Source organism: Ricinus communis, chromosome 8 (assembly GCF_019578655.1).
Source record: "Ricinus communis isolate WT05 ecotype wild-type chromosome 8, ASM1957865v1, whole genome shotgun sequence".
Lineage (NCBI taxonomy): Eukaryota > Viridiplantae > Streptophyta > Magnoliopsida > Malpighiales > Euphorbiaceae > Ricinus > Ricinus communis.
This window is the reverse complement of record NC_063263.1, coordinates 10,017,576-10,137,514: the sequence shown is the minus strand read 5'-3', so window position 1 is coordinate 10,137,514 and position 119,939 is coordinate 10,017,576. Positions and strand designations below refer to the sequence as shown.

Below are 119,939 nucleotides of genomic sequence, written 5' to 3'. Positions count from 1 at the left end.
CTTGTTCATGCAGCGAGGAGGAACAGGAACCCTTCCATTCATACTCCGATACCCAATTCTTGTAAACTTCAAAGCATCTGTTGACATATAAACCCCCATAAAAAGAAAAGAAATAATAACAAAAGGGTAAGTTTATCATTCAACAAATAATATGTCTAATCTAAGTTTCATTCATTTACCAGCTGGTTTAAAAGATTTTAGTAGTAACAGGCACAGTATTATTAGGATCACAACAACCTTTCCCATTGTTGAAGCCATTGTCAGATACTGATGTTATTCTAATAATAATAAGAAGAAGAAGATGATGACTAAAGAATGCTTGTTTTCTTTTTTATTTACTTTCTGCATTCTCTCTATATTTAACTGTTTAGACATTTAGAACTAACTATAAAAAAAAAAATAAAAAAAAAAGGAAAATTCATCATAAATTGCACTTAATCTATTTTGGAAATTTATAAAGTCTATTTAAGAAATATTTAGAGAATTAATTTGCTTCCTATTGCTTAGAGTTCTCCTATTTATTTTTCTTAGCTTAATAGTGGGATATCATTTAATTTTACTTGTGTTAGAGATTGTATTAAGTTGTAAAATACATAGATTTTCTTCAATTCACTAAATTAGGTTGGTGAATCTTATGGTTAATTGAGGCTATTATAAAAAGTCCTACTTAAATTATTGGTATTTTCCATTTTACAAAACCATAAGGAGATTATTTTTACTGGTTTTGGTTAAACATTTGTTTTTTTTTTTTATCATTTTTGAGATTAAAGCACTAATGAAAATCATAAAATAGTTTATAATAATAATTACACAACCAAGAACAATTATAATAAATACAACATAAACTATAATATTAAATATAATAATCTATAATAATTTAATAAACATATTTTTGTATAAATTATTTTGACAGATTAATTAAAAAAATCAATTCTCTAAAATTAAAACTAAAACTATATCTGCAAATTAAACCTAAGAATAATAACTAAAACCTAATGAATATTAAATGTCAGACCGTTTCTTGATTCGAATCTAACTGATTTTAGTTATCTTCGGTTTAATTAATTTTTTTTTCTCAACCTAGTAAATTAATCCAACAAATCAATATTATTCTATCTCTTTACCTTGATTGTTTGCTGGTTTACTTTGGATGAATATCTTATTTGCATTTAGTTCCGTATAATTATTAATTTTTAATTTGTTTCATTTTAACTATTCAATTTTAATTCTGATAAGATCTAATATTACCGTCAAAGAGAAATTGACAAATTATAAAAATAATCAATAATTCTTTTTTAAACAATAATAAAAAAAGTGGTTAAGAGAGAATATGACATATTAATCATTTGATGATGGAAGCGATTAAACTACAATCAAAATTGAGATTGAATAATTAAAGAGAATAAATTGAAATTTAGTGACTAGTTTAAGCTAAATGCAAATTTTGATGATTGTTGATATAATTATCCGTCAGTCGGTAATATGGGTTGGATAGAAAAACAAAAATGATTGATTACGTGTACACGACCATATGCCTTTAGTAGACTTTGACCACGCATAGTAAACTCAAACTCGGAGAATTAGTGCAATGCCAAGCAATTACTTGGTTTAAATGTCTTCCCCAGAGAAAAAATTTGGACAAAGTCTCAGTTTTTTTCTTAAAAAAATGGCATGTGCAATGATGAAGAATGCTAGATTTTTGCAGCAAAATCCAACAAAAGTTCTGTTATTGGATTACTTTCACCGAGCAATGTCAAAACTTCAAAACTTCAAAACTTATCAATGGCTAGTATCAACCCTGTGTACAGATTACCACTAAACTGCAAAGATAAATTAGATTATCTACTGAAGCTTCTTTATCCCAGGAAATGATGGGAGAATTGCAATGAGAGCATCACCATATCCGACAGGTTCTGTCAAGTTAAACAGACATGAAAAACATAAGTAGAAAAGTTCTGAGATCATTAAACTTGGAAGATATCCACAAGTTGAAAAGGCGGAAAGAAGTTTACAGTTACCTCCATCCTCCCGTAGTATTTTGATTACTTCACCGGATACATCAGACTGCAAAAGATGAAAATGAAGATAAGGACTTTCCTTGCTAATATCAATCAACATTTTCCTTGCTAATATCCAATAGTTTGTTGGTGCATTCAAAAAACTAAAATATACTGATATTGACAGTCGCTATATAAATTACAAGGTAATACGAAGAAGAGCAGACCCAGTTGGACTGCATAGTTGGCCAGTTTTGGCATGAAGTGACAATGGGGCCAAACACAGCAACACAAAATAATAAGAAAATCATGGCCCAAACCTCAATTGGGAGTTCGCCACCCAGCTGTTCAATGTAGCACAGTACTTGACCCTCTTTCACTATTTGCTTCTGTTGATCAAAATGAAAGTTATCAGCATTGGTTGATAGAATCATCATAGATAAAATTGCTATAGCGAAAAATCAACATGTGGCCTACAATTAATTAATAATCAAGTACCAAGAATCCGATCCAGCATAGACAAGACAAGACATTGTAACCCAATGATTCCTAAAAAGAATCTCCCAACCATGAAATGCCCCACTATTATATTTTTGTGCCTTTCTTTTCTATTTTTACACAAACAGCTGTTGCAGGTATATACTATCATGCTTGAACATTTAGGTTGCAACAAGAGAAATTTGATTATCCAGGAAGGAAAAAAAAAAAAAGAAATACTGGAAGACATAGATAACATCTTGGCAATTAAAAGTTTGCTGCAGAAAAACCTACTACTTGAGCTGAGTTTTTGTTCTAAGAACTGACAAAGCAGACAAAGACCAAAAATAGAAATCAACATTTTGGTTAATATATAAATTGATGTTGGAAAAATATAAAGTTCGAATGTAGCTGTCTTCTCTTAAATCTTCCATGAAATGGTGACTGACTACAAGGTAACATAGTAATCCCATTCCGTTCACAGAAAGGATTTATTAACAAGAACTTACTAAAATTAAATGGAACATAATAAGCAAATCATCTAAACCCTAACAAAATGAGAATTATTCTTTAGCTTTTCTGCGACGATTCTATTTCATTTTTCTGGTTCCAACAGAACAGTGTGCATAGTGTGTAAATGCAGTCAGTCATTGCGCGGTTGATTCCTATACAGTTGAGTGTTTTCAACAAAGCCTCATTAATTAGTACCTCTTTACATGATGGGGGAGCACGCTTTCCCTTTATAGTTCGAGATCTTCGAAAAAAGCCCACCTGTGCATTTAAGATTTCAGTGCCTTGAGTTTAAATAAATAAAAGAATTAATACTTAGGAATCTCACCCTTGGAGACTGCAGTATCATTAAGCCTTCATCTGCAGCCCTATCAAGAATTGACTGGACCCCCCCTGAAAAGGATCCTGATTTGGATATTGCTCGGGATGTAGAAGAAACTGACCCATTTAGATCAGGCGCTGCGGTAGTTGCATCCGTACTGACTGAAGCAAGAGCAGCAGCAGGGGCAGGGGGAGGAGAAAGAGCAGGGGCTGAAGCAGAAGCAGAGAGCGGTTGAAGTTTACTTTTCTCAGTTAAGTCCCTTGTCACATATAGCCGAAATCCATCAAGCTAACAACAGGCAGTAGAGAGTGAAGAAGAGAAAGAGGAAAGCAGAAAAATCAGAAAAATTGAAATAAGACATTCAGCTCATACTTGAGCTATAAAAAACAGCATAAAGCAGTTTATGATTGCTTACTTTCAATTCAAACTCTGCAATAGAAGTTGAATTGCATATTTCTGTGATCAGAGATTCAACCTGCAGACAAATTTACGCAATACATATGTTTCAGGACAAAAGAAAACTCCTAGACCTTATACATTATACACCACACAGACATCTAAATGTAGAAGTTAAGTGGGTGGGTGTAACATAATATAGAAGCCAATAAAGAAAGTAAGTTTGGGTAAAACAGTATTTTCATTTCATTGAAGGATAGAGAGAACGTTTTGGGAATTGTTGAGGGCTAAAGCACTCTACAGGATCTACGTAGTCTGTCGGTGCCAAAGAAGAATGAAAAGAAGCCCAAAAAAAAGCAAAGAGGAACATAACCTCCGATACGATGAACAGAATAAAACATAATCTCATGAAGAAGTTAAAAAATTGCATTTGATATCCACTTCTCACAGCTTTAATATGTGCACCCATGTGAATTATGTAAGTGAGAAGTTCTTGTGTATCTGCTAAGGAGCTTGAAGAGGTGCTCGTACAGAAAGACTTTCTCAGAACTCAGAATAAGGAAAAGAAACACAAGATGGCTTTTGCTGAGTCAAATATGCATACTTCTTTTCACAAACAACTCAACAAAGATGAGGCAGAAAATAAGCTAAAACAAGGGCGGTGCCATGCTGTTAAAAATCAGCACGGCCAAAAATTGGTCATCATCCTGAGAATCAGACTATTTGGAAACATATCTTGAAGATTGGATAGAAGTTTCCAAATAACTTGCTAGCTGCCTCATTTGAAGTTTCAACAACAATCTCATGAGAAAAACCATAAGCTGTAGTTGGTATATATGCTCATTAAAATTGAAAAGCAGCAGAAAAGCGATGCCAATAGTATCACATATAGCAAATTAATTCGAATAAAATGAAAACAATGAAGCCTGATTAACCAAATTTATCATATAGACAACAAACTTAAGAGCTCTACAGGTAGCACAATGTATAACAGTGAAAATAGGAAACTAAAGGCAGTCAGGACTTAATGCTCAGACAACTAACAGTGAGGTCCTTACCTCAGCTGAATTTGGAAGAAGTTGGCTTGTCAGGCCTGATGATTTAGTCTCTTTTTCATCCATGCTATTCGTAGCAGCTATAAATAATATATAATATAAGCAACACAAGTGCATAAAATTCTCAATTATCAATTCTTTTGAAGAGATTCTTCAAATATTTTCAAATATTATATTCATGCATATTTTGAAAACGAGTAATATTATAAATTCAAACAAAAAAAAAAAATCTCTGTATTGTATAAAAGCTAGAGATTCAAAAGGATGTTCCAGCAGTTTCCTGAACTGTTTCGTTTAGGAAGTAGGGATCTTAGTTCATTTTGGGTCTAAGATCCTAAATGAAAACAAAATTAGATGAGGCTCACATTAGCCAGATCTAAGCTATACATGAAGGATATAAGACCCAATCTCAATTGGGAGCACTAATGGAAACAAAGCAATATAAGAGCTGGCCAGATTGTTATAACTAAATAAACTGACATTTTATTTTTTCTGGGAAAAAGAATAGTAATTTTAAGTATCAATTACCCACCAAAACTTGGGAACAGCATCACCCTCAGCAAGGGTGTATAGTTACAAAATTCTTCAAGGAAAAGCACTTACATTCTGTTTCGACTGTTTGACCACAACATATGCTGAATGCTTTCTTTGGTTCATATGATGCAGCAACCCCTGCACAATGTGGTGATCTCCTGCCAAACCACGCTTTTATGCTATTAGGACGCCCATTACATTGCTGCAGATTACCAACTCTTGCTATGCTGAAATCCACCTTCGAAATTCTAATATTTGAAGCACCTAAGCCACCTGTATGAACCAAATGACAGAAAGATAATAGCATGTAAAAATCTTTTTTAATATCTGTAAGATTATAAGAATCATTGCAATTTCTTTTGGATGGGAAATAGAATTGCATTAATAACAAGAAGATAACCATACATCTTGTTAATAAAAATTCTATTCTATGATTGAATTCATTTAATTTGTCATACTCCTCCAATAATTCTGCAAAAATCAACTTAACAATTGTTCTCCATAGTCACTCATCAAAATCCATATGAAAGGATATACTAAAGAATCCACCACACTACAGCTCCCATCAGGAAAGACAAATGCAAGTACCTTCTGTAAGTAAACCCAAAAACAGTTGAAGAAGATGATAGAATGGTTCGATAGATTGGTCTGCTATCCAGAAAGTTAAACAGCTATGCAAAGAATTGAATATCAAAACGAGATATTTTGAAAGAGGAGGAAGCTGAAGTTAATGACTGAACCACAAAAAATATTTGTTTCACACTATATTGCATCATCAATTCAAGTTGGGAATCCATGATAATACAATTTGGCAATTTCTCTTGGGCGATTACTTTCTGCAATGCATTAACAAGATTTTTATAAGCTAGAAGTTTGTCATAAACATATCTTTGGTGACCAACTAACAATCAAAACCTAGAGTACTTTATTGCCAATTAATCATAATTCAAGTGCTAAATTTTCTGAACTCCATATCAAAATTCACATAAAAAGGTGCACCCTTTCAAGAAAACCGGGAAGACCATATCTAATCCACTTGATTGTATCAAGCATGTATCTTTGAAGCTGATATCTTACACAGTAACCAATTCACACAAAATTCTTCAACTTTTTATCAAATGAGGATCCCTTACGCTTGTTTGCAAAATTCAAACTTCATAACCAATCCCAACTTAATATACATGAACAATCAAACTCAGAACAAAAAGCTTAAAAATTTCTGGGGCCAATATCCATACTGTAGTAAAAAGTAAGAAGGACAAAGTCACTCTCCAATATATTAACATGCACAATGACATTAGAAAGAAAAAAAAACTAATCACAATCAGATGCCAATATAAAATTCCATCATCCAGTATAATTTAATGATGAGAAAAGAAAAGATAACTCACAAGAAGCCATTGTTGGCACCTCTAAAGAGAATTAAGAAAAGTAATGGAGTGAAGAATAAGGAATACCCAGTTAGAATCCAATCTTAAAACATATCCAAAAGGGCACAAGGTTTGAGTATAAGGGTGTGTAAGTTAGTATGTGGTGAGCATTCGGAAACAGCTAAAGGTTGTGGCTTTTTAAGCAAATACATACGGGGAACATAGAGAGAGAGAGAGAGAGACAGCCAACAGCAGCCAAATTCTCAAACACTGCCAACCTGAGTTATTGAATTAATTTGGCCGACCTTTAATTTTCACCGTCTCTTTTTCTTTTTTTTCAATAATTCGGCTTATGCTTTAATGCTTTATAATTTGGTAATATTTAACACAATTTTAATCATTAAAGATAAATTTTATTATTAAAATTTTATAATTTAAGAAAAATTATCCGTTATATAAAATTGAAATTTTATTCTTTTTATAAAATTACAATAAAAAATAAAAAATATAATTTAGCAATTTACAACATGTGTGCATTAGTTTTAGCTCAACTACAAGTAGAGGAAATACAATTTTAGTTCAACTAAAGTGGAGAAGTGGAAGTAAAAAGAAAGTATTAATGCAATTAAAAGGCAATTGGGTGACCACACATGATTGAATTTTCTTTTAGAAATGGAAATTATCAAACATTCTTGACAATGACTAGCCATCAAATCAAATAGTTTGGGTGACAGAAAACATGATTATTCTACACAGATTTTGCATGTCATAATTATAAAGTTTTTGCACATTCATTCTTCAAATGGCACCAATCTTCAATTGCTAAACTCCTGAAAAACATGGTTATGCATTCTAATAACATTTTTGGTGTGTCCTCAAAATAAAATCAATGAATGATGACAATAATTATTAATTTATAGAAAAGCATATATTAAATTACTTCTCTAGCAACATTTTTGTTTATATGGGTTTGAGCTACCTTATTTGAAACACAGACAAGATAAAATCAAGAATGGCATGCGTTTGAGTTTGGAATGGATTTTGCAAAACTCAGACTCTACTGTTATTACAGAAGAGAAAGTTTAAAAAAAAATTATAATATTATCGATTTTTAAGAAATAAAGAAAAATTAAAACTGTATTTTTGAAAGAAAAATTGAAAATATACTATATTTTCAATATAATCATATACAGTAAAAATAAAAAAGATTTAACACTGTAAATTTGATAAAAAAAAAAAAAAAAAACTTGATGTTGTTGTTATTTTCTAAAATTGAAGTGCTAAAAAAATGTCCAAATGACAGAGTGTTTTGTTGATTGGTCCAACAGTTTGGGCCAATAGAATGCTTCAGAAAAGGAATTTGGGCCATGGTTTGATTTAACCCCACGATGCAGGCTAACCCTAAATAAATTAGGTGTATTTTCATAAATGCCAACAAAATAAAACATATTCACAAAAATACTCGGAAAAAGCTATTGACACCGTAAATATCCAAAACAAGATTTTATTAAAAAAAAAATACTCAAAATTTTTTCTTCTAAGGAAACCAAACCAAAAACTAAAATATGAAAAAAAAAACAAACAAAATCAAGCATAAAGTGTCAGACTCCCAAATTAAATTGACATAACCAATTAATAAAATTGATTTTCGAAGCAATTCTAATATCAAAAATATCATTAATAGAAAAAAAAAAGATAAAAAGATAAAAGGTAAAGTTTGAATATCCAAAAAAGATTTAGATTCAACAATGCAAATTTAATTTATGTGAAATACAATTACCTTTTAAATTTTTAAATTTTTAAACAAAAATTTAAAAATTATTTTACAAATCTTAAGATTGAGAGACATGTTTTAATATCATATCTGAAAAAAAATATGATAAGATAAAAAAGTATATATTAAAAAAAAATTGTATAATTTTGGTATTTTTTTGATAGAAACTAAATTTAAAATACATTAATTTTTATGAAATATTGTTGTATTTTGGTTGATTTTATGATATCAATATAAATGAATAAATAAGAAAAACTAAAAATTATTTTACAGATTTAAAGATTTGAGGATGTGTTGAGAATATTAAATTTAAAAAAATTGCAACAAAATAAAAAATACATATATTGAATATATATTGAAGGAAAAAATATTTGAAAAAAATATATGGTATATTGTCGACAGAAATTGAATCTAAAGCACATTTATAGAATATGCAATTACTCTTTTCAAAAGTATTTTAAAAAGCTAAAAAATATGTGAACAAAAGTATTTGTAATATAGGAAAAAAAAAAAGCAAAAGGTATATGTTTAAAAAAAAAATATATATATATATTAAATATATGTTAAGTGTGTAACACCCGGAATTTTTATATATTTAATAATGAGTTTTTATTTAAGTTAATTTTAGCTTCATTATTATTGGGTTTAATTTGAAATGATTTAATGAAAAATTTAATATTAATCAAATAAATGAGTTATTTTCTATACCCAATTAGTTTGAAATTTTAAGAAATTATTCAAGTAAATTATTTGAGAAATGATTATATTTTGGCTATTCAAATTTTTCCAAATGCATATTTATATAAGTAAAATTATATATTGGAAAATTTTGGAAGAAATTATAAAGGATGTTTTTATAAAAGAATTTTGGGAAAATTGGTATTATAATTGATTAGTAGTATTAAATTTTAAGTTGGAAATTGATTATTTAATTTAATTGTGTATAGGATTTAATTGGAGGATTATTTTGGAATAAGGATTAAAAGTATAATTTTATTTTTATGGGGTTTTAATGAAAATTTGTGAGTTTGGTATTTTCGTAAATAAATATGTCGGTCAGGGGTATTTTTGTAATTGTGTATTTTCAATAATTCGGATTTGGCCCAAATTAAATAGTTAAGGGCTTAATTGAAAGGCTAAAAAGAAGTTTGGGGGTTAAATTGGAATTCTGCAGGATGAAATTGTAAGTAATTAAGAAAGTTGAGGGACCAAATTGCAATAAGGAAAAGTTTGGGGGCCTAATGTCGATATTGAAAGGAAAGAAATCGGGGAAGAAGAAAGGAGGAGAGAGAGAGAGTGCGGCGCCGGGAAGAGAGAGAAGGGGACGCTGCAGGCGTCGGTGGCAACCGTCGGGGGCGTGGAGCGCTGGCCGACGGAGCGGCGTGCGCTGGCGAGTGCAGCGGCGGCGGCAGCAGCAGCTCCAGCGGCGGCGGAAGAGCGCGAAGGCAGCGGCTTCCAGGCGTGTTTCCGGCCGTTTCCGACGTTGTTGGCGGCCGAGTTGGGTGGCTCTCTTCTGGCAGCAGTGGCGACGCCTGTGGTGGCCGGAGACGGAAGATCCGGTGGAGAGAGAAAATGGTGGCAGCCGGCATTTTTGGATTTTTCCGGCGAGATCCGGCGGAGGATGGACGATCGGAGGACGTATCCCGACTCTCCTCAGCTCAAGCTTCGCGATGGCACCGGTTTTGTGGCGATCGGGCTCCATTTGCAAATCGACGGTCGAGATCGTCCGCAAATCTCTCCGGATGATCGGGTGTCAGATCGAAAAATCGAAAGCGGGGATCGTCATCAGCGCGTCGTTGTGAGTCCGATGGTGTGTTCGGATCGTCGATCGGACTCCGGCGGCCAGAGGCGAGTCGACCGAGCGACCGAGCGTCTCGGTAATTTTCTTTGGCCCGTTAATTTTAGAAATTCTTGGTTTAATTGTGTCTATTGGGTTATATTGAGTATTTGATGTTATTTGTGAGTCAAAAATAATTGTCTGTCAGTTTGCCTGCCTCGTATTTTGTGCTGTGTGGCGGAGTCGGGAAATAGTGAAGTTTGGGGACCCGACTCCTATTGTTTGAATCGTTAAGTATTTGAAGTGTTCTTCTGGCAGGTCCTGGACCCGTTTTTACGGGGGGTAATGTTCGTGTTGTAGGGGAGGTTCTGCCGGATTTTCTGTAGAATTTTCTCGAGTCGAGATTTTTAGACAGTCAGTCCTAGGAGTCTAGACCTAGGATTAATGATCGATTGTTTCAGCGTTTTGATAAATTGTTTTCCGTGACTAGATGATCTGTCTGTTCGACTCGCTCCAACCGAGGCACTGGAGCAGAGCTAGGAGGTCGCCCAATTCTGTGAGTTAAAGTCATTTAATCTTTGCGCTATTGCTAGTCTGATTTTAATATGCTATTTAGAATTTGTGCTTAATATGATTATTAGTATCGCAAAATAAATTATTTCACTTAATTATTAATATTTGAAATAATATAAATATTATTATTAGTATGTTATAATAAGATAAACGTTATTATTTTTCCCCTCACAAATTGCACGTTGTTTTACCTTAAATCTTTAATCTTCATTTCGATATGTGTTGGTTGAGTTCATCAGATAATGATATTTATTATATGTGATGATTGCGAATTGGGAAATGTGGCTTGTAGAACATGCCACTCGGGTAATGATTATGGACATAAGGTTATTATGGATTTGTTTGCCCTGATTGAGCATTGCTCTGGTACGAGTTCGATTGATTAGGAGTTAAGGTCCCTGATCGAGCGATGCTCTCTGGGCGCCGGCTTATTTGGAATTCAAGTGTTCAGGCTGGAGGTAAGGACCCTGATCGAGCTTGCTCTCTGGGCGCCAGTCTTATTGGATTAAGAGAGCCAAAATGGCTGTTAGATTTTGGGGTTTAGGGTTCTACCGAGCCACTCGTCCCGTAAAAGTAAAAATATATTTTTATTATTCATTTATTTATTTATTTATTATGGTATGATTATAATATGGATTGTATTTACGTGCATGGTTGATATTTTGATTTGAATAATCTATGTTTTCTGAGAAGAAGCAATAGTCACTAGATTATTTGATTTTAACTCACTCTCGAGACTGACAGTCTCATTTTTACTGTTTTTCAGATTCGTGACTGTTAGTTCTCCTGCGACTCTTATTCAGTAACCCAACTCCTTCATCATCGGGTGATGTATTTGATTTGGTATGTAAATTGGTAAATCTTAGATTCTCCGCAGTAGTAATTAGTAGATGTATCAGTTGTAAATTTTCTGAGCTTCGGGTCTCGCCTAGTTTTTCTGGTAGACCGAAGTAATTTTGTAAAGTGTAACTATTAAGATAATTTGTGGCTTTAATAATATTAATTTGAGATGAGATTTGTTTAAATCAGTGAGTGTCAGGCTTACTACGGGTTTCGGTGGCCTTAAGCCTACCTACGGAGTGGGGTCGTGACAAAGTGTCTCAAAAATTTTAAATGAAACATAATGCAAATCTAATAAAAAAGTTCAACGGCAAAAAACATACGTATGCTAAATAATAATATGTTTTAGATATATAATAATATTAATTTTTTTTTAAATGAAAGAGAATACAAATCGGTAAATATTCAACACTAAAAAATTTGAGATATATGTACTAAAACATGGTATATGTTAGATACTTGTTAAGTATTTGAAACTAAATAAATAAATGTAGAATAAAAAGAAAAAGCACGATTGAGTATTTATAAAAAAACACCGGATAAACTTGAAAAAAAGATTAAGAATACATATAATTATATAATTATTTTTAAAAATTATATAACTTGTAGAATTTTCTCAATACAATTCGTACAATGATTTAACATGATGGAGCTCATTTAAGTAGATTTAGTCTACTTTATTATCCGTTAACAAAATCAATTGCATGTTGATATATAATATTATTTATTAGGTTTAATTTTTATATTAGCTGGATCATTTATTACCATTAAATACTCATGAATAGAAATCAACAAAATACAAATTGTAATACTCGAAATATATTTTTTAATAAAGATAATATTAATAATAATTAATAAATGAGTTTTATTTAAATTAATTTAATTATATTTTTATTCAGTTTAATTATAATGATTTAAATGCAATTTTGAAATTTAATATTAGACAAATAAAGGAGTTATTTCTATACCCAATTAGTTTGATTTTTAAAGAATTAATTAAATAAATTATTTGAGAAATAAATTATATTTTTGGTCATTCCAAATTTTCCTCAAATATATATATATATATATATATATATATATATATATATATATATATATATATATATATATATATATATATATATTGGAAGAATTTGTAAATGATGTTTTTATAAAAGAATTTTTGAGGAAATTGGTATTTTAATTAGCTAGTGGTATTAAATTTTAAGTTGGAAAATAGTTAGCAAAATGACTAATTAAATTAATTGTTTGTTAGGACTAAATTAGAAATTTATTTTGGGATGAGGATTAAAAGAATAATTTTATTATTATATTTAATAAAAATTTGTATGTTTGGTATTTTTATAAATAAATGTGTCGGTAAGGGTATATATGTAATTGTGTATTTTCAATAATTCTAATTTAGCCCAAATTAAATAGTTAGGGGCTTAATTGAAAGGCTAAAAAGAAGTTTGGAGGTTAATTGAAATTTTTGCAGGACGAAATTGTTAGTAATTTAAAAAGTTGAGGGAACAAAAGGTAAGAAAAAAAAGTTCATGGACCAAAAGTTGATATGGAGAAGAAAGAAAAAGAAAAGAGATTAGGGAGAGAGAAGGCGCGGGGGAGAAGAGGAAAGGAGGGTTGGGCGGAGGTCGATCACGGGAGCATTGGCCCGGCCCGGCAGCAGAGGAGGTAGCGGTGGAAGAGCACATAGAAGCAGCGGCTTCCGGACGTCATTCTGGCCGTTTTCAGCGGCCTTGTCGGCTGATCTCAGTGGCGATTGGCTCCCCTCGGAGAGAGCTTCCTTTTGGTGGCGGCGACGTCGATTTTGGTGGCCGGAGAAGGGAGTTCTGGCGAGCTCCTGCGAGCTTTGGGCGATCGAAGGGCGTATCCCGACTCTCCTTAGCTCAAGCTTCGCAATGGCACCGGTTTCGTGGCAATCGGACTCCGTTTGCAAATCGACGGTCGAGATCGTCTGTAAATCTCTCCGGATAATCAGGGGTTGAATTGAAAAATCGGAAGCGGCAATCATCATCAGTGCGTTGTTTCGAGTTCGATGGTGTGTTAGGATCGTCGATACTTCAGCGGCTGGAGGCGAGTCGACCAAGCGATCAAGCGTTTCGATAATCTATCTGTTCGGCTCACTCCAACCGAGGCACTGGAGCAGAGCTAGGAGGTCGCCAAAGCTAGCTGTGACCGTTATTCTTCTCGTGACTCTTATCTAGTAACCCGACTCCTTAATCATCGGGTGGTATATTTTATTTGGTATGTTAATTTGTAAAATCTTAGATTCTCCGCAGTAGAAATAGTAGGTATTTCAGTTGTAATTTTCTGTAGTTTTGGGTCTCGCCTAATTTTTCTGGCTGACTGAATTAATTATGTAAAACTTAACGGTTAAGTTAAATTGTGGCATCAGTAAAATGAGATGAGGCTTAATTGAGTTAGTGAGTATCAGTCTTACTATGGGTTTCGGTGGCCTTACGCCTACCCATTTTCTAGTGCCGGTCACGGGCCCACAGATGGGGTCGTGACGCAAATGCTACTTAATAGAAGATGTTATATGTCAACATACAATTAATTTGTCTATAAATAATATGGTAAACTAAATCTACCTAAAAATCTTTCATTTTAATTAATAGAAAAAAGTATAATTACATCATTAAAAATATTAAGGGATAAATATAAACAAATACTCTCTAGTTTTGCTGTTTTATGACTTAGAATATGTAGTTTCTTGAAACAAGAAAATGTATGTGGTTATAAATCGTAATAAAAAAAATATATCGCCATTAAAAAATCTCGATTTGTAAAGATTTAGCCATATTCACTCAAATCAGCCATTATTATCAATTTTTTTTTATAATTAATAATATAAATTTGGAGCTTAACAATTTTAAATTTTATTATTTGACTGTTAAATTACGGTTTAATAAATTATTGATTCGATAAGGTCGATTTATCAGTTAAACAATAATGTTTTGAGTTATTAAATTTTAAATTTATATTATCAAACACGAGAAATATGATAATTACAATTATTGAAATGAAAATATGACTAAATCATTGTCAATCAATGATATTTTAATAATAAAATATTTTCTTATTATAATTTTTTACCATATTTTAAGTTTTCACACGAGGAAAGCACGAGATATTAGTATCAAATATTAATTCCACCTTTTAACTCTTGCTTTCTTTATTAATATTTTTTTTTTCCTCTAATTACTAATTGTAGCTTCACCTTTATCATCTTAAGGACTATAGCTTTTAGCATCTTATCAACGGCTACAAAAATTATGCGAAGCCAAAATTACCCGAAGGGCTAAAGTTTATTAAAATGTCCTTTAAATAGAAAGATTACCTTTCTTTACAACACATAGACACTTCTTAATCAGAATTAAAGTAATGAAATTTATAATGGTACATCCTTTTCTTTTCATAGGATAATATATTTTAAAAAGGAGCAATGAGACCTCAAAATGCATGCTAATGGGTGAGCACACATGGGCCCTAACTCAAATGTCATATATGCAAAGGTCTAAATATTTATATGCTTGACTAACACCAAAGCTAGCTTAAAAGGAAGACAAGAATCTATTGCTTAAAGCCTAAAGACACACCTTATTGCTTAACGGAGACATCCATAATTAACCTAGTTGCTTTTTGAAGATACACAATAGGTCAATGAAGAGAATCCAATGTTGTTCATGTTTTAAATACTATAGCTTTTCTGCCCTAAACACCCAATTTAGCTAAACCCAAAACCCTTTGCTCTTCGTCTAGTTACAACTTTAGACTATTTCCCGTGATTTTTATTTATTTATTTTAAAAGAGTACAATTTTTATAATAAAAAATATTTTAAGAAATATTTAATTATAAAGAATAAAATATTTTATTTAAATCTAATGCACTCTGTATATTTTATTTTTATGCTGCTTTTATTTGCATAATGATTTTTTTTTTTAATTTTTACTAATAAAGATAAAAATAATAAATATTAATTAATTAATACATAAAAAATTATATTGTATTTATTAAATATAAAATAGAGAGTGAAGTTTGACTTTTCATATATAGATAGTCAAATCAACTCTCTATTTTATATTTGAAAAATAAAGAGTGCATAAAGTGTTATTTTATTATATGACTTCTTAAATTAAAAAATCTTAACATATACATCCCTGGTTCTTTAAAAATTGTGGAAGACATGCAAGTAATTATTTGTAAAAAAGTTCCTCATAGCAGAAGGAATCATACACTGAATCTAAATGGTGCAACTCATAATCTTGATGGCTAGATATATATGTTGAAGTGTCATATGCTTCTTTTAATTTGTGTTACAAATGAATTTATAAACTAATAATTGCATGTTTTACAAATGATATTGGTCCATCAAATACTAGAATCCATTGTATTCTTAGACTACCTTCTCCACAAGATTTTAGCTTAATTCTATACTGATACTGTGATGATTAGGTTATAATTTATGTACACCTAGCAATCACTACCCAATTAATTATTCACAATATTTAGTATCTCTTATACACCATTTAATACACAATAAAGTGATAAGATTTTCTTTACTTAATCCATTACTCTCTCCATCCAATTTTAATATGTCATTTTTTTCTTTTTAATCCCTACAAAAAAGTATAGACCACTTTCTCTTTTTAGTTGCTATTTTAAGATTAAATATCTAAAATACCCTTCATCATAATGTAAATATCAATATTTACTTAAACACAATTTGTAGTTCTAATACAAAAATATTTTTATTTAATTTTAAAATTTATAAGTAGGTTGGCAAGTCTATCAATATTTAGATTACCGTGCATTGCATTGAAAAATTTATTAAAAATATTCTGATAAGAAAGTGGTTAAAAATAGTGGTATTAATTAAAAAACACTTAATTTTTAATTTTTGTATAAATTAAAAATAGCATATCAAATTGGACGGAGTGTCTAATCTCTGTTTGGACCAAAATACTATAATCATAAAATCCTTTCCATAAAAATGAATATAAGAATTTCCACTTGTAATTTTTGTTAAGAAAATATATTAAAATCTAATCAGTGTATCACTAGACCAGCACCCATTAGATTTTTTACCTGACTTATTATTAATGAGTTTTAATATATGATGAAAGCACTTTAATCATAAAATCCTTCTCATAAATACGAATCTAAAAATTCAAATTTGTAACTTCTGTTCAAAAAATAACTTGAGATCTAATCAGTGTGTCACTAGACTAGCACCGTATTAGTTCTTAAGATGACTTATTATTAATGAATTTTGATATATAAGGTAACAATAAGTAAATATTTTCTGCGGCTGTAACTAGTAAATACAATCCAAAGCACTCATGAAGTTTATAATGCATTAGAAGAACATGGCATGTCTAAAAATATAATATGCATGGCAAATTCTTGTCTCCGATTGATGATGATCTGAGAATCTTCAAGTACTCATACAATTATCCCTTCATGGGAAGAACCTAAAGTTATCTAATTTGTGGGCCCTTTTTTGCAAGCTTTGAAATGCTTTCTTGTTGTGTCTTACTTTGATTTCTGTTTCGAGATTTCCCCAAACCACCTTCTTCTTCTTATTTATTTATTTGTTTCTAAATTAAGAAAGGAGCAACCTTCAATTATAGATGCTAGAGTAGATGCAATGGACATATATATATATATATATATATATAATAGAGAGAGAGATCTTTATGAAGTTTATAACAATCATTTCAAACAATGAAAAGAAGAGAAGAATCATCTTCTTTTAAGAAAACCATGATGCACCATACAATAAATAAAGAGGAAATGGGTAGTAGATCTTTTTTTTTTTTTGCCCACTTTGGCTACAAAAGGAGATAGTACATCAAAATTAAGCACCACAGTAGCACAATGATATACTTCTTAATTATATAGGGTAAGCCTCAACAAAATGCCAAAGAGGGTTCCATATAAGCTTAAATTGAACATGGATTTTATACCATGTTTTTACACCTCAAGAAACCCTAACACCCAAAAGAAATAATAAAAGGAAAAGGGATAAAGAAAAAAGAAGAAGTAGTAATATATTAATATTTGATATTGTCTCTCTTGGTTGCTGCAATACCTGAAAGCATAAAAAAAGAATAACAAATTGTGATTAGCAAGTTAAGTGATTATTAAGACCTAATGAAACTAATTGAAGAATTAAATCTATATATATGATTCATACCCAGAAATGGAGAAAGGCACTGTCTAGTATGTAGTTCTGTTGCTAAGCTCTCTAGGGGCATTGCATTTGAAACACTCCATTCTGCTAGCAAAATTATGTTCGTTGCATCCCCACCTGTCCATATAATTCTCAATTAAATTAAATTTATCCACATACTTCACAAAAAGATACTAGTTGGTGAGCAAGAGAAAAGATTCTTCACATGCAAAATTAAAACAGTCAAAAATAGAGTTCAATTCTTAGCATATAATACGTACCATCCATTATAAATGTAAAGTAGTTATTATAATTAATGCTACCAGTGTGCCCAAATGAAGCCTCTCTCATTATGTTTCTAAAGGAAAGTGAGAATGCAACCAAAAGCAGAGAAAGAATTCAAGTGACATTATATGGTACTACCTAAAGCAACCATATAAAAAGAAGAAACAGAGATGCACACTTAAATAAAAAGCATACGAATACATATATACGTGTTTCTGTCTTACTGTTGCATTATTATTGTATTAGAAGATAGACCTACCTGGTGCAAATCCAGTCACCGGATTTCCATCCAGAACGATTGCTGCCGCCCCCAAAACCTCTAGAGCGAGGAATGTCAGAGTCGAAGCCAGTGGCAGCAGCAGAATCATCCTTGTACACACCACATTTGAAGCAACTAGAGCGGCTAGCAAAGTTGTGGGCCCCACAGTTTCCAGCGGTGCAGTACCAGTCACCGGGGCGAACGTCCGACCCGGTACTGAACCCGAACGATGACCCAACTGATCTCCCACCGAACCCTCCAAAGTCACCACCTCCTGATCTCGAGTCCCCGCAGCGTTGGCATGAGTCACGTCTTTGGAAGTTCAAGTGTTGGCATGACCTGCAGTTCCAGTCTCCTGGCCTACTCATCTTTCTCTGCATACATTTTTTTATTGAAAGATTTCTGTCAGAATATATAAGATGTTGCATTATAATTAATTAAGACTTGCATTCAGAAACCCTTTTGGTTGCTTTAGATAATCAATTGCCCAATTACACTATGGATGCATAGTCTAATATCTAGTTTAAACTCCTATATTACTATTTACACTCAGGTGAAAGAAAAAATAGAAATTCTAGTGCACGAGACTTCTTACTTTATGAGAATATAAAAAGACTAGTAGACAATATCATATATGTATGAATATCATACAATGACTAGAAAAAGGTTGATACAAATTTTAGCATCAAGAAAAACAGAAGCTATAGCATTTATTAAAGAAAGAAAAATCTAGGAAGTGGAGGATTTGCACACCTTTGAAGTATAAAAACTGAAACAATTGTAGAGAAAGGGTTTGAAGGTGATGAAGCCTAGAAGAAGAAGAAGAATAACAAGGAAATGGTGATGAGTGAATGTGTTTGATATGGTTAGGGTTCTTATATACATGGTTAGATCAAAGAGAAAAAGGGAATAAAATGGAGGGCCAAGTCATGCACATAGCTTTTTCGTTTGCTTCACCTTGCAAAAACACCTTGATAAATGGGAATCAATCAAACAAAATCTAAAGTAGGAAAAAGAGATAAAGGAAAGAAATTCCAGCTACGATTCCAAAGACTGGGATTTCTTTTCTTTCTTTTCTTTCCCGAAATTTTGAACAGTTACTTTGGCCATATTGATTCTTTTAGGGTTTCCTTGACGTGAAAATTGAGAAATCTATGTACACCATTACTCATATGCACACTTATCAGTTTGTTTTCACCTTTTAAAAGTTTGTGAAATTATCTCTTCACATCTCTAAATCAATTTCCTGTTGTTTTATTTTTCTGAACTTTTTGCTATGGTAATTAGAACACAGTGGAAAAATGGAATGTCATTTTTACTGGAATCTTAAATGAAATTGAGGTTTTTCAAATTTTTTTATAAACAAAACAGGTAAAATACTATTATAGTTTCCCAATTGAGTAATATGCTAAGTGACTCAGCTTTATTTTATTATTTGATGTGTTTTTCCAAACTTATTTATTTAAAGGTTAGATGATACTCTTACTATAAGCTTCGAATTTCACTCAATTAAATCACAATTTGAGTAAATTATGATATCCACTTCAACAATAAGTTTATATATATATATATATATATATATATAAAGTTGATTTTATTAATTTTTATTATAAATATAATTTTAATATATAGACATAATTTTAAGATATAAGTATAATGATGTTATTTAAATTTTTATGTTTATTGCATTTTTTATACTAATTTACTATAAATATAATTAATATATTAATTAATTAATAATATTTTAATTAAATAATAATTCTAGTTTTAAAATAACATATTAATTATATTTTAATATATTAACTAGTAATATTTTCATTAAAAAGGACAGAATCATAAAGTATTAGCTTCTTTATTAGGAAAGAATCCAAAAGAATGCATGGATTTGTTCCTGATATTATTAATATGCTACTTATTAAATCTTATTATATAAATTTTATTTTATCATTATTAATATATAAATAAAGTTTTAAAATAATTTAAATTAAAAAAGGTTTACCAACAAAATAATAGCAACAACTTGCATAATGCAGGGATAGACAATTGGTCAATTCAATAATTCTTGAAAACTATTAATTATGAGAACCGAATACGAAAATTAAATTAGATTAGAGGAGCAAATCCAACCATCCTAAGGAAAAATCTTATCAACCATATGCAGAGTAGGGTAGAACAGCAGAATAGTGGGCTGTTTAAAAGATGCTGCATTCTCAAAATTTGAAGGGAAGAAAAAAAAGAAAACCCGCATGGCATATTTGCTTTGGAGAATCATCATTATGTTATTCCAAATACGAAAACTAAAAAGAGAGAAAAAAGAAAATGCATGCATGCATGCTTACTTAGAAATTATATGGAAAAGAAATTTGTCAAATCATGAAATTCCATGCACATGCAGTTCCCAGTCAAAACTGAAGTTATAATAAGATTGGAATTTGGAACCAAAGTTAAGCTTTAGGTGGTCGCATTCATTCAGTCCAAAAACAAACTTCAGGATCCCACATATAAATTTGAAAAAAAAAAAAAAGAAAAAAGAAAAAAGCAAATAGAAGATTTTGTCAGCCTATCACCACAACAATAATCCAAAAATAAAAATCTAATGCTCAGTCACCAGCCCTACAAAAGGTCCTTTGACCATAAGTATTTTGGGACCCTCAGATCCACTAGCTACTACTGCTACTGCTACTGCTACTGGGAGTGATATGGATGAAATATATATCGCAAATGTAATAAATATTTCAAAATAAAAGATTCATCGAGTAGCAGCATATCTTAAGGTACTCAACAACTTAAGCAAGGCTCACAGTTCGTAGCTCAATTATTTCAATGGAGGAATTCTATACTTTGAGAATCAGCTGCAAAGTAAAAGCAGAGTATGCATGGGTAAAATTGTTGCTGCTTTACAAAAATTTGAATATTCCCTTTTTCAACATTTTGGTTTCCCTTTGAATAACACACCAATGCATGTACATACAGTTTTGCTTCCTCTTAATCTCTTATATCAAAGGAGGCCAAGTGTTTGATGGTATATTTTGTGCATGCTTAATTTTCTTTTTCTTCACTTAATTTCTTTTTCATGGGTGAAAATGAAAGCCATAAACAATTAATTGATGGAGGAATCTTAAATGGAAAAACATAATTTAAGATTAGCATCCTTTTTTTCATTTGGGTTATAATTAAGCTGAGTTAATTTAGCAGAGATATTTGCTTAGGCATAGAGAATTATATCAAAGGAAGAACAAGAACAAGAAAAAGAAAAAGAGAAAGGCAAAATGGAGAGTTTCAATAAAGATAGATAGTTGAAGCTGGAAATGATGGAATAAGCAAGTCTTCGAGGTTTTCATTTTGACCACCTTTTCTTTTTCTTTTCTTTAATTTTTCCTTTTCTGCGGCTGCTTACATCTCTCTCTCTCTCTCTCTCTTGCTTTCTTTCTCTATCACAAACAACATATATAAACATGAACATTTACATATAAATATGAATAATTTTTTCTTAAAAAAAAAAACAAAATAAAGGAAAATCTGGCCTCCATTCTCTTGGAGAAGGGTAAAGGAAAGAAGAGGCAAACTGTAAAGAAGAGGAAAGACAAGTAAGTGGTGGTGCTGATTCGATTCTCTTATTGGGAATCACAACCATGCATATGACCACGACCAACTTATATGTGTCTTCTGCTGCTTTTCTTTTGCCTCTCACCACACCTCTCTTCTTTCTTTCTTTCTTTTGTTATTGTGTGCGCGCTTGTTTTTGCTGAGTAAAGGTTAATTTTAAAAAACAATTACACTACTTTCACTTTATTAGTATTTCTTTTCTTTGCTCCCCTCAATTAGCAAATGTGATTATGATCGGTGTTTTTAATAATCTTTTCTGCAAGTTAGAATAAGGTTTTAAGGTATTTATGGGTATTATCTGCATGTCTTCCCTTCTCTTTTTTTCTTAATCTCCACAATTGTTAGCTAGGCTGCGTTTTTAGAATTGTGTTTCCCAAATCAGTTTTTTAAACCTCGAAAACTACTCAACTAGTGCTTTTTCAAAAGCAATTTATAAAGAGAAAACGACCAATTAAATATTAAAAAGAAAGAAAGAAAGAAAAAAAAGAATTCTACTTTTAACACTCAATAATGGTCTCATACATGAGGCCACAGTTGTTGAAGTTTTAGCACTTGAGCTTGATCACTAAGAATGCGCATCAGAAGAGTGTAGAATAAACTATAAGGACCAGCAAGCAATTATACAAAATTTTCTTATCTGCTAAATCCTATGTGCTGAAATATTACTAGTTTAATTTTATAAGAAAACTAACATGAAAATAGACATCTAGTGTAAGGCGCTCGAATTGCTTGTGTGCAAGAAAAAATAACCAAATTTCAGCATTTTAAGGAATGGCTTTAAAATTTTCAAGGAAAAGGGGAAAAAAAAGAAGAAGAAGAAAAGAATGGCTTGAAATGAAACACTGAAAACTCATATATAGTGCCAATGAATAACTTCTATAAATAATGCACAGCATTTGATTAAAATACAAGGTACGCTACAAGCAAGGGAGGGAGCATAGACTACAACCAGGGAGATGCTCCCTATGGAAAACATTATGAATCAACCAAAGGAAACAGTCTATTACACAATCCCATGCTCTATAAAAAAGGCCACAAAAGAATGGCAAGTACCATTGGAGAACAGGATTATATGAAGCCGAGAGGGAGATATATACACATCCTACATACTTGAGCCCATTGCAAATCTCTGCCTGTCCCCAAGAATTGTCCTCAGATGAGGGCATAAAGGCAAACAAGAGACTCATCTGGTGCTGCATCTGGAACTCTGCCCATCTGGGGTACTAAGAACCAAACAAGTTGCAATGGCTTCTATGGCAGACTCTTGAGACAATTATACCTAGAGAAGGCCCATGCAAAGAGAGCAAGCATCGATGATCTTAAGTTTATCAAAAAGCACGATGTAATAGTTCATGAAATTTGGTGTGATCTTGAACCAATATCAATATACAAGTAGATCATACGTAAATAAGAAGGAAGCACTTACAAAAAGGAAAAATAGCTTTGCTTGGAGTTTATCAAGATCCTGATCTGGTTCGGCTACCAGGACTAGCAACAGCCCTCACACTAAGAGATTCAGATGAGTTATGCATGTCTCTGGCACCAGATGATGCACTTCCTCGAAGACCATGAGATGAAACAAGGTGGGGAGATCTAGAAGCTGATTCACTCCCTCTAAAAGTTTCACTCTCCAACACCTTGGCTTCATCAGTCAACATTGCTAACTGTTTCATCAAGAGAAGCTGTCAGAAGATCAAATACGCGACAAATAACAGAATCCCATTTTACTTTAGTTATTAGGATGCTGCATGGAGTTAAAGTAAATAAACTTTGCAAAAGGCAATTGCAGTATGAAATCTTAAATTTCCTAAGATATAACAGTTTCAAATCCAGTATGACTGGGTCTAAAACAGACTATGATATCTATCCAAATCCTAAAGGAATGAAAAGTTCAGTCGATGCGCGTTTCTAATACCAAAGTTGAATCCTGAAATGAGAACTCCAAAGAGAATACAATTGTGCAGTTTTACATGAGAATGCACTAAGGCCTCAAACATGTGACCTCTTGGTTGCATGACAAAGAGGCACCAGAGTCTGCCCTTTGAAAGAGAGAAAGAATGGCTATATACTAATCATAAGCCTTTCCCAAACAATCTATAAAATTCCCATTTAGTTTCATTACATACCCGTATCTCATTCTCTCTCAAGCGATCTTGGAGTGTATTTATGGCAGGACTTAAACTGCAGATATTTCAAAAGACAAAATAAACTGATAGGAAAAGAGGTTAAAAGGAAAAAGAATTTAAGCAAATATGATTCGTTGTTTCTAACCAATATTCAATCAATTTGCACATGGAAGCTTGATATGTCGATGTGTGATGTATGAAGGTAAGAGGATGTATTTTTCCATCCCTATGAAAGATTAGAGTAATTAGAAGATTGTAAGCATCAGAAAACAATTACTCAGAAATGGAAATTAGGTAAATAATAACATCAGGATCACCTCATATTTTGCAACATAGCTTGGATATATGCCCCCCGCTCCTCTTCATATAATACACGTTGCAAATCCGTAAATGATGTTAAAGGTGAATCAAGCTTAAGCAGAGCCCAGGTTGGCAAAACATGAAGAGGAATTTCTTTTCTGATGTATTCTGCACCACTATTGGCAAACAAAAGCAGTTTGAGAATTAAAAGTTCAGAACTTTCTTTTGCTAGCATCTTAAAGTATACGATATTATAACTGGTTAACATAAAAGAAAATTACATTCAGTATATATTTATATGTTCATAGTAACAACCGTTAACAAAATTTTAAAAGATTTACAAGAACAAGTACTTCCTCAAATCACACGCCATAACATGCTATAGTAACAGACTGCATGCTCTACTCAGACGAAAAAACACTAGGGAACCAAGTGACCAATAACATACTCGAGTATTATACCTCATGTCCAAATTTGAGCGGTGCATAGCTTCTTGCATACTCTCTGACATATCCATGGGGTCTATATCGAAAAATGCACCATCTGAATTGCCAGTTTTATAGTTTCCTCCAATTCTCTCTCTCCCAACATAGTTGGCATCAGCATTTGCAAAGAAATCCCCCAAATCTGAAGATCTACCCCCACCCTGTTAACCATATTTGAAACTCTTAAAGAATATACCAACAAAGTGGAAAGAGTCGTCATCCTAAGATCTCAAGCACTCACATTAATGGAACCCATTGTATGGAATGCCATTACCCTAGCAAAACGTAGCAGAATTGATCCTAGGAATATGCCACAGAATAACATATGTATTGTACAAACATGCATCAGTTACCAAATTCCATGCATGCCATAACAGTATAAGAGACAGCTATGAATCACCATTTTGGCTCTTTTATTAAACATTTGCTTATATTCTTGGGTAGGAGGGAGGTAATTTTAATCTAAGACATAAATTGATAAATGATAAAATGTGATGATATGCTACACACAGTAAGAAACCTATCATTGAAATGCAGCCACTGTTACTGCCTATTATGTCAAGCATAAGTGTTTTATCCCTTTAAAACTATAAATACCAAAGGCAGCTTATCTGTCATTTCATGGACTGCGCATTAGTTTACTGCCACCAAAACACTCATCTTACAAAATGAAGTTATGATAGAAAGCATAGGATCGCTAGAACCACAACTATGTGCGTCTGGCAAGTGATAACTGTTCTTGGTCATTGTATAAAATCAGCAACAAAGAACTCGTAAAAAAAAAAGCAGGAAATCACAACCAAAATGAAGATACTCAGGTCAGCCGGTCTCTTTTATTCAAAATCCATTCCTATTATTCATACCAAGTGATCTAATAAATCTTAACTTTGAGGATCAATTAGTACCTTACTTGATCCTGCAGCAGTTCTTGAATCACCAGTGTCTAGTTCAGCACTCTCAATCCTTCCAGAACCAGATTTCACTGATGTATATTCTGAAGAACTTAAAGATGATTCAACATCTATGTAACCTCTATTTACAGGTGATACAGAAATAGGCCTTATTGTGTTATTCTGCTTCCCATCTGAGGACTGGAAAGCAATGACTTGGATACGCCCAACCTAAAAATAACCAGAAACAGTTACATTTTTGGCCAAGATGAAACAATTTTTAGATACAACTCATTGTAATGATACAAATAACACAGACCTTATTTACATCTTCACTAAAACAGGAAAAAATTAGCCCAATAAACCCAGGATCTAGAAGTTGATACATTGCCTGAGTCCGCACATCTGCAGAAGTCAAGAGACAGGAGTCATTTCAAATTTCTTGAAACAAATTATAGATAGTGCAACATAAACAAAATACAATAACACTAGTCAATAAGTGCAACATAAACAAAATACAGTAACACTAGTCAATAAGCATCGCCACAGAAACGATTTTAATACATGCAACTTTAATCTACCTTTATAACAAGCAGGCAGGAAGCATAAAGAAAACGAAAGCATAAATCTGGAGAACATTACTAAAGTGTTCTTCAAATTTTCAGCCAACTTAATGAACTTCAAAAACTTACCCACGTGAGAAGGAAAAACTGTAATATGAGGATGCGAGTGGTACCACCCAATCACCCTTGTTGTTCGTCCTGTTGATGCTGTCATTCTGTGTTATATAATTAAGCATTGAACATAAACAACAATCTTTCAACACGTCCATTGACATTGCATCATGCAACTGAAAACCACTATTGAAACTACTATAGCGGCACAACAAAAGGCTACCAAAATGTGGAAGTTAACGGTAGCCCTAGTGATCAATCTTGGCCAAGAACCAAGTTGGACTATGCCATAGGCCTCAAGAAAGATGAAAAATCACATGGAATTTAAGAAGTCTACAGTCATGTGAAGAATTTACATTCACAACTTTAACGGTCTGCAATAAGAATGGAGACAGATCCTCAAATGGTGAAGATTGAATTTCATTATGTGATTTATCAAGCTAACTTTTTCATCTACTTTTCCTTCCTTTTATTTACATGTAGAGACATATAAAAAGATTACATAATGAAGAATTAAGGATATCTCCGCTTGGGCTGATGCAGCAGCCAACTGTTCTGGATTTGTCTCTACGCGGTCCTTTCGCCTATCAGATCTTGACTGAGGTGATGCTCCCCAGATTAGTGCAGTAACACTCCCATTTTTCGAGTACTGAAATCTCCAACATCAGACACGAAACATCATGACATGAACGTACATTTTGCCCCCAATTGTGCAAGAAAAGAAAATACAAGGAGCAAAAACAATCCCGCAGGAAATGCAATCTCTCAAAATTTTCAGGCAAGTGTATAAAGGTAAATGATTAAAGTGATTTACTAGCTCCAGAATGTCACAATCACATTGCCATATAATATATTCACAAAGTCTCATGCAAAATTTTACAAAGGCGAAATAATAACATAGAGATTAATCTATATATTTGCCTGTTTTATCTGAAACAGACAAATTTTAGACTTTTTCAACTCCATTGTGACAGAAAATATCCTACTACCTATGTCAAAATCAGAACTGAACAACTTGAGAAATTCATTAAGAAACAAAACCAAATTCATAAAAGCTGAAACTTTCAACTGTATTACATCAAAGTTTTCAAAATATAAGCCAAATTAAGAAATAAGATTGCTGACCCACATGTACTCAAACAGAACTTCAATAACAAGGCATGGACTCCACTCTCTATCTACCAAACGAGCATTTGAGCAAGCAAGCGAAGGCTTCACTTTTTAGAGGCATCCCCCATTTTCAAAGATCAATAAGAAAAATCTTAATGTTAGGCAGAAACCTTTTCCACCAGGGCAAATCCAATAAAAATCCAGATAAAACAGAACAGAGCTACAATTTAAGTGAACCCAGATAACAAGTAAACACTTATCAATCAATTGCAACAACACCCAATAATTCTATTCAATAAAAATTCTACAATGAAATCAGAAAATAAATATGTAAACACAAAATAAAGATAAAGTTGCATAATCAATTTCAATAAGAATCATGTGCTCATTAATATTCAGGATTCCAACGGGCAATTTCAGTCAACATGCCAAAGACAAAAGAATACAATACTGCCACAACTAAACAAAAACATTAAAAATAAAAAAAAAATAAAAAATGAAAAGCTTCAAAATTTGAAAAGATGTAATCAAGATAAGACAAACCCAAAATCAATTAAATAAAAAAAGCTTAGAAAAAAAAAAAAACCAAAAGAAACCTCAATATCACCGAGAAGAAGGCCCATGATCTCTTCAGTTTCAGTAGACAATGCATGGGCAAGACATGTCAACCAAACATCTTCAGACATTTTTACACTTGTTAAAGACATTTTGAATCTCTCTTCGATTAAAATTCGATGAGTTTAAGATTATTATTGTTATTGTCTGGATTTATTTTTCAAGAGATGTTTTGTCCGTCTGGGTTTTGGAGAGACAATGTTATTTGATGTTAAGCGATGACGGATCTCCAAAGGCAAAAGGGTCATTGCACTGTTTTCTATACGGTGAGGTAGGTAGTAGTTTAATTTTGTTATACCGTATTTAGTAATAGAATCTTGTCCTTTAGATTTTGATTGAATTCTGTGGTCAACTTAATTTACAGTGAATTTTAATATTTTTATATATTATTCAAAAAATTATAAATTTTAGATCAAATTTATAGAAAATATATTAACAATGAAATTTTTATGTAAAATCATATATTAAAATATTTCTATGTAAATTTTTTAAAATAATTTTTATAAATTAATTAATTTTATAATTTTTTTTATTAATAAATACATAAAAATATTAAAAGTCGTTATAAGTGTAAAAATCATCTATAAATATATTAATTCTTGAGATCTAAATCTTTTATGATATGTGTGTTTAATATTTAACGCATAGAACTTTTATTTTGATATGTATATTTATTTCTAGCACATAAATTCAAGTTTATGTGTAATTTTATAGTTTATCTATCAATTTCTTGATTAATCAATTACATTTCTAATTAAATACTCACTCTAATTTTAAAAAAAAAATATTAACTATATTTTAATATTGTATTGACTAATAAATAATTTTTTAATAAAAAAATAATATTAATTCTATTTTAAAAAATAATATATTAATTATATTTTAATATTATATTAACTAAAAAATTAGTTTTCTAATTAAATAACACTTTTAATTCTAGAAAATAAAATTTTAACTTATATTTTTAATATTATATTTAATCATAAATTAATTTTTTAATTATATAATAAATTTTTACTTTTAGAAAATAGTAATATTAATTATTTAGATAGTATTAATTTATATAATATTAAAATTAATTAATAAGTATTTTTAGAATAATTTTTATATTATATAAATTCATTCTAAAAATTCATTTGATATTGACCAACTTTTTTGGAGATGGCTGCCAACCAATGAGTGACATGTCATTGATGTAAATTGATGATAGTCCGTGTTATTTCTCAATGTGAATTACTATTTTTTTCTTAAGTTTTAAAACTCTTTATAGAAAAGACAATTGATTTATATTATATTTTGGCAACAAATTAAATAAATTGTTGGATTTTCGATCAATATATAATTAAATATTATATTTCAAAATATTTTTATTATATTTATATAGTTTAAAAAATAAAAATAATTACATCCTAAAAATTAATTTTTTTAATCTTATTGCATAGTGATATGAGTCTAATTAATTTTAAGCGTTAAAATAAATTATTTTAATTTCTTGCAACTTTGCATTTGAGTAACTATTAACTCTATTTCTTAATTGATAAAAATTATAAAATAAAATTGCTCATCAATATTATAATCATTAATTAAAATAAATTAATTTCAATTATATAATTATTTTATTTTAAAATTTTAGAATTATAATTCAACTACTTTAAAAGAGTTTTAATATATTTTAGTTAAAAAATCAGAAATTTATACGTACCATTTTGCCTTATATTTCCTTCCTTCTATTTAAAAAACAAAATGATATTAATTTTTACCCAACATTCAAGCAAATAATGTTTGAAGGATGTTGAACTAAATCCAAGCTCAAGTTAGCCAAAATTCTTCTTAAATTCGTTTAAATATTATTTAGTTGAAATCTACAAAATTTATTTATGAATCTAAAATTTATATATTTTAAATTGAGTAAAAGTTTATTTAATATTTTATATAATCAAATTTGTGTGGAATTGGTTATAGTTAAACTAAATTCTAAGAAAATAGATACAATTTTCAAATGAATTTTACATTTATAAGTTAATACATTTTATAACACCAAAATATCTCTTTCAACTTTATCATTTTTATTTTATTTTCTCTCTCATTTTTTTTATTAAATGAAATAAATTTTTTATAGATTTATACCAAATATAAACATTAATTATAAATCAAATTTGTATTATCATATGAGCTCCTAATACATGATATTTTTTATTTTGGATAATTAGCTACTAATACAGGATACATATATAATTTTAATATTTAATACATTGTTACCAGATTTAGTGAACGATGGCAGAGTTAAAAACTTAATTAGTTGAAGAGGATTAAAGCAAACTTTCACAAAAAGTGATAAGAAAAATGAACCATGCATGTTACACAATAAATGGAAATTGTTTTGGTACACTGGAAAAGATATTGAGAAGTTGAGTTTTCTTTTTTCTTCTTTTAATTTAGAAAGAAAGACAATGTCCTGATTTTTGTTTTATTGAAAGACAATGTCCTGATTTTTGTTTTATTTTTTTTCTTCAGGATGGCCTATACAATATATACACACTCTGGAAGGTGATGATGGAGGCATTTGAAGACAGAGACATGATTGGATATCATCATCTCTCTCAGCTTTAAAAGGTTTCTCCTTTCATTAGGTATAAGAATTTAACACAAGACCTTATTGAATGCTATAGATGCCTGTCATGCTTTGCAGTTATTTCCCTTTCATATTAATTCATTGCTTGTACGATTGCACACAAACAAAGACTCGGAATCCAAATATCCAACTATAACAAAAAAACAACAAGAAAACCCATCAAAAGTAACTCAAGAAAAAGACAATTTCCATCAAATAAAAAACTCTTGACAACAAAATAAGGCATTATTTTATTCACCTCAATTTTCTAATTTCCTTCCAACAAAAAAAAAAAAAAAAACAATAAAACGAAGAGACTCTTTGTAGGTCTCATAGATTTTAACTAATAACAAAAAGAATCGCCTCCACTCCACAAGAGGGATATGGCAAAATGCCCCATGTCATTACAACTTATGAAGAATATGAAAGATCAAATAAAATTAATAATTGTAGGCACAAATAATGACCCGTCCTCATGATCATCGTGCATATATAGTGACATCAAAGAGACCGTCTTCAAATCCTATGAGATGCATTACCGCCTGGATTGGTGGTTGGCTGGTGGATGGAGTGGCTAAGGTCGCTAGGGTTGTTGCCTGGATTGGTAGCCGGCTGATTGATGGAGTGGCTAGGGTTGCTAGGGTTGTTGCTTGGATTGTTGCTCGGATGGCTCGTGTTGCTTGGGTTCGGGCTGCTTTCTGCAGTCATTCCCAGTGTGTTCTTAACAGCCTCAGCAGCTCCTTGAGCCATGCTCTTCACTTGCTCCCCAGTCTGCCATCCAACATAATTAGAACTGGCATTAGGGTTATAACTTAAAGAGAAAAAAATGATTCAGTGCGCTTTTGTGATCACCCTCTACTAAAACAACAATGTATTTTTAGATAAAAACAATGTTAGTAATCTAATAAAGAATTGAAAACCAGCAGAAAAGAATTAGAAAGAAGAAAGCAATGGTAGTGCCTGTTGAAGAAAGTTGGTGGCCTGAGTAGTGTAAGATTGATCCTGGCCAGATTGGTCATGAGGACCCCTTGATTGGTGGGATGGATGATTGGCATGCTCATCCCTCTTCAACTGTACGTACATACAACATTGGATCAAGAGATCATGAACATTAAATATTAAATAATAACTGCAAAAAAATTAATCGAAAGGTTACTTGGGGTTGACCACCGGAGCTGAAGTCTTGACCTCGGCTTGCCATTTTCTTAATTTGATTGGTATACTGTTTTTTAAAGCTTGATTGAATGAATGAATGAATTTGATAGTAAGTGAAGAATGAAGAGGTTATGTAGTGCAATTTATAGGTAGCAAAATAGGCTAAATTTGTTACATTGGAGTCCCGAAATTCCATGCATGCATCTAACACATGGCAATGAAAATGATTGAGAGTATTATTTGGTTTCTTCTGGGTAGGAATGATTCCAAATACATGCTTAATTAGTCAAGAGAAGCCTTTGGCTTAGGGTGCGGAAATATTATAAGAGGATACAAATCTTCATATTTACTTATAATTCCTTGGATAGGAATTATAAGAAGAAGAAGGAAGAAAAACAGTATGATAGGAATAAGAAGAAGGATAGAAGTTAATATACATATCAATATAAATCTTTAGAGAAAGAAAAAAAGGAAAACAACTGCAAAAAAATTAATAATTCTTGCATAAATTTAATATATATATCCATTTATATAACAAATCATTTAAATATATAATTAATAATCTTAAACAATAAAATATATACCAATCATTTAATATAATATTTATATATATATATATATATATATATCTACTTTTATACATTAGTGATATAATAGTCTAAGTTAAATCTTTTATACAACTCCTAACACATTACTGATATAATCCTTTAGCAATGAACGAGCTGCTGTAAATTTTCGACAGAGTATATAATCGGTGGCCAATTAACTAACAATAAAGTTCCCGACTGTTGTTATGATCGGGAAAATTTGTTTACTGGATCGAATTTTGCAGCAGTAAACTATATATATATATTATGAATTAACTAAAGTTTTGTTTGAGGAAATGAATTAACTAAGATTATACAAGCAAATCACACTGGGGCAACTATCAGATCAATACACGCCCTCAAAACAATTCCAATCTAATTCTTTTATATATATATGTCAATTACGGGCACACTAGATAAAGAAGTATCTATTGTGGTACTTTGAAGCAGGTGGACCACTTCTGCACAAGCAGACATGATTTGACAATTTGAAAGACTAAGAAACTGTTCCAGCCGAACGCCTTCTGCCATATTTCCACCGACTCTATATCTCTAAGAACTGGAACAGCTTTTGCACCAATTTACTAACCAAATTCATTCAGGAAAATGCAACCCCTCCAAATAGTCACCTTTTGCCAGAGTTTGGGACAAAAGAAAGCATCTACAAATACTTTGCAAGTCTCAGGAAGCATAGATGGATGAGTTTGTAGAACACCAAGGCCAACAAGCAAAAACGAGAACCGTTTACAGAATGCTAGCATGTGTTTGTCCCCTTTTCTTTCCCCTTAATTGTGAAATATCTAGTTCCACATTTCATGAGGGAGGATAACACAGAGTTGCGGATTCCAAATTTTTCTTTGGTTTCCAATTCAATAGTGGTAAATGAGAAACTCCCTTTCCTCGGCACGCGTCAGCAGGTTACCAAGATCGTTACGTGGCAGGTTCGTAGAGGCTGTGTCATCAATGCAATTTCTTAAAGAAACAACGAGCCGACACAGTTTTGGAGAAGGTTCACAAATGGAAGGCACGTGCTATACAGGTGTCAAAACGACAGGACAAGTGTGTATCACAGGACAACCTTCATATGCTATATAAATATCATGCAAGCAGGGGGTTCTTTTTTCCACCCAAGTTTAAAAAAGAAACTTCATTCAAATATATCAGTCACTTGCAAAAATGGCATCTCATGATCAGAGCTTCAGAGCTGGTGAGGCCACAGGCCGAGCTGAGGTATATATACACGTGACATATGTGCCATACTTTGTTTATTAATTTATTAGATCTTCCTCATTCAATGTTCGCTGAATTCTTACCAAGTTCGTACATACATATATAACAATTGATACATACATAACAATTGGCTACTCATTACCAAATTAGTTGCTCCTTTTCATTTCTTTCCAATATTAGTTTCCTTTTAGATTTATAACGAATCTTCAATGCAGGAGAAGGGTAACAGAGCTACTGATACGGTGAAGGAGAGGGCAAGAGAAGCCAGGGACAAGACCTATGAAACAGGCCAACACGCAAAAGAGAACACAGCAGAGAAGGCTCATGAGACAAGAGAGAAAGCGTCAGAAACAGCAGAAGCAGCTAAGGACAAAACCTATGAAGGGAAAGAGAAGACAAAGGGAGTGGTCCAGCAAACTGGGGACAAAGTGAAAAACATGGCTCAAAAAACTGCTGATACAGTGAAGAGTGCTTTTGGTATGGCTCATAACGGTGAAGATAAGGACAAGGCTGGTCATGAGCAGACTACTACATATAGGGAAACCAAGTATTAGCTTAGCTTAATTAGCTAGCATCATAGATGTTAGTTTGATAGGTATCCCCTTTATTATCTTCTTGTTGTGTCTTCTCTTAATTTGGTCGTTACTTAGTTTTTTCGAGTCCTGTGGTGCTTGTCGCCGGCTTTCTGAGGTGTTGACATTGACAGGTTATGGTTAGCATCTTGTTAAAGAAGGCCCAAAAATAAATAGGTCTCTAGTGTCTCGGGCAGTTTGTTATAAATTGCTGCCGTTGTTATTCTACGTTATTTTAATATTTGCCAAAAAGAAGACTATTCCATGAAATGTAATAATGTTTTCTTTAGCTTGATATATACACGCTTATACATGGGTTTGGTAAAATGAGTATTCTGTCAACAGGTTTTGGCAAGCTTTCCTTGTTTATAGATAATATCCAATCTTTCATCCTATCGGCGTCAAACGTTCGGTAGTGGGCCTTGGCTTTCTCGAGAGCAGAAATGGTGCATATGGAAACTGGCAATGTCTGCCATATACAACCTTTAAAAGGGATTTTTGTTTTAAAGATAATATCCAATCTTTCATCCTATCGGCGTCAAACGTTCGGTAGTGAGCCTTGGCTTTCTCGAGAGCAGAAATGGTGCATATGGCAACTGGCAATGTCTGCCATATACAACCTTTAAAAGGGATTTTTGAGTAATTTACTTCTAAAGCAGGTAGGCATCATAGATTTCAATTGTTGTGAAGAGCAACTTAATTTGAAATGAGAGCAATTCTTAGGTTTATGATTATAGCCATCACCCTTTCAATTTTACCCTTTTATCGTCTCTGATATCCATGAAAACCGTGTTCTTTGATGAAATAAAAAGGATCAAGCACAAGCGTTATACTGGAAAGTGAACACTCATATTATCATTTTAAAGAGAAGCAGACATTTCGCATATCAAATCACTTAAAATTTTGTACATGGACCAAATAAATGGGAGTAGAAATCTATAACAGTTCATTTAGTGCGTTCGAAAAGTTGTACTGGTCTAAATCCAAGAGTTTAAGTGATTTACTGGAGGGAGGTCAAAACTGGCTGATAAATGAAGCTTCAGCCCGCTAGTTCCGTTTTGTACAGATTAGCAATTGTCTGCACTCTTCTGGCTCGTTCCAAAATGTTAACTTACGCTCCAGGAAAATAATTCTGCAACAGTTCAACTACGACTCCGCAAGCGACTCTAATCCTTTGCATTGGCCAGAATGAATGTTGATAATTAGGGCCGCTAATTCCAGGACATTAAAACGTTGCAAGTGTGTTTTGCCCATTGTTCCCAGCAGCATAGTCGCAGAAGGTCGTAGATAATAATCACTCACTCATGTCATCACCTCCTTCGAGGTCACTCAGTCCACCAAATGCTTCTTCTTCATCTTCACTCTCTTGATCAGTTTCCATGGCCTCTTCAGATTCTTGCCCATCAATGTCATCTTCGTCACTTTCATCCTTATCCTCGTAAATTACTGGAATAATTGTTTCAGTTTCTTCTGATATATCATCAACAACCTGTTTATGAAAGATCCCCAACCCAAGCAAAACACAAGAAAAGCATGTTTTTAGTAACTGTAATATTACAAAGCTTCATCACTCACGTAATATGAAGCGAAAAATATACCTCTGCATAGAGGAAGTCCAAGTAACTTGATAGTTGCAGAGCTGACGGGAAAGTTGAGACTCTGGACTCGATAATCTGTGGTAAAATGACAGATCTTATGTTATAACAAGATTATTGCATAGAACTGTTAATAGAATAAGTATCACTGCATCGAACATAATATTGCAGTAATCCCCATAATATTGAAGGCTTAGTCATAATCTTATGAATGGTGTTGCAATCAAGACATTACATAAAATACCATGATGAATTCTTTCTAGGTGAAGTCATCAACTCTCACCTGATATAAAGAGTTCAAGGCAACTAAAGAAGAGTCCTGGGACATTATTCCACTTGCATGTTGAAGAAGTAAGACTTTTAGCCACGGAAGTGCACATGCCAAGATTGCTCCCCTGCAATAAGCAGACGATATGTAAGACCTCTAATATTCTCGGCTGTCAAATTCAATCTGGTCCGTTTGCTCTATGAATTCTCAACTGTCTAATGAAATTGAATGTCTAGTTTAACCGAAATGCACCAAAAGGATGTATGAAGAGAGGAAACAGGATCGCATTTAGCATTTGGAAATTGTAACGCAGTCGAGTCTTTACCTCGAATCAATTATGGTTAGAAGAGAATTTAAAAGCCTGTGGACATCAGATGGATTAAGCTGCGAGATTGAATTCGCAATTACCTGTAAAACATAAATTTTCATATTAATTAACATAAAAATCAACTCCTCATACAGAAACATGGAAATACTGGTGCTGCAACCAAGTTTAGTTATATAGAGATTAGTTAATGCTGCTACAAGAACCTTTAACAAAAAAGAGCAACCACCTTCTCATTCTGGGTATACAAGCAATCTAGTAAAAGAGCCCGATCTTCAGCATGCAATGCTTGCTTAAGAAGAATGTTAACCGAGTCTGCACTTGGTGGCTTTGCATGAGGAGGTGATTCTGGTTTCTCTTGGTCTTTGGTTTTATCATTATCTTGTAAATTTAAACTTGCAAGTTTCTCACCCATGGTTGGCTCATTCACATCATCCTCAACAAGTACTCCATTCATAGCTTCACCATTTTCTGCAGAGACATCATCAGTGAAAATGCACAACAGGTTCAAGCATTCAATCTAACAAAAAAGCAGCAAAAATGAAACGGCCATCATATTGGGTGGACTTGGCATATTAATAATTCAGATATGAGCAGATAAGAAACATGAAGCATGCTTTTATTAAATTTATTAATTAATATGCAAATACGAAATAGGATATATTTATGAGCTAGCTGCTATGACGGATGCTGTTCATCTTACATAAATCTAGCTAACTAATTAGTAATTTATGACTTAAATCTAATTAACTGTATAACAACTCTTACCAGTATCAACATCTCCTGGTGCTGAAGGATCCATTTCAGATGCAGCCCGTTTCTTCTTTGTTTTTTTCTTCAGCGTTGAGGCTATCGTCGCTTCTGATTCCAGATAATTGGAATCTGCAAAAATTAAAATGCTTCCATTATAGTGCAGAACAAAGAATCAATATTTGGCTTTAATCATTAATTGAACAGAAAAGCGATACTGTTATCTTACATGCTAATGACAAATTTTGAATTTTGCAAAATGTCAGATATTTAAAGTTTCTGATAAGAGTTTTAACCTAGGTTGAAGATACTTTGCATGATAGTTTGAATTTTGTAAGATATCCAATCATAGTGTTTCCTTAATGACTTAGTCAGAGAAAATAAAATTATGTATTCACCCAAAAATGAAGTTCTCAATATTTATAAACCTTCAGCTCATTAGAGTTTCAACAGCAAACCACACAACGAACTGTAACTTATTTCCATTTACTTCTCAGTCTTTCAACACAGACATATTCCAAACTATAATGTTGTGGAATCTTGAAGGATCAGAAGTACCACAGGACCTCGTGTGTATCATACAACAAACAACAGCATTGAGTTTGTGATGACAAATCATATTCCCCATCTGATTGGGAATTGGGATGTAGTAAAAGTAAGACATTTTGAAGACTATATTCTGTCAATCACGTCATGGAAGTAACTTCTATCAAGAACAAAAACATTAGTTTCAGTGATAAAAGAAGGGAGCATTAAGAGGAACAAACATTGGTAACAGGAGAACAGAGAGAAGAAGAGAAAACAAAAGGAAGACAAGATTTAAAATAAAAAACTAAAATGTATTTATCAGAAACTAGAAAACACATGCAACACAATTACAATTATTCACCTATTAGCAAGCAGTGCTACTAGGGAATAACCCGAGGGCAGAGGATAAAGTTTGTTATACCTTTTGAAATCCCATTTTCTCTAACAGTTTCAGTCACATCAGTATCATTCACAAGAATATTCTCCCCAGAGTTAGTGACATTCACTGTTCTGAACTTTGGATAATCTATTGGACCATAAGCAATAACCACCGTGAACTGTTTATCATCCTTGATGTCATGTAGCTGAGCGGCCAAAATTGAGGGGCGATGCTTCTTTGAATAGTCACCATTATGCTGGTTTGTTTCAGATTTGCTACCTTTCACAGTGATTTTTGTTGGATTAACCTCATCTTGTGAGGAAGTCTTCAAATTCCAAACATATACGACACCTGATTCTGATACTGATAAGACAATTAAACCATCTTCTTCTTTTTCGTCACCAGTACTCTTGCATTCAATTACCAATGGAGGATGCCGCATAGAAAGAACAGGACCAGCACTCAGACTTTTGGAACTCAAATTGCACCTCCACAAATGAAGAATTTTCTCTCCGAAACCTGTTGTGACAATGTTCTTTGCGCTTTTAGATATAGAAATATGCTGAACAGTACCCTGAAAAGGAACCAGCCTATCAACACTTTGAAGAATATATGGGAAATCATCCAAACAATGCAGAAAATTTCCACTAACCAGGTCATCAGGGAACTTGAAAAGCTCTTTTCCATTCACCAGACTCAGTAAGCGAGCCCTACTGCTGACTGCAGCTAACACTTCCTCATCTGGAACATAAAAACAAACAGTAATATGAGAGAGAGAGAGAGAGGTTAAGTATCAAAAGGAAATAACTGTTGTAGCATGCAAATGACTTGCAGAATTAAAGGAATATCCTTACCACTAGAAAACGCTAAAGAAGAAATGGGCCTTTTAGATGCTTTAAATTCCACAGTCAGTTCTCCAGATTTTGAGTTCATCTCAGATGCTTTCCCATTAGTTCCAACACTACGCAAACTACGGCCTTTATTTGCAAAAGCAAGACCAATAACCCCACTGCATAAAGTGCATAGGCATTTAACTTATCAATAACTCTATATTGAAGACATTGGAAAAGGACGTCGCAGCTGATGCTTGGTGATACTTCACAATAGTATATAATCGATTAGCTAATAGTGTGAGGTAATACAAGCGCTCAGAAAGTTCTTCCAGAGATAATATGACCCAAAGAACAGAAAATGCAAATCCATACTAACTTAAAAATAGTACCCTGGATGGTGTCCGCTAGATTTCCACTTCATATCACCGGTGAAAGCATCAGTTGCCAAGATGTCTCCACCATGTGTGCCAAGAGCTAATAAGAAAGTACTGTGCTCTTGTTTACGCTTGAAAAAGTACAAAAAGTTGAAAAGAAAATCATATGCCAATTACTAAAAACATAAGATAAAGAGTATTTTCAACAACCAAGAAGACTTCTATAAAGATTTTGTACCTTTTTCCCAACAAAACTGCATGCCATACATGAATAACTAACAGAGTCGTCATCAGACTGCTTCCACTCAGCCAATAAACTTCCATTTCCAGTACTCCAAATCTGCAGAAAGTATAAAAATATCCAATTCATGAATGCTTGAACTTGTAATAAATGATAACGGGTAACACAGGATGCATAAAACATCAATTTTTAGCAACCCCTTTCCAAAACAATAAACAATAATAAACCACTGCTTCTAAAACATATCATAATAAGAGCTATGAATTGTCAGCATCAACAATTTTCAACTAAGTTAAAATCTAGTCCTTAGCTTATCCTCGCAAATACATTTTGTTGCTTCACCAAGCAGAATTCAAGGCCACAATTCCTTTCAAAAACCCATACAGGTACTTCCAAAATGTTAATCAATCCAAGCCTATAAAACCCATAACTAATGACTCTTCATTTAAGGATAACCACACAAAAAGGGGAAAAATATAATCTTGATCAACCCAAAAATCCTATGCTTCCCTATTATACGTCTATATAAGGATTATTTGCAAATAAAAAAAGAAAGTAAGTTTTTTTTTTAAAGAAAATATACACTTTCTAGTAATTTATATAATGGAACAGCTTATAATTGTAAACCAAAAACACCAAATTTTTATGTGTATGAAGAGAAAGAAACAAGCTTACTTTGATGGATCCAGTTGGGTATAAAATGGCGAGAAAGTCACCATCAGAAGTGAAAGCTGTAATTAGAGACTTCAATTTCTCTTTCGCCATTGAAGATAGAGAGAGGGGGATAAGTGCGTGCTTTTGAGAGAGAAGAAGAGTGTTCTTAGGGTTTTGGGTTTAATACGCGCAAATAGCAAAATTTCATAAAAGCACCTCCTGGGAGAAATTGCTGCTTCCTTAAACCCTCTTGTTCAATTTCATAAAATATAATTCCACGTTTTTTAAATTAAAAATATATTTTTATTAAATAAAGTAATAAAGTGTGAAAAAGTTTTCCGATCATAAAGTTATCATAAATTAGTTCCATTCAAACTCTAATTTTTATCAAAAATATTTATAAAGATTAATTTGAGATATTAGATATTATTAGTAAGAAGTTGAATTTAAAAAAATTATAATTATTTTATTTTTAAATAATTTTAAAATAATAATTATTTATTATAAATTATAAGAAATTAATTAAAAGTAATTTTATTTAAATAAGAAACAAATAGTGATGAAATCAGTCACTGCTGATTTTTTAAATTTTTTAAATTTTTTAAATATAATTACTGCTAGCAATTATATAATAATTCTAAATTAAACACCTTCAAACTTGATATGTAATTTTTATATTTCATATCAAATATTTTTAAACTTAATCAATTATCAAGAATGTTAAGCCTAATAAACTATATTTATTTGATATGTGAATGGTAGTTAACATTTAAAATGATATTTTGTCTAGAACATTTCTACTTAAACTCATTGTAAATATTTACATTCCAGCTCTTTTATAATCAATACATTTAATAGGTTAAAAATAATGTATTAAAAAACAAGTTCAAATCCAAATTGGACTAGAAAACGAAAACAAGCTCCTACAAATAAATGACTCTTCTCTCTCACTTCTCACACTCGTGATTTTAGGCTTTTTTTGTTTTGTCTTTTTTCGACTCCTCTCCACACATCTCCATAACATGAATGTCCAGCAATGGAAGGAAGCAACTAAGGATATCAAACAATGGGAGAAACTCAGGTGCCCAATCTGCATAGAACACCCTCACAATGCTGTTCTTTTAAATTGCTCTTCTTTCGACAGTGGTTGTCGTCCGTATATGTGCAACACAGACGACCGCCACTCCAATTGTCTCGACCAGTTCTGCAAGTCGTCAGGATCATGTCCATCAGCATCAACGTCAAGTAACGAGAGTGGGTCTAATCAACGTAAGCTTGCTTGCCCTCTGTGTCGCGGAGAAATACATGGGTGGTTTATGATATTAGATCCTGCTCGAGAGTTATTGAATTCCAAACCGAGAAGCTGTTCTTATGAATCCTGTGATTTTGTTGGAGATTATTCAGAGCTCAGTAAGCATGTCTTATCCGACCACCCTGCAATTCAGCCATTAGAGGATGACCTTAGACAACTTACTTTCCAAGTTAATAAGTTCTTTTAGCTGTTAGGATTTTATTTTTTTATTTTTTTTTTTAAAAAAAGTTGAAAACAAGCTCCTATAAATAATGAATATATATGGGCTGGCTCTCTTTTCCAACGTCTCTACACTCAATATCACTATATTGACTCTGTCTTCAATTTCTTTCCACACTTACGTCTCCACTGTCCTTGGGTTAGTTCCTTTAGTACCCTGTTGCAATTTTATCACAATCCTCCATCTCCAATGCTTAATTCAATCTGCTTTTATATCTTTGATTTTGTGTTCTTTCTTATGACATATAGAGGTTGTTCTGTTTGCAATTTGTCATATAATCTTCTATCTCGAATGCTTGATGCAATCTGCTTTTTTATCTTTGATTTGAGACATCCAGAGGCTGTTTAGTTGGGAAAACAAGACATATTTTCCAGAAAATTACTCCAAGAAAACTAGAAAACAGATTGATTTTTATGTATACTTGTAATATAATCCAATTTAGAAAATCGTTAACATGCTTTGAGACTTTTCCAAATTATATCTATTATTTGAAAACACCAAAGATGTGTGTGTGTGTGTGTGTGTTTTAAATTTCTTTACTGAAAGCACTATTGCAATCGTGCATGTACAGAGTTTCTTTTTGGCTATTATCCATGGCTTGCTTTACGGTATTGTTTTATCAATAAGTGGCTACTTATATACTCTTTATGGTGATATCAGTTTGCTTTTTTCAGCGTTGTCTTTTTCTTTTTTTGTTTGCTTTATATAACAAGATTGAGAAATATTAACTGTAATTATAACACACATATACTTACTTACCTATCTTCAGATTCGTGAAGTTTTTCCAATTTCCTCGTAAGTTGATTTAAAGCTATACCATAGTTGTTTTATTCATGCCCAGTTTTAGATAATGTTACTGCTACATGATTTTTCGTGTAGAGTTCTCATATATATTCAAAGGTGAAGTGTACAAACTGAGAAGTGAGAATTATGAGTTCGGAGTCTGAAAATACGAAAAAAATGCAAAACAAATCCGAAAGCGGATCAAAATCGGCTAAGGATGCCATTGTCAAGCAATGGGAGAAAGCTCTGTGTCCAATCTGCATAGGGCACCCTCATAATACTGTTCTTTTACATTGTTCATCATCCAGCAAAGGTTTATGTGCTAAACAGACAACCGCCAGTCGAATTGCCTTGAGCAGTTTTTCAAGTCGTCAAAGTCATCTCCATCACAAAGAACTGTTGTTTGGGTGTCCTGCTCGAAAATCAATGAATTCCAAACTCTTATGAAAGTTGTGACATTTCTGGAAATTATGCAGAGCTTTGTAAGCATGTCAAGTTTGACCACCCAGCAAGTTCAGTTAAGAAGGCTAGAACGCGGTGAAAGGAGCTTATTAGACTTGCTTCGCATCGTTAGACTATTAGAGGTGAATCTGGAACGTGAAAGACAGCATGAGAAATAGAAGGCTAGAACGTGAAAGCCAGCATGAACCCAGAAGGCTAGTACGTGAAAGTGGCTTAATAAGAGAAAGTGAAGAAGACAGAGATGAAGGCTAGTACGTGAAAGTGGCTCAATTGAGTTTTAGTTCGAATTTCCTTCTCTAAATTAAATAAATTTTAATTTTTATAGCCCACGTAAGAAATGACTAGATATATTGTCAATTTTATTAAATAAAATAAAATAAAAGAAATAACATGAGTTGCAGTAATTTTTTTATTTTAAATAACAAATTGTGTACATTTATATTAAACATTATTAAATGTTAATATCATCGCACAAACTCATTTAATATCGTCCTAAAATTCTTATCTTAAAGCAGTTCAAAAATTAAAAAAATAAAAATTGTATTAAAGTTCTACTATAAATCATGTTATTAAATGTTTTTCTCTGAACTTGCCGTTTCTCTATATCTCGCCACTGGTATGAACCCAAGGCCCGAAGCTCTTTCTCTCTCTTAGGGTTTCACTCGCTTCTCCATCTCTCTCTGTTTTACCTTTTCTATTTTTTGTGCTGATGATAAAAGAGAGACATACAGATGGTGTCTTTTTTGTTTTCCTAATTCTTAAGCCAACAAATTTAAGTTAATTATTAAGGCATATGGAAAATTTTGCAGACAGATAAAAACATGGCAAAGACACTGTCAAATATAGTGTTGAAGAGCATAGCAGGTCTTTCTGCAGCGCGGTCCAGTCGACTTGTAAGATCCACTTTCTCTTTTCTTCAATTTCTCTAAAATTACTAGCATCTTCATGTTAAAATTATTGACTTGATATTCAAGCATTGAGTTATTTTTTCTTCTTTAGTGGTTCTTGTGGATTATAGCAACAATACCTTTCGATTGCTTTGGATTATTTGTAGGTGTCTGGATCCTACTGCCACAATGGAATGAGATACTCAACTACTGTGCCTAAAGATCCCGACACACATGAAGATTTTCAACCAAATAATAAGCTTGAGAATTCCGGATTGTCTTTAAAGGATGTTGTTGAGCAGGTGAACATGCTCAGAGCATGTGCTGACCTTGTTGTCCTTAGCCAATGATGAGAATTCTTAGTTCTCTAACCTCTTGTCTTATATTATTACTTTCTGGTGTAGGATGTCAAGGATAACCCGGTAATGATTTATATGAAAGGGGTGCCTGATCTTCCTCAATGTGGATTCAGTGCTCTAGCAGTAAGAGTACTTAAACAATATAGTACGTGTTCGTTGTTTTTGTTATGTAAATAAATTGGTTCCTGCTAGTTCATATAGTGGTGAAGTTAACATTTATAAACATATAAATTTACTAATAATCTAGGCCTGAATCCTTCTCATATGTGGTAACCCAATAGTGTCTTGGCAAATAAAACAGATTGTAGAGGGTGAATAGGGGGACAGAACTAGGATGGAGAAACTATTTTTCTTGCAATTAAGATGGATGGTTTCACTTCTATTAATGTGTTCTAGCCTTCTAGGTTGAGTTTACTGTGGCCAACAAGAATGATTCATTTCTTAGAGCTTGAACGTGGTTAAAGAAAATGTTAGAGCCTGAATAACAACATGATTTTTTTTCAAAAAGATTTTCTTATGGTCTCTTCGACTTCTTGTAGTCTTATTGAACTATAAAAGAATATTGAATAGCGTGATGTTTTCTTACAATCATCATAAGAATAAGATGAAAGTATTAAAAGCCTGAAAGAAAGAACTGGTAAAATGATTTTTAAGTTCATGGTTAATTGCTGAATAGATTCATTCAAGCAAAACTTAAAAGATAAATGAATAGAATGATACCACAAAAGAGAGTCAGAGAGGATAAGGACATAAATGTACTTCCCTTGCTGAGATTTGGAGACAGAACTGCATGACATAGAAAGCAAATACTGAATTAGTAGAATACAAGCTGCTGATTCCAGATTTATAGATAAAAGAGCCTATATTTTGCTGTTCCTTTTTTAATAATCATCAAATTCTTTCTTTGATATGTATTATCCCATATTGCATCTAGGTTTCTTATACACGTAAGTGTGTATTGATTGCTTTATTATATAAGTGCACTAGGGTTTGGAAGTAACGGCTTAATGTACGGTTCAATCCCTTTAATATACACTTATTAGAAAGCATTAAACATATCTGAAGCATCCTTGATTACTTTAAACTTGAGTATTTGTGTTCTACATAAGAACTAAGATGAAAAAAAACTAGAAAATTGTGCTAATTTATTAATCAGTTTGTTAACTGTTCTTAGTCATCCTTTTTAGATGCATTATCCAAATAATTTGGTACGACTCACATATTCAGAAACTTCTGATATTTTTCCCAAAAGTCTTGTAAGATTTGGGTTATCTTTTCATTTTCAGAAACTCCAATTGTTTTTTTTACCAGAAGTTATATAAGATATTAGGTTAATATTTTCGAATGCCAATTTGGATGCCTATGTTAGTTTTTTTTTTTTCTTGCTGGTTTATTTTTTTTTTTCGGATTATCTTTTCTTGCTAGTCAATTGCTGGTTTATTTTTTTTCTTGATCTTCTTTTTATTATTATTATTATTATTTTTTTAATTTGCATAACAAATGTATGTAATGACTATGATATTCACAAAATCATGTGGCCTGTGTAGATACACCCTTGAGTGCAAGAAATATTTTGGAGAATCCTGAGCTGAAAAGTGCTGTAAAATCCTTCAGGTAAGTTACATCAGCAGTTTTTCCTCTCTAGTTTGTCAAGACTTGATACAAGGCCTTCTGCAATCTTCTTGTTTGAAGTTCTTTGATGCTCGTCTCAGTTTGTCATTTCGATGTTTGGACAAACTGCAGTGACTAATGGCATCATTCATTCACTTTTTTGGACATTTATTATGAAAATGGGGCGTATCTTTTTGGAGACCAGTATTCTTGGTTTAGTATGGGACCATCGATCCCCTCTAATTAATATAAAATCTCAATATGTTCATATTTTTTACAGTAGTTTTCTGCATGTGGCAATTGTTTCTAGTGTGCTAGTTGTCTATGATCCTGAATGTTCTTAAGATCTCCAAATGTTTAGAGGATGAAAGTTGTGATAATGCTTCAACAATGAATTTGCCTTTGTGAAATTTTGATGACTGGCTTAAAAGAAATTGACGTGCATGTAATCTATTTTCTCAAATCCCACATTTTTGTGCAGCAATTGGCCCACATTTCCGCAGATTTTCATTAAGGGAGAGTTCATTGGTGGTTCAGATATAATTATGGATTTGCACCAGGTTAGTTAGCATACTCAACTTTTTTTTTTTTTTCCTTTCCTACGCAGAATGTCCCTGATTTTATCTCTGGCCTTTCGCAGAGCGGCGAACTTAAACAAAAGCTGCAAGATATTGCTACCAATGAGAAGTCTAATTAGTTAATCCCTTTTATTGGAGAGACCATGTGCTTTTCTAGTCTGGTTCTTTTTACACAAAGCTGTTTTTTATTTGTTTTCAGAAGGATAAGATGGAACACCCTGTTTACGTTTCTCTTCTATGTGCTGCATTTCAGAATGGTGGAAAAATTTTTGTTATGGAGATTTCAATTAGCATCACATCAATTTGTTATCATGCAGCGGTCTCTATTCTCTGTACTCAGTAAAGGCATTTTGCAAGGGGCATTTCCTATTCGAGAAATAAAAGCCCAAGTACTGATTATAGGATATATAATTGTTTCTCCGGGAATATGAGGCCATTGAATTAATGAAATGAATGTTATGAACCCTAGCCTCTGAACGTGAGGATTAACTTGTATGCTTGTTATATCTACCTCCAAACATGAAAATCTTAACCCTAGCCTCTGCAATACTTTCAGCTAAAAAATGAAGGATTCTTCTATTCATAGAAATAAGCACAAGGACAAGAAGAAAAGAAAACCAAGATTTCCACCAACTTGTGTGTTATACAGCAATGCTTATCCATCAGCCTGACAGTAACGTTCCCAGTAACAAAATTGCTTTTAATTGCATATTACGGATCCATCAGGATCAGCATGTTACAAGATCAATGCTGCATTTGCTTCCTATGACCAGAATTACTTGATCCAAGGGCAATAATATACTACTGCATTGGAGCATCTCAGAACAGTGCAAGCAAGTGCCTTCCACTTCTCATACAATGGTGAAATACGTGCCATTCACTTGCCAATGCTCGGCTAAGCTGGATGTGAAAATTACTCTTAATTTAATTATGTAGTGTCCATCATTTGTTGCTGCTGGCTGTGCATAAATATCGTAGCATATATTCATTCGAAGAACATGTATCTGCCAAATCCTGATGTATTCTAGTAATTGCCTTCTGCAAAGATTTTAAAGAAGGAAGAAGATTTCTGGAATTCTGCTGAATAGAGTTGCCATGAGCTTTGCACAGCTCCTGTTACAAAACCAATCAACCCATGAATCAGATTCTGAAACTAGTAATAGCGCTGAGGTCAAAATATCAGAAAATAAAGAGAATTACCTGACACCATCGGAGTATAAACTCCAAGTGTGGACAGCTTTCCAATAGATCAGCAAGTGCCTCTATTAACCGCTGAAGATATCTATAAGGGATCAAGGAGGCAATAGCAGATATTTCTAATGGATTGACTGAAAAAATACACTTTTTGATTAGAGAATCCTCATTCAGGCGAAGGCTGAGAATCAAAGCTCTATACGATTGATCCTCATTTAGTGCTTCATCAACTGCCTGTGCAACAATATGATCATTCAAACAATGGAAGATCAGCACGCCTTAAACATCCATAAGCAAGGGGCTTGAGAAAAAAAGAAAAAGTGAACCAATTCACATTTTCTCTAACTTGTGCTTGCATATGGAATCGTTAAAGATTTGTACTTGTAAGGGAGGACAATAACACTCTTCAATTAAATATTAAAATTTCAAAAAGAAATGAGAAAGCCGGATGATAAAAACCACATCTTTAATTGTTTCTAAACTAAAATCATAGAATACTACCCTATTTCAAGTCCTACCTATTGATATGGAATGTATTGATTCTTTATGAGACGCTTTAGCAAAGTATGAGAGTATCATAGAATTAATAAGAAAATGAAATACCTCTGGTGTAACATCAATGTCAAGATCAGTGGGATCAAAGATTAAGGATTCGTCAACTGAATAAACTAGGACCCCTTCTGTTGTTGCGGCAGCAAAGCTTCGCCCAGTGGGTGCAATTCTCAAGCATTTTGTTCGAATGATAGGCCTTCCACGATTAGGCATAGACCCTGGTAAATCATAACCCAATTTTGCACGCACTTGTTTATCAATTCCTTCTTCTGTATCAGAGTCATCATCATCAATTAAATCAAGTGGACCAGCATCTGTCATTTTCTTTGAGTTCAAAAAGTCAAGCACTCCATCCAAAGAGAGATTTTGTGTTATTTGAAAACGGCGCAGAAGAACCTGTGGACAATGCACAAATAGATATTCACTGCTTCTAACTAAACAAGACATGCATTGAAGATGCATGAAACCTCATGCAAACAGACTACATGGAAGAACTGATGAGGCCAGTAACAAGTAACGAGGGTTGTGAGAATTTCTTTTTTTTGCCCCTTTTAAAAGGACAGGGAAACCAAGAAACAAACATTCTACAAAACTTTCATTACTTCCAGCACATGAAATAATTAAAGCTATCAATGGGTATGTTTGCCATATGAACATAGAGTGAAATACTGTGATACAAATATATACTTTAGCTTCCATGGGCAAAAGAATGAGCACGAGTTTCACAATAGCAGACAAACAAACCTGATCAGCAACGTCATACATACAGATGTATTTGCTGCTCCCACCAGCCAATATGCAACTCCCATCAGCAGAATAACACAAGGTTGTGAAGTACTTCCCCGTAGTTGAGTTAGCTGCTGATCTACGATCAGTCATGAGACGGCCACCAGCAATATCTCTACGGCCCTCAATGGTGTACATTAACAACCCATCTACGGGGTCCCAGAAATGAATCTGCCCATCTAATGTGCTGCAAGCCAATTGCTTTCCATCTGGGCGATAAACCACAGTAAGAACATCATGAGTGTGGATAAAAGGCTCAACCGCACCTTTTCCTTCAAAAACATCCCATAAACGAACTGTTTTGTCCCATGATGATGAAGCTAATAGTGCCTATAAGTGAGATAGGGCAATTCATTAGTTCCTCATGAATTAATGAATAACAGTAACCTTAACTACGAAACCTAAAAACTAGCCATTTGCTTGAAGATATTTAAGTACATTAAAGTCTGTGATAAGCATCATAATAAGGTAAAAATATAAAAGGAAATGCATTGAGCTAAATAATCAAATTCATACAGAAAAATTACTTCAGTAGAGTATAATGAAATAGAATAACTCACATTTGTAGGAGAAAAAGTCAATCCATGCACAGGACCTTCATGACCACTTAGGACATCCAACAAACGGCCCGTCTTCATTGACCAAACAAATATCTATTGCATGTGAATATTAAATAGACTGTCAGGATAAGTAACTGATAAGAGCATGTCAGCATCCAAATCCATTACAAATGCACAAATATACCTCAAAAGAATCTAAAGTTCCTGCACAAATCACTTCACCACTTTGGTCTGCCGCCAAAGAAACAAACTGCCTTGAAGAAGGGGTAGTAAAAGTCCTAAAATTCCGATATCGGAATAGATCCCATGCACGAACTGTGCCATCCAAAGAAGCACTTAACAGAGAATGGTTATTAGCTATAAAATGGAGAGCAGTAACTGCATTAGTGTGCTCTGAGAAAGTTAGAAAGCAAAAGCCAGATGAAGCAGTCCAAACCTGCAACAGGCAACCACTAGTACATTTAGATGATACTCAAGTGAAGATCAGAATGAGGACTGTCAACCAAAGGATAACCATGCAGCATATATCAAACATACACTAATCACAGGCAAGTTACCTTCACTTTGTTATCATCTGCCCCAGTAGCCAATAATTGTGAATCTGGTGAATAAGCTAAGCAATTCACATCAAAATAATGCCCTTGCTGCTTCAATATATAACTCTCTGATCGCCATTCCCACACAAGAAGTTGCCCTAACTTTGCACAACCAAAGGTTAACCAATTTCCAGTCTCATTAAAAACTGCAGTAGTAATCTTTTCCCTCGAAATCGACAACAAATGAATGCAAACAAAATCTGGCATTTGATATAACCCAAAAACACCATTAGAAAACCCTACAACCACCATATCAAGCAACCTATGGTAATCACAAGCAGTTACTTTTGCGGGTGATTGCATAAACCCATCTTTCCTTACCAGTCCCCATTTCCCTTTATGCAAAAAACCCTCTCCCTCTTGTTCACCGTCATTCCCATCAAAACCCTTCCTTTTCTTCACATTTCTCTCACTTCCACCATCCACATTCCCTTCCCCATCCTTCTCCTGTGTCCCCGGCGACAAGGGCTCCAAATCTTCCCCATCATCTTCCTTATCAAATTTACCATTATTATCCTTATAACTCCAACTAAAAACATACCCATCACGAGCAATTGTATAAGCCCTGATAATTTTATCACTAATTTTCTTATCATAACCGAAGAAACAACCAACAACAGCATCTCTATGTCCTAAGAACAAAAAAGGCTTATTCAAAAGCCCGTTATTCAATCTCTCAACACAAAAATGTCTAGCAGTCAAATCTTTAGAGCCAACAAGCAAATACTTACTATCTAAGCTCCAATCGATAGCCGTTACAGTATCTTCACAATCCGCAAGAGTCCTAACCAACTCAAAGGCAAAAAACTCCTTCTTGAAACCAGGTGATCGCCAAATTTGCACTAATTTACCGGTGGCAACTGCAATCAACTTGCCATTAGGGCTAAACCTGACAGAACTTACAGGTTTTTTAAAACTTATACGGTGAAGAACCACACGGCGAGGAATATTGATGAATTGACAGCGGTTGTTCTCATCAATTGTAATGAGAAAAGTGCCGTCAGGAGAGGCAGCAATTCGGCGAATATTAGAGGAGGATTGGAGAGGTAGGGTTATGGTTTGGGATTTAATTAGGTCAGTGATTGAAACACGGTTACCTACTGGTGAGATGAGTTGGGTGTTTTGTGTTATAACAGCATTGCCTCCTCTGTACGGAGCTCCAAGCAAATTCTGGAATCTATAATTCATTGTTGAAATCCGTTTAGACGCCGAGAAAGCGAAGGAAATTGTTATAAAGCTCTAAGCTTTATGCAGGAAAATAAAGAAAGAGAAGAGCTTTATTAGGGTTTATTACCTTTTCTTAACTGAACTAGGGTTTATTAGTTATTAGAAGAAGAAGAAGAATGTAATGTAAATGGGTTTCATTTGAGCCCAGTGGGCATAAGAAGCCCAAATTAGGAAAGAAAAAAAGAAAAAAGAAAAAAAGAAAAATAGAAGGGGAAGTTTCCCGCTCGGTACGAGGTTTCAAAAAAGAAAAAGAAAAAGAAACGAAACAGAACAGAGATAATATAATAGATAGTTTGAACGGCCCACAAATCGGTCACCAGAGATCCTGTTAAAGAAACGTCTTCTCTCTATATACTAAATAATACGATGTTGTTTCTGTTTTTGTTTTTGGGAGAAGAATTAAACCCTAGCGTTACCAGTGTCTTTCGTTTTCTTAATAGTAGTCATGGATTCTCCTGAACCTAATATAAATCCTTCAATCTCTGCCATTTCTTCTTCTTCATCATCATCATCATCATCATCATCCTTTTCTCCTACTGTCCAAGTGAGTGTCCATTTTTTAACAACCTCGTACTCCAGTCGTTTGATTCGAACATAATAAAGTACTGTTATGTTCTGTTGGGTTTGTGTTTGCTTGTTTGATTGTTTTTAGAAACAGGGAAGATGTTCTCTCCTTTTCTCTTTAATGGTCATAAAATCAAATAATTTTTTTCTTACTGAGTTTTAAGTAGAAATGGGAAAGTTTGTCGAAGCCAATTGCATTGGTTTGATGCTGTTTTTCTTTTCATGTTTGAAGTGATCACGTTCTGAATTGAATTCTGCAGTTCTTTTTTATGTTTTCCTCTTTTGATTGTAATGTAGGAATCACCCTTCTCTATTTATCTGCGAAATCTCTCTCCAATTAAGTCTGTCAAAGCATCAAAATACGCACAAAGGTTTTCACAAACAAACTACCATGTTCCACCGCCGCCTGTGTTCACATCACCCCGTATGGATATGCAGCGAGAACCCACTTTCATTAAAAGGTTTGATTATGTTTGAGTGAATCGTATTGTACTATTGGGAATTGTATTTTTGTATTGTTAACCCAAGAGTTTGATATTTGACAGAGAGGAAACAGATGCAGCAGGTTCAGATGGTTATAGACAAGGTGATGTCCATTTGAATCATGAGTTCATCTATTGCTTTCGAAAGGAAGATCAATCGGACAGTCCTGCAGGCTGCATTGATGACTATTTAACTGATCCTGTTGATACGGAAGCAACTACAAACGGATCTCGTCTGCCACACAATAATAAGCCCTTACACGAATATACCATCAAAAAAGCTGATGATCATCCCAACTCTAATCTGTTCCTACACCCCTTTTCTGGAGCCCAGCAACTTGTACCTCAGGTGAGTTATTAATTGTAATTTCATTTCATTATCATATGTTCGTGTGCATTAATCATTTGGTGTATTACTTTCATGAGTTTCGCATAATACTGAGTTACAGGCTGCAGATCGTGAAGATAATAAAGTGGGCGATAGTTATCGGTCATCTCCTCAACCCTTGCAGATTGTTGCGGCATATAAAGATTCTCCCCAGAACTCGAGATCCGTTCAGAAAGGATTTGTTAAGGTAATAGGAAGTCATTGTTCATTTGTGATGCATCATTGTTATCGTATTTACTTATTTATAATGTCTGCCAAAATTTAGACCACTTTAACAGTGAAAGGTACCTTTAACTTCGTTCCACTGGCTTCATTTTGCATAGTCAGTGTCTTCATGTGATACTGAATCTCGGTTTCAATTTATATGCATTTCATAATGGTTAGGTGTTTTGTCCTATGCAGTCGCTTATTAAGTTTAGCTAGTCTCATGCGATGGCTTGTGGAATGTAATGGTCTGCAGTGCTTGTTCTTAGTTCTGTTTATTCATTACTAATTGATTTAGTACATACCTGATCGAGATTAAGTATTTATAAGGATGTTTTCTAACTTTTATACAGGAGCGTTAAACTCAAGTTGAATTACACTGTATTGAACTAATCTCAAACCACCATGGAGTTGGATAAATGATTTCACCTGTTTTATTTACAATTTTTTCTAAAGATTGTAATACGCTCTTTCTTTTATTAATTATTCTTGGGATCATTCTTGGCAACCAATGAATTTGGGGAGATTTTCTTATTATTTACTTTAAGAAGCATTTTGTGATGGTGCTTTTGTACCATGTAAGACTAGCAACAGAATAATGGTTTATGTTGAAATGTAAAGGAGGCTGATCAGCCACAACGCGGGATACGCAGACATCTTCAATTTGGCGTCACAACGGGATGCAAGGATACAGGTAATGAGACTAATAATGCTGCCAATACAAGCTTACCTGATTGCCTCGCAAGCATTGAGAGTCTGGTTCCACATCATGCTGAACCAAATGGGATATCAAGCCCTTGGCAGGCAGGCAATCATCCCCAGACTGTAACTTCTCTTTCTTCCTTCTGCCCTTCTCAATCTGTTAGATTAGCCCGAGAATATGGGCATGATATACCATCTTGCATTCCATCTCGTTTAGCTTTTCCTTTAAGTGGAACCACCAGATCTATGCCCATGGCCGATTTGACTGCAAGCAAGAAGTTGGCAGGTAATTTGCACGAACAAGAGGAGAAGCAAGTATCTGACAGAAACCATGGTTCAGCACAGGACTTGTTGGATATTATCCCGATGACATCCGTTGCTGGAGAAATTTATGCTCATGTGGATGATAATCAGCAAGAGATTGAAGCTGTTGGAACAGTAGGTTCTGCCACTTATCTTATTCTTACTATGCAATCTCCATGTGATTTTCTTTGTGTGACCCCATATGACCAGCAGGTAGTTCCATATGAAGGGAGGACACTCACTTCATCAAACACTAACATGGTTGGAGAGTTAAACCAAGTGAGCTCCAAGCAAAACAGGCACGTGAAATTTTAGTTGCTTCTTTTTTCGTTATTATTAATCAATTCTACCTTTTCCATTTTGGCCGTAATGGTTTATTATGTATTCAGGAAAAGAGCAAAACCCATTAATGACAGTGAGGGCTGCAAACGTTGCAACTGTAAGAGGTCAAAATGCTTGAAACTGTAAGTGAAAATTGCTTTAATGATTCATTTCAATTAGCACTTTCTTTAAGCACTTTGAAAAGCTACTTGAGCAACTCACTTCGACCTTTCTAATAGAAAAGGAAAAGAAGCATTCTGTGGGAGCTTATTAGTTTCTGGAGATTACTCAACAGTGACTTGAGGAAATAGCAAGCCAAATCTACCTGTTATCTGTAGCATGTATCAACTGTGATTTTAATCATTATGCAGTTACTGCGAGTGCTTTGCTGCTGGAGTTTATTGTCTGGATAGTTGTGCATGCGAAGACTGCTTTAACAGACCTGAATATGAGGACACAGTTCTTGATACACGACAACAAATTGAAGCCCGTAATCCACTTGCTTTTGCTCCGAAGGTTGTTAAACAAGCTACAAACTCTCCAGCAAACGTGGTGGTAATCTCCCTTTCTTAACTTTCTCATCTTGATCTTTATTAGCTTTGACAATTAGACGTTGTATTAAGATCATAACCATTTTCAGGAAGAAGGAAACTGGACAACACCTTCATCGGCCAGACACAAAAGAGGATGCAATTGCAAGAAATCCAAGTGTCTTAAAAAATATTGTGAATGTTATCAGGTTTGTAAAAGTGTTTCTGGCAGTACCGCCGCAAAAGTTACTGTGTTGGATTTTTTTTTTTTTTCTTTGTTCTTTTTTCCTTTTGAAGTGCAGCGGCAAAGATTTCTAATTGATACAACATGGCATTTGATTAACATTATTGTTATGACTATTTTTCACTTCATCTAGCTAAAATGGAAGAGCAATGAGCCTTTTCACTTCGGCTGTTAGGTAAAGATAGGAAGGTAGACATCGTATATTGTCCTTTGATATATTCTGACTCTATAAACACTCTGCTCTTTTTTAAGGCTGGAGTTGGATGCTCTAGTGGATGCCGATGTGAAGGGTGTAAGAATTCTTATGGCAAAAAGGCAGGTGAGCATCTTTCTATTTGTGCTACCATCCCGAGACTAGTTTTTATTTTAATTGCTGATACAGATTAATATTTAAAATTCGTTGTTTGCCTATTAGCAATATCTATTAGTAAAAACAGTATAAACAGTAGGATTATTACGGGATCAAGAATCATTAAAGATGTATACTTGAAAAAACTCATAATTTATGATCAAACGGGAGGCTATTGAAGTTGGCCAACTATATTTGTCTTTACTTCTTTTGTAAATTAACAGCGAACTGACTGTTTCATAACAATGGCATTGCAGTGTCAGTATACAGAAGAGCTGAAAAATCAGAGAAGTCATCTCACGAGATGCTGGATGCTTCAGAGGCTCAAGATGAATTCATCAGAACTGGGAGAGCTCATCAGTTCACTTCTGTATGGGACGAATTTGCTGATATCACTCCAGTGTCGCGTCGTCACTCGGGATTAATTGCTACGTCAGGTTCACTTAACATAGGGAACAGCTCAAAAGCTTCACAAGCTCAAGCGCATCAAAGAAGCAGCATGCTGTCATCAGATGGTTATCTTCATTCTCACCACTCACCCACCAGTCTTGCACCGAAATTATTATATGGCAGTGAGGCCATGCCTGAGCTTAGTCCAGATAGCCTTCTATACAACATGTTGAAAGAGGATGATACACCTGAGATGCCCATCAAAACTTGTACCCCAACAAAGATGGTGAAAGCTGGTTCACCGAATCAGAAACGAGTGTCCCCTCCACAAATTCGATCACAAGACTTGAGATCAAGCAGTTCCAAGGGGTTGAGAAGTGGGCGTAAATTCAATTTGCCTGACATGCCATCTTTCCCTCCTCTAACTCCATACAGCAAGTCGAAAGATGGAGTCCAACAAATTGATGGTGATTGAACAGAGTGCTAGCGGCACATACCTAAAGTAGTGGTAATTTGATATTTCATTATTTGACTATCATTTTTTTTTTCATAATATGCGAGACATGCACGTTCACAGAACTAAGTCGCATGCTATTCTTCCCAGGACATTTCAAGAACTTGGTGGCTAGCTCAGCCATCATACCCCAAGAAAACTAGGAAGCATCATTTCAGCAATGGTGATAAATTTTGGCTTTTTTTTTTTTCCATGTGAATTTTTTGGCAGTTTAGTGGGAGGGCACATGTAATTATGAGTTTATAGTTTACATTCGTCGTGGCCACTCTGGAATTTTTTTTTTTTTTTTTTTGTTATTATTCTCCTTCAGTGGCTCTAGGGTGGTTCATAAATAATAATTCTCGCGTGTATTTGTGTATAAACGTATTCAGAGTTGGCCGTTATGGTTGGATGCAGTACATTGGTGCTCTGTCGCCCTTTTTCTTAGACCTCCTGGCGTCGCAGGTGCTATCAGATAATGTTGTGCTATGACAATCATCCATGAATATGTTGAGCTGTAAAACTTTATTCTGGCATGTAAGAACTCCGAAGCACCGAAACGAGCATCCACGAGGAGAGAAAAAGAAGAAAATTATGAGCCAAACTAGTAGATTGAAACATTATATCAAGCTAATACAAAATGCTCGATGAGCAAAACTTGCTACTTATATTACTGCTAAATTCTACAAGCAAAGTAAAAAAAATAAAAGACATCCCAAGCTTTATTCTTCAGGAGAGGAAAGGAGACAAAAAGGGAATTAGGAGGGTTATCTATACCATATACCCATTCTATTTACTACCTACTTATACAAATCCGTTTCTTTCCCTTCTCACATTATTGATCCCTATTTTCATCCTCTTTAGCTCCAACTACAAGTCCATTATGTGCTTGTTCTATGCGCGTGATCCCTCAAGGTTCAGTTTTGCTGACAGCCAATTACGAACCTCATCCATTTCTTTAGGAACTGTGTAATGCCCAAGCCTGCAAATTCAAGTTAATACCTGAAGAATTACTAACAGACCAATTCACATTTATCAGTTTTAATGCTGCTTAAAGAAGAAGAACATTTACCCTTCGTATGGTTTGAATGTGAGATGTCGAAAGCCTGCAGTATTTAAGGAGTGAGCAGATTTCTCTCCATAATTATAGGAGACCACATCATCACCTGCAAAAGGGTAATGAGGTCATATCACATAAAAATGATAGTGGTATATCCTACAGATTATCATGCAACCAGCTTGTAGGTGATTCCATGAATTATCTTCAACAAAATTAATGGAACTAATTGGTTTCCAAAAGTGATAGCATATTTCAGTTTCTAGGCGTTTCCATGATATGCTGAAGGTATAAGCACATCAGACATCAGGGTTGAATCTCAATAGTTTTAAGTAAAGATCTGATCCTTAACAAGTAGGGTTGTGAAAATGTGATGAACTATATTGTAATACTGTTTCGACTCATAAGGTTGTAGAACAGACCAAATCAGCTAGAAGACCGAATAGTATTGGGACAATATGAGAAGTCAACTAATACTCAAGCTTCTAATCAAGACATGTCAGTTGGGGCAACAATGTTATACATGAGGTACATGGCATAAACCTTGCAAATTGTTGTCCAGAGATTTTCCAATTTCTTTACATCTGTATCTTTTTCACACTTCCATATAGAAGCTGAACATATTAAACTGACATAGGAGAGAGAGATGCATACTTGTTCCATGACACAGCAAAATCGGCAAGGATGCAGCACGCCTCACAGCTTCATTCAGCCCTTCTATTTTGCTCCTTAAGCTCCTGCACCGTAACAAACTTGGCTTTATGGATGTTCTTTGTATAACATGTGGATGAACTAGTCCATCATGTGTCATGCATGCGTACCACTGCTTTGATGTCTTAATTTTGGCAATTATTATCATTGAGGTGTATTTAACTGAAGCATAATGCAAAAATTACTGGTGAAAACCATCAAGAGGTAATTTTTGGTCATCAAGCCAGTGAGATTTCTTAAACTGACATGTCTTTAAACAAAGGTTTAGAACTTTTGAGAACAACGCAATATATGCAAATATAAAAGGCACAGGGATTAAGATTTTATTGAGAATGAAAACCCAAAATGAGCATACCTTGAACCAGGAAGCCAGCCACTTAGACCAACAACTGCCCTGAGGTTAATAGGGTACAGGTTGCCATTACCATATCGTCCCAGGGCAGCACAAGTTGCAGAGTAAAGTGCTATTGCAGCACCCATACTGAAGCCTCCGATGCCGACTTTAACTGTTGCAAAAATTGTAAGGTATATGAGGTTTCCACTGATGAGTTGGATGGAGATTTCTTTATCACATAAAAATTTTAGGTTTAAGAGCAGAACAAGGTTTAGAAATACAACTTCAAAGCTGAAATAGGCAAAATGTGCATAGCCGATAGTTTAAACAAAAGGCCCTCAACTTCGCTTGATTTCGAACCAAAGATTAAATCTTAGTTAATAATTGCAAACTGGAGAAGACTACAAAAAATAATTTCAAATACAATAGAATTTAACTCCTTCTTTCAGGTGAATTTAGTTGTCAGAATAAATAAATCTATAGAAGCTTACAACAGGAAATATTACTGTAAAGCAGATTTGATAAACGTCAAGCCTTAGTTATTACCATCAGTTGGCTCTGTTGACAGTAAATTTGCAATATGTGCTGCTGACGCATCTAAACCTTCCCAATCATCTGGACTATTTTCTGATATCTCTCCCACATCAAACCCTGCATGAATTATATAAGCACTTTAGATGATATCATCTCAAGATGAGGGCAACAAATTAGAAATTATCAATGAAAATTTAGTATATGCAATATCATTTTATTAGTCAAAGGTAATGGAACCAGTCTTACATGCAGTGCAAGGAAATCCACCCAGAAGTGCCACCGGACGTGTTGGAGCAGTTGGACAAATCCATTTAATCTGCACCATAAATTTCAACAGGAATATGAGATAATTGTGTAAAAAAAATATAACTATTTCAACAGTAGGGAATAAGTAGTAGATGCATGAGAGACAACAAAGCGGCGAGCAATTGAAGATTAAATGTGCATGCTTACATTTGGAAGAGGAAGGCTTTCCAGGAGCTGGGACCAGCTGCAGCCAACCAGAAGATAGAATAAGAAACATGTCTGGCTATTACTTACATTTATCATATTATTGAACAGTACCATAAACTGATATTTTAATTTGACAAACATGAATAATGTTGATACAGATGAGAGCTCCTGTTTCTCATTTATAAGTTAACAACCAATATATTTATCCACATTACTGAAAACACAGTATTTGAGGGTGTAATGTCAATTTAATTATCTGCAAAGTGCTCAACAATGAAAATACAGCCAATTTAATTGGCCGACGGTTAATATTCACAGTTAATATTCAGCATTCTAAATAAAATTTATTTGTTCCATACATCATAAGGGTTTTTCATTGAACTCCTGAGGTAGTAAGTGGTCCTTAAGAATATGGCATATACTATTTTTCCCATTTAAGCTACCCACATGAAACTTGGAATCCAATGAGACAATAACAGGAAAAGTCTATATTATTTCACGGCGCCACTGCTCTCCCTATCAAATTTATTCGGATGAGAATCTCAATGCAAAGGAGCTCAAGATCAAATAAAAAAAATAAAAAGAGAAATAAAGAAAAGAAAAGACATCAGATGGACCCCTCCAATAAAGAACATCCTGATATGTTGACATTGCTAAGTCCTTTTTACATTTTTCTTGTCCTTGGAGCCAAAAGTCCACCATTCCAACATAGGAGCTTGTACTTAAATACAAAAGAGAATAAAATTGTTAACTAAGTGAAGAAATAGCATATGCTGTCATTAATCATTTAGTTCCCACTAGCCTAATTACACTGTTCATCGGATGAAGTTGACAGAATCAATGATCATCGCTTGGTTATAACACAGACATGTAAAGGCCAAATACTCCATTATATGGACTTCACTTTTAACAACAGATCATATGCAACTCAAAATGAACCTAAATACATAAAACTTCCCTTTGCTTCTGTACAGAAAAACATTTTGGAATCTAAAAACTGCATTCTAGTGAACAATGAACCTTGAAATAAAGAAAAATATGTATAAAACAGCAGCTGCAATACCTTGAGCCATTATCACCAAGACCGTGCAACCAGACAATAGTGGCTTGATGTTTCCCTTTAGGCCTCACCACATAAGTCCTCCCAAACTCAAAAGTTCTTCTGGCAGTTCTACTACCTGAAGTGCAAAGAACAGAAACATAAAGAGGACTTAAATATGTATATCAACCAAGAAAAAGCAACATTCAATTGGAAAAAGACGAGATAGAGAGAGAGAGAGACAAAGACCCAATATAAGAAGTTTAGTAGTTCAATTGAAACAACTCCTAGAGACCAATTAACAGAACTCCTACAATAATACCAATGAACGCTATATGCAAGCTGAACTGAAGAAAAACTATAAAAAGGACGAAAAGAAACAAACCAGAACCCACAGAAGGATGTTGTTGATAGCTCATTTTGGTGATGCAACTAAACAGCCAGCCAACCTATTAGCAATGAATAACAACTGAAGAGGAGGTGCTGCTGCAATGAAGAACATCCAGCAAAATAATACCTATTTATAGAGTGGAAAAAGGAATAAAACAGGTGAATATGCAAATCTATCACTACTACTAATTAATATGTAGTGTGTACACCAGCAATATATTGGTGTCTAAAACCAAATAGAAACTCAAAAAAGAGGAAGGCATCCATTAAAAGGAGAGGGTAAAAAGGACAAGAAGAAAAAAAGCAGAAAATCTTTTCAAGAACAGACACAATCCAAGCAGAGAAGAGCACAATCATCCATTCCTGAGCCAACCAGCTAGGAAAGAGGTGAAGCTCTGAGATTTGCAACATAGAGAGAATCTATGCTTGTGGGCACTGGCTTTAAAAATAAAGTTTTTTTTTTTTTTTAAAGGAAAAAAATACTAAACTATCAACAACAAAAACAACAATCAACAACAGCTCTCAAGAATATTACTGAAAACTAGAAAGAATAATCCAGGTTTGTAAAATAGAAAATATCTTTTCTTCAATCATTTGTTTATGAATTTCTCATGATTGATAGATACCCATTAACCACAAAGGCCAAAGCTACAATAAGCTTCAAAGCTTTCAATTTTTTTCATTGACAAACAAACAAAAAAAAACCTGATGTTATAGGTGCAGTCATTAACATTAGGAAATTAAAGAACTCAACTAGGGCGTACTATAGTAAATGTGGGGTTTTCAGTTTTCACCCTAAGAATTTCTTTTTAAAATTTTTACTTCTTTATTTAATGGAGCCAAATGGTTGAGCATCATTACTTTTGGCCCTTTAGCATCTCTCACTGGAAAAACTGATAATTTAAATGATCTTAGTTGAAAGAAAAGTCAAAACTCTAAATCTTTCGGCCAAAATAAATTCTATAATTAATACTAATTATAAGGAAAACTTGAAGAACTAATCCTTTTGATTGATTAAAAAAAATTGAAAGTGAAGTTTTTAAATTCGACACATACATATAGGTTCATTTTCTGGATTAAAAAATAAAAAAAAAAAAAGAAAAGGAAAAGAAGAAGAAGAAGAAAAGGGGAGAGAATGATAGTGGAAAAAGGATGTGAACTTTTTCCCTCTCCTTCCATTTTTTTCTTTTTGGGGCTGCTTTGATGCTTGCCATTATATCTGTTTGGTTGCTAGTTGCTGCTAGGCTCAAAGTCCCCACCAGTAAAAGTTTTGTTTCTTTATACTCATGAGATTGAGGACACCATAAACACATAATAATCCAAAACCAGGCCTCCTCTGAAATGATTTCTATGTCACCACCATATCATCCTATATTCTTTTTCCAATCATCTTGTCATTGAATGTTTTCACATCTGATTTAGTTGAGTATTTATCTTAATAAAGATTTCTAAACCTCTATTTTATATTTCATTCAAAATTTAGTAGTCCCATAAAAATAGTCATTCTGTAACATTCATCTTAAAAATAATGAATTTTTTCAACAATATTAATGGAAAACAGACGAATCAAATTTTTATTTTACTTTTTAAATTGTTTCATAACTTTAAAAACTAAAATAAAATTTGGCAAATGATTCTGCAGAAAAGTTACAAAGAAACATTTTGTAAATTTAATTGTCCACTCCAAGTGCTTTAATTTCCAATTTTCTGACAGAGGGTGCTGCTTTTTCAAGAAACTTCCTAATATTGCAGAATTTTTGTTATTATTATTATTATTATTATTAATATGAATTAATAAATAAGTGTCCAATATCACTCTTACTTTTGCAAAATAAGTATTTCATATTTTAATTTAATGTTCTTCAAATTGTTAGAACCTCCGTCTTATTCCAATTCTATATTATTATTTTGATAAAAATGCTGGAGGAATCTCTTTAAATTTATGGGTGTCATTTCAATCAATATCACTTAATATACAAAGAGTTTTAGAACTCTTAAATAATTAAAACAAATAGAATTCTCTTTGTACCTACCACAATTTACAATTCAAATTTAATTCAGCATCAAATTTACATCAACAATAGTGAAAATTGGAATATGATTTGCTCTCTATGACTGAGAGCAAAATTTTGAAATCCAAGGCTACTTGCACAATATATCCTATCTTAAGCAAGATAAGTTGTAATATATTTATATATTTATGGATCCCACCATCAAGTGTTTTTCCATGGAGTACAGAATGAATATCAATAATTCTATCCCATCATCATCATATATCACTATGTAGGTCATCTATAAGATGCAGCAGGAATTAGTGGAAGAAAAATATCATCTTCATTTAAAGTAAACAATTTAATTATGAACAACCCCCCAAAACAATAAACTATTCAATGATGAAAGAAAGTAAATTTTGAAATTAACTTGATCACTTTTAGATAAACCAATAAAAAGAACTTTATTTGGGAGTTTGTTGTTGTTATTGTTATTATTATTACCAAAGAAGATAACAGAAAGTTTATTCTATTCTAAACCCTTTAAGCAAAATCAAAAGTGGGCTCTAATGTAAAATCATTTATTGTCCTTTTCCTATCATTCTAGTTTAAAGGAAGAGCAAGAACTTTAGCATTAGACATGAACATACTAAGTTTATAGGTTTTGGCAATAGGGTTTAAATACTCATATACATTTCAAGTCCTATAAGCATAACAAATGCAGAACTCCAATCCAATATTTAACTGGTTGACTTAACACTTGGAATAAATACATCTGACATGGCTAATCACTATTGGTTACCACAGTAAATGGTGGTATCATCTTTCTAGGTCAATCAAATTATAGATTAGAGAAGAATTTTCCCTCATTTGTGGGGAAAAGTTTTGAACTTTTTAGCCAACTTTTATGTTTGTCAACCCCTTCTTTGCCCCACACTCAATGTGGGGAATTATACTTAACTTGTGGGTTTATTTAACAGTAGACAATTATAGATGCCCTTGGCACATTGAACATTAAACTAATTACAATGTGGGTTCATTAATGGATATAAATTACTAAAGTTGGCAAATTTTCTAAAAGAGAAGAAAATAAAACATTAATTGATGAAATAAAGTTCAAACCTTTCAATACCTTAATTGAAAAAACAAAAGAAGAAGAAGAAGAAGAAGTAGGAATATTTGCAGTATTTAAAACCCTATATGTTATTTATTGATTTATATTGTTATAGCTGGCTTCCAAATGCAATTAATTAAGCTAAATCTATATAGCAGACATGGAGGTTCTAATTTCAACATGGTGAATAAAGTGCAAGGCATATAAATTTATCAAGGTAAGAAGCTGGCCTTCACTTACTCACTGACTAGACATTTGTGAACCATACCAAAATAGCTTAGGTTTCCCCCTATATCCTAAGTTTTGAAAGTCTAAACACTGAAAATAAACTAATTAGTGAATGTGGATTAAAGGAAGTGATTAATGTGGAGATTAAGCTAATGTTGAAGGCTTGTCGGTTAGGTTAAAGAGAACATAGTTGCCTTGATAATTATTTTTACAGGTTGGAAAGGATTCTTGAAAGAGCCACACAGAAGAAAATTACAAAAAGGAAAATCTTAAAGCATAATCAGTGGGATTTTGTGAGCAGGAATAGGGACATGTAGGCTTTGTTCTGCTTGCCAAATTGTCTCAAATCTCTTGTTCCTATATTATAAAGTGAGTGGATTTTTCTTTCTTTTTTTTTTTAGAAGAAAAGGTGTAGCTACATATTATGTTCCAGCAAAAGCTTTTCTCCTATTGATAAAGATAGGAAGAAAGAAGGGAGATTGACAAAAGGAAAAAAAAGAAAGAATGTTCACACCAAACTATGCCTTGATGTTGAAGGAATTCTTCTGAAGAAAAATCAGTTTCATGAAGATAGCTCAGGACCACATTTTTCTTTAAGCCTGCTATTACCACAGCCACTTAATAATAAACACCGAAAAAGAAAGATAGGAATATAGGCTTAAACAATAAAGAAACATTAAGCTTTGAGAACTATATATGCAAACATTGTTTTTAAGGTGTAAATTGCCTCTAGCATAGCTTGTTGTAGGATTGTAAAGGCATTATATTACATGCATGCATGTTCAGGATACAACCAAAGCAAGAAGCCTGTAGGTAGCTATGTTTTTGCTACCCTATAGTAATAACTATTACAATAGATTAAAACCCAAAAAGTAAAGAAAGATTTCTTTTCATCTAAATCTACCATAAATATATATTGAAACTATCCTTGATACATAATTTAATAATTTTAAACTTTGATGCTTTCATAAGGTATTAGAAGACTTGAACTTCTAAATTAAGGGTATGTCCTAAATATGGTGAATTTGTGGGTTTTCCTACAATAAAAATATATTTTATAGGAAAAGGTATAAAAACATGTTCTTTTTGTTTTTTGTTAGAAATAAAAGTACTTCTTTAAAACACAGATATAAAGAGTTAAAATCTATTAGAATTTCAGTTAAAATTTTGAAAGCAGTGAATAAGAAAGAATATAAAGTAGGTAATTAAACTGAAAAACGTCATCCCTATATATACAATATGTGATTTTTGTGGGTGAGGGAGAGTTGGTTAAGCAAACCAAAAGAAATGAATGGGAATGTTATGGATTTGATGGATTGGACAAGTCATGATAGGGAAAAGGATACTTAATTCATCTACCAAGCCAAACAAAAACAGTATATAAATATATATAAAGTGGCGCCTAAAGAAAAATGAAAAAAATCTGTCTCCATGCATTTATCTCTCCCAATTATTTTAAAGGGAATAGAGAAAGTGCTTTATATCATCAACGCTAGAGAATTTTGAATCAATTCTATTTTGATTCCCAGTCACATTCTTCAACAAGTTACTAATTTTGAACGGTTGCTTTAGTTACAATTTGCTATTTCAATAAAAACAAAAAAGACTTTGGAATGCAATTTCGTTAAGAATATGTCACCCTTCTTTATATTGAATTCAGTATAGCTTTTTTCTTTTCTTATCCTTCTTATTTCCTGTTTGCTGTGCGATACTTTGCTCACAATAGAAGACTCGTTCGACTCGGACCCAAGAATTTGTAAAGTTACTGCAAGATGCTGAACAAAAGAACAATCCCTCAATACTTAAGAGAAATAGAATGATACAAGTTTAATTCTTGCAGATAAAACTATGCCTACTGTTAAAACGAGAAAATAAAAAGAAAAATAACAGAACTGCGACTGGCTTGTGAATGTTCTTCTTCAATGTGTACAAGATAACGAGCCTGGTAATCTTTGCGCATTTAGCACTATTGGGTAGGAGGATAATGTAGCAAAGCAACAACAAACACGTGGTGGAAATCCAATCCAAAAAGTTGCAAATAGACAAAGGTAACATATGGCAAATCCCAGGCAAAAAGTTCTATGATTCCCTTGGACACACTAACAACAAGAAGTTTCATGAAAGAATAGAAGTGTAGCCATCAATTATTTGGCAATTGCATCAAAGACAACTCAATAAGATCCATGGTTCCATCTGATGACCAGTATGTGTCTACATACCACCAAAAGAAATAACAAAAAGAAGAGAAAAGATACCATCATCCTGTTTGTTGCTAAAGCAACGGCCACAAAGACAAGGGACCAATCAAAAATAAACAAGACATTTAAGCTTTCGCACTTCGACACTGCTTTTCTATACTGTCTCATCATCTTCCCAAAGTTTATTCCCAAAGGAAAACTGAAATAGCTGCAACTAGTGATGATCTTCTTCATCATCACCATGTCCATCTGGAGGTCCACCAGGGCCCACTACTTCCAGCTGTTAATCATCAATAAAATAATCAGGGAAGGTTGAGAATTCTGATAGCAACCTACACATTTCTGTCCAAAAGTGCAGCATAGACAACTTCAAAGATAACAGCCATTTGGCCTACTCACCTAATTGCAAGTGTCTTTAAATATAAGATGCTGAAGTTAAAATGATTTTAGCTACAACCCTAACAATACCGAATTAAATATTCGATGTACCGTCTACATAGGCTATCAAAAACAAATTTTGCCTTGCACCAATAAGTGATTAATTCAAGGTTCTCACAGTATCTGACTGCGCGTCGCTCTCAATTTGATCATATCTAGCATTATATATTAAGATAACCAAGGGATCAACCATACTTACTACAAGCCTAATGGTCCGTCAAAGAACATCATATCTCTCTGAAGTCTGAACTCAGATATACAGTGCAGGTCCTGGTGCCCTTAATAATTAAATAACCTGAGGGAATGCGTATGTGCAAGCATGTGCGCATATGCATAAGCACAAGATTCAAATTTAGGCATAGATCTGAATATCTAAATTCAGATCTAGCTCAATCCAAAGTACACAAATACACACAAAAAAAACTATACAAACTTCTAGTGATTTCAGCTCCGTGCTTCTACTTACCACAAAGTACTGCGTGCACACTGGACATTCATGTGGCTTGCCTTTCTTCAGCCAAAACCAAATGACATCATGCTCATCCTCTGTAATACAGAAACATGCAAAACAAATTGGTTTAATGCAACACATAACTTTTTAAATGAAATGACACATATACAGACAGAAAAAAACAAGAGAGTATTTAGAAAGAAAAAGAAAAAAGCGAAAGGATTACAAAGAAACCTACCTCCTTCACCTCCAGGGCAACCAACAAGTCTCTTGTCATAGTAGGACTTCACAACAGCTGGTGCTTCCTAAAATAGAGCAAATAAGTACAGGTAAGATTTATTTACCAAACAACATTATACGCGACATAGCAACAATGGTTTGTTTAGGTTTAGCAGACAACCGAAAGCGGCCTTTATGGATAAAAATCACAAGCATAAAATCCTGGCAGAACTTTGTTGATTATGCAATAACAATAGCAATTTTAGATGAAAAATCGCATGCACAAAATCCTGGAAGCAAGTGCTTCCATGATATTAGAAGGGAGGTAAAAGAGATGCTTCCCTCTTCTAACTTGGGAAGACTCATCATGTCAAGACAATATTAAAGATAAATTAACTGACAAGTAACCATACGCCTGAATGAAGAATGCCTGCTCATTCACCATCAGATTTGAAAATGTAAGATGCCATAGCTCTAAGAGAGATTACCAAGCAAGCTCTGGTCCCGAATCCAAGTTCATAGGGTAACCATAAATAAAGTATAAATCTTAAAGCCAAATATTTGCAACTCCCAAATCTTTTTTCCCCCTAATTTGAAGAATAATATGTGCAAGAAATGAGCATTTGAATGCAAAAACTCCAAATTAAAATAATATGTCATCTTTCCTTTTTAGAAGGCTTTTTTTTTCTTTACCCTCTTATCTTTCTTTGCATTGTTAGGCGTCTTTTTTTTTTTTTTCCATGTTAAATATGAAAAAGAAAAGCAATCATTTAACTAAATAAGCAGATCAATTTTAGAGTGATTTTATAGAAGACATGTAATTGGATGCTAAGAAAGGCACTGGTGACCCACAAAGTGGTAACATATAAAAGCACTTAGTAGAGGCCAATTTTAGATATTAAAATGCACCGCAAAATAAATTGCATCTGTACTGTTGAAATTGCGTGCCACTAACCTTTGTGCCAAAGGGACCAACTGGATGGTTAATTTCAAGAATATCTCTTCCCTATTCAAACAAACCAATAATATCTCAATTAACATCAGCATTTACTGATTTAAATTAAAAACAAAAATAAGAAAATACACAAGAAAAGAATAAACCAAAACTTAAAATTATGTGTTGATAAAAAACTTTATTCCATTGCCCATAATTAAACCAAAAAAAAAAAAAAAACAAAATACCTGAAGCTCAGCTTCAAGCTCCTCCCTCTCATGCCCGGTAGCAATAGGCATCGCATCCTCAACCCTCCTTTTCACAGCGCCATCCGCTACAAAACCAAAAAAAGTTCCACTTCATTCATTAATCTTAATCATACAATGATACACAAAACAGTGGTACATGCACACAGGCAGACAATAACACAAACCCACATACTTGGACACCAATGGACATTTGGTACATTTTCAAGTTGAGAATAGAATAAATTTCTTGGAATTGAATTCCATTTTTTTTGGTAGACAAAGAATTCAAACTTTCAATGAATCAATTATATTTGACATACTCAAATTTATATTTCTAACTCTTAGGACTATCACTAAATCTCATTTCAGAATTAAAATAATAAACTCGGAATATGATTCTTGCAATTTAACAAATTAATTTGCATTCCCATTCTAATTCCAATTCAACGACTAGCCAAAAATGCATTGGTCGGAATGAATCTATACCAACTCAATTCACTCACATTAAAAAAAAAAAAAAAAAAAAAAAGGTTAAATGTCTCATTTATGAGCATTGTATTAAAAACTTTATTCGTGTAGGCTTATAACTAATCATTTTCTTGTATTTAGAGTTTTATCGCAGCATTAACGAATATGAAATTACTACAAAACCACAAACATAAATAAATACATACGTGTCATAATCACAAAGGGCATAAATGTTTATCATCAAGAATAGAAATACGAAAACCAAATAAATCCAACAATCAATAGAAAAGTAAAGATCTGAGAAATTACCTGCTTCGGCAGTGAAATAGCGTTGAAAGATAGAAGCGGAAGGCGAGGGTGAAAGGAAAGATCGATGCTTAGGGGAAGCGAACCGCGAAGCGGCGGCGGAAGTAGTTCGGGAAGAGGAGGAGGCGGCTAGGGTTTTAAGGTGTGAGGAGAGGGATCTTCTCCACATCGTCGCCGTTTTGGTTTGAGAGGTTGTGTTCTCTTTGTGATCAAAGGTCACGCCCTGTATACGTAAATTTTGATTGCGATCTTGTTTTCAGGAAATTACGAGAGAAAGCCACAAAATGGAACGGAGCCGAAGGGGGGGGTTAGTGTTGAGGTGTGCGTATTGACCTGGCACGTGTGTGCGTGCGAATTTAAGGGTTTTCCAATTTTACTTTTGAAATCCCAAATGTTGGATTTTGTTTCTACTTTATATCATTTTCTCGGATAGAAAGGATGGATTTTTGTTTCCGAAACTATAAAAATATGTAGTTAATTCTTTCTTCTTCTTCTTTTTCTTTTTCTTTTTTAATATTAATTGCATTCTCCATCTCCCAACTAAACAAACTATGTTATAATTGCAATTATAAATTTAATTATTTATTTATTCATGATATTACTAAAATTCAAAAGAATTGAAAAGAATAACAAAAAGATTCTCATTTCTTTCAAAAAAAAAAAAAAAACATCACATATTTACATAAAAAGATAAAATAAAATAAAATAAAAAAATTGAAAAAGGTTGTTAATCATAAAATGATGATATTGAAATATAATTGATTAATTTAAATAGACGTAATTACTAACTAGATTTTAAATTTTATATTGTTTAATAATTTCATTTAATTAAAATTTTAAAATAAATATTTTTTAATTTATTTTTAAAAATATTTTTAATAATAATTTTTAAGATTTTATAATAAAAAAATAATATTATAAGTGAATTTAACTTAGAGATATTAGAGTTAGTAAATCGATAGAAAATTTATTATATTTAAATATAAAATATATAAAAAATTAAACGTATATGAGATTTTTAATAATTTAAATTATTAAAATTATAATAAACTATTTATTCATACTTATTATTATTTTTAGTAAGTATAATTAGTGATGCAACTCATAAAAGAAATTTTCCCATAAAAACTCATAAAAGGAAATAACATAAATATTATGGCATATACAATTTCAACTTCAACGTATCTGTCACATCATCCAGTGAAAGCACACATGCCAAGCGAAATACCAGGCAGTTACAGCCCCACAAAGTCAAGATAAATGGTTAGCATAATCAAATTGATAATTAACAATATTAGAAGTGGCAGCAATCGCCCAAAATTCCTATTAATTCAAATTATTATTACTGGACTCTCTACTCTGCTCAATTCTTTGATCACGACTTCCAAATTTTAAAATTGCCTTTTGTTTTATGAGTAAAGATGGTTTCAGCCATTCAAGATCTTTTTATTTTCCCCAAGAAAGAGAGCTTTGCAAGCTGAAATATCAATATTTGTTGGATGGGTGATCAATATTTCAATCTCTGCCTTTTACCTTTGTGCTCTTGATCTTGATCTTGCTCCAGTTTTCTCCTTAGATTCCTCAAATCTTCCTCGCCCAGCTTTCCATTCAATTTTTGGTTCAATGCATAAGATTCTGCCAACTTTTTCTTGCACTCCTTGCTTGCAGAATCATGAGCAACCACTGAAACAAAACATACAAGCCGTTCACTCCTAACTATTAGCAAAAGTCACCCGGAATCAACTAGAAAACAGGTTACCCAAATATGCAAGTAAGAGGCAGTCTTAGAATGGTGTGTTCCTACTCGGGGTATTTTAGTAGCAGGTGATGGCAGTGTGATTACGTGGTTCTCAGGCAGCTATTTATTGCAAACTAGGACAAATAACTTACCTGGTTTTGGGTAATCTCTTCCAATTATGCACTTTGCCTTGGTTTGGACACTTAATGGAGCTGTCCATGGCTCATAGATATACTCCTTCGGCATGTCTGATAGTTAGCATTCTGGTTATATATAGAATACAACAAAATATAGAGAGTCCAAATATAAGATGACACGAGAAAACCTCCAGATTACCTTTCAGTACAGGGAGAAAATGCTTTATGTAATTACCATTCGGATCATACTTCTTCCCGAATGATATCGGCGAGTAGATGCGATTATACTTGTCAGCACAAACAGCATTCAAATTTAGAAAAGTCTATATTTCAGCCAAAGTCTTATAATTGCAACATAGAGAAGTAAAATATGAAAGCAATAAAAGAAGAGAAACATGAATCTGGCTAGCAGCATTAGAACAAAAGCTTCTACTACTCTCTTACATAAGTGTACCACCAACAAATTGGGCAACAAATATTGTGAAATTATGAGCATCAAAATACTTCAGACCTGATAAAAGAATGATGAACATGACAACCAGAGCCAGTTTCCATTATTAATTGCCCAATCTGAATCAATCAAAAGTCTCTCAAAAACATTGCGCCCTTTCTCCCAGTGCACAAACTATCAGCACAGATTATTCATGTCAAAATGTGGAGGAAATTAATGAAAAAAGAGGGGACGATATGCAGGTGATATACCAGATCTCCACGAGTTAGAAAACATGCAACACAATGTCGTGCTAGATGGTGCATCCAACCCCACTTGCGAAGCTGCAAGATCAAATACATCTAAATTTTAAATAAGCTACCTCTTTAAATTTGTGGAGCAACACAAAAATGATTTACTAGTTCAGCCACAGCCCTAACCTGGACCATGATAGCATCAATCCAGGGATATCCTGTTCTCGCCTCTCTCCATGCTGATAGTAATTCATCATCTTCATTCCAAGGAATCTAGTTTTACATTTAAGCTTATTTCACCAAAGCTTCATAATAGAATAAGGAACCCATGCAAGAATCTTAACAAGTGGAAATGCAGAAAAAGCAAGCAACAACTGATTAAACATGCACAAGAATAAATGGAAAAAGACTAAGAAGTAGCCCCTCATATTCCTACTCAATAAAACCAGCTGTTTGTTTCTAGTTCACTTAGCTCCAGGTATTATATTTTCTTCTTGAATAGCTTGGGAATATCTCTTTACATTAAAAATGAAAATTTCAAACTAGATCGTTTTATATTGATACTGTCCAGTTGAAGGTGGAGAAAATCCAATGTTAGTAATGAAATGGCTGAAACACATTGAGAGGAACATACTTCCAAAAGAAGATAAAATTCACGGCCAACATAATTGGCCCTTTGCGATAAAATCACAACTGCAGGCTAATTTATTATTCACTTTCTTCTTTCATCCTAATTAGTTGCAAGCATAATTTTTATTGAATGCAGTTTCTTTGATATGAAAATAAATTTTTACCAAAGTCTACAAAAGAAAAAGAGGGCAATGGAAGAAACTTATGCAGATTGGCTAGAAAATTGTACAAGTGATTATTGTATTTACCTGCTTGCATATTCTATTTTCTTTCATCTGATCAAAGTTAGGAGTGCCAAAAGCCACAGTATAGAAGAAATCTCGCCAGAGCAACTGCCAAGGTTTGAAGTTAGACTTTAGTTTAGTGGTATCTGCAACTCAGCTTCATAAATGATACTGAAGATAAAACTGACCTGGCCAAGAAGAGAAACTGGTGGTGATGTGTGCTTCCCTACATTTTTATAAACATCTTGAAGACATTGATAGAAGTACCTGGAAGAGAGACAGCCAAACTGCCAAACAGATTAGGGAAAAAAGAAAAATAAAAAGAATCGACAGTACCCTGCTAATGAGTTTCTGTTAGAGTCTTCAATTATGCTGGTTATAGTCCTTGCATCATCTTAATATGATGCTAATAAACAATTAAGGGAAGATTGTGCTTGGGACTCACTTTCAAGTATGGTGATAACACTGTGGTTGCTGGTTTCATAAATGCTGATGGGTCACCCTTAGGCTTCTCAAAATTTGCCACCCACTCCTGCAACATGAAGAAAATTTAAGCTGCAAGTGGCCACGGTGACATCCTATGTAGTGGAAGCTGAGAACTTGAGTTAAGACTCGGGGAAAATTGTAATTGAGATGAGTAGGAATTTCAACTAAACTAGATCAACTTTCATAACTTGCCCTTTTTTTCTAAGACTCTATAGTGCAAGTTCACACATCAAAAACTAGTCATCAATCATTTGCACAAGACAGGGAGACCGTTTGATAACCTCTTAAACCAACTCACCCTCCTTATAAGCCCAGTCAATATGAAGTTGAACAAGAGTTTGTGGTACCAATTATAAAAACGATGCCAAGTAGAACTAGAAATACGAGAATTAGCTTAAATATACAGGTCAAATATCATATCTTTACCAAAAGCTAATGCCTATGTTTTCTGAGGTATCGCTACAGATTTTACGCATATAAATGCAGAAAAAACACAGGATTAATATAGTTCAAAACTAATAACTGTACTATAATAAAAACATTAAACATTTTTTTTTTTTCATAATCATCAAAATTTCTCTGCACAATAACAAAAATGTACCTTATTAGTGATTTTTTCTCTTAACCTCTTCAACGCTTCTGATTCACCACCTCTAAAAGGAGCCCATTCATCCTGGAAGAAATTCTCATATTAGCAGCAGTGCCAAAAGAATAATAATAACAATATGGAAAAATCTTAGCACATTGGTAATTTCATACTTGTTCAACATCTCCATAGCCAAGTTCTTCTAGTGTTGGGACTTCTGAAATCTCACAACTTCCAACGTCTCCAACAGGAGGAAGTGAGGAAATCGTGGTTGGAAGTGGGGATGATGCCCATGAGGGTTGTCCAGCAACCTTCAGAAATGATTGGTAACTCAACGGCGGCTTACCTCCATTCTTTTTTGACATTATTAAATAATGGCAATAGAACACACTATCTAAGGTTAGCATAGTAAGAACTAGAGACTCAATGATATTCAACTTCGTAGAATTATTATACAAATAAGAAAACAAAAATTGGAACTTTCAAAAACATCAACTATATTTAAAAATGCCATTTCTCCATTACCTTTTGTATGATATCCGCAGGATTGAAAAGGGTATGGCTGACTGGAGAGAAAACTTCAATTCTAGCTGAAGAGGCATATTCCTGCCAAAACAAAATTACCTTCCTTACAGACAATAACTACCTTGTTTAGAACGTCCACAGATGCAAGACTTCAATTCAACTGAGTTTTATTTAGTTAATTCTTATGTTCAGTTAGTTGCTAGAATTCAATTCTTTCAATTTAAGAAAACATTTTAAAGAAATGAAATCATGCAAAAAAACAAACAATGTCAACATGATCGTGTGTAAATACTGACAGAGGCAAAAAATTAACTAAAGTGTCAAATTGGAGGTTACCTTTACTTTAGCATCCAAAGCTTGATAATATGAATCTGTATCATACTCAAAGCAAAGCTTTTCCACATCCCACTACAATAACAACAGCAAGAAGAGCAATAAACAACCAAATGATAAATCAATGGAACAAGATTTAAACTTAAGAGAAGAAAGAAATAGCTCTTACAATCTTCAAGCACCGAATCAAGACCTGACTAGGCTCTCCTCTCAAGACCAACAATTTGGAGCCAAGCTTCTTGAGGCTCAAATCAAGATCAACAAGACTCTCTAACAAGAACCTGATACGATTGATGCCTGCACGGGATGACCCCGGAGAAAATGCATTTGGATCGGGCTCCATGTAATGTGGATCAATTACAAAAACTGGATAAACAAATTTAGACCCTTTGGAAGCATAATCTAAAGCTGGGTTGTCGTGGACTCTGAGGCCCTTTCGAAACCACATGAGAGAAGAGGAACCGGAGGGCGCCATGGTTGGTGGGTTCGGGAACTGAGGTGTTGAGAGAGGAAAGCAGCCGCGCATATGTCTAAGTTAGGAAGAGGTTCAGCGTTGGCAATTGGCACTAGTTGAGAGGAGTTGGGAGGGAAAGTTAAGGTAGCGGTTAATATGGCGCCACGTTGTGAGTTTAAAAATGCGAAACGTTTGATGTAAATTCGTGGGTAGTTGGATGACTCGAAGTGGTTTATTTTGCTTCACGGACATCATTATGGCCCGGGTAAGACCTGACCATATTGTTCTTCCGAATTTAGTTAAGTAAATCTCAATTAACTTAAGATGAGACCAAAATGTAAAATATATTAGATTCAAACTTGTATTAATGACAAATTTGTTATACGACTAATTTGCAAGCAATTGGAGAGTGACAATGAGCTATTTTGGAGTTGTCATGATGGGTGATATTGTAGTGATTAGAGATGTGGATTGTGATGGGCTAAAAAGTGAAGAAAAATAGAGTGCTAATTTTATCAGCACTAGTGGCAATTATAACACATAAATTTCATGTATGCTTTGTGCGGCGTAATGGCAGAAATTGTATTAATAATTATAAATCCATGATCATCAAAATAAAACAGACTCTTCATCCGCTAAATGTTTTGAAGTTTAATTATGATTTTTCTTTTTGCTATAGGTTTTAAATAACCTGTGTAATGTAAGAGTGACAGTAAAGAAATTAAAGGCAAACTTATAAATGAAGTGGGTAGCAAAAGAATAATGTACTCTTCTTTCGCCAATGAAGCTACGGTTCTAAATGACGCAGTTGCTTTGTAGCAATGGGGAGTGATCCAGTAAACATAGGACATTGAAGCCACATTCTACTCAGAAGGGCAGTCGTCAATAAAGGAGTCCTATCTCCTAACGAAGCAACCATTTCTTATACTATAAAATCTAGTGTAGTTTGACATCATTAAAAAGTGAAAGAAGGACATCTTCGTAATACTACATTGAACAACATGTGTAATATAATAGTGTTTAGTCACTGTTATATTGGACGAGTTCGAAATAGATATGTTCATGGGTCGGGCCTTACTGAATCTGACTTTTTTAAACAAGTCCGAGTCCGCTCAAGCCTAAAAATTTTTTAATATTTCTCTACTCAAGTCTAAGCTCTAAATTTTTTAAAAAGTCCGGCCCGAGCCCGCTAAGTGGTATAAGACACTTAATTATAAGAAGAAGGTCATAGTTCGAGTGCTACAAGTACTACATATATATTTTAAAGCTATTTTTTAGTAACTATACTAGACATCGGGCCGGATCGGGTTTAAATTTTTATATAAAATTTCAAGCCCACCCATAACAATTCGAACTTCTCATCTAGTTTAGGCCCGGCCGAGTTTGTACTAAAAATAATTTATCCAAGCCCGGCCAAAAGAGAACGGGTATGAGAGGGCCGGGCGAGTACCCAGGCCCTGAACAGGTATAGTTCCAAGGTAGGATTGCCTAAACCCGTTTCCATCTAGTCACCGGTAGCAGGACCAGTATTTATCGACTGTTGAGGTCGAGTTACAAATATGCCAACGACCACGGAGCAAATTCACCATCTCTATTTGTAACCTTTTATTACTTTACTGTTTTATATTTTAAGAGGGACTCTGACGTGGAGAAACTTGATTAGTGCAACGTAGAAACCGCCTCTCTTTCTTAACATCCACGAGATAACACAATATAACCGTCCGATTATCAATAAACCCTTGCATAAATACCGTTCATAAAGTTATTATAATTCACTCAAAATCAATTGCTCAGGGTCTGGAGAAACCTAAATTCCATTGGCAAGAAATTGGGGGAAAAAAGAAACCTAGACAAGGTCAGTTTTTGATTCAATTTTTATGCTTTTTATTATATTCTTTTTGTTTAATTTTCAAAAAACCGAGGTATTTGGTACTGAATCTGCTGATGCACCTTATGTTTAATTCAATGATTTTTCTTTTTCTGCTTTATCTTAATTCTCTAATAATAAAGGTATCGCGGTGTATATTTAAATTCTTTACGAACGAATATTCTTGCTTTTAATTTTAGGGTTTATAGTTGATGATTTTTGTTTTTGGTGTTTGATGCTGTATGTTCTGGTTCTTTCTAGTTTCTAGGGTTTAAATTGAATTGTTTTCAAGTATTTTGCTTCTTCTTTTTTTTTTTCGTTATTTAATCTATTTATAGGTTTAGACTGAATTATTTTTCGTGTTTTATTCTTTATTCTTCCATATATAATTTATATTTGTTTGTTCTTTTTTTTTTTTTCTTTCTTTTTTACTATCTTGATCGTGATCATTATACTTTAATATATGATATAATTTCTCCAGATTTCTTTGATTATATTTTTATTCCTATGATGTTAGATTTCTGTTATTGTTTATCCTTTTTTCTAAAATTTTTTTTTTGTTGTGGCAGATTTCTGATTTCTGTTCGTTATTAAAATCCATCATGAGGTTCATAAAAGGTAGTAAAGTTGAGATACTTAGCAAAAAAGAAGTTCCAACAGGCGCTTGGCTTTGTGCTCAAATAATCCGTGGAAATGGCCACACATATAGTGTGAAGTACGGCTACACTCCAATTTCGGAGGAAGAAGTAGTGGAGAGAGTACCTAGAAAGTCAATTAGGCCCTGCCCGCCTCCTGTGCCAGGGTCAGATGATTGGGTTCTTGGTGATCTTGTTGAGGTGTTTGATAATCACTCTTGGAAAGCAGCAATAGTAGTGAAAGTTATTGGCGGTCATAACTTTTTGGTCAGGATACTTGGATTGTCTAAGCGTTTGTTGGTCCATAAATCTTATCTGAGGGTTCGACAGTGCTGGCAAGATGGTAAATGGTTTGTGATTGGAAAGGTAATCTGTCAATTCTTTACTTCTTGCACATGCCAATCCAGCAATTACTATTTTGACACTTCTGTTTTATTTACATTGCCTAATTATCACTTCTCTCCTTTGAATGAACAGTGTATGGAGACATGTATCACAAGACAGCCGAATTTAAAGGTAAACCAACATCTTGGAGATCGTTACTTTCACGGAGAGTATTATATTCAAATTCAAAAGCCTTGTGTTGTTGCAACGAGAAAATTGAAGAGAAAATCATTCTTTGACTTGTATGATCCTGAAGCACCACAGTTAGCTGCTCAAAGGAGGAGACTGATAAAAAATACTAGTAGTCATCCACGAGTTTGTTCGGTGTATCCATCTCCAATTTCTGAAAAGGTAGATTCAATTGTTTATCCAAATATAAATTTGGGTGAAAATAGTGCGTACTCTTCTTTTAATGTTGCAACAGCTGAGTTTTCTAGGATGGATGCAGGTTGTGGAACTGATAGTTTTCATGTAGACTCCACAATTTCTGTGCATAGTGATGGTTGTAAATCCTCTGTTGGCAGTTGTAGTACTGTAGGATATGATGCTCATGACTTGCCCTTCAGGTTTTCTCCACAACATAGTGACAATATAGGGGATTACTGTAGTGATGCTGAATCATCTTCTGGAGTGGAATATGAGAAAGGAGGACGTTCACTTTCTTCACATGACCAATTGGGTGTAGAATTTCATAGGTCAGAGTTACAAATGTACTATTCTACTGTTGAGGATTTATATGCTTCAGGGCCTTTGAGTTGGGAAGACGAAGCAAAATTGACAAATCTACGAGATATGCTTCATATCTCAGATGATGAACATTTAAAGGTGCTAAGAATTTTGATATCTGCAAATAGTATGCATATTGTCAGCTGACTTGGGGCTTTCTCTTTTTTCTCTTTCTTCTATCATTCAGCATTTTATTTTTTCTCATTGGTTTCAAGATGTTGTAAAGGAACAAATGGCAGGAAAGAAATGTATAATTTAGATTTTATTTGTTTAGCTGTTGATTTAACAAGCTACCGCATCTTTTTCCTTTTTTTTATTTTTTACTTGCTCTTTCTTTTAATTTCTTATTTTAGTAGGGCAAATATGGTTTTGAAGTTTTAGTTTCATGAACCATAACAGTTTATTGAAATTGACATTCCTAATGGTATTCTCACTTGTTCAGATCATTGAGTTTGTTTTCTGAGAAGCATTTGCTTAACTAGTTATGGATTAGAGGTCATGTAAACAACAGGTTTCCGTCTCCAGACTGTTTAATTTTAGAAACCTCAACTGCTCCTGAGGATATTATTGTTAATTGTACTTAACATCAAAGTCTTATTCCTTGTGAAGTTCTCCTATATTGCCTCATGAGGTGAGCATTTGCTAGTTTTATTGCATGGGTACTTTTGATATGCAGTAGGTGGCATTGACTGGATTCTGCTAGTTATTTGCTTTTTGCTTTTGACATGATATTCTATGGGGTTTTCCATTGAACCTTCCATGATATATGATGTGTAGCAGCACTGGGAGTTTAGGGTGATGGGTTTGCTGATGCTTCAACAGCTCATATAATGGCTCATATTGGAGGCTTGCGTACCTTGTCTGTAAGGCCTCAAGCTGATGATTCATTGGCTCGCAAACTGGGTGTAACTATGGGGCAACATCCACACTTGATTTCCATCAGAAACATGTGTCTGGCTGCCGTGGCTATTGGTATGATCTTTTTCATTATTTATAATTAAACCGAGCCATTTTGCAAGTTCTGCTCTGTTAACACGACATTAATGATGTGTGGGTTAAAGCAAATTGAAATCATGAATCTCAGAAGCAAGCTTTTACATTTCTTGCTCTAAGGGATGAGAAACGTTGATGTTCTTGTGGTTTGCTATTTGCACTCCCTATTGCTCAGGGAACATTTTAGTTCTGATGTGAAGCTAGTTTCTTTTGATACGATGAACATTTCATGGCCACATTATCAGCTTCTTAATAGATGTTCTGATAGACCACCTAGACATTCCTTGGCCGATGTCCATGGCTTGTCCACGTTCCCACACTGTAATTTGCAGACCATAGAGGAACATATGTACAGAACTTCTTTCAGTAATTTGGGAAGCTACTAGTGACTATAATTAGTAACTGAATATTCCAATGAATCTAAAAAATAAAAAAGAAAATTACTCCACTAGTGGCTGGGCTTGATCATAGAAACTACTGCCGTGTGGTCTATTCTGAGATCTTATCGCTCAGTTGTGTAAAGCAGCCTCGGTTATTTTGATTCTGTTGTTAAGATGACACTAGTCATTTTTCAAGTTTGGTTTTGTTGACAAGAGATTTGTAAATTTCATTCCAGAAATCTTTGATCAAATAGGAAATTTGAACTTTATATATAATGGGGTTGCAAATAATGTCCTGATGCATGCTGTTTCATGTTACGTTGGCATTGATGACTAGATGTTCCTGTGCAGTCTGCCAGTGTGGCTCTCGTTGATTGTTATTATAACCACATTTTCGTCTTGCTACGGTGATTGGTCTATTCTGCTTTATTTTGTCATCTGACCATCTCAATGAAATTGTTCAATTTATGGTTGATTAAGTTGACTTTGCTTTTTATACTGCCAAGTCTCAGATGGTCAGGGGACAAAACCAATTGAAAAAGTGTTTCCTGATAGAAGGGACTGATGAAACCACTGAAATAATGACTTTTATCAGGCACGCCTGACATAGATTCTCATGTTTGTGATGTCCGACTCTGTCTGAGTCTGTGAAAGTATGGGTCGTGGGTTGGATAGGACATCAATGAATATCATTTTTTAATTTCTAACGGAATGTTGAGGCAGGAAAACACAATTTATACTGTAGGTTGAGATGTTTATCAATTACTTGAGGAAGCTAAAAAATGCCGACACTGCTACTAAAAAGTGCCTTCTGGTGTCGGTATCCATCTGATTACTTGTGCATATTGATTGTGTTTTATTTGCAACTAGTGGCTCTAGTGCTTGTGATCTCGTCTGCTGCACTGCACCTATGCTTCAGTGTTAGGCTGAACAGTGATTCAACGAGGAGAAAAGAAGCACAGTGCCTGTGCCTGTCCACCCTTTCCTCAAATGGGCAGCTGAGTATAAACTGGTCCCAAGAAATTGGCATTTGAACTGGTAGAAGTAAAGCTGAAGTTATGATGACATTGCATGTCTGGCACCTGAGTAATATATCACCTAAAAGAGAGTATTGAAGCTTCTCCTATTATTAGCATGTCTCTGCACCTTTCTACTTATTTCCTGTTAGATTCTTTTATTGGCAGGTATACTGTGCATTTTGTTATATATGTAATGTAATTGTTGGAAACTTGAGATTTGCAATTTACGCACTGCTTATTTGCATCTTGTATTCAGCGGCGGGACTGGCGCTCAATAAAACCAGGTTGATGCAATGTTCATGTTACGTAGCTGTGCCAAATAGAATTCTGCACCGCCCATAAATTACACCATTATTTATATTTTGACAACTGTTAATGGTCATTTGGTTGCTCTATATCTTTTGATGTAATCTCATATATTTCAATTTGTTTTATAATATTAAAATATTTTTTAATACATGATTTCATTTGACGCTTCTGCCTACCTTCGTTATACCATATATAAGTGATAAGTGTTTATTAAATTAAAAATTAAAATATTAAAGTGACATGCATTTTGCTTTTAGAATTTATTTATTATGATATTGTTTTTAAAATCATTTTCATTTTTCTCATCATAATACGTGGGTTGTTATTTAACTTGTCCATCCTCTTTCTCTGATATGAAGGAGAGAGAGAGACAACTAGAATCCAAGCAGCTGCGTCATTGTTGAGCAATGCTAAAATTGATAGTTCTTCATAGGGAGTATCCTATACATGGTCTAGTTGTCCATTCAGTGACTAGTCGGATGGCTGACCAGCTTCGTAAATGATCCTTCACCATGACTTCGTAAATACCACAATCATTAATATTTATTAATATTAAAATATTACTATTCATGCAATTAAGTAGTTATCATTAATAAAATTAATTCTAAGCATTATGACTAATAAGATATTGACCTAGAGTAGAGTTTATATTCAAAGAAAGAGCAGAGTAAGTAGAGAAAGGGAAGAAAAGTAATAATCCCAAGAACTTACGCCTTCCGACACCAGTTGCCATGTATTCCAGTCGAGAGACATATGAGTTGTTAAACAAATAGAAGAAATAAGAGTGTTTTGGGATAAGAAACTGAGAGAAAGAGGAGGAAAGTAAGGAAAAGAGAAAGACATAAGAAGAAAGAGGAGGAAAATAAGGGAAGAAAGAAAGGATAAAAAGATTATAACGAGAGAATTGAAATTATATTTATTATATTTCTATAAATCTGACTGTAAAAAGAAGGAGCAAAGATCTCTTCTATTTACTGTTTGCTACATCTTTCATCTGGATCACAATTATTGGATTAAATATATTAAACTAGTTCCTTTAAATGTTTAGTTTAATTTTTTTAATTATGTATGAACTTTGTTATATATATATATATATTATCTTTATATCTTTATCTGTGTCAGTTATTATTGTTATTTGATTATTACATTAAATTAATGATATAATTATCTTATTATAAAAATATTTAATTTAAATATATTAGAAATATCAAAATCAACAACATGTTCCTTAATACACCTAATGATTTGATGTTGTGGTCTGGGTTGTGGTATCAAAAGATACGAGGCTTGAGAAGGTTCGAGGAGATATTGGGAAAAGAATTGGATTTTTTATGAAAAATGGGGGAGGAAACACTTTGATAAGAAGGCCAAGGACATCTCAGACATATTAAGGAGGAAGAAGTTTGTGTTGTTATTGGATGATATATGGAAACGAGTTGACCTTACAAAAGTTGGGGTTCCTCCTAATGGAAATGAAAACAGGTCCAAGGTAGTATTCACAACACGTTCCGAGTTGGTATGCAGTCAGATGGATGCTCAAGAGACATTTAAAATGATGTCTTTGGAATGGCAAGAAGCTTGAGAATTGTTCCAGAAGAAGGTTGGAGAAGACACCTTTAAGAACGATCCAGATATTCTTCCCCTAGCTCAAGATGTTGCCAGAGAGTGTAGTGGTTTGCCGATAGCACTAACATTGGCGGTGCTATGGCTTGTAAAAATACACCCCAGGAGTGGGAGCATGCTCTTGAGATCTTAAGGAACACCTCAAATTTTCTGAATAGGGAACATGAGGCATATCAAGATATGGAGGCTGAGATATTTCCACTTTTGAAATTCAGTTATGATAGTTTGCCCAGTGATAGAGTTAAATCTTGTTTCTTGTATTGTTCTTTGTTTCCGGAGGACTGTAAAATTCCAAAGGACGAGTTGATACATTGTTGGATATGTATCTTTCTAGATTTAGTTTGGTGTTTCTGCTTGTGGCTTCAATTTGTTTTCTTGAGTTTCTGGCATCTGCACATTAACACTCAACTCACTATGTGGAAACGTAATAGATTTTAAAGAAAAAAAAAATGGGATTGAATTCCCACATTTGTTCCTTGAGCTTGCTTGTTGTAATCCCAGAAATGTTACGAAGGAAAGTTCATCCTTTGCTGTTTATGAATTTATAAACAGTTATTTAGCTTGCATAATTGCTCTTCCACCAAATTAGTACCAACTTCAATGTAATCAAGCTTTGAATTGTAGATGGATTGGACATTGGAGTTCCAGTAAAGCAGTTAGCTCAGGTGCTTGAATCAAATTGTTGAAGTAATAAGATTAAAAATGTTAACAAATTAATTCCAGTGAGCTATCTGAAATCAAATATTGCCTCTCAACCATCATACCCCTAATTACACAACAGGTGTATGGTCCATTTGAAATTCAATAGTGGGAAGGGGTCTATTAGTCTTGTCACTGTTGACAGGCTATTAATTATTCGGCCATTAGCTCAATGAAATCGTTAATTGAATAATAATTAGGAGTTGTTAGATATTGTTTTTTTAATTTTTTAATTTTTTAATTTTGATAATGTTACGCTAACAGAAAGCTTTCAGCTACCTGCATCGTAATGTATAATATCTAGTATAAATTAAAGCTGAGGCTGACTTTGAACATTCAATCATGACTCTGACAGAATAATTTTAATTACAAATATTAGGAAGGAAAGTTCAATGATAATGTGAGGAAATACCTAATATCTCTATTATATGAAGGGAAAATTTAATGGTAACATGAGGAACTACTTCCTAATGTCTCTGTCATATGAAGTTGCAGAGAAGGATGCAGAAGCCTGTGCTAAGAAGTGAAATGGTTTTCTGAACATCCCATCCTTCTTCTGCTAATCATTCTTCCGCTCACCTTTCTTAGCCTTTTCGTACGCCATCTTGTTTTAGTGAATCTTTTAATTTCTAAAGCACAAATGGGTAGTGTACTCTCCATCTCAATATCAATCTCGCCAATAGACCTTGTTGGCTGGTGGAAATTGCTTACTGGGCGAGCTAACAGGGTTGAGGGAAGACCAAGTGAACCAACTGTAGGTTTGGATACTATGTTACATAAGGTTTGGAACTGCCTCATGAAAGAAGATGTGGGAATTGTTGGCTTATACGGGATGGGAGGCATCGGTAAAACAACTGTCTTGACCCAAATCAACAACAAGTTCCTGAATAGGTCCCATGGTTTTGATGTTGTTATTTGGATTACAGTGTCAAAAGATTTAAGACTTGAGAAGATTCAAGAAGAGATTGGGGAAAAGTTAGGCTTTTCGGATGATCAGAAATGGAAAAAAAGAATACTTGATGAGAAAGCTATAGACATCTATAATGTGTTACGGAAGAAGAAGTTTTTATTGCTGTTAGATGATATATGGGAGCGAGTTAACCTGATAAGATTAGGGATCCCTCGGCCGGATGGGAAAAACAGGTCCAAGGTAGTATTCACAACTCGTTCTGAGATGGTATGCAGCCAAATGGATGCTCACAAGAAGATTAAAGTGGAGACTTTGGCCTGGACCGAAGCTTGGAAACTGTTTCAGGATAAGGTTGGGGAAGACAACCTTAACATACATCCTGATATTCCTCACCTAGCTCAAGCTGTTGCTAGAGAGTGCGATGGTTTGCCAATAGCACTCATTACCATTGCTCGTGCTATGGCCTGCAAGAAGACACCTCAGGAATGGAATCATGCCCTTGAGGTCTTGAGAAAATCTGCCTCAGAACTACAAGGTATGAGTGAAGAGGTCTTTGCACTTTTGAAGTTCAGTTATGATAGTTTGCCAAATAAGAGACTTCAATCTTGTTTCTTATATTGTGCCTTGTTTCCTGAAGATTTTAAAATTGATAAGGATGACCTGATAGATTACTGGAATTGTGACGTAATCTGGAACCATCATGATGGCGGTAGTACTCCAAGTAGTGAGGGATCCAATAGCAGGAGCACCCTTTTGCTTGCACACTTATTGAAAGATGAAACTTATTGTGCACGTAACGAAGGGTATGAAATAATTGGTACTCTTGTTCGTGCATGCTTACTGGAAGAAGAAGGCAAATACGTGAAAGTTCATGATGTGATTCGCGACATGGCTCTGTGGATTGCCTCCAACTGTGCAGAGGAAAAAGAACAATTTCTGGTGCAAGCAGGCGTTCAATTAAGTAAAGCACCAAAAATTGAAAAATGGGAAGGGGTGAACAGGGTGTCACTGATGGCAAACTCCTTTTATGATCTTCCGGAAAAGCCTGTGTGTGCAAATCTGTTGACTTTATTTCTCTGTCACAATCCGGATTTGCGCATGATCACCAGTGAGTTCTTCCAGTTCATGGATGCACTAACAGTTCTAGACTTATCAAAGACTGGAATAATGGAATTACCTCTTGGAATTTCGAAATTGGTTTCGTTGCAATATCTCAATCTTTCAGATACATCGTTGACACAATTGTCTGTTGAATTAAGCAGGCTGAAGAAACTGAAGTATTTGAACTTGGAGCGGAACGGACGCCTAAAAATGATTCCAGGGCAAGTACTATCTAATCTTTCTGCATTGCAAGTTCTGAGAATGCTTAGATGCGGTAGTCATTTGTATGAAAAGGCAAAAGATAATCTACTGGCTGATGGTAAATTGCAAATAGAGGAGCTACAGAGTTTGGAGAATCTGAATGAGTTGAGCATCACAATCAATTTTTCCTCTATTCTACAGAGCTTCTTCAACATGGACAGATTTCTGAACTGTACTCGAGCTTTACTCCTAATGTGCTTTGATGCTCCAAGGTCCGTAGATATTTCATTCTTAGCAAATATGAAGAATCTAGGCATCCTGGAAATCCTAGCTAATTCTTCCCTCGAAGTGCTAGATGTTGGTATTTTGACGCAAGGAACATCACAAGTGCCCTCTGTCATATCAAGTAAGAAATGCTTCGACAGCCTTCAAAGAGTAGTTGTGTATAATTGTCGTAAGTTGAGGGAGTTGACATGGCTTAGTCTAGCTCCTAATTTGGCAATTCTGAGAGTTAAGTATAACGAAAATATGGAAGAAATCTTCAGCGTCAGAATATTGATTGAATTTGCTATCAGAGGGAGTATTAATCTAAAACCACTGGCAAAACTCGAATTTCTTGAACTGGGTAAATTACCAAGGCTGGAGAGTGTACATCCAAATGCACTCTCCTTTCCTTTTCTAAAGAAAATTAAGGTATTTAAATGCCCAAAGCTCAAGAAACTTCCATTAAATTCTAGCAGTGTAAAGGGAAGTGAAGTTGTGATTGAGGCAGAGGCAAAATGGTGGGAAGATGTTGAATGGGAGGATGATGCTACTAAAGCTGCCTTTCTACCCCATTTCACGCATTACACAACTCGACAGAGGATGTGATTTTCTTCTTCATTTACGGAGGTAAACAAGTTTTTCCCATTCTAGCAGTACTAATAGCATCAGAAACTGTAAATGTTCTTTGTAATTACTCCAATTGCTATTCCTCATACCTTTAGCTTCACTTGATTCTTTCTTCGAATACAATTGCATTGTTAGCAAATGACTCCGGCAGATTACAGAAAAAGTTTTGAAATGTTTCCACTGCCATTAATATTTCTTTCAATATATCTGGAATGATATAAATAGCCATATTATAAGACCCTGAAAATTTCTGTGGCAGATAAATTGACAATGGAAGGGTGAATTGGTAAAGCCCTGGCTGGAGTGCTGTTCTTGCCACATGTTTCTTGGCTTGATTCTTCTTCACCGACGGAATGGTGCTTCTGCTGCTAATATGCTTTTTATAATTCTTAGCATTGGAGCGCAGTGTCTCAAATATTAAGCCATCCACAGAAAAGTACATGTTGCTCCAGTCTTTTCAAGTCGTTATGTTCTTTATCTTGGCTTGTGGTGCTCGTTTGTCTTCAATTTTTGTTTCTGCTGTTGCTTGCTCATCTTATATGTATGTATAAATCGTAAAATGAATAATAATACTCTTCTGTCATCTTTCAGTATTTTCAGAAATCATTATTTGTTCTCTAGATTTCTTTAATTGATTTCTTGGACCTTTGATTATGGTTCCTCGTTTTTTAATCAGCAATTTTATTATTAAATTATCCTTCTTAATAAACTTTACATTGCAGCTTTCAGAGAAAACTATTTAGTGTGTAACCATAGTTAAATATAATAACAATCTGAAAACTTATAGAACATACTTTCATAGGTAGGTAAAAGGAATAGCTATTTTGCAAACCGATGCATGTTAGAAAATTAATTCACATAGATATCCATTAAAGAAAATATTAGAAGACTATAAATTGTGATTAATATAATCCATTTTGGTTTATTACCAAAAAATAAATCTAAATCTAGTGCAGGGGATTTTAAGCCCCCATATTCAATGGTGGAGATGGCAGAGTTCTGGTTACCATCATGCTAGAGTGCATGACAACATGACATGAGAAAAATGGGGAACCTGGGTGACAGCAGATTTCTTTGAATCCAAGAACTAGATACAAATACTATACAGCCTCTTCTTCTCAGATTCAGAAATAAATGGTCTTGGAATTGACGGGCCTGCAAAAGCAGTGGAGCATGTGGTTTAATTCGATACAACGGGCTGTAAAACTTCATATGGATTCAACAATGTATTTTTATCTTCAACAAATAGTCTGGTTTCAGTGCGGTTCGAAACATATGGCTGCACAGCTACTAATGAAAATAGTAATTATTATTGCTAACAATAGGACCTGACACAATTTTTAGAGTCATCTTTTCTCTAAACTTCCAAACATGTAGCTAATTCTTTATGAACAGGCTGGTACATATCTTCCACAGAACTCAACTCACAGAGCAACTGAAACTACAAATAACATAGAAAGGATACCTAACTGCACACTTGTTCTCAACCTTAATCCCACCCACCAACCAATAAAATTCAAATAATTCCAATCAGGTTACTTAAAGTAGCTGTTAGATATAGAAAACTAGATAGGAAAAGGCAAGAATAAAGCAGAACAAGTTCAGTCTCAATTTTTACAGAAAAATAACGCTGTTGTTGCATGTTCTACTAGTGAGCTGAAGCTGCACATTTTCCAGCAAATCCATGGCCTAGTCCTTCCAGATCCATTTTCCCTTGAAAAAATCCAACAATTCAGGCCCCGGTTGTCAATGCTCAATCACATACTTTTCCACGTAGCACTCATTAGTGGGATTAACAATTGAAAGTAGAGCAATTTTAAACTTGATCAACCCCTTCAGAAGCAAAACCCTGAAGACTGAACACCTTGGGATAATCCTCTTCTCCGAGCTGTAAGTATAAAAGGCTACCTATCCATCTTATTTATAGTAGACAACTCTGACAAAATCATAAAATTTGGATACTTCCTGAAAGCTGATAAAATCTCGTATTCAGAAAAATCCCATTTCCTGCAATAATCAAATATCACATTTGCTATAATAATCATAGTTTACCTTTAGTTCATGCAAATCCAGTGAAACTGAAGGTTCATAGCTTAGTAACTTGTAATTTTTTTCCTCATCAATTAGATTAGACATATGATCCTTAGGGAAATTGTGTGTGGGTGTGTGTTTTTAAATATATACTCTTTTTTATCCCATCAATCATGACTTCAGGATAAGATTTATAGTCACACCCTAATTTTATTCAAAAAGAATGATGCAAGATCAATCAAGTATTGGATATTGATTCACATAACAGTTAATCTAGTTCTAGACTGAGATTACACTTGATGATGCGGGCTATTAAGTCTCAAGAGTCCTAATGAAGAATGATGATGAAAACTATTTACATCGACGTAAACATATCCACCTCAGAAGATTCTCTTCACTCGTTTAGATACAAAGAGTAGAGAAATGAATAAATCAAAATCTATCTGGTGTATGGGAATAAATACTTGTGGCATTCCCTTTTCTCTTCTTTTTTGTTTCCCACGATTGTATTGCTTGTGAGAATATTAGCTCCTCTTCCAGCTCAATGTGGGTGACTGGTAGTGTTTGTCATGCTAGAGTAGCTCTTTTACCTTTTGCATCCCTCGACTGCAAACAGATACCTTGTTACTAAATCTAAAGTAGACCGTGATATGATAGTGCATGAAACAATGACAAGAGAAAAGGGGGAACCTGAGCAGCAGCAGATTTCTTTGAATCCAGGAACTGGCTATAAATATTATATAGCCTTTGCTTCTCAGATTCTGAAATAGATGGTCTTGCTTTGGAAGCAATAGACTTCAGCAAAGCATCAGTTATGACGGGCATTATCCCAGGTTCTCTGCTGTCTGATCTGAGATGTTCGTGAACTGCTGCAAGCTGTGCATCTGACAGAAGAGCTTGTAGATCAGCTCCACTAAACCCTTCTGTCATACAAGCTATGGCTTCTAAATCTACATCATCGGCCAGGGGTAACTGCATTGATTAGCATAAAGCAAATATGAGAAATGCAAAGAGACTACAAATTTTACAGTGGATTCCACACCTCAAACAAAGGCCACACTCTACCTAAAGGCTTGATGACAAAACTACATTCCTCAGCGAACAACAGAAACAGAACATTTTGTTTCTAAACTAACAGCCACCTATAATATGTACAGAACCTTTCATATTTGTTGTCATTGTTTGCAATTAATGGGCCACTGATTGGTACAACACTGAAGTGACTATTTTAGAGAAAACCATAAAGGATCTTTACTAGAAGAGAGTAGGAATGTAGCAAAAAAAGAAAAACAAAAGGAAAAGAAAAAGTAAAGACATCACTGCAGTATCACTAACCTTTTTAGAAAGAACCACAAGGATGTCCAACCTCTCCTGCAGCGACGGGAAATCACAGAAAAGAAGACGATCTAGCCTACCAGGTCTCAGCAATGCAGCATCCAGTAGATCCGGCCTACTGCTTGACAATTGTAAGAGTGAATGAGCATGCAAACAAGCACGTGTGCAAGACAGAGAGAGAACTCTAAAATTTCAGGTAAATTTTTCATCCTAAAGTAATAAACATTCAACAAAAATTAAAAAAGAAAAAAATCCAATTACGCATATGGTATTATTTTCTGTAAATATCATTTAATAATGGCACAGATACATTTTCATAAAATGACATTTTGCATCTTTCCTTACCTTGATTGCCCATTTTATATGTCCATATGCTCAAACAAAGAGATGAAAATGTAGCATTTGATTGACGAGTTCTTTCCCCAACAGATTTATCTTCTTTTGTAGTTTGATAAGATTTGAAATTAACATCCATGCACATCTTCCCATTTAAATTAAAGATAACGAACAAAATCATCACTTTATTACTATACATTTGCAATGAATGTTTAACACTTTTTGCTCCACAGCCATAGTTTTAAAGGCGCAAATTGGGTCCTGGAGCCTAGGCGCATGGATTATTGAAGTGAATTGCAAAAGAAAGGGAGAAAATTTCATAAAGTAAAGCTAATAAGACTCATAACAGAACACATGCAATGAATCATAAACTTGACATCAATGTTTTTCATATCTAAAATAAATACACACACAAATATAAACTTACTGACCATAAACATTCTCTAAGTCCAAAATAAAAACTATAGAAGGAACATTTGCATTTTCTTTTTGATAAACAACACATGTTATTGTATTTCCCAAGTTCCTTTCTTTTCACCCTGTAGAAACCTTTCTTGAATCTTCTTTTAATTTGTTGAAGTGATTAGGTGTGAATAGATTTATGGTACATCTTAGTTTATGTACCATCAATGGCCCAATTTCATTCAGAAGTCAAAAACAAAAACTTGGCTCTAATATTAGTAACGGGCGTTGCATTAGATGCGCACCCTAGTGAAGTTGCCCGCTTAAAAGGCTTGAGGCGCAAAGGCAGGAGCCTGTGGCGTGGCTGACTCTAGCAACTACGTGCCCCCCCCGCCCCCCCATAGCGGATTTCCAAGATTCATATTGTAGTACACACACACTCAAAATATTGTCATGAAAGAACTATATATTCAGTATCTGGTTTAAGCAATTGAATGAGCTATCGGATGCTAATGGCAAAACCAATCACTAAACTACATGTTGAACTGCAAGGAAAAAAATAGTTCTCATACTATTATTTACTACCCAATAATTAATGCCAACAGAGGAACTTCAGATAGCATAGCATTAACTCCAGAAAGAAACTAACCTTGTTGCAGCAAATACAAAAACACCAGTTAATACTTCAACACCATCTAATTCAGTGAGAAACTGAGAAAGGAGAAGAACACAGAACACTATAAGAACCTTCAAAAGAAAGAACACAGGATAAAAGAATAAAATATGAAACTGACTTGATTAACAACACGATCAGTTACTCCAGTATTATCGTGCCCTCTTTTTGGAGCAATTGAATCAAATTCATCAAAAAAAAGAAGGCATGGAGCTGCAGCAGTGGCTTTTGAGAAAATATCACGTACCTGAAACCAAAGCAAGGGCAGAATGATGAGCACTCTGCATAATAATTTAAGAATGAAAATACTGATCCTATTTCAAGTAATAAACATGCTAGATATTGATACTATGGCTGCATGTTATGCCAATACAGTCACCTGATCAGTAGCAGAACAGTGTCAAGTGAATACTCGTCGACTTAACTGTCTTCAAAGGGTGCTCAGACTCTTTACCTCCCCTTATTTTTTGTTTACTCTCAGCGAAGATATAAAAAATTAGGCTTACAGGTTTCAAGGACATTTAAACCCTGACACCCAATTATTTTGTTTCCACCAAAATATATAACAAGGCTACATTTTGTATAAAGACAGAAAAATATAAGAACTGCTAAACAACCCACGTAACAAATAAAAGTAATGAAAATAATTTACTAAAATATATAAAAATTAGACCAACTAAAAAAGTAAAAAAGACAGTGAATAAGACCTTCTATCCAAGAAGGCATGATTTCACAATTGGGAATTCCACTTCCCAGCGGTCTGCCTATTAGGATCTAGATGATATCTGTGTGTGCCCGAGCACAAGGACATGTGAGTGTGCGTGTGTGTAATCATGCGTGTGTATGATGTTCGTGTGTTCAGAATCATACAAGCAACAATATATACAAGTTTAGCTATACATGGGACGATAATATACAAGTCACATCACATTTATTATGCATGAAACAAAAGCACAGATCAATCAAAAATTAAACCATATTGAAGTTTACAGACAATTTCACATGTGTGGATCAAAGATATCGGCCTTTCAAAAGAAACAAAGTTAAGTTATTTCTCTCTTACAGCTTGCTCAGAAGCACCAATATATTTGTTCAGCAGCTCAGGCCCTTTGACTGATATAAATCGCAGGGAACAAGCAGCAGCAGCAGCACCAACGATGTGTGTCTTGCCACAACCAGGAGGGCCATATAAGAGAACATTAGACCGCAACCTTAGAGGAGCTTGAGAAAAAATATTTGGGAACTTGGAAGGTAGTTCAATCATCTGCCTCATGTAAAAAGTTCACAACAAGAAACAAAAATGAAAACTTCTAATCCAACATCGAATCAGCACAGGATAAACATCAAGTTATTAGAAGAGGAAGTTTGTCTAAGCACCAGGAATAGTAACATGATCATTGTTCTATAGATGGTCCGCAGACCAAGTTCAACAGAAATCAACATGAAAGAACAACTGCTGATATGGTTCAGAACTTGCTCTACTTAACTAATAAAAATGACATGCCAAAAGAAATATTAAAGGATCTATTAAAAAGATAAGAAAATGCAATCCTTTCATATAAGGGTAAGAAAAAAGAAGCCAATCCATGAGCCTAGCAAGCAAGGAGAGTAACAGATGACACTGCATAATAGCATGAATGATCTATTAACCTCAGAAAGATAAACATGAATGCTACCTCTTTAATAGCACCTCTTATGTCCTTAAGACCACCAACATCATCCCACCCAGAGCGACCACCTTCAGCAGCAGATTTAGTAATATCACGCATGGCAACTGGAAGAAACTCGTGCATTGCTCGAGAAAAATCATCCCTGATCAAAGTGGGTACCTCATTCTTTTCAAAAGTAAAATGAGAAGGCAAAAAACGGCCAATGGCAGCATGTACAGATCTATCGACCAATATTTCCTGATCCAATGAAACTGACTCATATCAGAAACTATGATTTCACATGTTTTCGAGTCATACAAGAGTAAATGGAATCTTTCATTCACAAGATAAAACCTATCCTACTAACAAAGAAAGAAAAAAGATTAAAAGCATTATTGCATTTTAAATCAGAAGTGAAGACAAATACCAGATCATATGCATCATAACCATCACATTTGGAAGCTACATCTAGCAAAATATCATCTGTGCATTGAAGGGATCGTCTGTGGATTTCATGTCTTAGTATAGCCTGGCGTTCCGAGGCAGCAGGAGCAGGCAGTTGCACATGAAAGTCAAACCGTCCTGGTAACAACCAACACAATAGCAGAATAAGAAATGACTAAAATAGAATGAAAAGGTGCTTTAGGAACTCAAAATTCTTCCATGAGACTCTTCCTGCATGTAATATAAAAACACACCTGAGGAGCTCAGTGACTGAGGAATACTTTCCAGAGTATGTACAGAAGCTATAAAAGCAATTGGACCAATTCCACATGAGCTTTTTCTTTTCTCCTGTCCAGTACCATATTGGTTAGCTGAGTGGGGAGATAGAGGAAAAAAAATGAAGTGTTATGACCATGCCATGCTACAATTTGGAACCAGAAAGCTGGCGTCTTTGCAAAAGCACAATAACTGACAGAATACTTTATTTTCTAACATGTGCTTGCACTGATTCATAAACTAGGAGGCAGAAAAGAGACTGTATACCATCAAACAGCATAGTTACAGTCCAGGCCAAAAGATGACCACATGAATTTAGGACACTTCCAATGGATTAAGAGCAAGAAAAAACTTCAACCATATTGTTTTCATGCAAAATGCTCTGGTGGGACCTCACCAAATTCTTCCAGCCAGGCCCCTTTCTTCAGTGGGAGTATAACCATGTCACAATCTTTTCTTACAGTTGCTTGGATTTCAAACAAGTCATAAACGTTCCAAAAAAGATGCTTATTAATATCAAATCAAGGTTTAAAAAAATATTCTCTAAGATTATGCTTACATACTGGCCTTTCTTTAAGAGGTTGTGCTTGAAATGGATCCTTTTTTTTTTTTCAATTCATTAATAGTTCATGCATCCAAAAGAGAAAAAACATATTATATTATATATTCACAAGAATAGGTTTTTCTCGGCTCTTAAGCGATCATGATTATATGCATCATCAACAGAAACAAAAAAAGGAACAATAACAGGAATTAGAAAATTGTACAAAGCATGCACTTGAAACCCACGATAACTTCAGTTCCACAATTCCAACATTCTGTGGACTAACAATGAAGATGAAGTTATTACCCCATATTCATCCATAATGTCTGTGAGAAATTTTGTGAGGGCAACAACAGAGGTTGAAGGTTGAGGTGGTCCTTCTCCGTCAGAAGAAGATGAAATAATTGTATCTAGATCATCAAATATGATGAGAGATGGCACATGATCCAAAGCTTCAGATATGTAAGCAGAAAGTGCTTGACGAATGATTGAGGCTTTTTCTAGAGCAAGTGCAGAGCACCCTACAAACACACTGCATCATAGACATACATTAGGAATAGTTGATAACCAATTTTTTCCTCCTGTGCCCTGCCACAATTGCATATGCTGACAAGGAGCAATAAAACCCAAAGAACAAGAAGAAAAAAAAAATCGAGGTTGCTTACATACATGTGTGCTAAGAGGTCTTCATGTTCTTCGAGAGATTTTGCAACTGCTCTTGCTAGAATAGTCTTTCCAGAACCCTGATACAGAAACATACACCAATATAAATTTTTCAATCACACATTAATTAAACATTAACTTCGTTCTGACAAGTTAAGAGATAATAGTATTCGGCAACAAGAAGGGTCAACCCATGTACAAGAGCAGAATCATTTAAAAAAATGTCTAAGTCTAAGACAGTTTCTACATCAACAAATTACGGCCCAATGAATCAAAGCTTTTATTTATTAAGACACCTATGTTTTAGATCTAGAGAAACAATCTTTTGTGTATTCCCCTTTAATAGCCTTCTTAATCCTCCCTCCACAAATAAATAAGTAGATTCAGGCCGGAAAAGATTTTACAAATGTATTTGATTTATGAAATTGATAATTAGAAAAGTGCCGCCCACTACCCGACATATATACATAGCTAACTTGCCAATTTGCTATGTTGCCCTTCCATTCAATTTCAATCCCTTGAGCCTTGACTAACTAAAGCTCGATCGTGCACTAGAATTAATCAAGTGACTACATAAACTAGAAATTTGTTTAAGAAAATCTCTGACATGCCCCTTTTTGTCTTTTCTGCAACAAGTAATGGGAGATGAATTTATAATCAGCATAATGGTATTTGGATGGTTAACTACCATAATTTTCAAACAAATAAGGATATTTTCTTCATCGTACTTTTAATTGGATAAAGAATTTTTCCATGTTGATATTTCTAGATGAACTCATTAACAAAGAAACCAGTTTAGCATCCATTTCATACTCCTCTAATTACTGAAGGGCAAAAGCTGAGAGCTATGATCTAATCTCTCCCTATGAGCTCACTTTGGTGGTGAGAAATAGACATGTAAGTCCTAGGATCTATAGCTAATATGCAAGTCCATGTTCAAGGGATAAGGATGAAAATTTCATTCAAGTGACAAACCAATGGATACGTAAAGAGTAGGTTGGCAAAGGCTATAATCTTAATAAAACATCACTGACACAAAAGATTTGCAAAATGCCAATTAGCGGCTGTCAAGATATTATTGGGGATAAGGAAAAGTGTGGTAATCTTTTAAGGCCGTAGGGTGTTAAAATGTGGCTAAGAAACAAAAATGAAAATAAATAATAATCTTTAAATGATAAGAATGTGATAAGATCTTATATGACGATAAAAAAATTTCAAGCGAGATGCTGTATAAAGAGAACTGTATTTTGCCAAATTACTAATATAGGTCTTCTATGCAATAGTTTCACTGCATCAGCATTTTCAACTTATATACTGGTGTATACCCATATTATCACAATGTTGTTTTCTTTTTTTCTTTTTCTTTTTTTGCACAATAAGAAAGAATTAGGAATATAGAATACTTAAAATTTGAAGAACAGGCCATTAAAAAGAAAGCATTGAAATGCAGATGCCCTGTAAAACACATACATATATCCAGAATAATTGTAGTGCAGATATATTCCATTTAATGCAGTTATGGCACCCATGTGATGGTATCCACAGTATGTCTGTGACATATAAATGCTGTTGATAGTAAGCTTTTTTTCTACGCCAAATATTAAACTTAAACAACATACAAAATTGCAACCAAAGAGAGGAATTTACATGAGGTCCATATATGAGAACATGTCCAGGGAAAGGAAGATTGTAAGTGCTAAACAGCATTCCAGAAGTGGGAGACAACAACGCCATGGTTCCTGCATCACATACAATTACAAATCCAGGAAACTAAAGACATTGCAGGAAAAGGAGTAAATATCGTTTAAGCCAGGTGTTCATGTCATAAACGTCAGTGGTAGATAAAATTTTTCAGACAAGATGGAAGTTTTGTAGTTGAAAAGAAAGAAAAGAACAAAGTGGTAATAAAGTATACTCATAGCTACACGAATACATTAGCAAACACATTTAGTGCCAAGACAAAGCTAATGTATATAACCAAGACATTACGACTATGACATATTTGAATCGAATTACGAGCAAGGAGATAATCCATCCTTTTCTAGAATCTCAAATCAAACTTTCAAACGTGCCAGTTGTCATGTGTATGAGTGCTGGTGAACATGTATAGACAGATTGAACAAATCAATGTAAATAAAAACATTTTATGCTCATTTACCATTAAAAAGTTATGTGTCATGAATCTTCAACCGACAGCGACCATCAATGAAGTACAAGGAATTCTAAAGAGAAATACCTACTGTTAATTACATCAGCAGCAGTAGTTCCCATCCAGCTCAAAGAAGATAAATTTGCACTAATGCCTTTGTGAGAGTTTCTCTCCTTGAGAGCATACATGGATACAGGACCACCCAATTTCAGTTTTCCAAACAACTCCATGACTCCTAAATTGTCCTTTTTCCTTTCATCAAAGGAAAGCTTATATGAGCAAGCTTGTCTTCCATGCATAGATTCCTCAGAAATAGTCAGTACAAAGAGGAATTCAAGTGGCAATTCACCATTATTTTTTCTCTTTTCTATCAATCCGTTTGAATTAGACGTTGCCAGTATCTCATCTTTCCTATCAGATTCAACATCACATCCTTTCACTTCAAAATGAAGTATAGTTTCTTTTCCTAAAATTACTGAATTAGCTTCCGATCCAGCAAATGAAGCAATAGCATCAAGTTGTGCGAGAAACCAAGCTTGCAGAAGTCTTCTTAAACCTTTTCTATTATTAGATTGATAAATAGTCTCTTGACCCCCTTCACAAGGAAAATCATTTGAAAGAGCTGCAAGAATTCTGTCATGTACTGACCAGTCTACAGTACCCATATAGGAGCCTGAGCCTCCTGAAACCAAGTTTCTTGGCTTTTGAATTATACGCTGATCGAGCACTTCTAAACTATTCTTCTCAATAGCATTATCCTGCCCAGGCATCTTAAAGTGGCAAGGAGAAAGTGAGAGAGAGGTAATATCTTCCTTCAAATCCATGGTGCAAATCTTTAAATAAACCCCTGCAGGCAAGAGTAGTCTCAGTCCAGAAACTAAACAATACAAATGAAATATAAAGAGCATAATAAGAAAAACAAATGTCAGTTTTCCTCCATCAAATTATTTTAAAACTAATATTAAGAGCATAATAAGATGACATTTCACCGAATGCTTCTGAGGGATTAACATACATGAATGCAAGCTTGCCATCAAATAAAGACGAAGGGACCTAGCTATCATTAGATGTCCTTTAGCCACTGAATCTGAAAATACAATGCGAACAATCGCTTGGCGATACTCTTTCTTGTCAGTCAAAATGTCATTTTTAATTTCCTTAAGGGCAGAAGAGTTTTTTGTTCTCGAAACATCACTCTCAGGTGTCCTTATGGTCTCCTTTGATGATAATCTTGGCACAATAGTAACCAACTGAAGAGAGTCCAATGAGAATCTTGTTGCAGTTTCAGGATGTATATAAGCAACGGAAGTGAGCACAACACCCAGCTCAACACCTTCAACCTCCCTTCTGTGGAGCAATCTTCTATCTGAATCCTGGAGACGCAACAGCGCCTTTGTAATCTTGAACTCTTTACTAGATGACTGCAGATCTTGTTTGTTCAAATCTGTTTTGCGTCTCTTAGGAGCAACTGCAACTTCAGTTCCTGGCACAAGTTGAACTGAAAACAATCTCACAGGTCAGTCGTAACTCCAGTAATCTATTCAATCAACAACCTTTGTGCAAAAAAGAAAATGCTATAGAAACTAACTACATATACACTTTTTACAAGGAATCACTTACAAAAAATACAGCAGTGAATTTGTTAACTTGCATTCATATAGATGTAAATGCATAGATTTCTCTACAAGTGAACAAGCACAATCAAAGAAGCCACTACCTACAACCGCAGCCATAGGCTGCAAGTTGTTACCAACCTACTTTTCCAGCGCCAGGAAAATACAACTTAAAACAAACAGCAAATTTGTTATGTTATAAGCTGAATGAATAGTATGTACAACATGTTATATCACCCAACCTGCTGCAGATGTTTTACCCGCACCCTAAAAACAAAGATAAAGGCAAACACAAGGTCAAAAGTAAAAAGTATTTGCATATTATCACATTTCTGAAAGAGATGCAGCAATCACATCTTAATTATTAGTGCTAGCATTTAAATTCTGTGAACTGAAGGAGCAATCACCAATGCTACCATTGATGCATTAGCCTAAGAAAGAGAGAAAGAGAGAGGCATAAAAAATCCGAGCAACACCTAGCTTAATTACAACCAAAATGAGTATGACATTGATGCTACTCTGCTACTGTGCTGCAACAAGTTATTGACTGAGCATACAAGAGAGAGGCAAGATATACTTAAAGAGTACCAGACCTACACCCATACATGAGTGCAACATTAACTTCACACCAGCAATAAATATTTAGCAATTAGCATATAGATTTGTTCACTTCCCCATAGACCTTAAAATTAGAACAAGTTTTTCACAAAAACTACCTTGAGGCCAGAACCTGCATTTTACTCCTTTATTTCTTTCCTTTTTAACTAGGAACAAGCTAATATAAATTAGATACGTGCATCAATATGCAAAAGTGCTTCTCAACACACAAGAGCAATTGGAAAATACAATGCAAGAAAACCAAGTTGCAAATTCCTTTGAGGGGGAAAATAGATTTTTAAAATTGAAAGTTCCAATGATAGAAGGCCAAAGTTTGCAACTATGAAATAGTAAGCGACTTGACTTATACATCAATATTCATTACAAATATCCTTATAGTTGAGGTGAATAAAGTCGTTTACCATGTAGATCCATAATGGTGTCAACCAGCAATACTCCTTCATGGATTGATAAATTAGTAGCTCTCTCACTTCAAAGCTAAATTTTATAAAGTATGATGATGACATTGACAAGAAGGAGCTCATGATTATTTGGCAGGAAAATGTACAACCAATAACAGTCTTGATAGACAAGATTATGCATGAAGAACAATGCTAATTAATTGAAGAGCAGCATCATCATCATGCTGTACAACTAGAAATGGTACTCAGTACCAAATATTAAAAAAAGAATAGCATGACAGTAGGAAGTTGCTGACATTATCTTACCCACCGCTTTCTTGGGTAACGTCGAAACCACATGGAATGTAATGATAGTGCGACCGTGCAGCCACAAAGGGAATTTCATCGTTTCATGTACTATCCTGACCTGTATCAAGAAAAAAGTTCCAAGTTATGAACTTTTTGTGGCAATTGTACTGAAGGCATTCGGATATAGGATTCAATGAAGCCCTTGTAGTCATATAAAAGCTAGAACGGAACTCTAAAACCAGTAAAAAAGAAACTGTGCACATGTGCAGGAAATTCCACCAGCTTCAGTTTTGTATCTAGTTTCTTTCCAGGAAGTGTTAACTGACAGTAAATTAAGTTTCAGTTCTCCCTGACTATAAACCAAAAGTAGCAAATGCAAAACAACCAATCCCATACTTGTCCTTTCTCAATCCTTTCTTCTTTCACGAAAAAGAATCAAAATGATCACAGGGTGAAACTAATATTGATGCTAATGTTAACAGCTTAAAGTTGAGCTTTTTATTCAGAATATTTATAAAAAAGGAAAAAGCGGGACTAGTACAATTTATATTGTTGTCAGTCAAAATTAAATTAATGATTTTCAACCACAAAAAAGTAACGGGAGTATAATCCAAGGCATTGTTGGAAAGTCTGAAAATGCAAGAATTTATCAATTCATTAGATTCCATTCCACCAAATTCACATTTGGGAAGTCCATAGTTGCTAGAATTTCAGATCTTTCAACTTAAATATAAAATAATTAAGCAAAAATATTCGCAAGAATTCAAATTGCACGTGATTTATCCAAAACAAACAAAGCCTAAAAAGAAAAGAAGTAAAAGAAAAAAAAAATGAATACCTGATTCAAAATGGCAGCCTCAGCTAGATCAGCATTAAGTTCCAAAACTTCCCAATCATCCTCACTACTAGGCTCTATAGTAACTAAAGTGGCACTTGCTACATTAGAAACCGCTCTCACTTTAACACTAATACGATCCGGCAAAGAAATACAATCCGCAAATTGTCTAGCAACCTGAATACGCCAAAGACAATAGCAAAATATTTCAAATTAATCCTAGAAACACGCAATTCTTTTTTAAAAAATAAATAAATTAGAGTAGGAAAAGAAAAAAGGAAGGAAGTACCTCAATTGCAGAAGAAGATGAGGTAGCACCGGACCAAGCAACAACCCACTGGTGGTCAGTGGTTGAAGAGCGGAGCTCCAGAGTGAGGATTTGAGAGTGGAAATCGCCGGGTCGGGTGGATTCTAGTGTTTGGATAAGTTGAATAGGGAGGGAAATGAAGCAATTTTCTATTCCGCTTACATGTTTTACTTCAAACTCCATTTAATCGAATTGGACGAGAAGATAGAGGGAAAAAATAGTGTTTGTTTGTGTAAGAAGGAGAGAATAAGGAACTGCTTGAAGGGGAATTGAGAGAAGTGATTGATTAATGACTTTAAGAGGACTATGGCTGGCATGAAGAAGATACAAGAAGAAGATACTGTGCTTAACTGATTATTTGCGCTTCCCGATGCTCTTTATTGTACTTATTATGTTATATTATTATTTTGGAATATGATTCAATTTTGCCCTCAGACTTTATGTCCATATCTAATTAGTCCTTAAACTTTTTTAAATCATTCAATTTCCACTCTTGTTTCTTTGGAAGTGAGTTTTTATGCATTATAAAGTCTAATTTGGCGATTCGATTTTTAAACTACATTTATGTACTGTTTTTCGGTGACCATGCTAATAGTTGTTTTATTTTGGTGATATTGGAAGAGATAAAGAGGGGCTAGTGGTGAGGTGATTTTGATGTGTTGAATTGATAGGTGATAAATTAAAAAATTAATATTTTATTTTTAATTTAATTTATAAAATTAAATAGAATTTAACTTAGCTCATAACTTTTTGTTGTTGTAAATTATATAAATTATTAACTCAATCAATTTAAAAAGATTATAAAATTAATTTGGTTGTAAAAGTAAAAAAGCTCAAATTGAGTCTTGACTGTAGAATTTAAAAATCAAATTAAATTTTATTTTTATTGTTTTACTTAACTATTCAACTTGAAATAATACGAAGGAAGTAATTATAAAATTAAAATTTACTCTTTTGCAGTTAAAATGTAAATCAATGAAAATATACATAAAAATAAAAAGAGTAATTATAAAATTAAAAATTATTCTTTAATAATTGAAATATAAATCAATCATCCAAGAATATATAAATAAATGATAAAAAAAATTTCTAATTTAACTAAAATTTTAAATTCAAATTTTAGATATACGAATGCGTTAAAATTTTTAAAGATCTAAGATAGTGTTTTACTACAGTAAAAATTTTCTGACATGTGTTCTAAATTAATTAGACTAGCTCTCGATATATATATATAAAAAAAAATGTAACCAATCTATATTAATGTAAAAAACCAGTTCCGGTAGCATCAACAACAGAGATGTCTTGGATAGGATGTAGAGTTACAGCTACGAATCTCTTACCCATTACCAACTTCAATAACATTATACAATGGACAAGTCTGAACGGGGTACATCCCTATGCTTTTTAACATTATCTCCATTGTTGTTGGATTCACTCCAGATACCAAAATTTGCAGTGGACATAAGATTGAGCAAGAGAAGGGATAGTAGCTTGCTGAAAATTAACCATGAAAGTCGGTCGAGTGTGTGGTGAGTTTCCTAGATTTCTACTATAGAAAATGATTTTATCCATTAAAATCCACTTTATATAACAATTGATTAAATCAGCAATAAAAATAAAAATGAGTTTAAATTAAGTTTTAATATATCCATAATAAAACAAAAATTAGCATAAGAGAAAAATCAACTAATAAATGTTCCAATAGCATAAGACAAGAGCAACTACAAGAAATTAAACTAACCTAACATAATATTCGTGGAAGTCATTGCATATTTGCTAATCCACTATGCCCTAGTCATCGCTCATTATTATGACATTATTATCATTATTATTATTGTCACAATCATAGAGCACTGATTTTATTAGTGATAACCTCAAGTGAAGAGGTAATAGCGTTATCATCATTTTCCGGCATCTGATCCGCACGAGGAAGATGCGAATCATACTCTAAATCACTAGGCAACTGAATCTGATGACATGGGAATTCTGAGGGAGAAGATGATGCAGGTTCCAGCATTTGAGCAAAGGAAGAATCCAAACCATTAGCACCAACAATAGGTTGAGCAGGGAGATGATTTTCATTTTCAATTTCTAATGGTTGTTGAGCTGGTCGACTGGAAGCTTTGGGAGGCTTGTTATAGATCCTATTGTATACCCGACATAAGACCCAATCATGCTGCCATAACTGATACAAAAATGAACTTCAGAAAGGTATTAATATATGTACATATTTAGGAATGTGGTATTGGGAGAAAAAGGAAAAATGAAAAAGAAAAATGTACCTCCATATCATGAATTCCAGGTCTTCTTCTGTCCAGAGGATTATTTATACTAAATTCATGCATAATCCAATCAGTTTTGTGAAAAGGAGATCTTCTTTTGTAGAATACTAACAACCTCTTAAGTCCAACTTTATGTCCATTAAACCTAACATCTTTATACGCTCCAGTAGACTTCCAATATCCACATTTAGGATCTCGTCTCAGCCTGCTTCCATTTGGATATTTCTGATCTCTTGGAGAGAAAAAGTACCACTCCTCCCTCCCTCCATTCCCACTTGAAGCATAGTCAGCTATGAAGTTATTTAATTAATAGAATTGGAAATTAGTGAATTGTAACCAGCTGGGTGATCTAAACGTATCTTCAGATACGGTAACACTAATAATGTAATAATGATCATAATAGGAAAATGTTATAGCATATGCTATATGAATTTTGCTATAAATTACTCAAGGCAAAAAGAATAAATCTAGTTAGCTACACTAAAATTGATTATATCATATGTATAAAGAGTTATTGTTATTTACTTTCTAAATTGGTTAGCAAAGTGACAAAATAAAATTGAAAAACAACCACAGAAATAAAGTTCAGAAAGAAAGAAATTTGAATACACTTAATTATATAACTGGTTATACCCATTTCATCTCTCACTGCCACAACTTACTTCTAAAGAATGACAGCAGGTAATAACATTAGAGATAAATCAATTATTTCAAGGATTTTGGTTTATATAATAAGTAGCCTTTTTGTTTTCCCTCAAATATGTGAAACTTGTTTTATCTGAATTAAGGATAAACATTATGGAAACTTTGTTTTGTATATTCATTATGTTGTTATATTAACCATCACACGCAGAATTGGTCACCTAAATTGGTAAGAGGATTTGATAACTTAAGGTAAAACCATATCAGCTAATTAAGTTCTTATAAAAATCATGGTGTTGTTAATTAAATTGTACTAAATAATAAGCTAAGAATAAGTGCAGATATATTTCTGGAAATCTTATATCAATGGTTAGTACAAGACCAAAGTGAATTGAAATATTTATTTCCATTAATTAGAAACCATTATCATGCTTTGATGGTTAGGGGTTTTGTACTTATTCATAATCATCAATAACATCTAACATCTAAAAATTCAATTATACTGCATGTTAATATGCATAAACTATTAATCAGAAATTTTTTTTTTTAAAAAAAAAAAAAAAACAGAAGAAGAAAGAAAGTCATCATCAAACATCGAAATCTCAATCCTGTATTTCATTTTCATTGTGTATATATTGATTAATATGCATAATCAACATAGCAATAATAAAAACCAAAAACATTCAGTCCATACTGCATGCAAGATTGTATTCATATATATAGACATAAAAAAAGGTGGATCCAAAGCAAAGTTAATCACCTGCAAGAGTTTCAGGATTAAACTTGTACATCTCCAATTCATTGATTCTGTGAGGCGGCAAAGTTTGATTCAGAATCTTCCTCTGGAGGTAATGAACAATCAGCTCTCCATCAGAAGGTTTAAACTTGTATCCAGGAGGGAGTATCTTAAGATATTCGCCTTCTTCCCTATTATTATTATCAACAGCAGGAACAATGTCGGCGTCAGGCATGTCGTGATCAGCAACAGCAACAGCAACATTAATGGCTGTGATGTCGGTTTCATTGTCGTTAATCAAAGAATCGAGAATGCCGCTGACATTATTTGAAGTAGGATCGGCAGTGTATTCCATAGAATCTATTAATTTATATTAAGAAAAATTTTATGAACTAGACAATTTAGAAGACATACATATGTATATATATATATACATATACAGGATTACTGGCAGGTAGTTTTTGAAGAGCTGAATTGTGATTGGTTTATATATGTTTGGTATAGCATTATATATAAATAAATAAATAAATAAATATAGAGAGTTTATCTCAAAAAGAAATAGAGAGATATTTTCGAACTTTAATGTTATCCAAACTCTTATCCATTGGTCTCGCTCAAATAGATTTCAACTGATTTCTTATTCTCTGCAATATCTAATCCTAATTAATATCATATTAGTAAATATCTTTCAAAATAGATAAAAATAAAAATAAAATATTTTTTTTAAAGTTTATTATGTTTAAAATAGCAAATATCCTGATTTCTTTTGGCGTTTAGGGATTTTGGTTAGAACAATGGTATGGGTAATGTGGTTTTCTTCTTTTCTTTTTTGTTTTTTCTTTAAATTACCTAAGCAAATGTTAATAATTATAATTAAAATCCGTTAACAAAATTCATTTAGTTTGAAAATTGATTCTATAAAGTTTTATGGCATAATATTAGGGTCAATTACTATTCATTGTCCTCCTCTCTAAAAGTGGATGATCTGACACAGACATACACTTAAGTTCATACAAGAAGAGCTCGAGTAGGTACTAGTACTGTGACCGGGCAGCTGACTGTGGAACCATTGGCAATTGAGGACAATAGAACAACTAGAAGGAATGGTGTTCCTGTTCAACAAGTACAAGTTATAAATGGACCAAACTTGTCTGATGTTAACAATATAGTTGGGGAGATCTGTCAGTGTTGAATCAACATTTATAACCTGTTTGGTCAAAGCCAAAAATAAAAATAAAAATAATTATACTTTATATATTAATTGATTTAGTACGGAATTTGAATCAAATAAATTTACTGTTGATTGCTGCTATTATCGAAATCATCCGGCACTAAATTGGTTAATGGTAATAATATTAAGTGAAGAAGAATTATCTTCCTCCAACCTCTGAACACCTAATTAAATACCCATCCAAATGAGGAAGATGAAGATCATATTCTTGATCACTAGGCAATTATATACGATGAAGTGGAGACAAAGAACTCGAACAATAGAGAGGAATTTCTTTTTTTATTTTTATTTTTATTTTGCTGTTAATTCAATCTAGAGAGAATTTTTTATTTATTTTAAAAAAGGAAAGCTACAAGCATGTTTACTCAATTCAGGTAAGAAATAAGCTTCGTGTTCGATTGAAAATTGAAGTCAAGACGGTGAGACGACGGAACGAGCCGAGCTCGTTTTATTAGTGGTAGTAAATAGCAAAATGTTCCCGTAAAATTCCCTCAAAATATTATAGATTGGAAAACAGTGAGGAAACGACATCAACAAGACCCATGCATTTAAATAAACGACATGTCATTGATCGAAAGCTGAATCTCTCGTGTCTCCACGTACTATTTTCTACACCGTTGGTATTAACGATGATCTAACAGGACACGCGTCACCACCACCACCACCACCATCCACCCCTCCCCCTCCTCTCTCTCTCTCTCTCTCCCCCTCCTTCACTGTCTCAGACTACCAGTCCCTTGCTTTCGTTCCAACCTTGCACAAAGCCATGAGTACTCTCCCTCTCTATCTCAAATTAAATATTTAGATAGCAGTAACTTCTGGTTTTAACCTTAATCTTGCTTTCTATTTACAGGTCTAGCCAAGAGGATCAAGCTCGGAATCAACGGTCTCCACCTATAATTTTCCTTAAAAATGCATGTTTTCCATGCTTTCTTTTTATATAGAAAAACTCTCTGATTAACTTTTTTCTTTTTTCTATTTAATTGAAAATCAGGATATGCAAGTCTCAATCGCTTTATCTCAAGATTGTCTCCTCCAAACAACAATGCTAAGGTGCTTCTGTATTAAATTCTTTCTTTATGCGGTTTTAACTTTTAAGGTTAATAACATATCTATTTTACTGCTAAACTTAATATATGTGATAAAGTGGTTTTTGAATTTGTTGTAACTAATCATACAGGTCAATGTAGTTGTTTTGTTTTTGTCTTTTGGATGCAAAGGCTGAACATGCCTTGGAGAATAAGAAGGATATTAAAGTGAAAGTTTTATTCTATTACTACTATCAAAACTTGATAATTATAAATGTTAATTACTAATACACCACCTGAATACTCATTCTTACTCCTGCTATTTTGACATATCAAGGACTAAAGTATGTATTAGAGTAAATCTCAAGGATGTCTTAGCAATTAACCCTGTAAATTATTAAGTCTTCATGCTATAGCATACCTTTTTAAATATTATTTGCAGAGCCTCCCGGCATTGCCCCATATTCTTGCAAAGCAGGATCAAGAAACAGTCGGATCTGCTGGGATTAACTCTTTAAGAATGCTAGCACTCCTTGGGGCAAGTGTTACAGGGATTTTGAGTTGTGCCACAGTGGCAGCTTGTTCTGATGAGGCAGAACATGGCCTGGAATGTCCTAGTTATCCATGGCCTCACAAAGGCATACTTAGTTCATATGACCATGCTTCGTAAGTTCGTTGATGGTTTCTGCCAACTTGTTATGAAAGCCAAAAATTTATGATGTGTAATGATTGATTTGACTGTTTGCTAATTTTATGCCACTTGCACATGCACAGGATTCGTCGTGGTCACCAGGTTTACCAGGAAGTTTGTGCATCATGTCATTCTATGTCTCTAATATCATATCGTGATCTAGTTGGTGTGGCATACACAGAAGAAGAGGTAAAGGCCATGGCAGCAGAGATTGAGGTGGTTGATGGGCCAAATGATGAGGGAGAAATGTTCACACGCCCTGGAAAACTAAGTGACCGTTTTCCTCAGCCATATGCAAACGAACAGGCTGCCAGGTTTGCTAATGGAGGGGCATATCCTCCAGATTTAAGTCTGATCACCAAGGTACTTGCATTTCTGTGAATATTGAATACTGAAGTAGAAATCATGTCCTTGTGTACATGTCAATGTCTGATCCTTTGTCTTTTCAGGCCCGTCATAATGGTCAGAACTATGTATTTTCTCTTCTAACTGGTTACCATGATCCTCCTGCTGGTGTCTCGGTAATATCTGCTTTCCAAAGTCATTATAATTTGCTAACAGATAAAGTACACATGATTTTTGTTTGTTTATGTGTCTATATGTGCACATGCAAAAATAGTGTATGTAGCTTGTAAAAGTCATTATGATGACTAGTTTAAGGGAATCTCTTATTACTATTCTGAGATCTGGCCATGTCACATTCATTAGATTCATAGATATTTGGTTTATTTTGTTGTTATATGGTGAATTTGTAGAGTTATTAAGATGTTTTCTTGGGTTTCCTTGAGAATTAAAATACTATAACTTGTTACGCACCTTTATTTCCTATGCTTCGTTAATTATTGCTTGTGCCTTTGGAGTTGCAAGAGTTAATTATCCATGCAGAGTGAGAAATGAATACAACGTGGTGGGAACTTATGATGGACTATTCCATGTAAAGTAAACCAAGTACAGCCAATAGTACGAGTCATTGTGGATTTTGAAATCTAGGTCTATATTAAGTAGCATTGGCTACAGAGAAAGGACAAAGTCTATTATCTCATAATTCCTAAATCTCTTTAAGGAGCTATGTTTTCCCTTTTCTTCCCTTTTATGAAAGGATGCTGCATAATTTGTATAATCTTCAATAGCAAAAGATCTAATGTGGTTTTCCATCATGTTTTCCTGGAATCTCTTTTGTAGATTCGGGAAGGGTTACATTATAATCCTTACTTCCCTGGAGGAGCAATAGCTATGCCAAAAATGCTGAATGATGGTGCTGTTGAATATGAAGATGGTACCCCGGCAACGGAGGCGCAAGTAATCTTTTAAAACCTGTAATGTTGAAAGTTTCAGAATCCACTAGCAAAAGCTTTACCTTATATTCATTTCTTAATGTTGGCATAGATGGGGAAAGATGTTGTGACATTTCTGTCGTGGGCTGCTGAGCCAGAAATGGAAGAGAGAAAATTGGTAAGTGCTTGTTGACCCACCCACCACCACCCCCTGAATTTTCTGAAACTTTTAACTAGAATGCACAGACCAGCCTAGCTTGCATTCTTTTTATTAGCTTGGACTCTGTACGAGTCTCGATCAACAAATTTTCAGAATTTGATTGCCAGCAGTTTTTGGCATATTACAAATGAAATGCACCTGTATAATATCAAACTACATTAAGTTGCTGTGATTCTAGATTATTTATCTTTCCTTTCTTTTCATGATAGAAAGCGATGATCTGTTTTTTTTTTTCCTGAAAGAGATGATCCTGTTTTGTTCAAACATTATAAACCAGCCCAATGTTTGGATGTGGGACACATCAAAACAAAATAGCAATAAGATACGATGAAATGAATTTTAGTTGATATGGAGTCCGTGAGCTGATGTAAGTATCATTTGGATTTGTACCATGCACAGATGGGATTTAAGTGGATATTTGTGCTGTCACTTGCACTTCTCCAAGCAGCTTACTATCGACGTATGAGATGGTCCGTCCTCAAGTCTCGAAAGCTGGTGCTTGATGTAGTTAATTAGTCCAGGATTGAGTTCAGCCGTCCTCGTGTCTCAACCGCTGGTGCCCGATGGTATCGACTAGGAGTGAGTTCTGTTTACTGCATTAAGGCAAAATAACCCGCAGCAATGAATGCTTTAGACCTAGGTGTATATTTTTCATCTGTGAGAAGATGGACGAAAAAACAAAATCTCCAGAATAGTTGTATTCGTTTCTTGAGTGGAAAATAAGTTGTTTTAATGTACCACTTGATATGTCATCTGCTATGAAGCCTATATGATGAGAGTATTCAGAAGTTTGTACAAATACTAGTTTCAAATATTCATAAGTGGATTAAACATTTGGGAAAGTTTTTGAAGTGTTTTTTCAACAAAATTTAACAAATAGAGTAGAAATCCCATGCGTGATCCAGCAATGAAGTTAATAAAATATAAGTCCTTTAAAATCTCTTGATCCTGGAGCTCTGCAATGTCAAAAAATGGGAGGGCTATAAACTCTTTAAGCATCTAAATATAATAAAATAATATTAATTTCATCCAACAAATTACCACTTCTCTTTGAGGGCTCAGTTGAAATCAACTGCAACAGATTAAATCAAATTCAAAAAGTGAAAAAAAGAATTGAATCCTATTTGATTATTTAAGCCAAACATAATTCTCACAAGGGGCAATGTAGTTAAGGTATCAATGATCACTAATAGATACTGGGAAACATAAAATTTTCATGTAGAAACTAGAAAGCATAGATACATATTAAAAAAGAAAAAAAAAAAAAAAGGAACATTACTTCTAAAAACATATCAAGCCATCTTGCTTGTTCCTCGTTACAAGAATCCTATGGTATATAATATATGATCACCAATTTCATATAAAGCTCAAATTGATCAAGAAGAAACAAATAATTGCATAAGACAATGCAATTTAATTAAAACTTGATCACAGAAGACGCCTTGGTTGACGAACACTAATCAACTTAACATCATCCAATACAGGGCCGCAAAGAGAACCAGAGTTGTCACTTTTCATGGTGTAAAATGAGCTTAAGAACATAATCCTTGTGTGTGTTGAAACTGCCTTGAACTGTAATTTGGCTGTCTTGAATCCTCCTTTGCCTTTTGATACATAAGGAAATTGGATTTTGTCCTTCCCTGCATATGCCTCTACAATCATGGATCCTTCACATGCATTGTTAGCATCACCAACACTAAATGTCAGCACGTAAGTCTTGCCAGGAATGGTCTTAACTACTTGTGCAAGGGCACTTTCTTTTCCTGCAACAAGCTCAATTGCTCTTTTGCCTTCTGGGACTGCAAAATGATCCAAGTCTATGTACTTTACTGCCTTGAGAGATTCAATTATCCAGCCAGGTAAAGGACTGTGATCGTCTTCAATGTGTGGTGGAATTAGGACTCCCCAGTCTGTGTTGGGGAACACATATGGTCCCTCTTCAAAATTTCCATTCTTTAGCAAGTTGCCTGCGAAATTATTAGAGAACAAGTTAAATATTATTCATGCATCAAAGTGAATTTTGTCTTGGAAAACACTGCATGGTTGTTGAAATAATAAACTAAATCAGGCTACGCAGTTGGGCTAAAAGAGAGATTACCTCTTGTGCGTTTAGGATTAGACAAAAGCTTCAGTGCTACAGAATCGACAAGTGGGCCGCAGGCAGGGTCCTCCTCGCTTCCAGGGTTATGAATAGAGATCTCAATGTCAGGGTAATCAGCCTGGAATGCCCAAGCATATGAATCCCACCCATTGCTGCTGTACATTGTCTGCATTGGTAGAATTCCCCAGTCATTCTGTTCAATATTTGGTGAAACAGAAACGTTAAGCTTCTCCTCTTGTGCACAGGTCCGAGCTACATTGAAAGTAATCGAGTAATAGCTTCCTTTTGCTACACTAATCTTCTGCTTGATGGATGCTTCATTGCCTAATCTAACTGCAAAGGCTCCACTAGGCACAACTAGCAGCATGTCACCTTGTTTTTGGCCTGATTTTATGTACTCAACATATCCTGAAATTTCCCAGTTTGGAATAGCATTTTTGGCTGTTACTACTGTTCCTTTCAGTTGCCAAGGCTTTGGGCCATACTCGAAGTTCCCATTTGGTAATAAGCCTGAAATTCATATAAATGCTTAGATGTATCAGAACTGATTCTGTAAAACATATGGCATGCAGGAACTCGGTGGTGTCAATACACCAACAATCTAGTGGCTAAATACCAGATTCAATACTTGGCTTGATTGCCTTCACATACAGAAAAAGTTAATCAAAAATCAAAACCAGAGTCCATATAATTATCATGTGGGATATCTTCTTTCTTCTTCTTTTTTTTTTTTCCTGAACATATCGTGTGGGATATTATGATATAAATTTTCTTTTAAGATTGGCATAGTCTAATTGGACAAGCTTTATCAATACAGTAAATGTAGACTGTCTTTTGCCTTCAAACCTAAGTCATCATAAATGCTTTGGTGTCATCACATGGGCATGGTCTGTTTCTTAGTCCATGTGATTTAAAAGACCTATGATCTATTTTCCCCCTCCACTTCCCTACCCCATAAACAGACTAGGCGACATATTCCAAGCCTGAAGTTCTAATTAAATGATAATAATTAACTTTGGACTACTGTTGAAAAGATTTCTGGAAAGAAAAATAAAAATAAAGAAGGTGTTTATCGTATGCAACATTAATGCTTTTCTACTTCTGAGTTTTTCTTCATTAACTGTATAAGGCAAGTGGTCCACTTGGGCATTGATCAAAACTCAAAACCACAATTATACAAAGGGTTTCAGGGGTTGCCAAGTTCTTGCAAAAGGGTATAGTTTCAAAATCCAAAATGGAGAAATGTTTCTATAAAGTTAAAAGGCTGAGATTCTCCTAAAATAAAAAAGAAAATAGTATATTAACATTTCAGATCTTTTTTTTTTTGTCTTTAACATTACATTTGAACAGTACATGTCAGATCTATTTATATTAATCAAGTGCTATCCAACAACCAAGAACATGAAAATAAATGTATTTAATAGGATAGATAAGAGAAAGCCACCCTACAGAAACCTGCCTGTGGCAGATATGAAACTTTCATAAATGAAGCAATTAAATATATATGTACATGCAAGAAATAAATATGTATATATAATCATTCTTTGAAGTTGATTTTTAATGTTGTAGGACCAAAAACTGCTGCTCCGCATTTGATCATTGTAGGAGAAGAATAAGATTTTAATGAGAGAACTCAAACGAAATTAACTAATGCATTGTTAATATTTCTTTGACACACTGAATATATTTTGACGTAGAAGAGGTTTTGGAGGTTAGAATGATCAGCACAGTTAACTAAATTTTAAGAGGTAAAGACTATAAATATGTGGAAACGAAGACTCGTTAAAAAGAAACAGAAAGAAAATATTATGTAGGTTCACCTTAGAATTTTCTGTTGGTGCTAAAACAACAGACGGTGAACATACAAAACTAAGGCATGCAGCAAAATAAGAATTCTGATGGTGCTTACCGTCGGTGACAGAGAATGCAACATGGAAGGTGGAGCAAAGTAGCGCTAATAGCACGGTAGCTCTGTACATTGTGGCTGTATCCATGGAGAGACAGAGAGAGAAGAAGAAGAAGAAGAGATGTGGTGTCCTTTGGGCATGGGATGAGTGAAAGTGAGCATGGGGTTTTATTTGTATTAGCCCATGAGAAAGACATTGGGTTTGGAATCATTTTACTTGAATGCCACTGGAACTATCCTTATATTGCTTTGCTTTACATCTCTTCCAATTTCCTTGCAATGATTATCACTAAATTATTTGTTTATTCAAGACAAAATAACATTATTTTATTCCCCTCTTTTTAGTTTATTTCTTATTTATTACTCTCTTAGTCTTAAGCTGATAATATCTATTTTATCCATCTTAAAATTAGTCGACTTTTTTTTTTTAGATGTCAAAGTTATTAAATTTAAATTCAAGCTCTGAAATAAAAAAATTATCAAATTTGAGTTGATCTCGAACTCAATCAATTTTATGCAACAAGCTGAGTTTAGCTCGACTTATTTACACTCAATCAATTTTATGCAACAAGCTGAGTTTAGAAATTAAAAACTCAGCTTGACTTGACTTATTTACATTTTTATTTATAATTCTTCTAATTTAATCAAAATTATTAAACTGATGAACTAGTTTAAAATTTTTATTTGTGTTTGAATTAGAAAAGGTATAAAATTTAAAAACAAAATTATCCACCACTATTAATATTAATAATAATAATAATTTATCTTTTATAAAATGATAAAAAAAATAGAATATCATATGATCCATGATTCATAATAAAAAATCATTCGTGACCTTTTATCTATAAATCCTCAATTAATTATTTGAACGGAATTTTACTGTCAAGTATGTGTCAGTTAACTGAAAATATGGACAGTTAAATGTTGAGATTAAAGTAGAAACACATTCGTAAAAATCCTATGAGAAATTTGTGGGAATATTTGAGTCATGCATATGTTAAAGAGGACAATTTCCAGAATTTAATGAGCGGATTTCTTGGTTTAATAAGTTACCAATTAGCCCAATTCGAAGCTTAATTATCTAAATTTTAAGAAACAGAAGCTACCTTTCTTTAATTAGGAGGAAGATTTTGGCTATCATCTGGTGGAGGTTAAAGACAAGAAATTCAAACCCACATGGAATTATTGCCAATCTGCCGCAATATTGTCGTTTAATTATGAACATTGGTGCATATCTGTCCCTTAAACAGATCTATAGATTTCTCTTCAATATTTTAAATCTGTTTTTTCTGTTTTCTTTGCTAAATTGACCATAGCCAGCCATATTATTTTTTACCAATATTAATGGGTGAAAAAGATTATCTTTTGTTTTTTTAAATCCGTCTTAAATATTATCTTTTACCATTATTAGCGGGTAAAATAAATTATCTTTTTTAAAAAAAATCCGTCTTAAATATTCTTTTTTATCAATATTAGCGGGTGAAAAAGATTAAATTACAAGAAATTTCCTTCAAGTATATATATGTGATCAGGCTAATTCATTATTCTAACATTTTAACTTCTTTATTGTTGAGAAATAAATTTTATGTAAGAAAAGGACTATATAATAAATTCATAAATTAGTTATTTTAAGATTAAATTCTTTGATTCTTTTCAACTCCTATCCATTAAATAATATATATCTTTTTTAACTAATTTTTTTCAACTAATTCATTTGTGAACGATGCTGTTTGATTTTTTTTATCAAACTTAATTATGTTATTACATGATTTTTCTTAAATTACACCCCGACTACAATATAGAGTTATATTTTTATAGTGTTAAGATTTGTATTAATCAGGCAAAAGTATTGATATTCTTTTCAGTTTCATTGAAAAGATAAATTATGGAAAAGCTGAAGTCACTGAAATTTAGAACTGAACTGCCTGAGATCACAAAAAATGGTGGATGCACATGGGGTTCAATAATATAAGGTATGCGTGGTACTTCTGAGAAGGTGATTGCTGTCCCCAAGATCTATGCGCTAATTGACATGCATATCCCTCAATGACATTGCTGCTAATCTCAACATTTTCAATCAATTCTTGCTTGTCTGTAGCTCGTGTGCTTCAACAAAACATATCAGAATCAAACGTGATCATGACCCAAATCAAATGGATTGGGAAATGGGATCATTCATATATATATATATATATATCTTATGCAACCCATGTGCTAGAAGAGGAGAATAATTCATTTGAGTATATAATTTCAGTTTCTTGATCTATATATGTATATTTACTAGCAAACTTAGTGATTATTCCTTTTTGGTCGGCTATTATGCCATAAATTAATGCTCTGCAACATGTGCATGCAATTAGTGAATGCATGGCGATGGTATCAAATTGTGTGATTTTATGCTACGATCGGTCACAGTCTGACCAAAGAACAAGGGTTATTATAAGGGATAATTTTGAGACATAAATGTCCATCAAATATCTGATTAAAGATAATGTATACTTTCTAGTGATTGCGAATTCAGGATTCGAAGATTATATATGTATATATTTATCAATCACAATCTCAAGAGAAATGCCTCCTGAAATGAATATAGGGATTGACTTGAGTGATTATTTTGGTGTTACAATAATCTTTATATTAAACTTAATTAATGAAGTTGTCCCAGTCTAGACTGCGTCTAGTAAAGATTTGGTTGCTCAGGCAGTATGTTTTTCAGTGAATTGGAAGAGGGTCTTTTTCTGCCTTTTCTTCTTGGCATATGAAAAATTAGATTACAATGATTAAAACAATTTAACGAATGTTGATATCTGTTAGAGAGTAAAATTCTAAAAGAATAATAATAAAAAGAAAAAGGAAATCTAGGAGGGAGCAGCACAGCAAGAAGAAGCATTTAATGGATTCAATATGATTTTCCTTAGAGATGTTTCCTGACTTGCACATGTAACACAAGTTTTTCTTTTCTTGAAAACCTTTAATTGTCAGGTATAAAGAGACAATAATCTCTAGCTTAATCAAGATCTCGAATTTAAATTTTGAGTATGTAACTGATTTAAAAATTTTAAAAAATTATTTTTTCACCCGTAAAAATCCTATCTGACACAATCTATATATAAAAGAGGCAAAAATCTCAACTAGAAAAACATACATTACAGAAAAGACACCCTAATAAGTTTTAAGAGAAATGATACATCAGTAGCCAACAACACAAACTTTTCCTTTTCTTTTTCTTTGAATTTTTAATATAAAACATCAATAAATAAGTTAATATTTAGTCGGACAATAAGGACCTTTAATTAAGTTATATATGGATAATGGTTATGTTAGCAAGCAAGGGAGGAGAAAGGACCAAAAAGAAAAATAACCAGAAACTTCAGTGATGCCTAATTGAAGTTCCTAAAGAATGTTGGGTTCACATTAATTCAGAGGAGGAGGAGAATTCATGATGATATATAATATTGTATTGCCTTCCTCCAGTAAATTCATCTTCATATAATCTTAAACAACTTTCTCTGTTTTCACCATTTATAAATCTTCTAAAGATAAACACTTAGGTAATAGAACAATCCCATTTCAAATTATTAAGTTTTAGCAGATAGAGATAAAGAATAAACTTTAAAATAGGCAATAAAAAGAAAACTAAAAACTACATGAATATATATATATATATATATATACACCAGAATTTTGTAGTGGATTGACAAAGAAGCATGTGGGAAGAGATGAAATTTGATGGGTGGGTGCATGATGAATGAAGTACAAAATTAACAACCGGTACCCATAAACCCCATTTATGACAAAGAAACAATCCATCTTAGAAAACCAGTAACCACCATAACTTCTTGAGCTACATCTCCTTGCATATTTGCTTCCATAAAATTTGAACATGATGCCATCATCACATTTAGGCTATGTGGGGTATATATATATATATATATATATATGTGTTATGTTCTTTCAGACCAGACCTCCATACTAGAAATGGAAGCCACTTTGGCAGCTTGTACCCTTCTGTATTCTTATGGATAATTTTGATGTCAGCTCATTATGTGTACTATTTTTAGATTTTAAGGTGAAATTTATAAGATGAACAAGTGGGTTTTTACCTAATTTTTCCTCTCCAAGACAAAACTAGCTAGACATGCACCTGCTTGTTTAGTTATATCTTACAATTAAACAGTGGTCTGCCTTTGAATCATTTTCTAATAAGAAAACACTTAATAGAGTAATTTCATTTTAATACTCATTTAATGATAATTAGAGGAATTAGGAGTAAATCGTAATTCGACTCCATCTAATCTAATTAACTTAAATAAGAAATAATTTATTTTTATGATCATGAAATAAGGTCTTCAAAATGTAATAGCTCGACTCCATTTAATCTAATTAAGTAAGTAATAATAACTTTTATTTAAATAAGAGATATAAAATTTGGAGTGTAATAGCTTAACTCCATCTAATCTAATTAATTCAAGTAAGGTATTAATATGATTAAAATTGGAGAGAATTTGTTGTAAGCGAAGGAGAGAAAATTTGTTTTACCTCCAAACACATTAAAAGTGTTTTTGTCAATTTATAATTATTAAATTGATCCAAATTGCGGGATTCTTTTTAATATGTAATTTAATATTTGAGCATGGAAAAGAAAATTCAATAATTAAATTGGAATTGGATGCATGAATTTGAGAGTGCTGCGTTGGATACAAACACGAAATTTATAACTTTCTTCAATCATGTTATTGGTTTCATTGCATCTGAAACAAAATGATGAATTGCTTTTAATAAATAATTTATTTTCTTCCTCGTTTAATAAAAAGGAAACTGCATAAAATTCATTGCATTTTCTTCAGTGTTGACTTCAAGTGTTTTTTCCTTCTTTTCTTCTTCTTTTTTCAGGAAAAAGAACGTTCATTACGGTTCAAGACCGGTTCATGGTTTTAGTTCAGTATAGTTTCATTTTATGAGCGCTTCGCTCTTCTTTTGAATAATATAAAATAATAAATAACTAAATGTCTAATTTAAGAAACTAAACATTATAATTCGTTTACAACATTTTAAATTCATTATCTTTTTATTTTCTAAAATTATATCTGAAGCGTTTAAGAGATTAATGAGTCTTTATTAGTACAAGTTGAAATGATTGATCGCAAATTGTTCACCTGATTAAAATTATTTATAAATTTACAACTTAATCCCTTTGTTTTTGTGTCGAAAATCAAAACAGAATTTTCACTTTTGTATTTCTTTTTCAAACTTATGAAGAAAAAATATGTTTTTCATTCTCATCAGTTCTTATCTCTTATTAATTCTCTTTGAACCCGTCTTGTTTTTATTTCTTTGTTTTTTTAGAAAAAAGAAAAGTTTAGCCATTTTAATTTAGAGTTAGTTTTGATTCAAAAAGGATTATTCTTAACTGATTTCTTCTAAAGAGAAAATTTATACGGTTATCCATTTTTATAAAGATAATTACAAGATTTTTATTTTTATTTTTTGTTTTCAATAATATTTGATTATTTATTAATTAGTTTTACTTTTTAAAATTCATAACCATCTTTTTTCATCTTATTAATTGGTTCTCTAATCAAATGACAACGTATGCTATTATGACTCATTGAAATTTGGCAAAAGAAGCTAACATGTGGGCTAAACGGATGGTGGCGGTGAGAGAAGAATAGAGGCTGAATTTTTACATCGCCAAATATATATCGTTTATGACAAAACAAAAGGTGGCACGGAATTGACGACGTCCAGAGGAAGACTAAGATGTATCGCCAATAAGAGTTTATGGTTGGAGTTTGGGAGGCTAAGATGACCATAAGAAGGAGAACGGAAGAAAGAAAAATAACAACGAGGAGATTTAAAATTGAAAAGAGAGATATGTGTATAAAAAAAAAAAAAAGCAAAATGCAAATTCTATATAAAATCAAAATTAATTTCAAATATTTACATATATCTAACTTATATAATATTTTGATAAATATATATTTTTAGTTATTGAACGATTTTTGAGTTGCACTATATTTATTTTAAAAAAATTTAGATATCTAAAATACAATATTATTTAGCAAACTTACACCATTATATTTCAAATGAAAGAGTCCGTGTGTATATATATATATATATATATATATATATATATATATATTGCTATTACTTGTTTTTATGTTTTATAAATATTTTTGTTCATATTTTCGTTAATTTTTTAAAATACTTACAGATACTGTAGATATTGATTCAATTATTCATTTAAAATCTTAATATTTTAA

General features: G+C 33.6%; 19 protein-coding genes across 37 annotated transcripts; 7 read left to right on the top strand and 12 right to left on the bottom strand.

The window, feature by feature from the left end:
• Positions 1-1,696: 1,696 nt before the first annotated feature.
• Positions 1,697-6,943, bottom strand: LOC8282291 (biotin carboxyl carrier protein of acetyl-CoA carboxylase). The gene is made up of 9 exons (XM_048378677.1): positions 6,683-6,943; positions 5,361-5,564; positions 4,761-4,837; positions 3,722-3,781; positions 3,313-3,594; positions 3,183-3,245; positions 2,318-2,386; positions 2,019-2,064; positions 1,697-1,913 (listed from the first exon to the last, which is right to left on the bottom strand). The coding sequence occupies exons 1-9, from the start codon at positions 6,690-6,692 to the stop codon at positions 1,843-1,845; spliced, it is 882 nt and encodes a 293-aa protein (XP_048234634.1). The 5' UTR covers positions 6,693-6,943; the 3' UTR covers positions 1,697-1,842.
• A 10,382-nt stretch (positions 6,944-17,325) lies between these two features.
• LOC8282290 (transcription initiation factor TFIID subunit 15) lies at positions 17,326-19,259 on the bottom strand. Its single transcript, XM_002517543.4, has 4 exons — positions 19,102-19,259; positions 18,349-18,722; positions 17,829-17,942; positions 17,326-17,723 (listed from the first exon to the last, which is right to left on the bottom strand). The coding sequence occupies exons 1-3, from the start codon at positions 19,231-19,233 to the stop codon at positions 17,852-17,854; spliced, it is 597 nt and encodes a 198-aa protein (XP_002517589.2). The 5' UTR covers positions 19,234-19,259; the 3' UTR covers positions 17,326-17,723; positions 17,829-17,851.
• Positions 19,260-22,811: 3,552 nt separating this feature from the next.
• On the bottom strand, positions 22,812-28,365 carry LOC8271400 (lys-63-specific deubiquitinase BRCC36). Of its 2 annotated transcripts, none has more exons than XM_015718343.3 (11): positions 28,136-28,365; positions 26,953-27,078; positions 26,448-26,535; positions 26,075-26,160; positions 25,771-25,986; positions 24,842-25,026; positions 24,398-24,556; positions 24,226-24,306; positions 24,081-24,135; positions 23,381-23,618; positions 22,812-23,233 (listed from the first exon to the last, which is right to left on the bottom strand). In XM_015718343.3, exons 1-10 carry the CDS (start codon positions 28,244-28,246, stop codon positions 23,412-23,414), a joined length of 1,314 nt encoding a protein of 437 aa, XP_015573829.1. In that variant the 5' UTR covers positions 28,247-28,365; the 3' UTR covers positions 22,812-23,233; positions 23,381-23,411. The 2 variants fall into 2 exon arrangements, with proteins under 2 accessions (XP_015573829.1, XP_015573830.1); XM_015718344.3 differs by lacking the exon at positions 28,136-28,365 and adding an exon at positions 27,559-28,094.
• A 2,627-nt stretch (positions 28,366-30,992) lies between these two features.
• On the bottom strand, positions 30,993-32,076 carry LOC8271398. The gene is made up of 3 exons (XM_002517539.3): positions 31,922-32,076; positions 31,726-31,836; positions 30,993-31,536 (listed from the first exon to the last, which is right to left on the bottom strand). The coding sequence occupies exons 1-3, from the start codon at positions 31,964-31,966 to the stop codon at positions 31,282-31,284; spliced, it is 411 nt and encodes a 136-aa protein (XP_002517585.1). The 5' UTR covers positions 31,967-32,076; the 3' UTR covers positions 30,993-31,281.
• A 1,500-nt stretch (positions 32,077-33,576) lies between these two features.
• Positions 33,577-34,636, top strand: LOC8271397 (late embryogenesis abundant protein D-7). Its single transcript, XM_002517538.3, has 2 exons — positions 33,577-33,737; positions 33,953-34,636. Exons 1-2 carry the CDS (start codon positions 33,684-33,686, stop codon positions 34,289-34,291), a joined length of 393 nt encoding a protein of 130 aa, XP_002517584.1. The 5' UTR covers positions 33,577-33,683; the 3' UTR covers positions 34,292-34,636.
• A 503-nt stretch (positions 34,637-35,139) lies between these two features.
• On the bottom strand, positions 35,140-40,471 carry LOC8271396 (WD repeat-containing protein 43). The gene is made up of 12 exons (XM_002517537.4): positions 40,278-40,471; positions 39,600-39,701; positions 39,377-39,492; positions 39,009-39,163; positions 38,807-38,895; positions 38,197-38,728; positions 37,266-37,379; positions 36,727-36,968; positions 36,498-36,580; positions 36,188-36,299; positions 35,908-35,982; positions 35,140-35,798 (listed from the first exon to the last, which is right to left on the bottom strand). Exons 1-12 carry the CDS (start codon positions 40,365-40,367, stop codon positions 35,604-35,606), a joined length of 1,905 nt encoding a protein of 634 aa, XP_002517583.2. The 5' UTR covers positions 40,368-40,471; the 3' UTR covers positions 35,140-35,603.
• Positions 40,472-43,503: 3,032 nt separating this feature from the next.
• LOC8271393 (monothiol glutaredoxin-S15, mitochondrial) lies at positions 43,504-46,780 on the top strand. 3 transcript variants are annotated; one of them, XM_002517534.4, is made up of 7 exons: positions 43,504-43,649; positions 43,843-43,926; positions 44,088-44,222; positions 44,325-44,424; positions 45,827-45,893; positions 46,372-46,450; positions 46,531-46,780. In XM_002517534.4, the coding sequence occupies exons 2-7, from the start codon at positions 43,855-43,857 to the stop codon at positions 46,585-46,587; spliced, it is 510 nt and encodes a 169-aa protein (XP_002517580.1). In that variant the 5' UTR covers positions 43,504-43,649; positions 43,843-43,854; the 3' UTR covers positions 46,588-46,780. The 3 variants fall into 3 exon arrangements, with proteins under 3 accessions (XP_002517580.1, XP_048234548.1, XP_015573806.1); XM_015718320.3 differs by having other exon boundaries at positions 43,619-43,688; XM_048378591.1 differs by having other exon boundaries at positions 43,601-43,926.
• A 245-nt stretch (positions 46,781-47,025) lies between these two features.
• Positions 47,026-51,344, bottom strand: LOC8271392 (periodic tryptophan protein 2). The gene is made up of 7 exons (XM_002517533.4): positions 50,118-51,344; positions 49,745-49,996; positions 49,561-49,653; positions 48,959-49,330; positions 48,266-48,610; positions 47,669-47,896; positions 47,026-47,581 (listed from the first exon to the last, which is right to left on the bottom strand). The coding sequence occupies exons 1-7, from the start codon at positions 51,342-51,344 to the stop codon at positions 47,411-47,413; spliced, it is 2,688 nt and encodes an 895-aa protein (XP_002517579.1). The 3' UTR covers positions 47,026-47,410.
• Positions 51,345-51,433: 89 nt separating this feature from the next.
• LOC8271390 (CRC domain-containing protein TSO1) lies at positions 51,434-56,800 on the top strand. Of its 5 annotated transcripts, none has more exons than XM_048378588.1 (13): positions 51,448-51,927; positions 52,245-52,408; positions 52,493-52,778; positions 52,879-53,004; positions 53,646-53,715; positions 54,010-54,161; positions 54,240-54,325; positions 54,416-54,490; positions 54,719-54,902; positions 54,988-55,086; positions 55,374-55,440; positions 55,728-56,368; positions 56,465-56,800. In XM_048378588.1, exons 1-12 carry the CDS (start codon positions 51,829-51,831, stop codon positions 56,333-56,335), a joined length of 2,016 nt encoding a protein of 671 aa, XP_048234545.1. In that variant the 5' UTR covers positions 51,448-51,828; the 3' UTR covers positions 56,336-56,368; positions 56,465-56,800. The 5 variants fall into 5 exon arrangements, with proteins under 5 accessions (XP_048234546.1, XP_015573810.1, XP_048234545.1 ...); XM_015718325.3 differs by having other exon boundaries at positions 51,449-51,927; positions 53,643-53,715; XM_015718324.3 differs by having other exon boundaries at positions 51,446-51,927; positions 53,646-54,161.
• Positions 56,801-56,945: 145 nt separating this feature from the next.
• LOC8271389 (acyl-protein thioesterase 2) lies at positions 56,946-62,259 on the bottom strand. 2 transcript variants are annotated; one of them, XM_048378590.1, is made up of 10 exons: positions 61,498-62,259; positions 60,867-60,998; positions 60,506-60,620; positions 59,443-59,479; positions 59,236-59,305; positions 59,002-59,106; positions 58,477-58,627; positions 58,065-58,147; positions 57,426-57,519; positions 56,946-57,335 (listed from the first exon to the last, which is right to left on the bottom strand). In XM_048378590.1, exons 2-10 carry the CDS (start codon positions 60,898-60,900, stop codon positions 57,248-57,250), a joined length of 777 nt encoding a protein of 258 aa, XP_048234547.1. In that variant the 5' UTR covers positions 60,901-60,998; positions 61,498-62,259; the 3' UTR covers positions 56,946-57,247. The 2 variants fall into 2 exon arrangements, with proteins under 2 accessions (XP_048234547.1, XP_002517576.1); XM_002517530.4 differs by having other exon boundaries at positions 60,867-62,259.
• Positions 62,260-66,317: 4,058 nt separating this feature from the next.
• On the bottom strand, positions 66,318-69,850 carry LOC8271388 (putative cytochrome c oxidase subunit 5b-like). The gene is made up of 6 exons (XM_002517529.4): positions 69,470-69,850; positions 68,693-68,778; positions 68,466-68,516; positions 67,530-67,596; positions 67,307-67,386; positions 66,318-66,682 (listed from the first exon to the last, which is right to left on the bottom strand). Exons 1-6 carry the CDS (start codon positions 69,633-69,635, stop codon positions 66,617-66,619), a joined length of 516 nt encoding a protein of 171 aa, XP_002517575.1. The 5' UTR covers positions 69,636-69,850; the 3' UTR covers positions 66,318-66,616.
• A 745-nt stretch (positions 69,851-70,595) lies between these two features.
• On the bottom strand, positions 70,596-75,506 carry LOC8271387 ((6-4)DNA photolyase). 4 transcript variants are annotated; one of them, XM_048378741.1, is made up of 14 exons: positions 74,979-75,506; positions 74,813-74,884; positions 74,477-74,575; positions 74,125-74,262; positions 73,967-74,038; positions 73,325-73,411; positions 73,068-73,166; positions 72,904-72,987; positions 72,212-72,298; positions 72,044-72,115; positions 71,853-71,966; positions 71,541-71,628; positions 71,357-71,452; positions 70,596-71,149 (listed from the first exon to the last, which is right to left on the bottom strand). In XM_048378741.1, the coding sequence occupies exons 1-14, from the start codon at positions 75,333-75,335 to the stop codon at positions 70,974-70,976; spliced, it is 1,641 nt and encodes a 546-aa protein (XP_048234698.1). In that variant the 5' UTR covers positions 75,336-75,506; the 3' UTR covers positions 70,596-70,973. The 4 variants fall into 4 exon arrangements, with proteins under 4 accessions (XP_048234698.1, XP_048234697.1, XP_015573780.1 ...); XM_048378740.1 differs by having other exon boundaries at positions 74,125-74,304; positions 74,979-75,505; XM_015718294.3 differs by having other exon boundaries at positions 74,477-74,557; positions 74,979-75,505.
• A 1,340-nt stretch (positions 75,507-76,846) lies between these two features.
• LOC8271386 lies at positions 76,847-81,722 on the top strand. 7 transcript variants are annotated; one of them, XR_007216939.1, is made up of 6 exons: positions 76,850-77,118; positions 77,700-78,131; positions 78,243-78,974; positions 79,656-79,847; positions 81,119-81,432; positions 81,524-81,722. XR_007216939.1 is itself a non-coding variant. In XM_048377729.1 (4 exons), exons 2-4 carry the CDS (start codon positions 77,733-77,735, stop codon positions 79,704-79,706), a joined length of 1,185 nt encoding a protein of 394 aa, XP_048233686.1. In that variant the 5' UTR covers positions 76,847-77,118; positions 77,700-77,732; the 3' UTR covers positions 79,707-81,722. The 7 variants fall into 7 exon arrangements, 1 of the variants encoding a protein (XP_048233686.1); XR_007216938.1 differs by lacking the exon at positions 81,119-81,432 and having other exon boundaries at positions 76,847-77,118; positions 79,653-79,847; XR_007216937.1 differs by having other exon boundaries at positions 76,847-77,118; positions 79,653-79,847; positions 81,119-81,722.
• LOC112534604 (probable disease resistance protein At1g52660) lies at positions 79,706-83,548 on the top strand. Its single transcript, XM_048378356.1, is given in 5 exon segments — positions 79,706-79,847; positions 80,586-80,655; positions 82,779-82,816; positions 82,819-82,905; positions 82,908-83,548. Coding segments are annotated over 5 exon segments (762 nt in total). The 3' UTR covers positions 83,333-83,548.
• A 301-nt stretch (positions 83,549-83,849) lies between these two features.
• On the top strand, positions 83,850-87,604 carry LOC8271385 (probable disease resistance protein At5g63020). 2 transcript variants are annotated; one of them, XM_025157056.2, is made up of 3 exons: positions 83,850-85,343; positions 85,446-87,001; positions 87,261-87,604. In XM_025157056.2, the coding sequence occupies exons 1-2, from the start codon at positions 84,539-84,541 to the stop codon at positions 86,978-86,980; spliced, it is 2,340 nt and encodes a 779-aa protein (XP_025012824.2). In that variant the 5' UTR covers positions 83,850-84,538; the 3' UTR covers positions 86,981-87,001; positions 87,261-87,604. The 2 variants fall into 2 exon arrangements, with proteins under 2 accessions (XP_025012824.2, XP_025012823.2); XM_025157055.2 differs by having other exon boundaries at positions 83,850-87,001.
• Positions 87,605-89,217: 1,613 nt separating this feature from the next.
• On the bottom strand, positions 89,218-101,927 carry LOC8271383 (peroxisome biogenesis protein 1). The gene is made up of 17 exons (XM_002517524.4): positions 101,548-101,927; positions 101,262-101,435; positions 100,442-100,541; positions 98,519-99,001; positions 97,595-98,350; positions 97,002-97,093; positions 95,361-95,434; positions 94,998-95,223; positions 94,126-94,219; positions 93,855-94,009; positions 93,455-93,685; positions 92,842-93,042; positions 91,900-92,025; positions 91,755-91,816; positions 90,368-90,485; positions 89,723-90,004; positions 89,218-89,638 (listed from the first exon to the last, which is right to left on the bottom strand). Exons 1-17 carry the CDS (start codon positions 101,746-101,748, stop codon positions 89,600-89,602), a joined length of 3,414 nt encoding a protein of 1,137 aa, XP_002517570.2. The 5' UTR covers positions 101,749-101,927; the 3' UTR covers positions 89,218-89,599.
• Positions 101,928-103,218: 1,291 nt separating this feature from the next.
• On the bottom strand, positions 103,219-105,672 carry LOC8271382 (NAC domain-containing protein 72). Its single transcript, XM_002517523.3, has 3 exons — positions 105,250-105,672; positions 103,848-104,137; positions 103,219-103,750 (listed from the first exon to the last, which is right to left on the bottom strand). The coding sequence occupies exons 1-3, from the start codon at positions 105,578-105,580 to the stop codon at positions 103,409-103,411; spliced, it is 963 nt and encodes a 320-aa protein (XP_002517569.3). The 5' UTR covers positions 105,581-105,672; the 3' UTR covers positions 103,219-103,408.
• A 1,141-nt stretch (positions 105,673-106,813) lies between these two features.
• Positions 106,814-110,511, top strand: LOC8271381 (cytochrome c1-2, heme protein, mitochondrial). The gene is made up of 9 exons (XM_002517522.4): positions 106,814-107,226; positions 107,310-107,342; positions 107,451-107,509; positions 107,927-108,150; positions 108,259-108,538; positions 108,625-108,696; positions 109,358-109,474; positions 109,562-109,627; positions 110,069-110,511. Exons 1-9 carry the CDS (start codon positions 107,223-107,225, stop codon positions 110,183-110,185), a joined length of 972 nt encoding a protein of 323 aa, XP_002517568.2. The 5' UTR covers positions 106,814-107,222; the 3' UTR covers positions 110,186-110,511.
• A 259-nt stretch (positions 110,512-110,770) lies between these two features.
• On the bottom strand, positions 110,771-113,836 carry LOC8271380. The gene is made up of 3 exons (XM_002517521.4): positions 113,680-113,836; positions 111,768-112,280; positions 110,771-111,636 (listed from the first exon to the last, which is right to left on the bottom strand). Exons 1-3 carry the CDS (start codon positions 113,762-113,764, stop codon positions 111,098-111,100), a joined length of 1,137 nt encoding a protein of 378 aa, XP_002517567.1. The 5' UTR covers positions 113,765-113,836; the 3' UTR covers positions 110,771-111,097.
• Positions 113,837-119,939: the final 6,103 nt, after the last annotated feature.

Bases quoted from the DNA above. Each gene is read 5' to 3' on its own strand.
- LOC8271388 (XM_002517529.4), bottom strand. From the start codon at position 69,635: ATGTGGAGAAGATCCCTCTCCTCACACCTTAAAACCCTAGCCGCCTCC. The intron at 68,779-69,469 runs GTAATTTCTCAG...TTGGTTTTGTAG, and splicing joins CTATTTCACTGCCGAAGCAG to CGGATGGCGCTGTGAAAAGG. The intron at 68,517-68,692 runs GTATTTTGTTTT...TTGTTTGAATAG, and splicing joins AGCTTGAAGCTGAGCTTCAG to GGAAGAGATATTCTTGAAAT.
- LOC8271385 (XM_025157055.2), top strand. From the start codon at position 84,539: ATGGGTAGTGTACTCTCCATCTCAATATCAATCTCGCCAATAGACCTT.
- LOC8271381 (XM_002517522.4), top strand. The intron at 107,343-107,450 runs GTCTCCACCTAT...ATTGAAAATCAG, and splicing joins GATCAAGCTCGGAATCAACG to GATATGCAAGTCTCAATCGC. The intron at 109,628-110,068 runs GTAAGTGCTTGT...TACCATGCACAG, and splicing joins AAATGGAAGAGAGAAAATTG to ATGGGATTTAAGTGGATATT.
- LOC8271390 (XM_015718323.3), top strand. From the start codon at position 51,829: ATGGATTCTCCTGAACCTAATATAAATCCTTCAATCTCTGCCATTTCT. The intron at 52,779-52,878 runs GTGAGTTATTAA...ACTGAGTTACAG, and splicing joins CCCAGCAACTTGTACCTCAG to GCTGCAGATCGTGAAGATAA. The intron at 53,005-53,642 runs GTAATAGGAAGT...TGAAATGTAAAG, and splicing joins TTCAGAAAGGATTTGTTAAG to GAGGCTGATCAGCCACAACG.
- LOC8282291 (XM_048378677.1), bottom strand. The intron at 4,838-5,360 runs GTAAGTGCTTTT...TATTATTTATAG, and splicing joins TCAAACAGTCGAAACAGAAT to CTGCTACGAATAGCATGGAT. The intron at 3,782-4,760 runs GTAAGGACCTCA...ATTTGTCTGCAG, and splicing joins TTCTTCCAAATTCAGCTGAG to GTTGAATCTCTGATCACAGA.
- LOC8271397 (XM_002517538.3), top strand. From the start codon at position 33,684: ATGGCATCTCATGATCAGAGCTTCAGAGCTGGTGAGGCCACAGGCCGA. The intron at 33,738-33,952 runs GTATATATACAC...TCTTCAATGCAG, and splicing joins AGGCCACAGGCCGAGCTGAG to GAGAAGGGTAACAGAGCTAC.
- LOC8271383 (XM_002517524.4), bottom strand. From the start codon at position 101,748: ATGGAGTTTGAAGTAAAACATGTAAGCGGAATAGAAAATTGCTTCATT. The intron at 101,436-101,547 runs GTACTTCCTTCC...TGGCGTATTCAG, and splicing joins CATCTTCTTCTGCAATTGAG to GTTGCTAGACAATTTGCGGA. The intron at 98,351-98,518 runs GTATGTTAATCC...TCTTGCCTGCAG, and splicing joins GATGGCAAGCTTGCATTCAT to GGGTTTATTTAAAGATTTGC.
- LOC8271387 (XM_048378740.1), bottom strand. From the start codon at position 75,335: ATGCGCGGCTGCTTTCCTCTCTCAACACCTCAGTTCCCGAACCCACCA. The intron at 74,576-74,812 runs GTAACCTCCAAT...TCTGTAAGGAAG, and splicing joins CTTTGGATGCTAAAGTAAAG to GTAATTTTGTTTTGGCAGGA. The intron at 73,412-73,966 runs GTACATTTTTGT...TTCATGTTGCAG, and splicing joins GAGAAAAAATCACTAATAAG to GAGTGGGTGGCAAATTTTGA.
- LOC8271389 (XM_002517530.4), bottom strand. From the start codon at position 60,900: ATGAGCTATCAACAACATCCTTCTGTGGGTTCTG. The intron at 58,148-58,476 runs GTATGCTCATTT...GTTACGGTGCAG, and splicing joins GGCTGGCTTCCTGGTTCAAG to GAGCTTAAGGAGCAAAATAG. The intron at 57,336-57,425 runs GTAAATGTTCTT...TTGAATTTGCAG, and splicing joins ACATTCAAACCATACGAAGG to GCTTGGGCATTACACAGTTC.
- LOC8282290 (XM_002517543.4), bottom strand. From the start codon at position 19,233: ATGTATATAAGAACCCTAACCATATCAAACACATTCACTCATCACCAT. The intron at 18,723-19,101 runs GTGTGCAAATCC...AAATGTATGCAG, and splicing joins TCAGTTTTTATACTTCAAAG to AGAAAGATGAGTAGGCCAGG. The intron at 17,943-18,348 runs GTAGGTCTATCT...TTATATGGACAG, and splicing joins GGTGACTGGATTTGCACCAG to GTGGGGATGCAACGAACATA.
- LOC8271392 (XM_002517533.4), bottom strand. From the start codon at position 51,344: ATGAATTATAGATTCCAGAATTTGCTTGGAGCTCCGTACAGAGGAGGC. The intron at 48,611-48,958 runs GTTTGTTTGTCT...CATTGTCCACAG, and splicing joins TGTATGACGTTGCTGATCAG to GTTCTTCTGCGCCGTTTTCA. The intron at 47,582-47,668 runs GTAATTCTCTTT...GTTTTGTAACAG, and splicing joins TTATACTCCGATGGTGTCAG to GAGCTGTGCAAAGCTCATGG.
- LOC8271380 (XM_002517521.4), bottom strand. From the start codon at position 113,764: ATGGATACAGCCACAATGTACAGAGCTACCGTGCTATTAGCGCTACTT. The intron at 112,281-113,679 runs GTAAGCACCATC...TATGAATTTCAG, and splicing joins TGCATTCTCTGTCACCGACG to GCTTATTACCAAATGGGAAC. The intron at 111,637-111,767 runs GTAATCTCTCTT...ATAATTTCGCAG, and splicing joins TAATCCTAAACGCACAAGAG to GCAACTTGCTAAAGAATGGA.
- LOC8271382 (XM_002517523.3), bottom strand. From the start codon at position 105,580: ATGGAATACACTGCCGATCCTACTTCAAATAATGTCAGCGGCATTCTC. The intron at 104,138-105,249 runs GTGATTAACTTT...ATAACTTCATAG, and splicing joins TAATCCTGAAACTCTTGCAG to CTGACTATGCTTCAAGTGGG. The intron at 103,751-103,847 runs GTACATTTTTCT...TTTTTGTATCAG, and splicing joins CTGGAATTCATGATATGGAG to TTATGGCAGCATGATTGGGT.
- LOC8271396 (XM_002517537.4), bottom strand. From the start codon at position 40,367: ATGGCGAAAGAGAAATTGAAGTCTCTAATTACAGCTTTCACTTCTGAT. The intron at 38,729-38,806 runs GTTAGTGGAAAT...GTTCCTTTTCAG, and splicing joins TCAAGTTCCCTGATGACCTG to GGTACTGTTCAGCATATTTC. The intron at 35,799-35,907 runs GTATATTTTTCG...TTTCATAAACAG, and splicing joins TGGACTTCCTCTATGCAGAG to GTTGTTGATGATATATCAGA.
- LOC8271398 (XM_002517539.3), bottom strand. From the start codon at position 31,966: ATGGCAAGCCGAGGTCAAGACTTCAGCTCCGGTGGTCAACCCCAA. The intron at 31,837-31,921 runs GTAACCTTTCGA...ATGTACGTACAG, and splicing joins GCTCCGGTGGTCAACCCCAA to TTGAAGAGGGATGAGCATGC. The intron at 31,537-31,725 runs GCACTACCATTG...GTTGGATGGCAG, and splicing joins CCACCAACTTTCTTCAACAG to ACTGGGGAGCAAGTGAAGAG.
- LOC8271400 (XM_015718343.3), bottom strand. From the start codon at position 28,246: ATGTCTTTAACAAGTGTAAAAATGTCTGAAGATGTTTGGTTGACATGT. The intron at 25,027-25,770 runs GTACTAATTGAT...TATGGTTAACAG, and splicing joins CTGCTGCAGGATCAAGTAAG to GGTGGGGGTAGATCTTCAGA. The intron at 24,557-24,841 runs GTATAATACTCG...GTTTGCCAATAG, and splicing joins CGCTCAAATTTGGACATGAG to TGGTGCAGAATACATCAGAA.
- LOC8271393 (XM_002517534.4), top strand. From the start codon at position 43,855: ATGGCAAAGACACTGTCAAATATAGTGTTGAAGAGCATAGCAGGTCTT. The intron at 43,927-44,087 runs GTAAGATCCACT...GATTATTTGTAG, and splicing joins CAGCGCGGTCCAGTCGACTT to GTGTCTGGATCCTACTGCCA. The intron at 44,425-45,826 runs GTACGTGTTCGT...TGGCCTGTGTAG, and splicing joins AAGAGTACTTAAACAATATA to ATACACCCTTGAGTGCAAGA.
- LOC8271386 (XM_048377729.1), top strand. From the start codon at position 77,733: ATGAGGTTCATAAAAGGTAGTAAAGTTGAGATACTTAGCAAAAAAGAA. The intron at 78,132-78,242 runs GTAATCTGTCAA...TTGAATGAACAG, and splicing joins AATGGTTTGTGATTGGAAAG to TGTATGGAGACATGTATCAC. The intron at 78,975-79,652 runs GTGCTAAGAATT...TATGATGTGTAG, and splicing joins CAGATGATGAACATTTAAAG to CAGCACTGGGAGTTTAGGGT.